We start from the raw sequence: 135,578 nt of genomic DNA, 5'->3' as shown, positions 1-135,578 counted from the left end.
GATGATTAAGAAATCCCCTACTTTTTCTTGAATGTTACAAGGTTTTGAATATATTCTGGTGAGATACCATACATACATTTGTAAGTTTCAATAGCAATGTATCTTACCATACCCTGCTCTAATGTAATTGAACTATATGGAGAATATTTTCGTAAGTTGAGGTGTAACCACATAACAATTTTTAAAGCTCTGTATTGAATCTTTTCCGATTTTTCTGTGTTGGTCTTGCTACAAAAATGGCAAACGACAGGACAGTAGTTGAAATTGGATCTGATAAAAGATTTAAAGATAATAAGCTAAGTTTTGGTTGTCTATTCTTTGCTTAGTCTTTGAAGAATATTCAATTGCTTAGCTGCTTTTTTTGCACATTTTAGAAATCTGGGCATCAAAATTTAATACACTTTCTACCTCAACACCTAAAAGTTTCACTTCATCTTCACAAACAATGGTGGTATTAAGTATGTTAAATTGTTTTATTTCTTTAACAGACCTTGAGCCAACTGAAATTTTTCAGGGTTAGCCTGCATTTGATTGGAAATAAACCACTTTCAAAATGTTACTTTCCTCTTCAAGAGTGGCATTATTGATAAAGTAGAAGATATCGTCTAGGAAGATGTTGAAAACTAAAGGCCCTTACATTGATCCTTCTGGTACGCCTTTCAGGGTGGAGTCCCACTCATTGGTAATTTGACTAAATTTGACACGTTGCTTTCTGTTTTAAGGTACAATATAGCTCTGCATAAGTTTACATGCTGGATGAGATGAGATCATGGGGCAGGCAGTCGAATGCTTTTGAGAGGTCCATTAGAACTGCGCCTACATATTTGTTCTCATCAAGAGCTTTTTCCAGTCTTTGACCAGCCTTAACAGGGTAGTTTGACACCCAAATGTTGTTCTGAATGCCACCATGAAAGGATGAAAAATGTTATCAAAATGTTATCAAAATGACTAATCAGTTGCTCACAGCTAAAAATAGATGTGTAATCAATTGTTGATATGTATTCTTATGCAAATTTAGACCAGAATAGCGTACTTGATATTATGAATAACAAAATTAACGATGTCATCCCAGTAACTGTTCTAGGCAAACGTTCCGAAGTATTCGTAATAATCAAAATATCTACAAATTGTTGATGGCTAACAAAAAGTAACTTCTTTCTTTGCTTTTCCGTTTTTGTACAACCAACAATTGATTTTATTATCTATTATCGAAAATCCCAAAGCCGCCACAATTCACCATCGCACGACACTTACCTTCTGATATAGTTCACCTATAACGCCTGGGCGATTTAACTTTCGTGCCAAAATACAATGTGACAACATGACAGAGCTATTGAGTCAAATAAGTGCGAACACCAAATCATTTCGAAGCTTTAATTTCTTCCTATTCTAATGGAATTCGGTCAGAATATTTTCCTAAATGAAAACATTGTTTAAGTGAAGTGAGTAAAATGTCTTTGTCTTGCACTCACTATTTCAAGTATCTACTAGCAATTCGTTGTGTTATACCTCCAGTTCTTGGAAAATAATTCACCTTTAAGTCAAATACAACTCAGCAATTCGTTAACACATAACATCTTAACCTAAGATAGATGAAAGGTAATTTTTGATGTTATATATCGTGTCTGTTTACAAAGTATTTCCACTCCTTTAATTGTAGTGACAGTTCTCAGATTTTTGACTTATTTGGGCGGATTATCAGCTACTGATAGTGCAAGGAAACAATGTAGTAAATCAAGTTGGGTGAACAGAGGATAGTATTTGATAGTATACGGGTGCATATAAATCTCATTCATTTTGCTTTCACCGGATACTTAAAATTTAGTTAATTATATATATAGAAAGTAACAGTGACGCATTTATTAATGGATCAAATCGAATGAAGGTTGACATGGATGCTGTTTGATACAGTTTCTTTTTCTTGTCAGCGTTAGGAAACAAAGTGCTTTAAAATACTTTTTGAATAACCTCTGGGGTGTTGTAAAAATATTTTAGATTTGTTTGTAAAGTTCATAGTCAGTGCATCGATCAGTTTTAAGGAAATTGGATTTAAAAAATAAATAAAGGACAGACATGGTTTAAAGTAGTAAAGCATATGCCTTTAAGGCCTAGTTTAAGCCTTCTATAGGTGACCCCCCCCCCCCCCACCCCAATCGGTGTATAGTACACAACCTCTGTGTATTGATCTTAATCTAATTGCCTGGTGCCTTCTTATCAGATCTCCAATCTGAGACTCATGCTATGCAGTTAAGGAGGTTTCATTTAAATATTGGACCCTAAATGGCCCTTAGCCAATAAACCAATATGTAGGAAATTGGCTCCTACTGTGACACCAGTGCAATTAGCAGAAGATGCATGACAGGGGATTGTCATGCCAAACATTCCTTAATCTAGGCATTTAAAAGAAATACTAATTTATGTTAAGATCAAGCCCGATTCCAAAGGCTGACGCATTTCGTCACGCTTCATTCATGAACGCCTAGAGACGGATTGCATCAGCTGTGGGTTGGGTAATATTGCTTATACTATACTCCTATGTTCCCTGTACATAACATTATTTCATGCTCATGAGTTTGCATATTAAAATATCAACGACGTCCGTCCGTTCGTCCGTCCTTCATTTCCTTGCGTGTAATTCCGGTCTTCGGGCTGTCACTTTGTATGGTGCAAAGTGCGATTTTGAAACAACCATCCACATAAATTATGTATACCTATAAGGGCGACGTGTCGTGTGCAAGACCCACGTCCCCCAATCGAAATTCAAGGTCACACTTGGAGGTTAATCATTATTATTGATTTTTGCATATATGCACATATAGAATAAGTTGCCGTGTTCGGTCTGTTACTTTGAAGGTGTGATTGCTTATCTATGCACATACATTATAGGTTGTTGTGTATGGGTTGTAACTTTATCGTATTCTAGAGTGATTTTGAAAGAACATTGCACAAGTGTTTGCTTCAAAAAGGCTACGTGATGTTAACAATTAACAATTTAAGGTACATGTACCTACCTCGATGATCAAGATCAAGGTCACACTAAGATATGAATAGTTATAGAATGCTGGATATATGCACATGAGTATAGGTGGCCGTGTCTGTTCTGTAACCTTGGCACGCTTTGTTAAATTTCAAAATAACCTGACACATGTGGTCGACACAAGGTAACATGTCGCATGCAAGACAACCGTCCCTACCTCGAAGATAGATGGCCTTGTCCGAGTCGTAACGTTGTAGTGTTCGGCAAATACAGGTGACGCGTCGAGCGCAGGGCCCTTGTCCCTACCTCGGAGAGAAATGTCTCATACACATGTATATAGGTCTATCTGCACATATAGTATAAGTGCATTGCAGTGACCAGGATATAACTTTGTTATACACAGGGGCAAATAACATTCACCACGTGTTCACGGTGCAGGTTACCTGTGATATAAAAAAAGTCAATAGCAAAGAGGTTGCCCGTGCCGCTGTGAAACCGAAAATAGGGTGTTTTATTGAATTTTACATATATTTTTAACAAATTATTGCAATTTGTATGAATATGATATATAAATGAATACATGTAATGTGTATGGTGTGTACATAAACAAACCAGTGGTTCATTTAAGCTCGCAGAAGATGCAGAGGCGGTGGGCGAGGCAAGACATCGATATTGTGTAGCTTATTTTGGAGTTGCAGTAATTGGAAAGTGGGCACATTACAAAAAAGACATATCCATAACATTCTAGTGTTCCGTGGTATACTTCTTTTGCACATGACATACCTCCTTTCATCAGTAGAATGAACATTAACTGGATTGTTGTCCATCGCCGTTTTGTTTTCAGCAGAGAATGACCGGTGCATGTGCAAAAAGGGTACCGTTTCAGTAGATTTCGCAAAGAGGGTACCGATATGGATATGCACCGTGGTGTTGGGCACACAAAGTAAATGTGTCGCGCAGAAGATCCAACTCCCTACCTTGAATGCCAATGTCATGTTTAAAATATACTCATGATGGAAATCTGCGTATATGCACACGGGTAAAACACAATAAAGGGAACAGTAGTGTTGCACTTGGGGCTGAAAAATGAAGGTGCCTTATTTGACAAAAAAAGTATTTTTTTTCATTTTGTACTATGTTTAAAGTTTAAGAAACTAAATTATCAAGTAGATTGCTATGCGGGAAATGATGTTTTGCCTATGTTTTACAAATTGCTCTTCAAGAGCTGGTTACGGACTCTACACAGGGATATAACATCAACTAAAGTACTTTAAACTATGCTATTGTTTATCATTTTTACATTTAAGTTAATATATTTTTATATTTGAACTGATATAAAACAAAAACGACGAACAACAATTATTATTTACTTCTCTTTATCGTTACAATATTGTTCTTGCAAAAATATTGACAAAAATACCATTATTCAACTCTTCTCAAGATTTCAATTATTACCTTTAGACACTATAATTTATCAAAACATATAATTAAATAAAAAAATGTTTCATCAGACTCAGTACTGAGTATGTTAATTTAAATTTTGAAAATGAAAATGCAGCAAATTCGGTTACGGATACTACATTAAAAAGCCACTAAGGGAAACATGAATATTATTCGTTAATATGCACTGAACTGTACTTATTTTAGCAGTACATTATGAAATTTTTATGTAAGAAGATCAAATTTCGGTTTATCTGTAGTTTTGCATAAGCAAATTTAAAATATGCAGATAAAAGTAAGAAAATTATAATATAATTTGTTTTGATATGAGTCATACATTCATAAATATACACCTATTTCTATAGGAGCAAACATGCAAACTATAAGTAAATGTTCTTTTTTTGAACACAGAAAAGCATTAACATAGATATAAATCAGTTCATGTTCTGGTTACGGACATTACACTTTTTCCAATAGCAGAAATAAACATATTTATAGTCTTTCAACAACTTTTGTGAAATGTCCTCTAGTTCCTCAGGATTGAAAGCAAAGTGTGTCCGGTTGTCTCTAATTGATGGCTCGGATATCGAAGCAATCATCTTATCATCATCTTCCCAAGATGTGTCTTGTTTGTCTGGCCAAATGAGTGTATTTCCACTTTTGTTCATGTAATTAACAATCCTTGTTCAACATACCTATTTTTCATATACTATATATGTGATGCACTTTGCTTTTTGTGGAGTTTTGTGCTGTTTTCCATGTTTCTTGTTTGTGATTTTTTGTGTTTTTTTTTGTTCAGTAAATCTATGTCTTTGGCGTTTACCCTTTGCCATTAAACAGGGTTTATGTTCAAACGTTTGGCTACTGGGCTTGTTTCTGTAGTTTTTCACATAAGTATTGCTTTTTCTGCTTCCTGTCGTAGCTTATCCCTAGTTGTTTTCTTTCTTTCTCTATCTTTTTTCTTTATTTCTTCATCTTTTTCTGTATCAAGCTTTTGCTTTTCTCTGCACCTTTTAACCTTTTCAGCATTCTTTTCCCTTTTAAGTTCAGTGTCTACTTTAGTTTTGCTTGTTGGAGTAGATATCAAATCCATTTGTAAAAGGTATGATTATCTATATCATCAATGTAACATAATTGCTAAAGCAATCTTGAGTCATTGTACACACATAGAAAGTGTTAACGAACAGCAAATAGACAGAGTGATTATTTAATAGAACATTGGTAGGTGCCTAATTCATGTTAGTGTATTCAAAAATATTCGTAAGGCTTTTTTGCTTAAAGTAAGTTTCTAATGTTTGGCTTTTTCTAATGTTTGGCTTTTAAGTGTTTTCAAAGACAATAACAAATGATATGTTAATTCTTTTTTTTCATTAATAACTTGATGTGATTTTTTTATATATCTGTGTATGTGTAGTGTCATGTAGTGTCCGTAACCTTCACTTCATTCTTTAGAATCAACTATGTATTTGAAAATATTCTGAGACCATATTTGGAATGGGTATACTGTTTGATTATTTGACTAAAGCTGATGACATATATCTGCAATAAGTGGCTGATTCTTATAAAATACTGTAATATGTATCAATGAAACACATATTTAAGAAACAAAACTACCATTTTGACAAAATACCACTTTAGAACTATGTGTCAATGTTGTTCTTAGAATTTGTTACTTTACATGGAAGATGTAACAGAACGTTATATTTTGCCTATTCTACAGCAGAAATATAAATTTAGTTTTATACTAATTTGCTTACGGACTCTACTTCAATGTTCATGATGAAAGAAGGAAAATAAACTTACCTTTATTTACTGACAAACTGGAAAACTTTGGTGTGTTTTTATTCAGGAAACATATTCAGGTGCTAAATGAACAAATTTATAACGTATCACTTCATTAGATCATCTTTGACTATGCTATTCACAATGATGCTACAGAGGAGAAGAAATGGTGTTTATAGATATGATGCAGTCAGGGAATTTCATTGATTGCATCATCAAAGCATATGTTTAAAACAAACATCTGATGTTATATTTAATGAAAATAATACTTTAAAACATGATGATTGATTTTAAGTGGAGCAAAAAAATAAAATTAAAACTTGTGTTTTTTAAGGTTACGGACACTACATGTTTTTTGTATATTCAACAATGTTTACAGTGCACACTCTAGTTCATGTAGACGCTTTATGAAAAATATTATTAAAACATCATTACCGAAACGTTCATTACCACAACGTATAAAACGTTGCGGTAATGACAAGGGCGTTTCGGAAATGACAATTAAGTGTTTAACAACTTCTTTAAATATAAGATTATTAACTTTATTTATATATTAGACAAATAAATCAATTGAAATCATAAAACTTAACTTTTAAACTTTAAGGTTTTCATAACGTGATTTTGAACATTGCGGAAACTGAACTCCCATTAGTTTAACTTTCTTTGCAAAAAATACTACAACTTTGATAAGTTTGTAAACATTCTTAATAAATATGGTCTTAAAAATATAATGCATTGAATATGAGGTGTCAATGCATTTAAACATTATTACACAAAGCAATTAAATACTTACCATTTGTTAAATTGGTGCAATGTACACATACTAACAAAGAATTAAAACATGTTTGTAACGTTTCGGTAATGACGAAAATTAGAAGTATTGCGCTTTGTTCTTCCAGAAACACAGGAACGTATTGACAGTGTAAGAAATTTAATCACCAGTCTAGATAATCAAATCGCCCGCACCGAAAGGCTCATTAACCAAGTGCAAATAAGTGACTCGGTCACCGTAAGAGAGGAACTTGAATCCTTAAAAAGTACGGTCAAAGCAAAGAAAGAGCAACGTGATTTGTTTATGCGACAGATTGAATGGCTCTTACTTCTGGAGAACGATCAGCGCTGTGGCGTAAGAGGCAAAGGGAAAACGAGACCAAACACGAGGAGTACAAAAGGAAAGAAAGGGAAAGATACAAAAAAAAAAGCGCTCGGGCAACTAAAACCAATTAAAGATCTAACAGAAAGAGAAAAACGTCAAAAGCGTCGGAATTGGAAAACACACGCCAAGAACAAAAGAGATAAAGAAAACAGTATTAAAACTGCCTAAGCATCTATCTGCACGCCACCAAACTCACCCGAAGGGTTGCAACCAATTCCACAACAACAACAACAGCAACAATGTAATAAAGTTAGGGGGCGACGAAAGAAGAATTTGAATCGATCTAGAGCGTATAGAGCACAGTTCAGGTTGAAAGTAGAACTAAACAAAGAGCGACGCTTGAAAAATAAGTTTAAAACTAGATACTATAGGCTGATTAGGTCCCAGAAAGAGGATGACGTAGAAGAAACTGTTAAAAATATCATGTCATCTCAGAAAACAATGAAATCAACATTGACACTTTACTGTCTCCTTGTCAATAACTTGCGAACAAAATATGCTTCATCCAACCGCAAAACAAAACAAATAATGAAAAGTCTTGTATTTAGAGAGTCTATGCTGAGGAAATATAAAGTGAAAAGTTGTACGGGCAAAGCAACAGGGATTTCTATGAGAGAAATAAGAACAAGAGAGAGCAATTTCAGACTCAAGCAAATAGCTATAAGGAGAACTATTAAAAGTTTCTTTACAAGAGATGACAACTCCAGATTTAAGGCAGGTAAAAAGTCCACTAGAACAAAAAGAAAGAGAAAAATGCAAGTAAGATTACTCAATGACACTATTGCCAACCTTCACCAAAAATACCTTTTTGAAAATAAATCAAAAATTAGTTACAGCCTATTTGCACGCTTGAAACCGTTTTGGGTTATTCAAGCAAGCGAAAATGATCGACAAACGTATCTTTGTAAAGTCCATGAAAACCCTTTAATGAAATTAAACAAGCTCAACTTTGAAAAAGCTATTGAACACAGGGATCTGAGAAAACTTATAAAGGACATAACTCGTAATGATCGGCAAAAATCATGTATGTACCGAACCTGCGATAGATGCAAAGACAACAAAATCAAGACATGCACTGACAACGCCAACATTAACTCTGGAAAAAATAGTCATTTGGAAGGTCTGGAAGTCAAGACGAATCGAGAGAAAGGGTCCAAAAAATGATACAGGAATCTCAAAGACGAACATTACAGTTAGAGAACCAGAAACTGGAACGATTTCAACATTGGTTGACGAATTGCAAACAGACATTGAACGTTTAGCAAGGCATGAATTTAATATTGCACACCAGTATATCACACTAAAGAAATTGAAAGAAACATGCAAAGATGACGAGTTAATAATGCACGTAGATTTCTCAGAAAACTATCAATCAAAATTAACAGAAGAAATCCAAAGCATGCATTTTGGCGGGTCAAAACGGCAAATTTCTATACACACAGGAGTTGCATATGTCCACAACAAAACTATTTCGTTTGCCACGATTTCAGACACACTTAGTCATGCCCCTCCCGCAATATGGGCCCACCTTCAACCAATCATTTTGAATTTGAAAGACACATATCCAAGGCTTAAGAAATAACACATGATTTCGGACGGACCAACCACTCAGTATCGCTGTAAAACAAATTTTTATCTGTTTGCAACAAAACTCATTGACCTTGACTTCTCGGAAGGTGGTTCCTGGAATTTCATGGAGGCGGGGTACGGTAAAGGGGCCCCGGATGGTGTGGGGGCTCCACTGAAAAGAAACGCGGACGCGCTTGTCAACACACATGACCGTGACGTCATCTGCGCAGCTGACCTCGTCGATGGTAAACTGCAATACTTATAATAAATAAACGAACGACCTGCACTGTCATTAAGACGTCCATTAAGTTCTTTAATTTAAATGTTCACTTTTAATGACAATTTATTCTAATTCACATATAATTATATATCCATACCAATACAATTACTATTGTAGTAAACATTAACTAAAACGAATATTAAATATTATGAACAAAATGAATTGAAAAATAACTATGATTTAAAAACCTTATTGTTAATGGGTAAGAATTATTTAATGTATTACTTTAAATCTTCTTTTCAATTACTTGACGTTTCAGTTAAATATTGTGCTAAGATGAATAATAATCATATTATTCTTAAGTCTTAAGATATATGCATTGTATGCACAGTTGTTGCGTTTACTACAATGTATTTGTCTGTATTATAGGATTACAGCTGCAAAAAAGTACCATTCTTGCAGTCGAAGTGAAAGAAAACGATGTAATATTACAAGAGCAAACCATTCCGTTAGCTGTCAGCCCAGTTCCACAAACTATGAAGCTACACCACGTATTAAAACTATGATTTAATATTTGATGTTTTAAGTACTTAACGTACATTCATGCATATACACTTTTATGTATTTCTAGGTCTTTATAATATATTTGTAAAATATAAATGATAAAATATAACACAATCATATTATGATTTTATCGCATGTTAAAATTTGCCTACAAGTTAGTTTAAAATAACATATTATTATAAAAACACGAGCATGCATGTTTACAGATTACTTGCAAAGAGAAAGGAGTTGTATCATCCAGGGTCCTGAGCTGTTTCTGTTCAGAGAATTGTTCCTGTTACGATCCTGTCACTACAAGATTTGATGTCAATGTAATCACAAAAATATCTTTGTTAACTTTATACAGCGACTACTTATTTAAAAAACATGTATTGTTTAAAGATGCAAATGTTGGTCTGTCATGAAATTGTGCTAATAATACCTTGTTAGTAAAATTATCAAGCTAAATGTATATGGTACAGTTACTACCTTGCAGATGCATGAAAGTTCAATGACAGAGGGTACAACAGTGTCCATGCTTCCGGAGTCAGTGTCGAATAAGGTACCTTATCAATATGAAGTTCACCTACATATATTCTCGCGAGTCCGGTACTTAAAATAGCATACCCAGTACACTACATGTTTAATAAAAATTCAATATAATTTTTATTGAAAACCTATCACCACCAATTAATGCGCATTTGATAATGGCATACATTAAGGGTGTAGATATAAGATTTATATTATTTTCATTGAATAACTTAAATTTTCAATCATTTATAAACAGGATAGTGTGCTGGTCGTTCCTGTGTCTTTGGACGAATCTCTCATCGACCGTTTTTGTGTTGTGGATTATGACGGCCGTCCATATCCAGGGAAAATCGTCGATGTCGATGACAACAATATTGAAGTTTCCGCCATGCATTGTATTGGTGACAACATATTTTTTTGGCCTCTTACCCCAGATGTTATTTGGTATGAGGGAGTTAAAGTGGTCACCTTGCTCAATAATGAACCAAGCCTTGTAACCACAAGGCACCGTGCTATTGACAAGACTGTTTGGGAAGCAATAGTGAAAAGATGGAACTTTAATACATGTATATATATGTTAAATACGTACAATGTAGTTTTGAATACGAGTTTCCCGCTCACATAGAAGCGGTTATTTTTGGTTTTAAACAGTTCATGGCATTTAATCGTTTGTGTTCAGAGTTAATGTGTTTAAATCGTCAATGTCACAGACTTACATTAATGCCAAGAGAATGCTGCGTCTACCTACATTGATAAATCCAATTATATTAAGACATGAGTTTAATTGTATATACATATGTTGTGTGAAATCGTTATTGAAATGGGAAGTTGAGCATTGTTTATTGTTATTTTTTTGTTCTTTAATGTTCAAATTTTATGCAAAATAAAAACGTGAACACAAGTTTAAATCTTCCCATAATCTCATGTTTATTGCCACAAAGATTTCTAATTAAAAATTATGCCACTTACCTGTCATTACCGAAACAGTATGTCATTACCACAACGATGCTGTTTTTTGATAATTATATTGCAAACAATTCGATCGCTCACGTTACAATTAAGTATTCTTGTTAAACAAGGAAAATGACATTAGTAATGATAAACCTAATAGCACTAGCATAGATGATAGTTTAAAAAAACAAACAATTTGTTAACAATCTTGTTGCGGTAATGACTTCCGTAAAATAAGCATTGTCTGTTTATTAAATATAACGAACTATAAAATAAAACAAATGAATCTGGTCTAATTCATAGGCATAAAGACCATTTGTAAAGCCTGATTTGTATTAGATAAGTGTACATTTTAAAGATATTATCTTTGATTATATTGGCGTTGCGGTAATGACTTCAATCTTTGGGTCATATTGTTTCAAACACACTATGATGTAAATATGGCAGATTTATGCGCGGACATGTTAATAATCTGACAGTAGAATGTCCGTAGAGTGCACATAGAAGTTAAAAGAAGCTGGCCTAAACGCAAGATGAACTGTGTTAAGCTAGCCTGTACATGTAGATTGGCGAATTTTATAGAATTACCCATCCCTTGTTACAAAGCTATGCTACTCATATGGTTGGATATGGGACCTTGGTTATCTTGAATATGATCAAATGTAGGTGAGCTAAACGCAGGTGGGTTTTTCCATGATTACGTCAGCAATTATGAAACTTGATAATGCATACTGTACAGTATGTAGTTATCGTGGGGGTACGCCTGGGGGAAACTTATCGACACAAATCAACCTTATACATCCTTTTACCTCAAGTATTCGCAGAGTATTGTATATAATGTACTGTATGTTTATTATGTACAGAATGCAACATATTCTTATATATTTTTTTTATTTCAAATGTATTGATGTATTGGCCCGGAGTCAGACAGCTTTTAAACCCTTTGGAACCTTATGCTTTCTTAAAGCGGTCGACGACATATTTTTTGTTATTCGGACCTAGCCTTGTGGAGAGAGACCGGGACTCCGTTCATCAGTTCTTAAAGCAGTAAGAGTTATATTTTTATATTAATATATTTAATGGGATTAATTGTTTGTTTGATATTTTGATTGATTGATAAAATAATAATCTGTTAGTGTTAAAGATATTTATCGATGTCGCATACTGAACTTGAACTTTCGATTTCATTTTTCAAGTCGTACTTCGAAATATTAAAATCATTGCATGCTACAGTACAGGGGTCATCCGGCCCGTCCACAGTAAAATTGTCCAAGTCCACTTAATATGTCATATATCAGAGAAAACTAATAGAATATCAAAAGCACCATTTCGGACAAGAATTGTTAGAATTCCCCCCCCCCCCCACCCCATTCATTCTAAAATGTCGTCCAGGCTTTTTTTTAAATGATGGTTATCCTGGACTAACCATCTTAAAAAAAGGCCTGGACAGCATTTAAGAATGACTACCCCCCCCCCCCCAGTCATTCTAAAATGCCGTCCAGGCTTCTTTTTTTTAAATGATCCCCCCCCCGGCAACAATTTCAACTATTTGAACTTCGGTTCTAAAAGGAACGCATGTCTAAAGTTTTGCCCCTAAGTAACGAGGTGTTCCAATTGGTCTTCACATCATACAAATACATCAAGTTATTCAATGCTAACTTAAGTTATTGAGTGGAAACCACCTTATAACCAGGATTAATTTTTCAAAAAATCTGGCTTATGAAGGCATTGTGCTCACTGTCTCTAAACTTGTTTTAATTTTAATTTCGTGAATGAATGGCATATGTTTAACAATTTGTAATATTTTGAACATGACAATTAGCTTAAACATATATATAAAGACGAGCTAGCATTTTTATTGTTATTGTTAACATAAATTATATATAACTTTGTATTATAGTCAGTTACCGGCCTAGTGCGATTCAGCGAATTGAGACAGGGGTATTCCTCCCATTCCTCCAACCATACTGCCTTTATTTCAATTAAACTTTATGGGAAGGTTTACTTACAATATACCGAAGTTTTGCACTTGGGCGTATTATCAGCCCTTTTCAGTTAAATTATATTTCACAGAGCTATGACCCCTTGAATTTGTTATACTTATTGTTTTTGTCTGAAGCATACCAATAAGAGTCTTTGAGGATTTTACCTCAAACTTCATATTTCAATATATCTTTGTGAGGAGAAGTGTAGTATAATCAAACCATAGCTTTGTCTTTGGTATTTTATTGCATGTTGTATATATATGTTTGTAATTAATATGGGCATAACTCAAAAAGGCTTTAAGGTATTGACTTCAGACTTCAAACACATGTTGATCTTATTGAGGAACAGTGCAGTGCACAGGAATACTAACTCGGTATTTTGGTTACATTAATTGATTGCCCTTTGTTAAATGCTATACTTTTTCCGAATCATAAACAGGTACTTAGGAATTTTTCAGCTTTAATAGCTAACACTTAAAATGCTTCTGTACTTATTTCGGTGTGGGGTATGACAGTCTGTGCCTGCTATTTGTACATTTGCACTTTCTTTCCAAAACAATGCGTGTGATTTCAAAATCACAAATCCTCTCAACATTGAACAGAAGTCTTGATGCTTCTGTCCACCATCTATACTCAATTGCCTTATAAATGAATAACTGTTAGCTTTAAAAACAAAAACATACAAAAAAGTTGAAAATTATTTTTTCTAATTTGTGATTTTATTCTAGATAACAACTCTGTTCTGGCTCCAGATCAACCCAGAAAAAGAGTATAAACATGCTTAGTCTGGTAAACAGGCGGTCATTTTTATTCCCGACAAAATAAAAGCATTCGATAATACTGGTTTTATCTTAAATGTAAGCTTCTTGAGTGAAAGTCAGCTGTAAATTGGTGAAAATGTTCTACTTTCGTTTGTAAACATGCATGTGTTTGATGGGAGAATCGGTTTAATAACCCCATAAACAAAATGTTTACCAAATAACCGATATGTGTGAAGATTAAACATATTTATATGGCACTGCATTCCCCGATTTCTCAAAAAAGCCCTCATAATTGTGATATTAGATAAAATAACGAGTCAAACTTATGTTTTATGATGATGTCAGTTCTTTTGCTCTAGCTCAGAAGTGTCATTGGCTCCTTTTTATATACAGCTCCTAAAAGAGCTGGAGCCACTGTTTCCCACTCATGCTTTTAATCAAACTGAATCTGTTTTAAAGGAAATAAAGTACTGGTCTACAACGGTTAGAAGAATGGGTGTAGACCTTCAAACATACCGTGGGAGGATTGGCTCCTTCAATTCTGCTGGAATACATAATGCTAGTGTCAAAGGAAGCAGTGTTCTGGGTGACATTTTCCTGATGTCACTGATGACGGGCTCATTATCGTTCATAGGACTGCTTCTTTTCATGGCAGGAATAGAAATAAACCCAGGGCCTCTGACAGGTAACGGTTTCCTATCGTTTTATCATTATTTGTAAACAAATTACTTTCTAAATAGAACAGCATTATGTTGCATAAAAAACGCAAAATATAATAATCATGAAGCTGTTACTAAGCAGCCTCCAAAAGAGTGGGGGAGCAAGTTTTACACAGTTTAGTTTGCTCCCAAAACACATTTATTTTATTAATTAAAGTCTCATATGCGTGGGTCACTCAGTATGTAATGCATCTGAAAGGATATTTTAGTTGTAACGTTTTTGAAAAGTTGTTGTATTTTAATTTAAAAGCCACACTTCACTTGTATTATCAATTGAATAGATTTAATAAGACAATAATACCTAATAAACACATATATACACCCCATAGGTAAGAACGCTCGCAAGAGTCCTTTATCTTTATTTTATAAACACATATGATAACAAACTGAATTTATATTTATTGTTTACAAAACATAGGTTTAGCAAAGCTATACTCTAATATTTACATTTCGATGGTAATCACTACATTCTACACCCAAGTGTCCACTGTTTAATAACAACGCCTAATAACGCTTATTTTGGGCGCATTTTAAATCCTCTCAAACTCGTTTTCTGCCCTACGTTTGATCCGTCTCACCAGGCCATCCGGGTTGTTCTGTTTTACTTCCCCTCTGGGTCCTCCTTGTTGTATGGATGATAATAGAGCGGTATGTTTGTCAAACAAGTACTTTCTCTTCTCAGTCGAGTATTTCCATCGATGCCTCTTCACTGTTGTAGTCTTCGAGCAAATGCAGTTGATCAGATGTTGTTTTCTTATTTGACTAAATATAGTTGACAAGCATATTTATCATTGGGAGTCCAAACTATTGCACAACACTTTGAAATTATCACACTCAAATGGTTTATAAAATTCATTCATTTCAAGGCGGCAGATTATAGAAGGGGTCAACCGAGTCCGTTGCAATCTTTTCTTCTACAGATAAGAAACCTGGACCTGTATTTTCATAAAATAAATTATATTATAACAAATCTATTTTTAGCTCGACTATTCGAAGAGAAAGGAGGCTATACTACTCGCCCCAGTGTCGGCGTCTGGTTAAAGTTTTAGGGCAAGTGTAATACTTCACACAGCGGCGTCTGGTCAAAGTTTTAGGGCAAGTGTAATACTTCACACAGGTGGTCGGTAGACCAAAGCTTGTCCAAGTGATAACTCAACAATTCCTGGACGTATGGTCATCAAACTTCACATGAAGGTTGGGCCTGACCAGTAGATGACCCCTATTGATTTTGAGTGTCAACGGGTCAAAGGTCAAGGTCACAGTGACCTTTAATGGTAAAATAATTTTAAAGCTTGTCCGTGTGATAACTCAACAATGCCTGCACCAATGGCCCTCAAACTCGACATGGAGATTGGGCCTGACCAGTAGATGACCCCTATTGTTTTGGGGGGTCGTCAGACCAAAGGTCAAGGTCACAGTGACCTTGAATGGTAAAAGGTTGTCCGAGTGATAACTTGACAATGCCTGCACCCATGGCCCTCAAACTTGACTTGGAGGTTGGGTCTGACCAGTAGCTGACCCCTATTGTTTTTGGGGCTCATCAGGTCAAAGGTCAAGTTCACAGTGACCTTGAATGGTAAAAGGTTGACCTAGTGATAACTCAACAATGCCGGCACCCATGGCCCTCATAATTGAATTGGAGGTTGGGCCTGACCAGTAGATGACCCCTATTGATTTAAGGGGTCAAAGGTCAAGGTCACAGTGACCTTGAAAGCAAACTCGACAATTCCTGGACCTATGGTCATCAAACTTGACATGAAGGTTGGGCCTGCCCAGTAGATGACCCCTATCAACTTTGGGGGTCATCAGGCCAAGGTCAATGTCACAGTAACCTTTAACGCAAAAAAGTTAACAAATCTTCTCCCACTGATATCTCAACAATGCCTGAACCTATGATCATTAAACTTGACATGGATGTTAAGCCTGACCAGTAGATCACCCTTATTGATTTTAGGATTCATAGAGCCAAAGGTCAAGGTCACAGTGATCTTGAATGGTAAAAGGTTGTCCGAGTGATAACTCAACAATGCTAGAACCCATGGCCTTCAAACTTGACTTGGAGTTGCATCTGACTTGTAGATGACCCCTTATGATTTAAGGGGTCATTGGATCAAAGGTCAAGGTCACAGTGACCTTGAACAAAAAAAAACTTGTCTGTGTGTTAACTTGACAATGCCTGCACCCATGGCCCTCGAACTTGACATTTAGGTTTCTGTTGACCAGCTGATGACTCTGGGTTTTGAGTTCATAGAGTCAAAGGTCATGGTCATAACACACTCTATCCTCACACTTTAATGGTCATAATCTTAAAACTGCCTTAACGGCAACAAATCAGCTGTCATTTCGGTCCATGCATATTTCATTCAATTGTCCATATAATCCTGACAACATGGCGCTCAGGGGATTCAGGACCATCACACAATGAGGTTTCATAACTCCTTATTATCCTTAACACAAGTTATGGCCCTGATTGACTTAGGAACTTAGGTTAAACTTCTAGGGCAAGTTGGGATTTTCTCTTATAAGTCCAATACCCTTCATTCAATTGACTTAATACTTCACACAGTTGTTCAGGGTCATCACATAATGAGGTAAGTTAACTCCATATTATCCTTTATACAAATTATGGCCCCTTATTGACTTTGGAACTTAGGTTACAGTTTTAGGGCGTATTTAAACCCTAAATACCAATTATGGCCCTTGATTGACTTTTTAATTTTCTTTTGATTTCTTTTGACAAGCACATTTTTATATTCTTAACCAGATTTTCACAAAGGGAAAACAAGTTTTAAGAATGACTTGTGTCATTGTTTGGGCAGGCTGGTGGGAGGGCTGAGCGTCAATGCTACCTTATGAATATGTATCGAATATTTTTAGCTAGGTTTGACATCTAGTGACTGAACTTGGTACATTGTATATAGGAAGAGAAAATGGAGAGCTTTCATGGGATTGCGTTTTGTTTTTGTGGCCCAAAGGATCAAGGTCAAGGTCAAGGCTTCTAGTCACAGAAAAATGCTTGGTATTGAATAACTTATGTAAGGGTCGACATATTGCGAGCAAACTTGGTATATATAAAGAGTTTATAAAGACCTTTCATGAGATTGTGTTTTGGGCCCCCGAGAATAATGGTCACTGTTTACTTTTTAATTTGATTTTTATTGCTTTTGACAGGCACATACATCATTATTGTATTCACTTCTAAGTCAAAGCGGCTTAGTTGAGCGCGCTGTTATACGACAGCTCTTGTTTGTTGTTTACTATGATGCCCTTTTGCGGCCCTTTACATGGACTATTTTGGCAGGAAGCATAACATTCGAAATTGTGGATATTATTTCAATGTCAAAATAGATACAATAATGGCTGGTCCACATTTTGAATAATACGATGTTTACATCAGGGACAAGCCCTGTAGCCAATATTTACAGAACACAGTGCTGATACCCAACAGATACTTTACGAGACACACACAATATACATAACAACACTGACAGACCAAGCATGCATAAACAACCCGGATTCAATGTACTGTAAGATGTTCTTAAGATAATGTTTATATAACTGAATGTAATGAACTCACAGCTTTTGAAATTTGAAAACCTGTGCTTGATCGTTTTTGAGGTCTTCATTGAAACATATTTTACTTCTGAAGGTCACTGTGACATTGCTCATTTACCCTTTAACAAAATATAAAGATGTTGAGGTACTTGACTTGAACATTCTTCTTCTTATAATTGGAGACCCTTGACTTCGTCATTCTTTATTAACTATCGGAAAACCATTATATATCTTAAGATAACTGCATCCTATTTATTTACCTTCGACCTTTAATCTCGAAATCAATTCGTGTTGTTTACTATTATGAACAAAATCCTAGTGAAATTTTAGGATCTTGTCAATCAGTTTGAGGAATTTATCGGAAGCTAAATAAACAGACGGACGGACGGACATCGGAACCATACCGTACCATGTAATACGTTACTCAGGTATAACAGAATGACCCTGCACTAAGAAAGTGACCCTTACACAAATGTGTATATGTTTTGTCTATATGGGAGTTATTGAAGCGAACTATTGTAAGTTGGATTATTCTCACATTTTTTTACATTATGAACATGGAGTGTATAGTCTGGGGGAATTATGTTTCACTTCAACATTGACATATTTTAGCTTAAAAGCAATAATAATACTTTACTTAAAGAAGGTCATTGAACACAATAAGACAATACTATCATGTCAAATTCAAATATAACACAAGTTTTATGTCCTATAATGAGGGCTTCTGAAATTGGCATTTATATAACATACAAGGCAACACAAAAACATAAATAAGAATGTTCAAATAACTTCCGGTTGAAATCCATATCAGTTGACACCCATTATTCTAGTAAAGTCAAACAGAAAGACTAAAGAAACAAGCTCAGTAGCCAAAAGTTTAAACATAAACATAAACATAATGATATTATTACTCGATCAATCATTTTGTTAATAATAAGTAGTAATTAGCACTATGATAGCTCTAGCTCACACTAATACACTAACAACCTTTAACCTTTGAGTGGTCTACATACTATTGTGTAAACTACCCACTCAGTGAGCCAGGCATTATTTATATCTACTTGTACCTTATTCAGATCAATAACGACTGACTTCTAATTAACTGAAATAAATGTATTGGCAAATTTGAAGTAAAGTGTCTTCTCACTGGACAAAAAATATGTTGATTGCTTAAAAATATTATTGTTTTATATGACGACTCCATGACAGAACCTTTATACATGTCTTATTTTATTTCATTAGGAAAGTGGCCAGACAGTATTATCAGTCAGCGGGACATTGTTGCCATCGCTGCCTGTATAGGAGAAGGTCTTCTTACACTTGGGTTGGCTCTTGGATTTTCTAAAGCACAAATTGAACAAATTAAGATGGATAATAGAACGTCTATAGAACAAGTTGCATCTCTTCTTTACAAATGGCGTGAGAAGGAGAGAAATAAAGCATCATTCGAAAAGCTGTTTACTCTCCTTCAAGATGTTCCGGGGTTAACTGTCAACTGGGAAAAACTCGAGGAAACCTATTCATTAGTTGGTAAGTTATTCGAAATTATTCCTACATTTGCTACAAACGAATACTTTTCCTTAATTATGTCTATAGTTTTAAACAAAGTGCACTTGATTGATCCTTGGGTGATGCTCTTTAAAAGCCTTAAGGCATTATAATTTCCGGTTGCCGTGACAACCGAAACAAAACCGATGGAATGATGTTCAACTTATTGAACAGAATCGTTCCAAAGGTGACTCTATACAAATGCTGTTAATGAGTGAAATGAGTGGACTGATTTTTAGCTCTACTGGCCAAAGACCAGAACAGCTTATGTGATGGTAATGTGTACGTAGTATGTGCCTCCGTTCGTCTGTAAACAATCGCTTGTGAACATTATACAGTGTTCAGTTTTGATTGTATCTCGATGAAACTTGTACACTGTAGTATTTAGATATGCATTAGAGCTTGGTTTCATTCGAAAACCAGTCAGATCCACCCATGCATGCCTAGATTATGGGCCTTGAAAGTATGAAAAAGTATGTGAGTCTGTAAACGATTGCTTGTGAACATGATACAGTCTTCACTTTGATTGTATTTCGATGAAACTTCTACAATATTTAGATATCCATTAAAGCTCGGTTCCTTTTGAAAACCAGCCAGATCCGCCAATGGGTGCCTAGATTATGGGTCTTGAAAGTATAAAAAAATGCTATGTTTAGCTAAGTCTATTTTTAGCCAAGTCTACATGAGCGAAGTCTATTTTTAGCCAAGTTTACATGTAAAGTCACAATTGCTTATAAATGTTTGTTCAAATATACCCCTGGGGTCATAGGTTTGGTATACTTAAATTGGGAAATCTTAAAAACCTTGGCCACACCATATTAATAACTTGTTCATCAGATTTCCCCCACCTATTTCTTCAGAAAAGCAAAAAACTTTTTTTATTTTTTATCACTAGTTTTTTTTTTTTTTACGAGCGCTAATTTGTTTAGTAGAATGTAGCCCTTTCCCTTATAACCGTGTTTTTCGATCGTAACAATTATCAAAGCACTGGCTAGTCTCAATCATGCAGCCGCTCTAATTAGAGTCAATGAATGATATAGGCCCTGATACAAACGTCTAGATGATCGAGACTAAATTGGCAACATGAAAACATTTATTTCACTTTCTGATTCTTGAAAATTACGTGAACAATGACAATTCTACCACCATTTAAAGTTTGATTAAATTTTGGACAAATGTGTTTGTTTTAATTTGGCTTCTGCTTAAAGTAAACGTAAATATACTTGACAAGAAGTGCTGAATTTCACTGTGAATGACAGTGATTATCCAAAGTTTGAATTTGGTTAGGACATGTTTGACGGAAATTCGGATGATCGTTACCTTGAAAAGACAGTTTCCACTGTCATCTATACCTACTACACCTGTCCAGGTAAAAACTTCTTTGTTGTTAGCAAATATGATGTATTTTTTGTATTATTTGTTGCTTTCAAAAATATACATTTAATGATTTATGCATGTCTGTTGTTTTGCTACAGAATAGAGTATAGTGTTCATGTAATTCATATGCAATGCATGTACAGTAATAGAAAAATAAAGTTTGGCCAAGAAACGAGCACCACTTTTCTTGTGTTATCATCAAACTGTTTCAGTAATGCATACTACATTATACTACAATGAACATTTATGTATAATATTGCTTATTAAAATTTCAGATTCCTCCGATGCAGCAGATCATGAAATTCCCCATGAGGCAACGAGGGCGTGCTCGTGGTGGAAGCCTTGGTCGCCGATGAGTCAATGTTTGTGGACAGTAGAACGACACTAAAAATTAACCTGACTGACATTCCTATGTGCTTCATGCAATCCCTTGAGTTTTTCCATTCACAAAAAAACATCAAACAAGCCGGATTGTGTATATTTTGTAAATATTAGTCAAAAATAAAATAAAAAAAATGGTGTCAGACTGTGTGATTGGAAATAGGTATTAATCACACTTTGTTCGGAATAAATGTTTGTAGATTTTTTAGATGTTCATGTGTATATGTAAGCTATATGTGGAAATCATTCAAGTGTTAAATATTTATGCTGATTGGTTTTTGTCTCTGAAAAAATATTGCATATTCTTGTATTTTCTTGAAATATTTTTTTGCTATATAAGAAATTGACACAATCAGTATTTACAGTACAAAAGAAGTAAAAGTGTCTTTTGTATTTCTATTACGTGTCTAAATTTGAACAAGATATCTAAAAAAATTAAGAAAAATCTGCAAGTTTAAAAAAGATAGGCGTTTAATTCTGAGAAAGCCTAAAATCAATCTGGCGCTGGCTGGAATTTTCTGTGACATATTTGGTGCTGAAATGGTTTACAATACGGTGTAGGATTTTTGTAAATTCTCTTCCAGAACTAAGATGGCTACAAAGGCCAATCGTGAAGTCATTGCAAGAGCGATAGCTGTAGTTTATATTTGATTGCAAATGCCTATATTTATTTTGTGAGTTATTTTTCAAGTCACCTTGTCTAGTCATTTCCATGGCATGAGATATGACAATGTATTTTAATAGAAAATTATTTTTAACCAAGTTTTCCTAAGGAAAAGTGGAAAACCTAGTTAATAGATTTTGATATGCCATTGGGCAGACACAGGTGGCTGTGACCATTGGCACTTGTGTCCAGGCTTTAACTTAGCCATGCATAGGGTATTTTGAAAAAATAAATTCAAAAAGGTTTAAAAAACTGGAAAACTGGTTTTGAGTTCTCTCATTTATTAAATATTTTAAAGGAATACATTTGCTTGATCTCAAATAGCATTTGTTTGATCTCAAAACTAATATTTGTAAAGAATTATCTTTGAGTGTTATCATTCTTTCACTGGATGTTATCCTTGTACTGTTTACAATATCATTGTTAAGTTAATAAGTGAATAAAATGTGAGCAAAAGCGAGTTAAATGACTAAATATATTTGTTCCCTCTTCGCTCGCTCCTTTTTTTTGCTAAATGCAAAACAAATATTTTTATTATTATTGCGCTCGCTCGCCCCATTATTTTTTTACCTCCGACAAACGAAGTTTGAAGTGTGTATATTGGAGTCACTCTGAGGTTGGTCGGTCGGTCCGTCGGTTTGTCGGTCGGTCCGTTGCAATTTACCTTGTCCGGAGCATAACTTTAAAACTACTGGATGGAATTGGATTAAACTTCATACAATGATAGAGTATAATGAGAGGAAGTGCAGTGTACAATAACCATAACTCTATTCTTGCTTATTACTGAGTTATTGCCCTTTGTTACTTTTTTGTCCGGAGTATAGCTTGAAAAGTACTGGATGAATTCATTGGAACTTCATACAATGGTAAAGCACAATGGGAGGAAGTGCAGTGTTCAAGAACCACAACTCTACCTTGGCTAATTACTGAGTTATTGACCTTTATTTTATTTTTTTGCTGTCAATATTTTTCCAGACATTAACTTGCAAACTACTTGATGGAATTTATTAAAACTTAATACAATGGTATTAAGCACAATGAGAGGAAGTGCAGTGCACAAGAACCATAACTCTATTTCAGCTAATTACAGAGTAACTGCCCTTTGTTACTTTTTTCTTGTCCGAGGCATATCTTGAAAACTATTGGATGGAATTGAATAAAACTTCATACAGTGATCTAGGTTGGCGCCAGGAAAAAAAAGCAGTAGCCAAATTGAATAGTCAGAAGTCATTAATGGTGTGGGTGCGGGAGGGTGGCCCCTCCCGTTGAAGAAAAAATCAGTATATGTTGTGTTAATAGTGCAATTTCCTGTATTTTCAGCAATTTTAAGCACGGATTTCAAATAGAAAATTCTTTGTTTTAAGAAATAAAACGGCAAAAAAACAACAGAAAATAATATAAATTTATTTTGCAAAGACAATAAATCAGCATGAATCAAAAACAAGTACATAAATATCATAATTCATATATACTAGAACACTATCACTATCACGATCAACACATCAGTTTTATTATTGACATTTTTACTTAAAGAATGTGTTGATCTTCCTCTGGTGGATGCCCATAAGTCGAAGGCCTTGCAGAAGTTGAAGTCCTTCATGTGGTCAAGATCTGGTGTGTCAACTGTTATCAGTGTGTGTATACCACGTGATAAATTGCGTCATAAATGCTACGTCGGAATGCAATATTTTGCTTCGATTGAAGACTTAACACAATGATAACTTTTCATTTTCATTTTAAATGAAACATAGCGCAGTCTATGCAGCTTACGGAGCTCCGCCTTCGGTCTTTTACCAAATTTTGATTGAGAGTTTAGTTTCTTATAACACTTTTACAAGTCTTTATTTTAAGCAAAATATTGCCTTCCGACGTAGCATATATGACGTAATATATCACGTGGTATACACACACTGGTTATTGTCATTAGAGTATTTACACTGTCTGGGTTGAGTCTATTTCGGGGTTTGGTTTTAATTAAGTTATACTTGCTGAAACCTTTTTCACAGTCAGCAGTGGAGAGTGGCAGAGTGATGGCAATCTTCATGATCTTGCAGAGGTTAGGGTAAGATGCCACCAGTGTTTTGCTTGTGAGCAGTCTCTGCCATGTTGGAGAATGTCATAGTCCGGTGGTTCTTGTCCATGTGGTGTTTGAATAAGGACCACTCACACTTGAGGTGTTTCTCACTCACTGTCATTGGCGATTGTTGATTGGTATTGCTGGGGCCATAATGCTTTCCCAGCTGATGGATCTGTTGGTCTCCATAGGTGGCTAAGTCTGTGGAATTTTGTGGCAGATTCTCTGGGTTCAACACTGCAAAGTTTTAAATTATGCCATTGTCGGTGAACCTGGCCTTTAGATTTTCGGTGACGTGATTGATATACATGCTGCGGATGTTTTCACTGGCATCTATTTCCTTATTTGAACATTTGATGAAGTTCTTGTGGCCATCATCTCCAAAGTCAAACCCATTCTGGTACCCGTCAGGTAGGGGCCAGGGGTTGTTGTCATCTCCTGAAGGGACCGCAGAGTGGCTTCCAGAGTGAAGGTCTGCTGGGTCAGGTTGACACATGTCATCTGGAAGACCAAACTCAATGTACATAACTTTGACAGCACATCTCGAAGCATGTACAACATTGCCAAGAACTTGTAGTTGCTGATAAAATTCAGCAAGCCAACAGCCACTGGGTCACTGTCCTCAGCTACCTCCATCTCAAGGCACATAAGGAGAGCGTCATAGTTGATGATGACAGCATCAACAGCTCCTTCAAATGAGAGCCAGTGTGTATGAAATGTCTGCTTAAATTTTCTTTCGGCCATGTCATACACATCCTGAATTTTTATCCCCCGCCTATGAAATAGGGAGGGGGATATTGAAATGGCGTCCGTCCGTCCGTCCATCCGTCCGTCCTTCCTTCTTTCCGTCCGTCCTTCCTTCCATCCGTCACCTGCGTTTTCTCAGTAACTAGCTGGTATAATTTCATGAAACTTAAAATAAATATGAACCACTATACTGGAATGATGCCCGTCCAAAAAAAAATTTGATTGGTCAATTGTCCTTGGAGTTATTGCCCTTGATTTTTTGAAAAATGCACATTCACAGCCATTTCTCAGTCACTAGCTGGCAGAATTTCATGAAACTTAAACTAAATATGAATTACTATACTGAGATGATGCCTATTCATATTTTTTTTTGGATTGGTCAATTGTACTTGGAGTTATTGCCCTTGATTTTTTGAAAAACTCTCATTTACAGCCATTTCTCAGTAACTAGTTGGTAGAATTTCATGACACTTGGAATAAATAAGAACCAACATACTGTGATGATGCCTGTCTATTTTTCTTTTGGATTGGTCAATTTTCCTTAGAGTTATTGCCCTTGATTTATTAAAAAATCATTGTTTGCGATATTTTATAATTTGGCTAAAAAAAATCTCAGAAAGAATAAGATAAGCACATTGGTTTATCATAAACCAATGTGCTTATCTTATTCTTTCTGAGATTTTTTTTAACCTTCAAGCACAAACAAGCCATCAAGCACAAACGTTGGCGGGGATATCTTTTCACTGAAAATGCTTGTTCTTAGCCTAGACTGATGTTTTGGTGAATATTTGTAATATTTAAAGATGGTATTAATCACTGTCCGCTAGTCAGGGCCAGTCTATGTGCTATGCAATGGATGCTCAGAAGATTGGGATTTCTTATTTCAGGAGTGTTGTTAAGCCTCCACATACACCTGTCAGCACGCTCGCACTGTCAGTAGTGATGCAGCACATGTTTTCAAGGTTTACACCCCTTGACTCTAAAACACTGCTTAACGTCTCACATAGTCCGGCAGCATTACATTCATCCCCATTTATTTCCGATACTTCAAAGAATTTTGTTTCAGCCCTGCCACGTTTTGCATAACGCACATATACAACAAGAGTCTTTTCATTAGACACATCCGTAGACTCATCGCACATCATGGCGTACATGCCGCTGTCTCTTATGTCGTCGATCAGCTGTTGTCGTACTACGTCCCTCATGGCTTCCTGCATCTCCTTCACGCTCTCGTGGTGCTCATATGGTAGGGTGTTGTCAGATTTCACCGCTGGCTGGAATTTGGAGACGTTGTGGTGGATGATTAACTTATTTAAATCGCTGATAGCGCTCGATGCGTCGTTCCATTTAGCCAGGTAGTAGAGATTCTGCATTATTCCCTCCACAAGATCATGCTCCGTCTCGGCGGTTCGAACTGCAGCAACATCCATGCTTCCACTGGTTTCCTGCGCGGCAAGGGCAAACTTGTGGTCTGAAGTCAAGGCATGTTAACGAATGGCGTCGGCTTTCATCTTGTCGCATCCTGTGGTCATACGTTCGCCCAACCGGCTCTTTCGCATGCTATGCAGAACAGTAGTTGTAATGTTGAATCAAACTGGACAAACGGATATGTCTGCAACCAAGTTGACTTGAAGTTTCTGGCGTTGCAGTTTCGTGATGCAGTTAGTTTGTTGGGCGCTGCCAGTGATGATGAGCTTTGCTTTGTTGGTAGAGGCATAGTGGTGCTGATACCACGGAGTCATCAACGGCAGAAGGGGTGCATAGTGTGGCGTCCTGAAAATACATGTACATCATTTTGAATACGTATTTATTTGAAGAAACTTGACCCACATTACTATTGCCGAACGACAACACAGCTTATTCTAAACAAATTTACTTTATAAAAACGCTAAATTGTAAAATGCGTCATACAATGAGTATTATTAGTGTACAAATTAAAGATGCACTCTTACTCCCAAACTTAAGATTTCCCACAATTAATAATAATGTGTAAATATTCCAAAGAATAAATGTCGAAAACAATGGTTCTTATAAAGGGTACCGAGTTTAATTTATGAATGAAATGAGCATAAAACACGGTATTTCTACCTGATGAGACTATAGTAGACAACAGTAAATCTTTTAGCATTCACCAAGCATGCATTTAGTATTTTTGCGCTTTCTGTTATTAAAAAAACTGTTACAAACGTGTTGTCAGTAATCAATATACATGCGTATGTATTGCCTTTGAATAAGAGTGTCACTTTAATTAATCGTCGAACGAAAAAAACAGGTACCTTTTGCGCATCAGCTTCCTTCTGTTTCTTTAGAGGAGTACAGAATGCAAAAGTGTTTGTTGGCGACCAGAATCGCATTCTGCTTTTCTTTTCTTAAGATTTTTGTACATGTTGATCTCGTATTTTATCTTTGAAAGTCAAAGAAGTATTTTTCATAACTATATACTGCGCACAGTATTGTCTTAATTGGCACTTTAATACCTGTGAAAAAAAGCTATGATAACTCACTTAATTAGATACATACTATATCAAAGCACTGAAAGTGCTGATGGACGGTGACATTGTTCGGTCTGCAGAACTAAGTCCTTCCTCTTATAAACACAGAAAATCATCGGAACCTAATCTTGAATAAAGAAGCATAATTTGAACACTTTTAAGTGAGGACAATTAGACAATGCTTCAAACCAAATATCTGAGCTTGATATTTATTTTCCAAACATAATTATTCATCTTAATGCTGTAGCTTTGAAAAGTTGATGAAAATGTCACCTGGCAATATCATCGTTAATGTTTGTTTGCAGAACTACTTCATAGTCAATCTTTCATTCCAGTTGCATAACAAATACGCCAAAAGGACACAATCAAGATAACTGAAGCATAACATTAACAGATGTTTTTTAAAACAGTATACATGGTCCAAAGTTCAATGTTGTACTCAAAATTAAAAATGTAGGCCTTAGCTGAAGCAACTGTGCACAAGATGATCAATTTGCAAGAAAAACAATTGTCGAAAACTGACATAAACTTGGTATTAATGTGTAGAATGCATTGAATCCTACTAACTGAAGTACCACATAGTTTACAATTTATTTTAGCTAAGCAGTGATTTTGTATTTTTCCATTAAAAATATTACTGAGTATGTCTACGAAGGTATATAGCTTAAATATACCACCGGTTTGGAGTAAGCCTTTGTAACACAGTGGATACAACACTGGACTGCTACCAAAAATGAAAAACAACACCAACGCATATATAATTACACTTTATTGATGACATTATATCAAAGACAACCCGCATATTTATTGAAAGTCGCGAAATTCCCATCAGAACAGGTTGATGAAAGTTGTTATGTGCCGACGTCAGTCTGTCGCACGTGGATTATTTTTACACCCAGGATATTCGTACAGCGATTGGCGATTGCATTCAAAGGACAGTGAAAGCTCCTCCTGCCTACTATTTTTAGCAAGGGAATGCTCGCCACGTGATTTCAGTGGCGCGTGTTATTATTCTTTTCTGCAATTCACATGATGACCATGTGTTTATCGGATTAATAAATGGAAAGCGTGCTGCAGTCATTGCACGCATGGCTAATTATGGCCTCGGGTAAGATAATTATCAACAGAGGCCTGCTGATTTACGTTGACACCTGTGACATTTGTGACGTAATACCGTAATACGATAATCAAAGTTATATTTAAGATATAATTAAGATTTAATTAAATGTATATGTGTCTACATACTGTATGTTTAGTAATGTAGGGCATATTTGATTGCCATTTGAATATGGAGGTGGTTGACAGCCTACCTGGTACAAATGTACAAAATGGTCATGTTAATTACAAAAACGTGTATTCCTTGGGTTGTAAAGCTGTCATATTTATATAACAAAGTAGTATAAGAGAGATGATTTTGGATGTAAAAACAGAGGGGTTAGGCAAGGCAAGGAAAGCGGCCTTGGGTCCTTAATGGACGGCAGTTAGGATGCGGGATTACCTTAAATGTCATGCTGTATTTAGAACTTGTTATTATACTAAGAAAGAACATGGAACAATAAAGAACTGACATTCGAACGGTTGTTGTTTAATAACTTAAAGACTTCCAACAAGTTAAGTGAACAGTATCATTACGTGACACATTGGGTCATAAAAGTGATGGAAATCATGAAAAGCACGGTTTTGAACTAGATTTTAAGGCAAAACTTGCAAAAAATTGATTTTAGTCGCCCTCTCGAATATTTAATCGCCAATTGCGATTTTGGCGATCAATAACGCTATAACATAGGGTGATAGATCATAATGAGAGGGAATGCAGTGTACAGTAACCCAATTCTATTTCAGCTAATTACAGAGTTACTGCCCTTTGTTACTTTTTTTGTCCGGAGCATAACTTGAAAACTATATATTGGATGGAATTTAATAAAACTTCATACAGTGATAGCTCATAATAAGAGGGAGTGCAGTGTACAGGAACCGCAATTCTATTTCAGCTAATTACAGAGTTACTGCCCTTTGTTACTTTTTCTTTTCCGGAGCATATCTTGAAAACTATTGGATGGAATTTAATAAAACTCCATACAGTGATAGATCATAATGAGAGGAAGTGTAGTGTACAGGAACTGCAATTCTATTTCAGCCAATTACAGAGTTATTGCCGTTTGTTACTTTTTTTTGTCCAGAACATAACTTGAAAAATACCGGATGGAATGTAATAACACTTTATACAATGGTACAGCACAATGAGAAGGAGTTCAGTGTACATGAATCACTACACTATTTTAGCAAATTACAGAGTTATTGCCTTTTCTGTGTTTTTTTGTCAAACTTTTGTCTGGACAGTTACTTGAAAACTACTAGATGGAATAGCATAAAACTTCATACAATGATAAATCATAATGAGAGGCGGCGTTCTGGGGTATTAATCACCTTCAGTGATAGCTCTAGTTTGGAAAAAATCTGATGAACAAGTTATCAATTTGGTGTGGCCTAATGCTTGAAACAGCTTTATTAAGTGGTCCACTTCCATGGTTGTTCAAATTATGCCCCTTGGGTCAAAACTGGCAGTGCCCCCGGGTCACAAGTTTCCTAGAGACTCATTTAAGAAATATTTTCAAAATCTTCTTGTTTCAAACCACAATGCCCATACCTTTGTTGTGGAGCATCATATGATGACCGTCTAGCAAAACATTTGAAATTATGCCACTTGGGCAAAAGCTTGTCCCCGACCTTCTTGACTTACTTTTTAATTGTTAAAGCTACAGCAATGAAATTTTGACCATGAGTACAGTTTTGAAAGCAAATATTATTTACCCTTAGATTACCTTTACTTGGCACATATTAAAATAGTTCCTGCAACTTTTAAATCTGCTTACAACACTTTCTGTCCTCATATGTTGAACATGCAGCATTTTTTAGCTAACCCAAACACAAAAAGTGAACTATATATTTGTTGCCTATTACTCATACATACATGCTCTGGATTGAAAATGACCACAAGAGCCATGCCAGTAGAGCATAGGCCCTCTTGGGCCTCTTGTTTATATATAGTTTGCATGCACTGTGCTGTTTGTGGAGTTTTGTGCTGTTCTTCTATGTTTCTTGTTTGTGATTTTATGTTCTATGTCTTTGGCGTTTACCCTGTGCCATTAAACCGGGTTTATGTTTAAACTTTTTGCTACTGAGCTTGTTTCTGCAGCTTTTTGCATAAATATTACAAAATAAATCATGTAAGAATATGTAATATTTTGCACATATCAGTAAAACACATGTATAAAACACGGATGACAGGGAAAACTCTTATGTATTTGAAAACTCCTTTAAGTTTCTTGTCCTCATTGGAGCGATCTTGCATAATAATTATATTAATCAGATATGACAGGTCGGGAATTCAAATATACAATACATAATTAATGCAGTACGGCCTGCACTGTTAGCTAAATAAGCTATTATGGACGAACTATACCCAGTACCATTGTATGTAAGATGGAAGGACATATGTGCTATCATTATCCGTTAATATATACCTCAGATTTTGCAAAAGTATATTAGCATTCATACTTCCTGGTACGCTGAGTCATTTTTAGCTTGACTATTCGAAGATTAAGGAGAGCTATCCCAGTCACCCCAGTGTTGGCGTCGGTGAAACCACTTATGTTAACGTTAGCGTACCACCTCAAATATTTTCAAAGTCCATTTACATCTGGCTTTGAAACTTTGCACACTTGTTCACCATCATGCCCCACACCTGTACACAGGAGGAGGTAACTCTATCAAGCATTTGGACAAAACTATGCCCCTTTTTATGCCCCCGAAGGTGGGCATATTAAAATCGCACCGTCCGTCCGTCCGTCCGGCTCTGTAACTTTCCCTTGTATGGACAGATTTTAAAATAACTTGCCACATGTGTTCCACATACCAAGACGACGTGTCGCGTGCAAGACTCGTGTCCCTACCTCAAAGGTTAAGGTCACACTTAGTGTTTATTCACAATGGAGTGCTGCATATAAGGACATAGAGTATAGGTTGTTGTGTCCGGGCTGTAACTTCCTCTTGTATGGACAGATTTTAAAATAACTTGCCACATGTGTACCACTTACCAAGATGACGTGTCGCGTGCAAGACCCGTGTCCCTACCTCAAAGGTCAAGGTCACACTTAGTGTTTATTTGCAATGGAGTGCTGCATATAAGGACATAGAGTATAGGTTGTCTTGTCCGGGCTGTAACTTTCTCTTGTATGGACAGATTTTAAAATAACTTGCCACATGTGTTCCACATACCAAGACGACGTGTCGCGTGCAAGACCCGTGTCCCTACCTCAAAGGTCAAGGTCACACTTAGTGTTTATTCACAATAGATTGCTGCATATAAGGACATAGAGTATAGGTTGCCGTGTCCGGGCTGTAACTTTCCCTTGTATGGACAGATTTTATAATAACTTGCCAAATGTGTTCCACATACCAAGAGGACGTGTCGCGTGCAAAACCCGTGTCCCTACCTCAGAGGTCAAGGTCACACTTAGTGTTTATTCACAATGGAGTGCTGCATATAAGGACATAGAGTATAGGTTGTCGTGTCCGGGCTGTAACTTTCTCTTGTATGGACAGATTTTAAAATAACTTGCCACATGTGTTCCACATACCAAGACGACGTGTCGCGTGCAAGACCCGTGTCCCTACCTCAAAGGTCAAGGTCACACTTAGTGTTTATTTACAATGGAGTGCTGCATATAAGGACATAGAGTATAGGTTGTCGTGTCCGGGCTGTAACTTTCCCTTGTATGGACAGATTTTAAAATAACTTGCCACATGTGTTCCACATACCAAGACGACGTGTCGCGTGCAAGACCCGTGTCCCTGCCTCAAAGGTCAAGGTCACACTAAGTGTTTATTCACAATGGATTGCTGCATATAAGGACATAGAGTATAGGTTGTCTTGTCTGGGCTGTAACTTTCTCTTGTATGGACAGATTTTAAAATAACTTGCCACATGTGTTCCACATACGAAGACGACGTGTCGCGCACAAGACCCATGTCCCTGCCTCAAAGGTCAAGGTCACACACTATATAGTGTTTATTCACAATGGAATGCTGCATATAAGGACATAGAGTATAGGTTGCCGTGTCCGAGCTGTAACTTTCCCTTGTATGGACAGATTTTAAAATAACTTGCCACATGTGTTCCACATACCAAGACGACGTGTCGCGTGCAAGACCCGTGTCCCTACCTCAAAGGTCAAGGTCACACTTAGTGGTTATACACAATGGAGTGTTGCATATAAGGACATAGAGTATAGGTTGTCGTGTCCGGGCTGTAACTTTCTCTTGTATGGACAGATTTTAAAATAACTTGCCACGTGTGTTCCACATACCAAGACGACGTGTCGCGTGCAAGACCCGTGTCCCTGCCTCAAAGGTCAAGGTCACACATAGTGTTTATTCACAATGGAATGCTGCATATAAGGACATAGAGTATAGGTTGTCGTGTCCGGGCTGTAACTTTCCCTTGTATGGACAGATTTTAAAATAACTTGCCACATGTGTTCCACATACCAAGACGACGTGTCGCGTGCAAGACCCGTGTCCCTGCCTCAAAGGTCAAGGTCACACTTAGTGTTTATTCACAATGGAGTGCTGCATATAAGGACATAGAGTATAGGTTGTCGTGTCAGGGCTGTTACTTTCCCTTGTATGGACAGATTTTAAAATCACTTGCTACATGTGTTCCACATACGAAGACGACGTGTCGTGTGCAAGACCCATGTCCCTACCTCTAAGGTGAAAGATACACTAATTGTTTATTCACAAGGGAATTTTGAATATAAGGACATAACAGTGTAGGTTGTCAAGTATGGGTGGTATTTTTTATGTTCAGAGGCAATTTAAAATAACTTGCCATATGTATTTGACATGTAAAGGCAAGATCAACTTTTCATGTACTGACCTTGTTCGTAGGTCAATGTCACATTCGGGGGCATTCGTCACATACTGTGACAGCTCTTGTTCTACTTAGAATTTACATTAAAGTTTGCGTACCACCACAATTATTCTCAAAGTCCGTTTACATCTGGTTTTGAAACTTTGCACGCTTGTTCACCATCATGCCCCACACCTGTACACAGGAGGAGGTAACTCTATCAAGCATTTGGACAAAATTATGCCCCTTTTTCGACTTAAAATTTACGTTAAAGTTTGCCTACCACCTCAAATATTTTCCAATTCAATTTATGTAAATATCTCAGCACATCATGTATTGAATTAAAATCTAACCTAACAGTGATCCATGCATGTTTCGCCAAAAATTTTCAATCCATACACTGAAAAGCGGCGGAATAGTCGAGCGCGCTGTCTCTGTGAAAGCTCTTGTTCTCTGCATTGCTATGTATTTGTAAGTTAAAAAAAATATCCACCCTTGCATATGTAAATCATATGATTATGAACATTCTAATGATTCTTATTTCCATATAGTGCTGTTGCGGCTTATTGGATTAAATATATACATTGTCAATATTTTGTTACACTCTCTTTGTTTAGGCTAAACTGATCTGAATTGAAACAGTATTTTCTATACTACAATTGTGCTCACATTATCTTAAAATTGGAATTCGGATTAATGGTACTGGGGGTTTAAACTTATTAAGTGTGCACACACCTCACACTTATCCCAAAGATTCAGAAGTAGAAACATAAAAGGTAAATCTTATCCAAGTATGCATTACATTGAGGAATCTTAAATACAAACCAATCATAAAAAATAATAAAGGGTAACCCCAAGTTATTTTATGATAAGGGATCCCAACTCTATATGCAGAAGAAAGGAATACAATTCAAAGTAACTTATAGCAAAGGTTTTTATATAAGATATCTGCTGAATGCTGTCAGAAGATTAACCCGGTCCGTATTAAAAATGGTGTCTGCTGGGAATCCAATAACATACCGCCCGACTGATATTGACCGATATTGACTTGGTTGTTATTACTTGTTAATTTTGGTTTAATTACTCGTCTGGCAAGACTGGTTTTCGGACACTTTAAAAACAAGATATTTCTTTGCCCGGTTAAGCAATAAAAGCGTTACTTTATACAATACTTAATGTGAAAAACTAAGAAACAAGCTCAGAAGCCAAACGTTTATACATAAACCCTGTTTAGTGGCACAGGGTAAACGTAAAGTGCTTTCGCATCGGAATGTTATGATTAAGAGGCGTTTTTTACTCTCCATGTATACTCATACAAGTTGTTATTTATTTTTAGCTCACCTGAGCACAAAGTGCTCAAGGTGAGCTATTGTGATCAGTCTATGTCCGGCATCTGTCGTCCGTCTTCCGGCATCTGTTGTCCGTCGTCCGTCGTCAACAATTGGTTATAATCATCCTCTTCTAAACCGCTTGGACAATTTTGATGAAACTTCATATGAATGATCCTTGGTTGGTGCTTTTTCAAAATTGTTCAAAGAGATAAATTCCAGGCAGAACTCTGGTTGCCATGGAAACCTAAAGAAAAAGCGTCCACAATTGGTTATAATCATCATCTTCTCCTAAACCTCTTGGACAATTTTAATGAGACTTCATAGAAATGATCCTTTGTTGGTGCTTTTTCAAAATTGTTCAAAGAAATTAATTTCATGCAGAACTCTGGTTGCCATTGCAACCTAAAGGAAAATGTCAACAGTTGGTTATAATCATCATCATCTCCTCCTAAACCCCTTGGACAATTTTAATAAAACTTCATAGGAATGATTCTTGGTTGGTGCTTTTTCAAAATTGTTCAAAAAGATGAATTTCATGCAGAACTCTGGTTGCCATTGCAACCTAAAGGATAACGTTAACAATTGGTTATAATTACATCTACTCCTAAACACCTTGGACAATTTTAATAAAACTTCATAGGAATGATTCTTGATTGATGCTTTTTCAAAATTGTTCAAAGAAATTAATTCCATGCGGAACTCTGGTTGCCATGGCAACCTAAAGGAAAAGCGTCCACAATTGGTTAAAATCATCATCTTCTCCTAAACCTCTTGGACAATTTTAATGAAACTTCAAAGGAATGATCCTTGGTTGGTGCTTTTTTTTAAATTGTTCAAAGAAATGAATTCCATGCAGAACTCTGGTCACCATGGCAACCTAAAGGATAATGTCAACAATTGGTTATAATTACATCTTCTCTTAAACCCCTTGGACAATTTTAATAAAACTTTATAGGAATGATTCTTGGTTGGTTTTAAAATTGTTCAAAGAAATGAATTCCATGCGGAACGCTGGTTGCCATGGCAACCTAAAGGAAAAGCGTCCACAATTGGTTATAATCATCATCTTCTCCTAAACCCCTTGGAAAATTTTAATAAAACTTCATAGGAATAATCCTTGGTTGGTGCTTTTTCAAAATTGTTCAAAGATAATGGTTGCCATTGCAACCTAAGGAAAAATTACAAAAAGTTTTTGCCAAATACTATGAAGCCTCCCAGCAAACAATTGACGTTGGAAAGACGTTGTAACAACGTCAGAAACTGACGTTGGATAAACGTTGTATATTGGTTGAAAATGTAAGTTTTTTAGACGTCGAAATCACGACGTTGAAACAACGTCGGAGTTATGACGTTGAAACAACGTGGTGATAATGACCAAAATCCATAGTATAAACATGTATACCACACAGGTAACAGGTAATAAGGAATAACTGTAGCATACACCTACATTCATTAACAAACAACTCCGACAATGTACAAGTTTTATTTTCACAACCAATCTGTACAGACACTTAAAGTATTAAATGATAAAGGCACATTCAATTAAAGTTTAGAGATGTATGTTAATTAACTTGTGTAAACAGTTAGTCGTCCTCCACCTCCTTGTCTGTCTGGAGCGTACTTCAGACAGGATCCAATTGCCCCATCAACCTTATGTTCAGTAGCAGTAAATACAGTGACATTTGCTGAAATACATAAAAATCTTGTCAAATTAAATTATATTGACTTGAAACAGCTGAAAATAAAGTTTTGATATCAAATTCCACACAACAGTATTTATTTATTTATTTGCTGTATTTTTTCATTATCTTTAATTGTTATACTTATTTCAGTTACTAGAATCTGTGATCAAAGCTATCGAGTATAAAATCATTTCCAGTGAATAATTGCTTTGTTTTCCTTGAGCGGGCTTTAGTGCTATTTTTATAAGAGGTGAATGCACAAGACTATACCTGGTACTCACTTTAATAATAAAATTAAATGATTACTGTCAATAAGCAGATTTGACTTGGCAAGTATTACCTTGAAAAACTGCTTTTGGAAAGTCATTTTCTCCTTTTCCCCTTCACGGTAAAGCTAGGCATAACATCATCCATCATAAACCTGTCAAAAAGGGGTACATAATAATATGAATTTGATAACAATATATTAATTTTGCTGGATGGCATTGTGTTTAACAAAAACAAGGGTAAATAACATGGGCCTTTCGGATCATGATCAAAGTTACACAGAAAATACTAGTACATGTATTTACAGATATTATTTAAGAGAACAAATAACATTGTTTTCTCATACAAAAAAGTACAAATCGGCGCGATGTCGATTGAGGGCGAATCGGGTTGAATTACATGTATGCTAAAATTTCATTGAAGCAACCTTGTAATTTACACAGAAAATTATTGCTTTAAACCGTTAAACATGCATTGTATGAACTTACCTTGTTGTATTATTTAAAATATGAACCGTCGTGTCTCTAGAGGAGTAATTAACTCTTTCTCTCTGGTCAATATTCATACACCTCATGAGCAATATGGCGATTGAAATGGGTTCAAAATTGCGCACGTCTAATTTAAGATAAGGAATTAAACATGCATTTTTGGGGAATTATCTAAATGACATGATAAGAAGCTATCGATATAATTATTTCTGCTAATTTTAATTAATCATTATAAATACATTTTTTTTAAATCTGAAAGTTATGTAAAGTTTACTCATGAAGCAAGGGCAGCAAGTCTTGCTATATGGTCTCCCTTTTTGTTGGGGATTCCACTACTTTCTATACTTAGTAACAAGGGAAAAGATTTTAAATTTTATGAAGTCTTCAACATAGTCACTTCTGAGGTAAGTATTGTTCTTTTTTAAAGGTTCATAGATTCAAATAATTATTTTACACTTTAGAAATTTCATTTTTAATAAATAATAAATTAAATAATCAGACTTTTCCATTAAACTTCATGTCGATTATTGTTCATGCAGATGCTACAATCTTATCTTCTGTGTGGATAGTGTTATTCACTAATAACTATTATTAATATTAGAAGGAATCTGATGTTGTCCTAGATGGGCAATAGTGATAATATTAGTTGAAGGTATTGAATGTGATCTGATATTTGATTTTTAGAGCTTAAGGCAGTTTATTGATTTTATTGGATGGTGCACTGTTTGTTGTTTGTGTACATATATACTAAAAGTTCTTTCAGTGTGCAAGCAATTTAACATAGTTTTGTCAGTGTGCAGGCAATTGAACAAAGTCCTGTCAGTGTGCAAGGCAACTGAAAAAAGTCCTGTCAGTGTGCAGGTATCTGTACCAAGTGCTGTCAGTGTGCAGTCAATTATCAAGTCCTGTCAGTGTGCTGCGCATGCAACTGAACAAAGTCATGTCAGTGTGCAGGTGAGAATAAAATTCTGTCAGTGTGCAGTTAATCATCAAGTCCTGTCAGTGTGCAGGTAACTGAATAAAATCCTGTCAGTGTGCAGTCAATCACCAAGTCCTGTCAGTGTGCAGGAAACTGTGACAAGTCCTGTGAGTGTGCAGGCAACTGTGACAAGTCCTGTCAGTGATTATCCAAGGCAACATGTTTGACCAGTATGTTTTTTATGCGCCCGAAGGTGGGCATATTAAAATCTCACCGTCTGTCCGTGTGTCTGGTTCAATAACTCGTGTCCGTCCTGTAACTTTCTCTTGTATGGACAGATATTATTATAACTTGCCAGATGTGTTCGACATACCAAAACGACGTGTCATGTGCAAGACCCGTGTCCTTACCTCTAAGGTCAAGGTCACTCTTAGTGTTTATTCACAATGGAATGCTGCATATAAGGACATAGAGTATAAGTTGTCATGTCCCGGCTGTAACTTTCTCTTATATGGACATATTTTAAAATAACTTGCCACGTGTGTTTGACATACTAAGACAACATGTCGCAACCAAGACCTGTGTCCCTCCCTCTAAGGTCAAGGTCACACTTGTTTATTCACAATGGAACGCTGCATATAAGGACATAGAGTATAGGTTGTCGTGTCCGGGCTGTAACTTTCTTTTGTATGACAGTAATTTAAAATGACTTGCCACATGTGTTTGACATATCAAGACGACGTGTCGCGTGCAAGACCCGTGTCCCTACCTCTAAGGTCAAGGTCACACTAAGTGTTATTCACAATGAAATACTGCATATATAAGGACATAGAGTATAGGGTGTACAGATTTTAAAATGACTTGCCACATGTGTTCAACATACCAAGACCACATGTCATGTGCAAGACCTGTGTCCTTACCTCTAAGTTGAAGGTCACACTTGTTTATTCACAATGGAATGCTGCATATAAGTACATGGAGTATAGGATGTCGTGTTCGGGCTGTAACTTTCTCTTGTACGGACAGATTTCAAAATGACTTGCCACATGTATTCGACATACCAAGACGACGTGTCGAGTGCAAGACGCATGCCCCTACCTCTAAGATGAAAGATACACTAAGCGTTTATTCACAATGGAGTGCTGAATATGAGTGAAGGCTGTCAAGTAGTATTGTGGTGTTTTTTATGTTCAGAGGCAATTTAAAATAACTTGCCATATGTAAGGCAAGATCAACATTTTATGTACTTGTTCATAGGTCAATGTCACATTTGGGGGCATTTGTCACATACTGTGACAGCTCTTGTTAAATATTCTTTGAGAAACAAGCTATATTGATAACAAAGGTTAAATTCTTTGACTCAGGTGAGCGATTTAGGGCCATCATGGCCCTCTTGTTCTTGTTTTATTATCACCTTTAGAAAGCTATACAGAGGATAATTGTTTGTTTCTGTGCAAAATCGCAATATTTGTCACCGAGTAAGCACCAAAAGCTTATTTCACGAATGGGGTAGCCATGAGTGAACAATATACTTTTGGTGTTCAAGAGTTCAAATAGTTTGCGATACTACATTGAAAAAAACATTCTTTTAAGTATATTCCTGAAAAACGACAACATTTAATTGTAATTTTTCAGAAAAGCGCGCCAAATTATATGCGAACGTAAAGTTATTTCTGAAATGGCATCATCGGAATTGTGTCCCAGCCCTCGGCATGATGTAGTTTGATTTGGACGTAAAAATTGCTAAAATTTGAAGAGTGAAAAATATCAAATTCATATTTTCACTGTTTGAAACAGTAAATTTCAATTTATTTCACTGACAAATCTCTATAAATCAGAGCATAAAAAATGACTTTAAATGTACCGAGCATATTTGACCGAAATAAAGTTTTGTTGTTGAGCATTGACAGGTGTTCACCAGGGTTTTGTTAGCTATTTGGTGATCTGGGTCAAGAGTTTAATAGCTCTTTGTTTCTGATATACAATATCTTCAAATATATATTCAAGACAGAAGACATGTATAAATATTGTTGTTATTAATAGGCTTGACAAAAAATTTGAATTCCAGTGTTTTTTCAATATGTTGCATATCAGTAATAGTCCGAGACAAAATCTACCTACTCTGTGTTTGCTAGAATGTTAAGTTATGTATGCTTTGTTCTTTTGAGTTAACTGTCTAAGCGATATACATGAGTGAATAATGTCAGTGTTTCTATTTTCAGGACATCACCCTTTTTTCAACGAGGAACTGAAAAAACTTCTTTTGCAACTTGATTTGACAAACAAATTTCCCGAAAAGATATCTGTGGTAGAAGCTCTTGCAGTAGACATACATAATAAACAGGAATCAAGCAACGAGGAAAATCTTAAAAAGGCGCCTTGGATTTTGTTAAAAAGTCTGTTATCAGCTGTTTATTACGCAAGGGATACTGTGCCAAACCAACTTACAAAATTGGAAGACACGGGAACACTAGTTGTAGATTTGGAAACACTTTTATGATGCTGCACCACAAACAACAGAGGAAGGAGGATCGATAAGCAGGCTTGACATTTTTTGGACGTTATTTCATTGCTGTGACCCTTTCTTAAAACAAATTATTGTTAGAAAACTATATATTTGCAACTTGGCTGTGCCCTTTCTATCCAAAGATTACAGATCAAATTTAGTTAAGGCCTTCATCTGGCCTCTGCGTCATTTAAGTTTGTCTTTTGATGAATCATCAACGTTTAGTGAGCATGCTTTTGACATTTCAACTCATGTGGTCGCGTTTGGACGTCTTGGTAGACCCACGTTGTCCAAATCATGTATATTAAATGAAATTCTCTCCGACGAAAAAACAAAAACAAAATTTCCTGTATTCTATGATACTCATGCGAGTCACAACATGAAACGAGGTCTGTGAGTAAAGGAACTGTTGATTTATTTTGGTTGCACCCACGTCCAGAAAACTATATGGAGATCATGACAACTCTTTTTAACATGAGAGGTAATTTAGCAGAAGATTTTAATGCATCTTTTTTAAATCTTACTAAGAACTTAGCTGATATATTAGTTGTATTTACTGACATTGATGACCTTAAAAGAAGCATTAAGTCTTATGAACATATTCTAAAACGATTTCAATTTGTGGTCGTGGTAATGTCAGGGCTAGTTTTCAGAGACCGAGATACTTTACAGGTGTTAAAATACATAAATGAAATTTCAAAAGAATCAAGCTCTGATATTAAATTTATTCAGACTAATAAAGGTCATGATGTAAGTAAAACTGGGGAAATTGTAGAAAATATATTAATGGTACTAAAAGAGCACTTGAGAGGAAAAAAAGGCGACTCTTTACACGAACGATTTGATAGAAAGACAAGCCAAGATCTTTTAGTTGAAACAATTTTCCAAGCAGAATCTAACAATGCCGAACGGGCTGCAGATAATGTACTTCAAGAAATCATTCAGGAAACAACGGCGTGGAAGTATGACAAAAACATTTCAATAAAAGATGACCTTGACCACTGCAGACATTCAATAACGCCCTGCTCATCCATTTACTCTAGTGAACTAAGTAAGTTAATTAGAGCGCTTGAGGTATCACAATCATCAGATGAGTCGGAAAAAATTCAAGATCAAATATTGGGTGTCCGCATAAAGCAAACACAAAATATAACAGAGAGTGTTGCTTCTTTTGTACAAAATCTGTGTGAGTGCAAAACAAATGTTGAAAGACATTTTTATATCAACTGGTTAAAACATGGAATGGAAAAAAAAATGAGAAAACGTATGCCCCATTTACAATTGATGAAGGAAAACGAAGAGAAAGTCTTAAAACAGCTGCGCTTAAACAATGCAACAGAACACGAAATAAAACAACAAGAACTGACTATAACTGACATTGAAAACAAATTGAAAATCTTACTTTTGGTGTAGAATTTCTTTTCAGAGAAACGGCCCACATATGCGATTCATTTATATATTTAACGGAAGATACAGAACAGATAAACCTACCTTCACTGGAAAAAATAACGAACCCATACGCTGATTTGGTCATTCAGGGACAAGTTCATCTAGAGCTAATTGACAGCGATAAATTTTATATGCCAACCCTTTGGATTAGAAATGTTCTTGCTTCGATCAATGCTAAACTAATCAATTCGAAGCTGATTACAGTGTCTGTTTTGGGATTACAAAGCTCGGGCAAATCAACTTTGTTGAATACCATGTTTGGTGTACATTTTTCCGTCAGTTCAGGTCGATGTACAAGAGGAATTTATGCACAGTTGTTGCCAGTGAGGTGTAAGTTTACAGGAATCTCTCCCTTTAATTATTTAATGGTTGTTGATTCGGAAGGTCTAAGGTCATCAGACCTTTTAACTGTATTATACAGTTACAACCGTGATAACGAAATGGCTACTTTTGTTACTGGATTAGGAAATATTTCAATCATGAATATCATGGGAGAGCATATTTCCGATCTGAAAGACATTTTACAGATAGTTATTAATGCTCTGCTACGCCTGTATGAAGCAAATAATGCTCTTCCAAAAGATCAAAGATGCTTTCTTGTGCACCACAATGTGTCAGAACACGCAGCTAAGAAAAAAAATGTCAGCAGGGATTAAAAGGTTCGTGGAATGTTTAGACGTTGTAACTGAAGAGGCTGCAATCCAAGAAGGTTCTTTATCAAAACGTTTCACTGATGTCATTCAATTTGATCACGATTCAAGCGTACAATATATACCCTGCCTTTGGCAAGGGGTTTATCACTTAAAGCATGTTAACACTGAGTATAGCTCCGCTATTATCAAGTTAAAACATTGTCTTATGAACTCGGCAATGAATATTGACTCAGGCAAATCATTTACTGATTTTGGAATACAAGCAGTTGATTTATGGAAAGGAGTTATTTCAGAAAATTTTGTGTTTTCCTTCCGGAACAGGTTGGAAATTAAAGCATACTGCACGATATTTGAACAAATAAACAGAGCGCTGTGGCGTGAGGAGATGTCTGTTAGAAAAAAAGTACTGACTTGTTCTCAAGGCAGCCTTTCACAATGTAAATTAGAAACAAATGTAGAAGACGAAAGGAATAAACTGAGATATGAAACTTCCAATGCGATTGAACAATTTACAGAGTCAGCATTAACCATGTGCGAAAAATTTTTGGTGAGAGTGAATATAAAGATATAGCATTTAAATGGAAATGCGACATTCATTTGTATATTAAAAAGAGATCTGATGAAATACATAGTAGTTTAGTTAAAGAACTTAACAACAGTTGTGAAATCAAAAAATTTGAACTTTCCACTTTAAAGCTAATGAAGGACAAACGAACCTTGCTGAAACAGAGGCCACTAAGCTTGCAAAAACATTACGCAAAAAGGGGAATGGAATTGATCGAAAAACCATTGATAGTTCATTTAATAAGATATGGAAAAGGTATAAAAATGAAAATGTTTGCGACAAAATTGACTTTCACGAATTAACAAAGCTACATGTGCTTGAAAAATTCAAAAATGATATTAAAATTCTCCAGAAAGTGATCAAGCATACAACAGAACCAACTACATTAAGAAATAGTTTTGCCTCAAGTCCTTTTTGTCGCACCGATATAAACACTGACGAACCAAATGAAGCTAAACAGATAATACTTTTTCAAGAATTAGAAGTAAATGTTAACTGTTTTTTACAGAAAGTGGAAGAAATGATCCAAGACATTTGTACTGAAACAAAAGAACTACTCACAGTAGACTTTATGTCGTTTTTGCAAAATGTATGTGATTTGTTTCAAGAATTGACCTCAAAAGTTCGAAATATAACTTTGAAAAAAATATTTCACATTAAATTGGACGTGCATATTTTAAACTTTGCTTCTTGTGCGTTTAAAAACCACAATGAATTTTATGATAACCAATTCGGTATGACTGCACATATGAACCGGTATAAAAGCGAGTTGTATATTCTTTTTCAAGAAGATGTAGTTAACCGGACAGCAGAACATAGGGCAGCCGAATTGTTCTGTTTGGGAGTTTGTAACTCATTTAAAAAAAATGTATCCGGTCATCTCCGTTTGAAAACTGAAGAACATCTGAAAGGCAGTCTACCGTTTACAAAGCATAATCTAATAAAAGCCATATGCACAACTTTGGCAAACAATAACAAACTCGACCAATTCGTCGAATATTTAAGAAATCCAAAACTGTTTGCGAAAGGTTGGATGAAGCATCAATGTGAGGACAACCTAAACATATCAAAACTTGCCATAGAACAAGCTCGACATGAAGTGCTGCACATGACTTCAGCGGTTGAAAATGGTGTAAAGCTATGCTGCGCAAAATTTAAAGAAATGCAGTCGGTAAATATGTCAGAATGGTCCTCAATGATAATGACTTATCTGCAACATTCCGGTACAAGTCTTGATCATGTTGACTTTCAAACCTTTTGTAATCTTCGATATATTCAAGACATCGAATTCTTTACTAATATTGTGTTGGGACAAAACGACGAGGAAGGCCTATTGAAACATAAGACATCATTAGTCTTGATTGAAATCGAAGAAATGTTCTCAAAAGTGAACATTTCATATTCAAAAATATTGAATGAAATGTGGGGTTGTAACGAGCAATGTCCATTTTGTCTGGAACCATGTGCAAAATCAGAAGAACACGGCAGTTCCCCTCATTATTGCATTCAACATCGACCAAATGGCTGTGTAGGCTTAAGATTCGTGTCCGATGAAAAAATATCCAAAGAGACATGCAATGCATCTATTGCACTTAATTTTCAATACATGTGTTCAGTTATCAAAAATGCATGTGGCTGCAAGAAACAAGTTGGTCATCCTTATAGAGAATATAAGCAGCATTTTCCGAAGTGGGAAATAAGTCCATCTTCAAACAGTTTAGAATGTGCCAAATTTTGGCTTTGGTTTGTCGGAAGTCATAAGGACGAATTGGCAAAGTATTATGGTTATGATGTATCTGAAGTACCTACCTCGTGGGGAACAATTAAAAAGTCTGCAGCAATCCGAAGTTTATCAGATATATATTGAAGGAACAATGAGTATTGCATAAATTATGTAATACAACTTGGGGGTCAAATGCAAGTACCAATAAAGGTTATTACTAATATATTCTGAATACACTGTAACACAACAAAATGATACTGCAACACTCTTTGAATGGGAAAGAAATCGTTTTAATTATTTAATTGCTGAAAACACCTGTAAATAATCATAGAAAGGTTTTTAGACCTAATTACTTTTGTCTATATAAAAATAATAACTCTATCACACAAACGCGTTCATTTTTAACCATTTTTACGTAATTATTTATTTTTATTTTTATAAAAATAAAAATTTGGCATGTCACGTCTTCCAGAATTAATAAAGGTACACTTTTTGAAGTACACGCTTTTATATAAGTATTTTGTAGATCATGACAAGCATTTCTGTATGTATTATCCAAGGTCAAGGTTGTAATGTCCATAAAATGATGTAAAAATATAACTGAATCAAACGTATTCTGAGATAATCATTGAAAAATGTGTACTTTTTAACTTACATATGTCGACATAATGAAATGTTCTTCAACAGATGTTTTTTTCTTCTTCACTATTATAAAATTATGTGAGAATAAGTTTCAAAGAACACACACAAAAAGTGTATTTACATTAGCTGCCGTTTTCATTTACAATTAAGAGTAGTTCTTACAAAATTTACTAAGCTAAATTGAGTGTAAAAAAATGGTCGACGTAACAACAATTGGAATGCCAAAAACACTGGGTAAAACTATATCAAAATATGTATTTATATAAAACTGTATTGATTCTGATGAATAATGCACCAGATAAAGGTGAACTGAGAAGTTATTCTTTTACATTTGAAATAAGCAGTTTTAAATTGATATTTAATTGGCACATGAATTCAAAGTAATCTTCTTTCTCGATAACATGTTATTTGCTTTGTTGTTTTATCTGCTTTGTTGTTTTATCTGCTTCTTTCATTTCTCTATCGCCGTTTTCCATTGCAACATTTTATTTGTATATTTGTCTGCGTTTTTTCCCGTATTAGGCGGGGCTTAAAAGTCAATACTCATTTGTGTACAAAGCTTATTATAATATTTTACAGTCATTTATCAAATTATTGCAACAAAAGGTTTGAGTTTGTGTGTTTTTGTGGACGTTAAAAACATATTTTGAAATATAGAATTGTTTACATTTACCATTTTCAATGTTCGTCGTTATGACTAAGAAATCATTTTTAAAGGTTTATTTTGCATTTAGATTGTGAAATGTGTATTGAATACCTTTTGCATCTACATTATCTGTCAGTGTATAAACAAACAGTATTTTTCAATTGTTTTGTTATGATGTTTGAAAGATATTTGTATATTTCATGTTATCAATATTTTTTTCTATTGTAATAAGACTGATCTCTTATATAGTTTAGCATTGTGTTTTTAAATATGTGCTAAATTGTTTAAACACATGAATGTTAACGCATTTATTTCAACCATCATCACCAGGCTAGGAAAGTTCGAGTACTAACAGATCTGAACTTAACAGTCATCAAATATATCATAGATTATATGTTAAATGCGTCATTTTAAAACATTTCATTTAAGAAGAATTTTGTTCCCGTAAGTGTCCATTGTACTTGACAACACTAAAATGAATTACAAACCAGACTTTGTTTTGATGAGGTCTTAGTAGAACCTAAAAAATATCTACTTAAATAATTTACGGTTTACATTTTTGAAGGAGCTATTTTTGTTAATTTCATCAGAAAAAAAATCTTGAGTTCTAACAATTAAATCGATAGAAATAGCACATCGTTTTATTCAATGCAAAATCGTTTGCATTTAAGTACGCAGTAATGTAGACTGTCATGTCGAAATTTAATCAAATTGGTCTGAAACCAGTGCATTTTATTGAGAAGGCCATTATTTCAAAAGTTTCCCCGCCAAACCGAACACCCCATTCAGCAAGTAACTACCGTAAACATAAAATCAATTTATCTTGTCTGTTTTTTGAGGAAAAATGTCAGGGTACTGCCATAGCCTTAGTGTCGTTACAAAAATGTCCAAGATATTTTCATTAGATTTAACAATCATGTTACCAGCAACAATACGCAAATGTGTTTGAAGACCCATAACTCTGGCTTTAATGATAGTCGAGTAAAGTCCTTGATTGACAGAGAAAAAGCAGACTTGCGTTGGTATCCGTTTGAAGTGCTCTTGTTCCAAACTAATATAAGAAAATGCATCGAAAGATGAGTTTTCTAACATGTAATTACTCCTCGCAAATTAATAGGCATTATTTAACAAATGCGTGGTGTTATTAAATTGGTAGAAAATGTGTATCAGTGTTTAAAGCGAACACCCAGTTTTCACAGGCCCGATCAAACCTACCAAACGGTTAATCTTTAGTGGATTGAACACATTGCCTCATTGTAGTTTATATAGTTTACTTTTATACGTTTACAATACGATTTCAAATGAAATGTTTGAATGATTAACATATTTGTGTTTCTGTATGTGCTATGTTAAGTGTGAATGAGAGAAATTGTTCCAAAAAAAGTGTTTAATCTATACATAGAGTTACTTGAAGTGATACGTTTATAAAATGAAAACTAATTTTTTCTTTGTTGTGTAAATGTAACGCAATTTAACAACTGTTTTACTGGTTTAGATGTTGTCAAAGATTGGCAGATTAAATGGAAAATTAAATTGAAACTTCCACCTTTGACTTGTCAGTCTACACAAAATAAACACCTCTTTTAATTGGAAATCTAGCCATTGGTTTGGGCAATACTATCAAGCAATATCTAAACGTAATTGTAATGACGTCGAAAATGAGATTCATTTTATTGTAGATGTGGTGGTTCAGTGTAATTGAATAAATGTGTTTTGGTTCATTGAGCTTGAATACATAATTCGTATATTTATACATATGTATGTGTATACATATGTACATTGTATAGATCTTGAACATGATCCATGAAACATTAACACTTAATGCGTGATTATACTGGAAGAGATATTTCGTTTATACAAAATATACGACCTGCAGAAGAAAGTTAAAGTTACAACTATGCGGTTGTCATATTTACCTTACAATAAAAGGAGTCCTAAAAATAGTTTCTCTGAAGAATTGTTCCCGGATATAATAAAGGAAGCATTTATTTTACCGTCTATAGAAACTCATACAGATAACAGCTGTATTCACCCATTTCTTTCTCCAAAATATATAGTTTCTTAACCATTACACGCACAAATATATTTGCATAAATTGCAACTGTGGGTCCCGGAAAACTCACTAGACTAACTGTTAATTGGCATTTTATAGTGGAAAAGCAGTTGTAGCCTTATTTAAACCACTCAAATAGATAAGACATAACAATACATAAAGAAGGAAATTTACAATATTTTACTATAAAATTTGGATTACTCTAGCATTCCGTTCATAACCCAAAGGTTTTTTTAGCTCACCTGAGCACGATGTGCTCAAGGTGAGCTATTGTGATCACCCTGTGTCCGTCGTCGTCTGTTGACTGGTAACACTCTAGAGGTCACAATTTGGGCACAATCTTAATGAAACATGGTCAGAATGTTACCCTCAATAAAATCTTGGACTATTTCGATATTGGGTCATCTGGGGTTAAAAACTAGGTCACCATGCAGGTCAAATTAAAGGAAATGCTTGTTAACACTATAGTGTTCACATCTATGACTGTATCTTCAGGAAACTTGGTCAGAATGTTAAAATTAATAATCTCTAGGTCAAGTTCGAATCTGGGTCATGTGTGGTCAAAAACAAGGTCACCAGGTCAAATTGAAGGAAAAACTTGTTAACACTCTAGAGGTCACATTTATGACTGTATCTTCATGAAAGTTGGTCAGAATGTTTAATTAGTGTATATTTATTATCTTTAAGTTTATATAAACAATCTCTAAGTCAAGTTTAAATCTGGGTCATGTGCGGTCAAAATCTAGCTCTTTATATATCTAGATGTTTTCATAAAGATGAAGATTTTTATTTTTCCGAGAACGACACCAGAAAAGTATGGCATCTTTCATTATGTACTTTTTGGCGTTTCGTTACCTTTTTTAGGCCACAACAAATTGATCATTTGTTCTACGGATTTTGCCCAAAAAAAAGTAGGAGCGAGCGAGCGAGCGAAAAAAAAACAAAAAAACTTTTTTTTTAAATTTAAGGCAATTCAGAGGCGAGCGCAAGGCGAAAAATAAAATAAAAATTAAAAAGTTTATTTCTTACTAAATTATCATGCAATATCAAGAAATGCTTTTTAATTGCAAACATAGGTTCTTAGTTTAAATATAAATGAAAAGGTTTTGATTGTATCACATAAAAATCTGTCTCAATATATAACAAATGGCAATAAGATCCAGTGCTTTACTATTACTTAAGACACTGCCGATTAAATTGCGGGACAACACAATTGAAGCAGTATTAAACAAATCTGCAAATGGGGCACCGGTCATTATATCAGAGCAGGTGGTGGAATAAAGATGTTTCCCTTCCAAGACCTCGCCTTTACCACGAACCAATGGTTTATAGGTCCGTGAAAAAAAAATCATGACACCCTCCATAGCTTCAATGCCCGTAAGAAACAGGCCACTTTAATAACAGGCCACTTTAATAACAGGCCACTTTACTACAAATCGATCAAAGAAAACAAGTGGATAAGAACAAAGAATTGACAAAATTAAAACAGTCATTTTACTTATAAAAGGTTTTATTTTCTGATTTTACTGATGTTATTTTTATACTGTACATGTATGTGTAATGCACTAGTCAATTGTAACCACGACCCCCAAGGTCCGGGGAATAGCGGGGACTTTGACTTTCGGTCCAGCCAACCCCGGATAAAACCAACGGTACTGCGGGGCCACCTGGAAGGTCAAAACACGGCCCATTTCACCGGCTATCTCCGGTATACCCCCGGTCCTGGGTGGGGGGCATGGTTACAATTGAATGGTGCATAACCGATAAATACAGACTGTTTCTCAAACATTTACAAGTCCTTCTATTTTTATCAATTACGAGTATAAAACTGAGAAATGCATTTTAGAATTTAAAAAATAACTCACGAAAGCATGTTCATTTGTTGTAAGTCGAGTGTCCGTGTATTTTAATATAAGTTTTGCACTCAAAATCTGATTTAGTTATTATTTAACACTAAATTTTGAGTACAAAACAATGAATTACTTAAAACACACATAAATAATTATTGCCTTCGACGCTGTGAAACTGTTGTTGTTTACTGAAGACTATAATCCATTGACTATGACACTGATTTTCAATTAAAAATGTGTATTTTACATTAACGAAAACTGAAAGTACCCTGCAAATTAATACCGGAAATAGATAACAACGGTGCGTCCTGCAAAATATTCCCGACAAAAAAGACTGTCAACAAATATCGGCTGTTTTGCGGTTACCCGGACCTGATTTTGTCCTGATACAAGGAAAGTTTGCTCGCGGAGAATGTAAAGCATGGAAATACCTTCAAAAAAAGGCGAAGTCGACGTTGCAGGTTCAAATTTTAAGTAAAAAAACTTCAGAAAATAGAGGAAATTCAGAAGTAAAAAAATAAATAATATGCGCGGCCAAATAGTAAGTGCGGGCGCAAAAAAAAAGTTTTTTTTTTTTTTTCGTTTTTCGAATTTTAGGTGCGGCAAATCCGACGAACAAATGATCAATTTGTTGTGGCCTTAGGGGTGAAAACATCTCTGTATTGAAAATAAATCGTGTTAGTCAAACAGTGCAAATCTATTTAAAACTGTGCATGGTTCTGATACTCCTACCAAAAAGCTGCACTGACTCAGGGATTACCCAACAACAATAAAACCAAAAACAACCTCTATTTAATGTCGAACAACCTCAAGCCATTCGGACACGTGTCATGGTGGCATTCCTCTGGTTTACCACGGCCGAGTATCTTTTTTAAAGATACTTCTTGTATAAATTGAGGAGGGGATGGGGTGTTATTCCTCGGTTTACCACGGCCGAGTATCTTTTTTAAAGATACTTATTGAATAAATTGAGGAGGGGGTAGGGTGTATAATAAATTAATAATATTAATAATTGTTAACGACGGGCTGTCAAACTGATGGTCATATATTGCAAAAATGAAAATCTTGCGGCAGACAACATTTATTTTCGTTTTGGTCAAAGCCAGTCGAAAGACCTCGGCCATTATCCAACAGAATTTCAAGAGTCTATCTCGAAGCTTGCCGGAGATGGCCGAGTTGTAACGATGTTCAAAGGCGGCGCGTGAGAAACGCCAATTGGAGCACATGCAGTGGCTTGATGGCAAGAGCTCATAAAAAGTCATAATAAATCAGTTCAACTAGCCAAAGTATATTTTACATACATGAGCGTGCTGTTGCCAGATGGGTCACGCGCAACAAGGCACAATTTCTTATTTCTTTACTGTATTTTACATGAAAATGGCATAAAGAGCAATGGAATATATGATTGTATACGCCCTTTATTCAAAAATGAAAACGCATATTCATTAAAACGCGATTTTTTAGAGGATCTACATTGTATTGGCGTTAACATTGATTTGAAGTTGATACGCGTCTTGACGTCATTATACAATGTCGCACGACATGTACGTTGGTGAAATGTACAAAGAAAGTCACAAATGGATTCTTTTAGGTGTGCGAAAATAAACAATTGTATGGTTCTTGTCCGGATTGAAAAACCTGATCCTCGGGCACGCTGCGTTTTCGATAACTCGACAAACTTCGATACCGGCTTACCTGTGTCGATTTTTCTATCCGGACCCGAAACACATGATAGATATACGTTAATATGATAATTATAAATATTGTCTGTGTCATAACATGGTTTCGCATAACGGTCGGAGAAGTAATCCTTGTCCAAAATTACAGCGTTACATCGTTCTACAACAGTCCGTCGAAGTTGAAATTGTGGCAAAGGATTGCATCATCAAAATACATGCAAATCTAAAATATTTCACACCTGTAGAAGTAAAAATTAGCAGTCTTTTATAGGCTTAGAAATATATTCATATCTTTTCTGTTATTTTTTTTATAGAAATTAGTGTCAAATACTTGTTTTTTAACAGCGGTTGTGACCCGTGGTGACCCATGGGAGAATTCCTATGAAGTCACGTGATTCATCACCCTGTATTTGTCATATTTATAAGTGAGTATAGTACAGTTCTTCTTTATTATAGCGTCGTCCCTCTCATAGAAGTGTCAGTCCGCTGAACGTATGAGACACCTTGAACAATGAACATATTTACATCCGATTCATTTATGCCGAGCGCCTGGCAGGAAAGCCATTTGTTCCCATTATTCAACTAGCTGCGAGTACATCAGAACAAGTCCGCAGCAGGGCTTGGACGTTCATTCAATTGGTAGACTATTTCACTGTGATTTACTATAACAGAGAAATCCCGACATAAAAACATATTGGAAATAATTCCAATGGAGCTGATTTCTTAAACAATTTTAAACCCAAAGAAACAGTTTATCTTATTAAAAAACGAATAATTAAAAATAGAGTACGTACAAAATGTAATATGAACTCTGATAACAGTGAATATAATTTCCTACTTGTGTGTCCATTCTTATTGTGAACCTTGAATAACGCATCTGCCTTACTTTCAATCACGTTGGACTGTTTGTACGTTATTGCCAAAAACTTATCTAAATTTATCATTAACATGATTGCAATTTACTTACCGTAAGTTAAGACGAGGATGTTCTATCAGAATATATATTGATAATCAGATGTTTTGCAGTAATGATAAAGTAATACACCTGATCAACTATAACCATTTTATTTGCATACTTTTATCCTTTAAACAATGCTTAATTTTGAACTATTGTAAATATACAATCATTATTTAGCGTGTTTGTTTGTATAATGTTGATGGCAATGTTCTTGATGCATTTCCCTCACACGTATCGATTTTGTTTAATCATATTTTATTGCTCTTTTGTAAAGAATTATTTTGCATACAATTTACATGTACATTTACAATCAAATAAAACAAAAAGAACAAATGGGTTGGGCTACAAGTCATTACAACATTAGTTTCAGCCCTTCCCAGGCGTCAATATAGCGTCAATGTCGTTTAAATCTATAATTAAACGTAACTAGAAAAAAGAGATAACGTTAATTACTTTAGAAAAAAGAAGAAAAGAATTGGTTGCTACCAAAAGAAAATAGAATGTAATAACATACCAGACCGTTTATATCGTGATTGAGGGTGATATCAAAAGAAACGTTTCGTTAATTTTATGTACTTTAGAACTTCAATAAAAAACACACTATTTTCATCGACTGTGTTATCTTCTATCCCAAATAATAATTTAGATGTACTTAAAGAGTGAAATATTATAGTATTTCGAAAAAATAACACGCGTTCTTCGCCGTATCTACTACATTTAAAGAAATAATGTTCTGCATCTTCTGTGCCTTGTCCACAGTCACAAATAGGAGTATCACGAAGAAAGTTTATGTGGAGATGTGCATTAAGGTTGCTACAAGCATTTAGGATTCTGTATGGTGTATATTTGAAATTCTGTCCCCGATCGATTTGACGATATATAACGAAATTTAGCTAATCTCGCTATTTCAATCCTTGTCGCCCCAGCGTATTCTTATATGTTATGAATACGGTGGGGTGCTGAGGATTGCTATGTTATGTTGAAATTTATATAAAGTTCTCCCTATTAAGTGTTCTTTAAAACCTTTCTGCGGAATAACCAAAACGATATAAGTGTAGCCATATATAGGATCGTGTTACCTTATATAGTAGCATTTATATTAAAACATAAAAATAACATACTCATGTTCGAACATGTAAAACACATTGAAAGTCACAATTCAGGGGCAGGCCACTACGTTACCTTGTAGAGAAGAAAGCGTAGACTAGAATGTTAGTTGTTTATAGCCTTATGAACACTTCTCGTGATTTATCATTTTACAGCGCACCGGCTAAAACTGCGCCAAATGTCAATTCGACCATGACAGCTGTCAAAGGATCAAAGCAAGCCAGGTAAAGTAGAAGTAATTACTGGCGATTCGGTTCACTGCAAGTCAAGTCTTGCGATGTAGGCTTATAATTTAGAAAGCTGGTGTTTGTGTGTGTCAGTGTTTATATAACACGCAATCCGTCAACATGGGACGCGCGTGCAGAAAATTAAATGTTATCTGGTGTTCTGGATTGTTGTTCTTGGTTTTGATAGTCGCTAAGATAAAATGCCATCCTCAATGTTTGGATTCTAGACCACCTTTTAAAGGGACAGGTTTAACATTTTGCTCGCAGTATCAGGACTATGGATGCTGTACTAGTCAAGACGATGTGCAACTGAAAGAAAGATATGATAGAATACAACAACTTATTCCTCCGGAAAACCAGCAGATTTGGACTGATTGCTCAGAGTATGCCAAAACTTTCGTCTGTCAAGAATGCTCTCCTTATGCTGCTCATATTTTTGATGCCGAACAAACCACCAAAGATATTGTCGTTAAACCGAGAGCCTTTCCTGGTCTATGTAAAAACTACTGCAGCACTTTCTATCAAAAATGCAAAGATTTTGTGAAATATTACATGGATGAGGCTGGTAGCGGCTATATGGAAGAAGCTTTGAGATTAACCGAAGCTTTATCAAGTCAGATGGAATTTTGTACAAATGGCACCAAGTTGATCGATAATGACTATTGCTTTCCGGAGCTACTAACAAACCCAATACTTAATGGGAACATTACGATTGAAAAAGTAACACAAGAAGGTTGTTTATGTTTAGAGCCTATGAGTACAGTTTTTTATAGAAATCCTATTTTTCTGAAGCATGCAAATGACAGTTCTAAAAGAATGTTTGTTGGGAACAGATAGGGCTGGTGCATATAATGTACCCAGATGGTCGTGTATTGGAGGAACCATTCTTAGATTTAACATACGATATCAAAACAACAAGCTCTAAGGGCGATGAAAGAGGAATGCTTGGAATGGCATTTCATCCAAACTATATCAATAATGGGTTATTTTACATTTATTATTCAACTCACATAAGTGATTATGAACAGATTCAGAGCGGAGCAGACCATAAAATAAGGATTGAAGAATTTAAGGTTCGGGATGACAATCCTAACAGTGTTAACACCAGTTACAGCAGAGTCATCTTGGAGGTCTATGAACCATATTGGAACCATAACGGGGGAGAGGTAATCAGACATTTTTTTTAATGTTATTAAGCTTTATTGCAAAAACACCTCTATGCTTTGTTTATCAATTTAAGGCATTTTCACCTGAACAAACTATGGCCCGGTTTTGCAGACACCTGGCCCCTATATCACAAAAGTTATTGAGTCATTTCTCAATCTCAACTCATTTAACCACATAGCCGCATAGCATGATTCAAAAGTTTATATGATTTCGTTTACTCATTCTTAAAGCTCATTATCTTATAGATTATGTTGAAAACAATATTTGGTCAAATTGTGCTTTAGAAATAACAGTAATATTCTTACGAATATTGAGCAATGATGTTACTGAAAAAGAAAAACATGAATCCACAAGAGATTGTGTTTTTAAAATGAGTAAAACAGTAGCAAATTTATACTGTATATAAATGTGGAAAAATGAGTTTAGCTTGAATTTGAGATATGACAAGAATTTTTGTGATATTGGTGCGTCAACTATGCTGTACAGTGTATGTCTCCCTTCTATAAATACAAATCTCAAAAAAAAAATCATGCACCTATCTTTATGGTTTGCCTTACCTAGTGATAATGTGCATACATTTCTGGTGATTTTTTTTTTATCTGGCATAAAAAAGGTCGACATCAGGAAACTGACTGTCCCTTCCATAATGAAGCCCTGTGCTAGCATTACTAGAGGATACTGTGGTGTTTTCAACTGAATAATGGGTTGAAATTCGCAATTCCTAAAAGTTCATGTTTTTCCCCAAAATTCAACTCAAATGTCACAATTCCCCAAAAATTAAATCAGATGAGGCTTTGCTTTTTTGTTTGAAATAAACTCAGTACTGCATTGTATGGTTAATTCACTATATTAGGCATTTTATCTCTATTTTTACAAGTCTAAAGGCCCCATTCACAAAAAATGGAAATAACCCACTGCATTTACAGTTTATACTACTTGTAAGGCCTAAAAAAATACATTCGGTTCGGGTTACCCGACCCTACCTACGGAATAGGCGCCGACCCTACCGTTTTTATAGTCCGTTTGAAAAAAAAAAGAAAAACTAAAAAAAAAATTAGTTGCTTTTCAATATGCAGTTTAAACCTTAAATGCTTATACAGAAGATAAGTTTATAACTTTAACACCAATCCAATGATGAAAATGATATTCTTATATAAAGCCTAATAAAAAAAAATAAAAAAAGCCTACCTACCCTACCTATTTTTGAAAAGGATGTAACCCTAACCAATAATTTTTTTTTTAGGCCTAAGTACCCATTCTCAAAACTAATATATTATTTTTATCATGCTACTGTCCACACTCTTAAAAAAATAATGCAGTGTTGTTGTTTTGTCCTGAAAATTTCAACCCCATCTCAAATGCTAAAAACACTTTTTCTTAAATGTTATAATCAAATTACCAATTTTGAATGTCTTTGTCAATTAAAAAGGGACCAAATGGACTGAAATTGGTTATGTATAATGGAGGTGATTTTGCATTCTTAAACCATTATCACATTTTTTCAGTTTTCCTGTTTTATAATTTTTTAAATCTGCCACTCTCATGAAATTGAATGTTTCGACAACTTTTGTTGTTGTCTTGGAACGAGCCATTTTTTTAAAAATTGCATGGAAACCAGTTAAATAAGACTGCTGACTAAAAAATCAGATCGCAGGTTTTCATGTTTATGTTTAAAATTGATGGTTTATCATTTTTCTTAAAGTATTAGTAACCCTTTCAGCCATTAATTTAACGATTGGTGACAACAACCCGAGATGGTAAAGAAAGTGTCTGAAGTGAAAATGAACACGAAAGAAGAATTCTGTAGAGATATTAAGTACTGCAATGTGTGCATGAGCATGCATGTACTTTGATAAGGTACATGGTTGTTTTACAACAATACAAAGCTAATATTGTGCGCACTGTTTTCCCATTTAAGAAAGCACCATGCCCCTATTTTGGACCACCCTGCCCTTTTTTTGGCCCACCCTGCCCTTTTTAATTCCTGGCTAAAACACTATCATTAAACATTAATTATAGAAAGGTAATATAAAAGTCTGGAATCTGATCTTTTGCCAGCAGCATCACATGATAATAGATATTTACGCAAACAATTGGCTCATTCCAAGACAAAAAATAAAAAAAAGTTGTAAAACTCTGTAGGAGTGCAGTTTTAAATCATTCTTGTTAATTGCCATGCAAGTCAAAATGAGGCATCGATCCCAATCAGAATTGCCCTGGCCCCATTCCCAAAATTCTAAAAAAAGCACACACACTGATCTGTTAACAATGATTCAAATATAAATGTGGCCAGTTAACACTATGTTAAAATCATTGGCAGTTAAAGTTTCATGAGGATCTTTATAGTTATGCCGTAGGAAAAGAAGCTGATGTTAGTATTGACATTAATTGATTTACACTTGAGATTTATTAAGTGAAATGATTCGATACATGTAGGTTATTGTTCATGTATTATAAATTAAACTAAATTATTCCTATAGAGCAACAGTGACCATATGAATAAGTTTGATTAATTTGTTATACATGAATTTGAACCTAGCAATGTTATGACTTACAAGTATCCTTAAAGATCACTTAGCCTATTAAATTATTTGATACAATCATGTGTCAGTAGCAAATAACCAGAATGGAGTGCATGATTGGCTCTGATTGGCTTGTTTTTAAACGATTAAATATAAATAATTATATGCACATGATGTCAGTATAATATTCAATTGTGATTTAATTAAAGTTAATTAAACTGAGGTCCACCAATTGTTTTACAAATCTAGTCTTATGTTATAATTATATGACAAGAAATACCCATGGGGGCAAATTTTCCCCACCCCCAGACTTTTGGCTTATTTCTCCCGAAGGGTATAATTTACCAAAGCATGTATTTCTTGTCATATAATTGCAACATAGGAAAGGCTTGATATAGCGTTTATATGTACATATTATATGCTTCTGAAGTAAATTTGCCAACGGGGGGGGGGGGGGGGGGGGAATTTGCCCTCAAGAGTAAATCTTGTCATGTAAGTACAAAAATAAACATATTCCATGACATCAAATTCAGTCCCAATTTGTTAAACATTTATTAGTCATCAAAGCTAAAAACAATCATAATAACTGGATAGAACTAGCAGGATCCTGAACAAAGCGTAAATTCAGGTTCACTTTAAAGGGACTTGCTCGCTTATATGTTGGCAACATTTTTTTCACCTTTCTCGAAATTGAGTTATATTGCGTACATTTTTTTAGCAAACACCTGAGAGATACTGATTTAAAACTATAATTATGAAGATTAACCCTTAACAAAATTAATTTAAACAAAGAATTTCTGTCACAGTTTAAATAATTATTAACAATACTGTGCACTGACTGTGAAGCTGTAATTTAAACTTTTGATAATGTTTTATCGTTTTTTAATGTTTTAAAAAATCATTGTTTTCCATTTTTACTCATAATATAAAAAATGATATCTGACTATATAAAACATGAACGAGTCCCTTTAACTGTTAGACTCATGATGTGCGTTGTAATGATTTTGCAAAATCAAATGTCCTATGTCAGCTAACCATGTCAAGCAAAAAACAATTTGTCGTTTATCAATTTACTAATTATAGCATTGACGTGGATAATTACTTACGACGTAACATGGTTGCACTCATTCATTAACTTTGGCAGACGTGATCCAAGTCAGCTTTGTAATTATTGGTTTACGAACTTGTACATTCATTTGTCAATACGTGTCTACGCTTAGAACAGTTACATGTATAATTAATGATGTATATTCTGAGCCTTTGAGAAATAAAAATCAACCATTGCTCATTGACAATAGTTGATATATATATATTGCAAACAAGACTGTGAAAAACGCTGCAAAAAAATCAATATTTGGTTTTAGAAACTGCAAATAAACATAAACACTTAGAAAGCTCCACATGCATAATTTATTATTATAACTTCTTTAGTAAGAGTGGAATTGTTAAAGAAATGGATACTGGTAATTAATGCAAATATTCAACTGTTTGTAGTAGACATTTATATAGATTATAATTGTTATAGTTATGGTACCCGCTACACCTGAGTTATATTTAGATTATACATGAGCCCTTTAGCGAAAAAGTATAATATGAATTATTGAATCAGAAGTATTGGTTGGGGTGATCATGCAATTTTGTACCACGTTGTCAACGACTCTGTTCAATAACAGCACCCAGTATAAGGGGAAAGCTTTCTTAATTATCAGCACAGTAGTTATATAATGGTTAATTAATCACTGCCATTCTATTTGTAAATGTTTCATTATGGGAGTTTATTTGTAGACAAAAAAGAAAACAACACTTTCAATGCGCAGACTACTTTTAAGGAGTAAGACCCACTTTCCCTTCGTGGATATAGACATTTATATAGATTGTGTATTATAATGGTTTATTACCGCCATTCTATTAGTTATAACGTTTCATTATCGGAGTTTGTTTGTAGACTAAAAACAACAACAACACCTTCAAACGTACAGAACACTCAACGAGTAAGACCAACTTTCCATTTCCCTTCGTGGATTTTCTCTATCGCGGGCAACACAATGAATTTATCGACTGTCCGCGTTCCTCGGGGTTCGAATTTAAGGCCCTCAGAGGGTGATCAGTCGACAAAGTTCAAATATGCTATTAAAACTTATTGGCATGCTAGAATATTTATAGAAAAAAGTTTCATCATTCTATTATTTTCTAAACTGTCACATTTCAAATTTACATTTGTATCTGTACATTGTTTACTTCAATACAGAAATCCTCTCATGGAACAGAAATTATCACAGATTTATTTTGAAGTTATCAAGATTACTGGGTTACAAAAAGCCTTAAAATATATGATTTAAAGCAAAGCCTCATGCATTGACTGAATACAAAACAATGGCTTTTTTACAAGCTTGGGCTATATTCAGGCTTGTAATAATTTGACGATGGATTTGTTTATTATAATTTTGTGGCCTCACAGGGTTTTCAAAAAGTTGCTGAATTTGTATCAGTAGGCCGAAACCATTAAGTACAAAAAACTTAACCAGCTATTCTCAGTTCAAAGTACAAAGTCAAGTGTCTCAAGTGTGTAATACTTTATTTTGATGATGTTCTGAAGATTTACAGTAAGCTTGGGATGCTTAAGAAAATTCAATGTATACCTCTACAGGTCTTTATTCAAGGTTTGTTATAGGGCCCAATAAATTGGTTTGGCTAGGGCAGGCCTTTTTTGCCCATATCTGGGAAAAAGACCTTAGAAATATTAGGAAAATTTGCGTCGCGAAATATACCATTTTGAGAAAAATAACACCTTTACATAATACATTGGGATATTTTACAGTTAGGCCAGAGTTTTTTTATCTTTAGATTTACGGGAGATTTTTCAAAAAGTTGGGTAAGGAGGAGGAAATAAAAATAAAAATAAAATGCATAAAATGTCCCAAAGGAGAAATAAATAAAAATAAAACGAATTTTTCTCCGATTTTTTTTATTTTTTAAATATTCTTATATCAAGAAGACAAAACACACCTTACTTGTGTCAGTTATTTCATAGGCTGAAAAAAGGGTGATAGATCACCATAAAGTTTCAAAAGCATAATTAAAAGATCCTTTTAATGACTGAAAATATTGACCTCAACACTGCGAGTTCAAGCGCTCATTGAAATTAATTGTATATATTTGTTCGAATGCATCTATTCATATGAGGTGCATATATTATCAACCCATGGATTTTATGAAACATGTCAGTGTAATAAAGAAGTTTAAATGGCCAATTCTAACCTTTTGCCCACAATATAAGCATATCCTTTCCATTGTGAAGTAATCAAACATTGAACACAGTTTCAGACACGGTATAATAAGGAGGTCCAATGTGTTTTTCTGTCTTTAACGAAATAGCACTGTGACAATTTACCGTGATGTGGTTTTTATATAGAAAATATAACCAAAAAAAGTAGAAGCCCTGATGGAAATTCCTCTTCACTTCAAAGTTTGACAGGGCTTACGGATACACAGACAGTCAAAATCTACATTTATGTACTTCACCAGAGAAAATTCGGGAGCATTAAGATAAATTTTACAATTGTTATATGTTTCAAAAAACCAGGTCTAAGAACTGATTTTAGAATCAGTCCTGAAAAATATCCTTCTAATTCCAGCTATGCCCGTTGGCAATAAGCAACGGATAAGTTTGACTTCTTGCACTGACTGCCAGATATCTTATGTTCAGATTTTTTCTGTTTTATCGGAAACACACACTATGTTATTATTACATCATTTTCAGTATTCTATAACGATTTAAATTCTAAATCATTATTAAACTAATTAACAACTACGAATATCACGATACCTTGTGTTTTTCTCTTCAAAAATGTGATCGTGAAGCAGTGTGTTCAATGCTCCCCAGAGTCAAATTCAGACAAAAATATCCATTTTGACTATGATGAACACGATATCATTTTGCAGTTTGTGTTTGTCAGAAGCTATACATTTTTGCGCTGTAATCCAATTCATCCTTGTTAATATACGACGTGCGCCAACGACTTTTAATAGATAATACAACCCACGAATTTCTGTCTCCATATTTTGACCGGAAGTTTCGCAATCATTCCACGAAACGCGAACAACATACTGAATCTACAAAAAAATCACAATAAACACGCTTTAAGTTCACCACGGTTTGATTTAAATAATGAAACATAAACATCGGAATGTTTTTGTAGTAAAATATTTCTATATAGCTGCAGAAATTGTGAGAAATAAGGGGTATGACAAAAAGTACTTTCACTTTTGACAGGACGTTGTTATGGTAACGGGTACCTGTTCTGTTTCCCGCGTATTTCTGACTGGTTTACGTGGTTTGTGCAGTAAAAAGACCGATAATGAATGACAGTTGGTACACCAGTTGGTTCTGAGATATGGGTTATAGAACACTAATTTTATTTTTTTCTTAACCTTGGAGCAACGTTCGTCGGAAAAAATAAAAATAAAACTACGAAAATGAATTTTATTTTTATTTGGGTTTTGCAATATTTAGGTACGGCGCTCCCGTAAATCTAAAGATATAAAAACTCTGGCCTTATAGATCATGTTTTCCTGTCTCAAGCAAATGAGGAAATTATTAAATATAAATTTCTTTTCCCTTTCAAAGGATCTTAAATAGCTGAAAATATCATTCTGTGTAAGTTTGGATATCAATTGCAATAAATCATGACAGTTAATTATCTGAATGTGATGAAAAATGATTTCCAAATTCAATAATCCCCAAATCTTTACATCACACAATTCATTAGAATGTTGAATAATTACAGATAAAGGCTTTCATTTTATTATCATATTGTACATATTTTATTGCTTTTCAATATGTAGTTTAAACCTTAAATGCTTATACAGAAGATAACTTTTACACCATTATCCAATGATGAAAATGACATTCTTATATAAATCCTAATAAAAAAAATAAAATAAAATAAAAAGCCTACCTACCATACCTATTTTTGAAAAGGATGTAACCCTAACCAAACATTTTTTTTTTAGGCCTAGGCAATAAGCCTATATTTCCAATAATAAAACTTAGGATAAGAACGATCTTGAGTACCGTAAATAGCTTTCCTTTTATAAATAATGTAAATTCAAGCCAACTCTACACTTTTGTGCTTCATATTTTCAAATAAACTATTTTCATATATACAGAGTACCCTTTTTGTTAAAGATATTTATGTTATTTATAGCAGTTAAGACCACTAACCGTGAACAATAAATTAAGATTTTGCACCTGACTAAAAATGTGTATTTCAAAATTGTGCCATTGTGATTATGATTTCATTATTAAGTCATGCGTTCATTTCATGCTTAATGCTTGAATTGTGATTGCTCTCGTACCCTATTTCTGCCCAGCCCCTCAAAACTTTCATTAAATTGGCACTGAGATGAGGCCCGTCATGTGTGGGGGGTGCTGGTCGGCTTCTGTTCCTGCCCTGGGGGGAGGGGCAGTGAACCCTGTTTTGCTCCATACTATATGAATCCTGCATGCATACCTGATAGGTTGAACATCTGAGGGCCAGTATTCAATATTGATCTTACCCTTTTCCTTGCCTCAAGGGTTCCTTTCACAGGATTGGTCAGCTAAATATACAGGCCAATCAAAACACTTAGTTTCTTATCTTAAATTAAAGTTCAATCTAGTAAGTTGCATATATGGAATACCAGATCGTTAAGTTTATGTTCTAATTTTTTACCGTATCTATTTTTCTTATCTATTATGCAAAACCACCCTCTTACATTATGAAACTCAAACTATTTAAAGCTTTTAATATCATGATGTGGCAATAATAATGTTCTAGTCACGTACTTGTCCATATTAAAAGCAGTTTAATACATGTTTATAATAATATCAAAACCATATTAGATTACGTCTGTGATCTTCTTTAAAATTATTGGAGGTTATCCATGCAATACAATGTCATATTTATACTAACAATTGCTACTTTGAAGTATGTATTTTTTTGTTTCAAATACTTGTAATGTTTTCACCCAGAGCTTCGTATCATATAGGCATTATGTTATTTTAAAGAAACAAATAGAATTGCTACGTAATCATTGCACAATTTTTATTTATTACCTTCCTTAGATATATCATATCATAGTGCACCAGTCAATTTAAACCAAGGCCCCCCCCCCCCCCCCCGGCCCAAGGTCTAGGGGTATACCAGGGAAAGCAGTGGTTTTGTTTTCGCACTGAAAATAGCTGGAAATGGGCCTTACCTAGGATGTCCCCGGCGTGCGGAGGTATTTGGTGTGGATTTTACTAGCAGTTTGTCCCTGCAGGGTGGGTTTTTTATCTGGGATTGGCTGGACTGAAAGTAAAAGTCCCCCCCTATTGGTGAAAATTGACTGGTGCAATTAATAGCACCATCATTATTGAAATGATGTTATACAAAAATCTATGCAAAAAAATATATTATATTAAATCAATGTAAATTTAACATATAAATAATCTAAATGTCAATATATTGTATCTAAATGCGCTAACTCATCTTTGCATCCTAATGATGGATGGTTTACCTTAAAAAAAAAACACACATGGGGGAAATTCAATCCAATAATCATGAAGGTAAAGGGTAGGTATAGGTTAATGTTCAAAAATGCACGTTTTAGGTTTTGTTTATATTTTGTTAATTAAGTTATGTCACGTTTACAAAATATTTGTCAATATGTTTGTGTTTATTTATCATTAATTATAACATAATATTTATCATGAATGATTGATTAATGTTTCAATTTACATAGAAAAACCTCATGCCTTTTTATGAAAGGAAAATAATCTTCATTAGGTGTTAAATACAGGATCTTAAATGTCAGGGGCATAGCTAGCCCTCTATTTATGTGGATTCATAAATGTGTCAGGGATGTCCGGAAGCACGCCTCCTCAGAAAATTTTGTAAACCATGGTGCATTCTGAGGTGCTTTTTTAGTATTGGAAAATGGAAGGTTTTAGGTTACTTGCGTATAAGCAGCTACGCGCCTGAATGTCATTTGCGATTTAATTCAAAACTTTATGAATCAGTTAAAAATAAGTTAAGGATAGATTATAAAATGCTGTCCTCTGGAGATGGTTCCATCATGGGTTAATGTACTATAACATTTGGTATTTTATGGCAATGAAAGTAAGATTATTTAATGACATGGCAGACACATTTTATGCCAAAAATGAATATTTTATTCATTTATCAGGATGTTATGTTGGACTCGAAATTAGTAGGGCAAAATTTAATTAATCAATGTCAAGTTGATTATAATAATAAGTATTGTAACATTATACTGCTCTAAGTTATATATTACTTAGGAAATACACATTTGTTTTACTACTTATGAGACAATGAATGTCTTGTGATTTTTCTAAATAATAATGTGGAAAATATTTATAAAAAATGATTTTTTGTTATTTAGGAAAGAAGTGTTATTTTAATATGCAAAAAGCTTTAGGCAAAATTACTCTAATTTACTCAGCAGAGAAAGAGATACTCCTTTTTCATTTTCATCCTTTAAGATTTTGGGTCCATTCAGCATAAATGCTTCAGAAACCTTGTAAATTATCATATTTATATATGTAGCATAATGTTATAAAAAGGCTTTTTAGCAATTAACCACTTGTTTTTTTTATACCTCTTGGTGCATTTTATACTGCACAGTTTTGCACAGATAGTTCAGCTCTTTATCTATATAATTTAAACAATGAAAATCGAAATTCAAACTATGTAGAAATTGATACCGGGTAATCCTTGTAGCAATTTATGATCAGTGCAAAATCTGGCTAAAATCTTTCCTGTGCAAATGGCCTATTTTGGATGTCATATGTGTGTCCAACAGTATCATTAAATTTCCTCCAGGACTGAGGAGTATGATCTTTTATGTTTTTAATTATAAAATTGTAATGAACTATTTCAGATTTTGTTTGGAGACGATGGGTACCTGTATTTGTTTATCGGGGACGGAGGGATGGCTGGAGATCCGCTCAACTCCGGCCAAGACTTGTATGTATCTATAAAAAATCCATCAGTCTTATTAGTAGTCAAAATTAGCGTAATGCCTGCACTGGTAAAATGCTTTCCGCTCTTGCTCAAGTTCTGGCTTTTGTGCATCAGGGCTTGTTCAAAAATGTTATGCCAAGCAGTAATATATGAATTTGTGCTTAACATCCATAATAGTACTAATTTCGATGACTTTATGACGATAAAAAGCATACGTTTTAGTAAATGAAATTATAGAAAGGCAATCATTAAATTATTAAGTACCAAGGCTTAATCATTAAGAATTTTGCAGGGTTTTAAATGTTGCCTAGCTATACTGCCAGTCATTCGATACACAATTCCTGCATCAGGATTTGCGATGACAATGTATCAGACAATGATGCTTCATTCTAAGACATTTGAATAACCTGAAGTTTCTATGGTGAAACAGTACTGCTTAGTCTCACCAAACATTTATTGTAGAGATAAGAAATACCAGGGACACCCAGGAACCAAGAAATAATCAATACGGGACACTCAAACGAAGAAATAAGTAATACGGGACACTCGAACCAAGAAATAAGTAATACGGGACACTCGAACCAAGAAATATGTAATACGGGACACTCGAACGAAGAAATAAGTAATACGGGACACTCGAACCAAGAAATAAGTAATACGGGACACTCGAACGAAGAAATAAGTAATACGGGACACTCGAACCAAGAAATAAGTAATACGGGACACTCGAACCAAGAAATAAGTAATACGGGACACTCGAACCAAGAAATATGTAATACGGGACACTCGAACGAAGAAATAAGTAATACGGGACACTCGAACGAAGAAATATGTAATACGGGACACTCAAACCAAGAAATAAGTAATACGGGACACTCAAACCTCAAGAAATAAGTAATACGGGACACTCGATCGAAGAAATAAGTTATACGGGACACTCAAACCAAGAAATAAGTAATACGGGACACTTGAACGAAGAAATAAGTAATACAGGACACTCAAGAACCAAGAAATAAGAAATACGGGACACTCAAACCAAGAAATAAGTAATACGGGACACTCAAGAAATAATAAATATGGGACACTCGAACCGAGAAATAAGAAATACAGGACACTCGCACCAAGAAATAAGTAATACGGGACACTCGAACCGAAAAAAAAAACAGAAATAAGAAATACGGGACACTCGAACCGAGAAATAAGTAATACTGGACACTCGAACCAAGAAATAAGTAATACGGTACACTCGAACCAAGAAATAAGTAATATGGGATACTCGAACCAAGAAATAAGTAATACGGGACACTTGAACCAAGAAATAAGTAATACGGGACACTCGAACCAAGAAATAAGTAATACGGGACACTCGAACCAAGTTATGGAAATTGTACAATGATTGCTTCAGCACATTTGAATAATTTCAATCATGAAGGTTAAGTGAATGACATTACTGATTTGTACCTCGTTGTCAAGGACAACGCTGAATAACTGGCATTTGGTATAAATGAAAAGCCTGCAATTTATGGGTACATGCATGCAAGTAACTGGACCGTTAAGTGCCACCCCTTTGTTACAATTCCAATAAAGGAGAAAACAAAAGAAACACTCTCTAATTTGGTAGATTTAGACATTATACACAGCAAATTGCTTTCATAACTTTTCAGGAATTCTCTGCTCGGGAAAGTACTGCGTATAGATGTGGACAATGTAGACTATGTTAGACGTACAGAGTACAGCATTCCACCAGACAATCCGTTCGTCAACGACATAAGGGCTTTGCCTGAAGTTTATGCATACGGTGTCCGAAACATTTGGAGGTGTGGAAAAGACCGAGGGGACCCTATCACTAGTAAGTTTTTTTTTTATTATTAGAATTCAAGATTTTGTACTTGTATATTCAAAGTCCGCTGGCTCGATATTCGAGGCTTACAGGCCAAAATACTTTCAGCCACACAATTACTGAACCAAATGGGAATTCTTACATATAGTATAAAGAGTTTAAAAAAATCAGTACTTTTCATCAAGTTTCGAGCCAATGAAGAAATCAAGCTAAGAGATATAGAGCCAACAGGTTTTAACTAACAAGAAATAAAACAAAAAACTTCTTGTTTGAGTTACCCACCCCTACCTTATAAAAAGGTGTCTACGTGACTGTTTTTGTACTCAATTGGTTAAAAAGATCAGTTTTTTTGTGCATGTGTTTTACTATGAAGTTTAAGAAGCTTAACCTGAAAATTACTTTTGCACCAATTCCCAATTATGACAATAAAATTCTAACAAAGCCTTATAAGAAATCCACCTACCTACCCTACCTTTTTTTGGACAAGATGTAACCTTGAACCACAAAATAAATTTTCTTTGGCCTTTTTATAGTTCATTTTTTGTCTGTCCGACCTGTGTCCATCCATCCTACCCTTGTCTAGAGAAACACTTCAAAACTACTGATGAGTTTTAATAAAACTTCAAACATAGACAGAGGGCAATATGGACAAGTGCAGTGGCCAAGAACCATAATCCTAGCTTCAGTCATTGAATTGTCTCCCCCTTTCACTTAACAGTATGCATTTAAAGCTGGATTCTCACAGATTTACAATTTTGACAACTTTATTTTTATCTTTTGTCTTTAAATGAGATATTAAGAATGCACAGCTAATTAAATTCTCACTTTTTTTATCATATTGCAGCCATTTTAACAAAGACGCTATAACTAAGTATTTTAATATCAACTTGTGTTAAACATTGTGTTATGGGGCCAATTGTATTAAACTGGATCAATTATCCGCAGGTTATCTTTTTATTAGTTTGAATATGCAAGCATTTTAATTGGTCAACGGATTATTGGATAAATAATGACCAATCATTGAACATTTTGACTACTTTTTACCAAACCTAAAAATAGCTGTTTTTTATAGAATTGGCTGTGAGTCACTAACTATATTGAAAGTGTTATTTAAAATTTTAAACTGTCTGTGTTGAACATTCCCAATAAAACAGTTTGCTTTAAGATTGATAATATTGTTACTAATGGATTTACCAATCATCAATTTGATCACTGATAAGATGTTCCTTCATACAATTGAATCTAGAGTAGAATACCCATCATCAAAGTAGTGCTTAATGAATCAAAATATTTATTAGCATATAATCCACAATGTCACTTTATTTTATAAGGTTAAGTCATTTTGAAGGACCCAAGGCTCACTGTTTTGAATAAAGATAAACATTTAATGCATTCTAAGTGTTATCAAATATTTCATTTAAGATAGATAATTCTTTTTCGATTCTCTTGTTTTTACTTAAAAGTTAACTACCTGACAGAATAAAACTTTGCATCTTGTTTAAGAAATTATTTCACATGCTTTTCGATGAAATATCATGTTATTTTCACTTACGTTATTTTTTCTGGCAGGGAGAGGTATGAATTCTAAGTGTTTTTGAGCATTCACGTATAATGCTGTGTTGAATCTTTTAAATGACATCATGACTTTAAATGCTTCCCTGACATGTGATTTTCCAAATAACAATAATTTTGTCATTAAGAAAGACAAAGAAAATTTGTTGAGTTTTGATGTAAGATCAAAATAAATTCCACTTGCTGATCACAGGAAGCAATACTTTCATAATATTTGATGGCGCAGCAAATATTCTCTAAACAATCATCATCATTCATTACAACACCCCTGGTTTTCCCTTTATGAACTTGATTTTATAACCTAATTGACTTGGATAATTAACCTGTTTCTAAAGATAAAATGGCAAAAAACATGTGGAATATCAATTTGATCTTTGTTCTATTTTCTTATCATTAACACCTGGTAAATATAATCTCTAATCAAAGATTAGTGAATGAGTCTGATGCACTTAAAGTGACCTTATTACACTTGGATTGGTTCCAAAAAAGAGGATACTATATCACAATTAGCTATGTTTGTTGATTAGCATTTGTTAATATGATAAACATGTAAATACCTGCTCTATTTGTGTAAATGATATTTTATTTATATATTTCATGCTATGCAACTAGATCGAATTATTATGATTTATGAAGTTATGTGTATTTTGAGCTGGTGACCTAAAATAAGGGGTTTGAATACTTAAAAAAAGGTGTGTTTACTTAAGTAGAGCTGTACAAAGTTATCTGGAGTAAATCTTATTTCAAACAGAAGAGTTCATCAAAGCCTAGCATGCATGATCTTACAATCAATTTAGATGTCAATAGAATCTAAGAAGTATATAGTTCTACCCTTGTTCCAGAAATTAATCAGATATTTCACAGCTTCAAGCACCTCTGTTGTGATGAAATGGTGATAAAACATGATGAGGCACTAATTTCTAGAGATATGAAACCGTAATTGATGAACTTTTTATTCATGTTTTTCTTTGATAAGGTCAAAACGGGTATTTAGCATTTGACCTATATAATTTACTGAGGGCCTTTTTATCAAGATTACAAGGGGTGATTTTGTTCCCTATCGATATGGTAGATGCGGAACCGGTATTGAAGAAGATTGGCAATATCAGTACAGCTTCAGTATACATGTAGATGGTGTCTCTTAGGTACAAAATTTCTCCAAGGATTATTGATAAAACAGCCTCCCCCCTTCTCCCCCACCCCCAACCACACATGAATCTTGAGATCTAAAGAATTGTGTAAGCTCTTTTAAGTATATTTACTATAATGACTCTATTTTAATTAACAAGCAAATACAACATGGGTTATTATTTTTTTACCAAAAACTGTCTAGGTTAATCATAAAATATTTGTCATGGCATGTGGGCCTTTTTATACCCCCACAAACAAACTTTGAGGGGGTATATAGGAGTGAGCTTGTCGGTCGGTCTGTCGGTCGGTCTGTTGGTTTTCATAGTTTCCGGATGATAACTCATGAAAGGCTAGACAGATTTGAAAAAAATTTGGTACAGAGGTGTAACATCAGAAGATACAGGTCAAGTTCTATATTGGGGCTGGTGGGGCCAAGGTCAAGGTCACTGTTACTAAAATAGAAAAACGGTTTCTGGACGATAACTCATGAAAGGCTAGTTTTTCTTGTCAGTAGTGTAACTTCTAAATTACTCAACAGATTTAAACAAAACAATACATGCATGATAAAAGAAGATGCAGTGTGCAGTAACCTTGGAATTATTGTCTCTTTTCAAAGGAATGGTTTGCCTTTCCTGTGTCCAGGCGGCATTTGGGGGTATTCGTCACTCCTGTGACAGCTCTAGTTATTGTTGTAATTGTTGTAGTTAGTTTCATCTTGATATATTTTACAAGTATAGTGAAGAAAGTATATCAACTTATGCTCTTAGTAACTCTTGTCGGTATGATGTTGCGCAAGAGTGTGGTCTTGTGATATTGTGAAAATCAGAGAACCAGGAGAAAACCCATTTGTCAGGCTTGGTGACCACCAAGCAAACTTACTTGCGCCCAGGCCAGAAATGAAATTCAGGTTGCTTTTGTGAAAAGCGAGTGCGCCAACCACAGGCTAACCAGACCTTGTTGTAATATTGTTGAGTTATTTCCCTTGGCAACAGGACAGAAATAAGTCACTGTGCTTATATTTATTATGCCAGTTATATGGGAATAAAAGAAACTATTTTTTGCAGAATTTGGAAAAGGTCGCATTGTTTGCGGAGATGTTGGGCAGAGTGCCAGAGAAGAAATTGATTTGATAGAGAAGGGAGCTAACTATGGGTGGAAGAAAATGGAGGGTACAGCCCCTTACTGCTCTGCATGTAAATATGGTAGGTAGTGCTTGTTACATTATTCTAAACCTAAATAAGTTAATATTTCTGAAATTTTTGCAGTTATTGGAGAGCTTATTTAAGATTGAATAAGAGATAAGATGTGTACTGGAAATTAATATTTGAAACAATATATATTGAAACAAGAACATGGTGTTAAATTATACATGTGTTTTATTAATATCAGTTATTCCTTTTGCTACATTTCAGCATCAGGAGGAAATGTGACAGCCCCCATCTGGGATTATCCACATTCCTTTGGAAAGTCTGTGACCGGGGGCCATTTTTATCGCGGTTGCCAAAGCCCAAATCTCCAGGGCTACTACATATATGGGGATTTTATGAGTGGGTATGTGGTTTTAAGTGTTTTTAGTTGATTGAATCTAGATTGAAAATTTAATGTATAATGCGAAAAGAAACGTTTGATGTTGGTTTAAAAAAATGACTTTATTGATGTTTAGACCAAAAGGTCTTTTTCAAATTCTTTTTCAAGAAATTATTGAAAATTACTTTTTGGCCGAACTAAAGGGTTTGTACAGATTTATTTGATGAGTAAGGAATAACAGTGATAAAATAGGAGAAAATATAAATATTTCCAAAATTTCTGTTTTGTACGAAAGTGATTGCATAGTCTGTTATTTTCATTACAAACAGGCAGTCAGTGCGTTTGATACTGGTTAATGTTTTTAACAGATACAGACTGGTTTTTCAATCATCAATTTCTTTGACACTAATTAATTCATTAAACCTCTTCTGCCTTTTCAATCATCTGTTGTTTTTACGGACAGGAAACCTACAGAGAATTACTTAATTATATGCCTGCATAATCGTGCAGAAATTGTCTGTGTCATAGGTGTGGCACATTTGTATAAAAAACACAGCATTAATGGACTCATTCATGTTTGTTATAGTCAGACAGCTTAAAAAATTAAAAACTCATTTATTTATTAGCTATCCTGGCCCACTTTTGACCATGAGTACAATTTTGCAAACACATTAATGTTGTGCTTAGATGACCTTGACTGTGACCTTTTGACCTACTTTCTTATTTTTGAAGCTACAGCAATGGAATTTGGACCTTGTCTACAGTTTTGATAATAAATATCAATGTTGTCCTCTGATGACCTTCACTGTGACCTTTTTACCTGCTTTCTTATTTTTGAAGCTGTAGCAATGAAATTTACACCTTCTCTACAGATTTGATAGTAAATATCAATGTTGTCCCCTGATGACCTAAACTGTGTCCTGTTGACCTACTTTCTTTCGTTTTAAGCTACAGCACTGAAATTTGGACCATGTGTACAATTTTGAAAACAAATATCAATGTTGTCCTCAGGTGACCTTTACTGTGACCATTTGACCTACTGCAAGAAAATATGGGATACAAATGTATGGAAATTAAGAAGAAAAAAGTCCAAATAATAAATGCTTATGAATGAATTTGATGTAAAATATCAAGCACAAGAAGTGCTCAACAACTTCTTTTATATTAATAAGTTGACACTGAGACCATGAATTTTTCAGGCGTCTTTTCCGTCTTCTCCACCATGCCAACAATGACACGTGGACAAACAAGGAACTGAAGATGTGTGCTTCGAATGTCTGTGTACCCCCTCTCGTCAACGACTACGCCACCAGCATCATATCATTTGGCGAGGATGAGGAGGGTGGGTATAAAATGTTATTTGGATCCTAAAGAACTTAAATTGGGTGTTTCTGATATCTGTAACCACTGCTAATGACGAACTTTTATACCAGCATCATATCAGCAAGGATGAGGATGGTAGGTCTATAAAATTAGTATATAAGGATTATATGTATACTTTGTTTGGAAGTTTGGAAGATAGGCATAATTATATAAATCTGACCAAAGGGCACGAGTGGGGGAACCAGAAACAAGCCTGAAAGGAAACTGGGAAAGATGTTTTGAAGGGAGAGAATCAGAAAAATGGCTACTCTTTCAGTGTGCTTTAAACTTGAATTGTCAGAGGTGTAACACAATTTACAATAGAATTACGGAACAGATTTATCTAAATTTTGTCATAAATGATCTTTAGTATATAAGTCTTCATTTCTTAATATATTAACTTCCATTTTAGTCTTGAAATGTGCATGTCCAAAAAAATGTTTTTGCCATCTGCTACAAAATTTGAAGTTGCTTCATGGTGAATGGCAGGCACTTAATTGGCTGAGAGCTATTTACAGGGTTGTTGTTGTATAAATTGTAATAACAACACCTGTGATAACATAGTTTTACATACTATCTAAGTGTTTTTACATCAAATGTTTAAACGCCTCCCTCTATTTAAGATATGGCCTTAAAAACACTTTTAGTTTGGGTTGCCTGACCTGAGGCTGCCTACGAAATAAAGACCCACCCTGCGGTTTTAAAGTCTGTCAGTTTTTTTGTCTTTTTTTTGTGTATTTTAATATCTACAGGTAGTTTAAAAAGCTTGATACTGCATACTTCATTTACGCCCTTCCCCAATGATGACAATAAAGTTCTAGCATAAAGCCTAACAAAAAAAAACAAAAATGAAAAAAATATTCTTCCTACCAAACCTGTTTTTGGACAAGATGTAACCTTAACCAAACATATTATTTTTGCTTAGGCTTAAATGCTTTCCACCTAGTATTTCACTGAAACAATCTCAATCTTAATCTAAAAGTTTTTAATTCAGTGGAAGTACATGTGTATATGCTACCATATCTGCAGTTTTCTGCATTTTGACTTAGATGTTGTACTACGTTCTGTAGGTACTTATATTTTTGATGATTTAGGCTCCTTTGATTGTATTCATCAAATTTGCATTGTGGTAAAGTTCATGTTGTATTAAACCTATCAAAAAAAAGTTGTTTAAAGTGACACTCATATTCAAAATCAATAAATACACGTGTATAACAGACATTAATTTTGAGTGATAAGGCTTTTTTAACTACTTACTAAATAATGCATTTATGGAAAATATTAATTACTGATAACAAGATTGTAACAGTGTATTTAATAGCTGTAAATGCACACTCAGGTATTAAATGACTGGTGGGTCCTAAATGATTTACAGTGATCATCTATCATCGCATAAGGTAGAAATACTGTGTTTTCTGCACCTTCAATTCAAATTAGACAAAGTATCCTTCATAAGAATCATTGTTTTCGATATTTATTCATCCTTTTCGGTAAATTAAAACAACTGTATTAATTGTGGTACATGTACATCTTATTTGGGAGTATGAGTGCATCTTTAATATAAATATTTTTTACCATTTCAGGGGAGGTGTACATGCTGTCAACTGACTATGCCTCCACAACTGTTCGTGCTGGAACTGTTTACAAGATTGTCGACCCCATCAGGTAAGCTTATTGCAGTTGTAAAGTTGTTTTTCGTGTCCTCATTGTTGATAGAATGCTGTACTTCTTATCTTTTATTAACCAGGTTTTCACATAGTGAAGCCTGATTATTAGAATGATGAACGTCGTTGAACGGCCGGGCGGGCGGCGTCAAACTCACCTATGAAACTGAATAACTTTAGTAAGGGTTGACATATCTTGACCAAACTTGGTCTATAGAAAGAGTTTTGGGGTACCTTTCATGGGATTGTGTTTGGGGTCCCTAGGGTCAAGGTCAAGGTCACTGTAACTAAACAATAGAAAAACGGTTGAAACTGAATAACTTTAGTTAGGGATGACATATATTGACTAAACTTGGTCTATAGGAAGAGTTTATAATGACCTTTCATGGGATTGCGTTTGGGGTCCCTAGGGTCAAGGTCAAGGTCACTGTTACTAAAAATTGAAAAACGGTTGAAACTGAATAACGTTAGTTAGGGATGACATTTCTTGACTAAACTTGGTCTATAGGAAGAGTTTATGGAGACCTTTCATGGGATTGTGTTTGGGGTCCCTAGGTTCAAGGTCAAGGTCACTGTTACTAAAAATAGAAAAACGTTTGAAATTGAATTACTTTAGTTAGGGTTGACATATCTTGACTAAACTTGGTCTATAGGAAGAGTTTATGGATACCTTTCATGGGATTGCATTAAGGGTCCCTAGGGTCAAGGTCAAGGTCACTGTTACTAAAAATAGAAAAACGTTTGAAATTGAATTACTTTTGTTAGGGTTGACATATCTTGACTAAACTTGGTCTATAGGAAGAGTTTATGGATACCTTTCATGGGATTGCGTTTGGGGTCCCTAGGGTCAAGGTCACTGTAACTAAAATTAGGAAAACAGTTGAATCTGAATATCTTTAGTCAGGGTCCACATATTTTGACCAAACCAGGTATAAAGGAAGAGTTTATGGATACCTTTAATGGGATTGCGTTTGGTGTCCCTAGATTCAAGGTCAAGGTCACTGTTACTAAAAATAGAATAATGGTTGAAACTGAATAACTTTGGTATAAAGGAAGAGTTTATGGAGACCTTTCAATGGATTACATTTGGGGTCCCAAAGGTCAAGGTCACTGTTACTAAAAATAGAAAAACAGACACAGGCTGAAGTTCTTCTGTTAATCATTAAAAACCTGGTTTCGTCGCATTGCGGCGTTTCTTGTTTTTGTAAATTTCTAAAGGCATTTTGGATTGTAGTACTCATGCACATGAAATATTTCACTATTCATTTGCATGTAGTCATCAGAAACCTGATTTTTAGCTCGACTTTTCGAAGAATATGGAGAGCTATACTACTCACCCTGGCGTCGGCATTGGTGTCACATCTTGGTTAAGGTTTTGCATGTAAGTCATTATCTCATTAAATACATCATTTATTGCATTGAAACTTTGGATATGTATTCCCAACTATCTAACCTACTAAATTAATGAAGATAACAATTATTTGAATATAATGCAAAAAATGGGCCTTTATTATTTGACTTAGAAATTCTGGTTAAGGTTTTGCATGTAAGCACACATAGGTTAATATCTCAGCAACCACTTGATGTATTGCATTGAGACTTAATACAATGGTACTCAACCATCTAATCTACTTATATAACCAAGTTAGAAAACTCTAGTCTGCATTAAATTCAAATAATGGTCCTTTTTTATTCGACAAAGAAATTCTGGTTAAGGTTTTTCATGTAACCACTTTTAAGTCAATACCTCAGCGAATACATCATGTATTACATTGAAACTTTGTACACAGTCTCCCAACCATTCAACCTTCTTAAATAATCAAGTAAGCTAACTCTATCTTCTATATTTTATAATTTTTGCCCCTTTATTATGCGAATTATAAATTCTGGTTAAGGTTTTGCATGTTAGCAAACATAGGTTAATATATCAGCAACCACTTGATGTATTGCATTGAGACTTTATACAATGGTACTCAACCACCCAACCTACTTGAACAACTAAGTTAGATAACTGTATTTTGCAAATAATGGCCTTTTATTATTGGACTTAGAATATTATTGTATACAACCTATAATCCTTAAATGTATTGCATGCTTCTTCAATCAAGTCTGTATTTCATTAAAGGCTGAATGTTTTTGAAATTTACACAAATCTTTGCAGGCATCATTCTAATCTGATTTTACAATGATCCATGCATGTTTTCGCCAAAACTTTTCGATCCTTACACTGAAAAGCTGCGGAATAGTCGAGCACGCTGTCTCTATGACAGCTCTTGTTTCAGTTCTCAGTTATCACAATTAGAATATTGGATGAACAAGTCTGATTCCTTATACTTTTGCTTGCCATCAACAAATGTAAATAATCTTCTACATAAAATTAATTATCTGAGCATGTCGTTAAAGCAGTTCACCAGGCTTGTGCTTATTTTGGCCACTGTGTCCAGTATTTGCAGATGTAAGTGTTTTTATCGTATCTTATTTTTCAAACTGTTTGACTCTCTATTTTTCAACCACATAAGACGTGGAAATCCACAGGACTGCAAAGGATATGATGTCCAGACTCCACCAACAATAACTACGCCTCAAGAAAACACGCCTCAAAAAACCACAGCCACGGTCAGCCATGCTCCACCCACTATCCCCCCTGTGGCTGGTATGTTGTCTTCATGCCTGTTTGCATGGGTACTGGCTTGTACAGTAGGGCACTGGCTTTGACAGGAAGTTGCTCTGGTGCATCATGGGATATGAGCTAAAAAGGTTATTGTCAACTATGTTTTTGTTTTAAAGTAAGGAAGGTACTGTGAATGAATTAAACTGCTTAAAAGAATTAATATGATATCTGTTCAATAAAAGAACCTGAGTCCTCTATTTTTGAACTACTGCTATTATTTTTTCTAAGGTGCAATTTATTTACAATATGTGATACACTTTTATGTCAATTTTTTTCAAAACATGGAAGTACAATTCCTAAAGGAATGGATTTTTACAGACATTGCTCAGATTTGGCAGAGTTTTACATGTGGCAAAGCCCTTAACCTGTCTTGCCTAGGGACTTTCACAAGAATACAATGAAAAATACATGGACAAGCCCAGTAGTGGAACATTGAAAGATAAATCCTGTTTTGGGACACAAGGCAAGGGCCCAAATGACAATGAACTATAGACACATACAAATTAACATCACATACACAAAAACAAACACCAAAAACAAACTTTCACCACACACACACATACAAATATCACAAAAAAACATACCCTCATCAAAATTGCACGAGCCTTACTTTTATTGATAGAATTTAGGCAAAAACATTTTTCAATTTGTATGAATTATTCCTTAGGGCTTGCCTGCTGATGTATATGTGTGTATATCTGAAAAATAAATGCAATAAAAGATTAAGACTAACAAACTAGCACATGTATGCTGTTGTTATGCACTTTATATAATACACTAACTAAATATATTACTTGGATTTTAATGATGTAGCTAGGCAAGAGAAACAAATAATTGTGGATTCTCATCCAAAAAATATGTCAAAAACCCCCGGCTTTAATTATTTTTAAGGATAAAAGATTTTACCTTTGTTGATTAGTCGAGGTCAAAATATAAACTTTTGTGGTGAAAAAGTAAAGTAAAATCCACCCATCTCCCAATTTTTGGCTGGTCTGTTTTTTTCAAATTAGTAAAGTTGCTTTTACGTCAGAGTTCACTATTTTTAACCCTGGCCATACCTTCAAAATCACTTAAGATGTACATATGAAACTTAATACACATGTTACCTGTCAGTGACAATAGGAACATGTTTATCAAGGTCCATAACTATGGGTTAAATAAAAAAAAGAGTTATGCCTTTTTATCAGCTGAAATTAACAAACAACAAATGAGCTTTGAAATCCCTTTTGTCGATTGCTGTATGTTTTTCCATTTAAGTCCAGATGAGATTCTAAAAATTATTTTGTTCAGGCTAAAATATGTTCTGAAATTGAGGCATCCAGTTTTCAATAAAATGTGAATTGTTGAGGCCTAGTGACCCCAAAATATGATGTTGGTACATTTGATAGGATTTTTATTAGAAACATGCTTTTTTAGCCTTGAAAGATTGCAAAGTTGCTGATTTTTGTTGAAATATAGAACAGAATTACAATTATTTTTTTTGTCATTTATTTTTGTTCAAAAGTTATCAGCAAGAAATGCTTTTTCAAATTATTCCAACTATCATAGGTTCACCTGGTATCATTCAAAATTTATAATTATTGCCTATTGATTGGTGAAATGAAAAACTAATTATTTGAACATTGTAACCTTATTAATGCATTTTCGTTAGCATGCATGATAAATTATGGTTTGGCATATATATTTTAGTTGCTATAATTAACAAAAATAAACATTTTAACAGGTGATAACTCTACAACAGAAGACCATCAGATATCCACCAACAGTGCTGATCTTACAAGTATTACAACAAATTTGGTGTCAACTACTACAATTTCGAGTATCATTTCGAAGTCAACTTCCACAATTCAGAGTATTAGTTCAACTGCTGCTATTCAAATTAATAACACAAGTCCAGCTTTCTCAAGCAGCGAGAGTTTACCAAATACACATACAACAGAACATGATCTAGTTAAAAATACTGCACAAGAATCAGGTACTACTGTAAGAACAAGAACAACAGTATATTCTCCAGTGAGTTCAGCCAGTTTGATGAAATTTACCCTGAACTCAAGTGGACCAATGTTAATGATACATGTATTTTATTTGTTTCTATATTTACAATGATGGTCACGTTGATGGAAGATTGAAAATTGACTAGCATACTTAATGAAAAAAACACCCTTTAGAATCTCGTATTTTAAATGGAACTCTTTCAATTTCATTCGTAAAGCACTTTTATGTTGGCCATAAACAATATTTTGAAGTATATTCCGCCGAAACATTGTTCACATATAACCAGTCATAATTTGAACATTGTTGGACTTATTTAAAATTAAAATTAAAAACATTTTGATGATATTCTTTTGAATCATTGATCACATAATACAATGTGCTCATTTATAGCAAGACCCTTGACTATGGATTAAATTATTGTCAACTCCCTTATTATTCCCCTTGTTGGACTAAGGAAAACAACAATCAAGTACATGTGTACTGCCTCAAAGCAAGCATGTTACAATCATTTATAAACCATCAGTGGCCTTAACTGATCAACAAAGTTAAGAATCGAATTTCTATATATGTGCAATTTTTGTCAATTTATTTTACCCCATATTTTTTGGAGTATTTTTTATAAATTGGAGAAATTGACTTTCAAATAGTCATGCATCAAGGTGGCATTATCAGCAGCTTGACTTGCTTGGTTATGTATGTATTAGGACTAAGTTTATGGTTGCAGTTGGTGCAGGATTGTTTGTTATTGTTTTTGTGTTTTTACTGCTTTCAAAGGCCAAACAAAAATAAAGTTGTGGTTCCTGTTACATGGTAAGAAATAATCAGGCTAGGTTGGTAGGGAAACCATTTTATTTAGAAAGTTATTTTATTATGAACAAACATGTATGTATACCATTTTATTGTTAACATTAATATAATATTCCCTAGAATCTTACATCATACAAATAAACTTTATATCTATATATGTGTACATATTTTTACTCTTACCAAAAACAGAATAAGGGTTGGGACTAAAAAAAGGTATATCAGGGAAATGGGTCCACAAAGTTATTGGTGTTTGGCCTTATGAATAAGCAATAACAGCTGGTGTTGTTTTGAAAAAAGTTTTACAAATATTAAAATGTCTTGTATGTCTTTTACATTCATGTTTGTAGCTGTGTTTTTATGACAAATATATGTTCTAATTTATATTAAGACTGGCATGTTTATTTTGCTTCTTTGTATATTTTGCATTATATGTGGTACCAGATTATGGTTCACAAAAATACTATGTCTTTCAAATGGTTACTAGGTTTTCTTATCAGGAATATTAATCTCTATTTTTTTAGTATCTAATATTTACACATTATTATAGGTACATGTAGATTTGTAACAGGTTCATATTAAATGATGGAGACATCAGGGCAAGCTCATTTGAGCGACATTCTAAAATATTCACAAATGGCAACATTTTGTCGACTGCTGATGCAAGTATTGTAAGATTTTAATAGAAATGAAAAAGGGATTCTCTCAAAGTTTGGAAAGTAGCAACAATTGGTAGGCTGAAATGCAAGTAATGGCAGTTGTAAATAGAAGTCAAAGTTAACTTACTGAAGGCATGCACCATTAAGAAAAAAATTGCTATATGTTTTCAAAAATAATGTCTTTGAAGTCATATACTTATGAACTGTGTTAGACACACAATTTGGCAAAGGTCATAGAGGGACACAAGTGCATAGCTGTTAAAATTTCAACACTTTCAATGCCAGTACATGACACATTTTTAAACTGCAGGACTGGTGCTTTTGCAAAATCTGATATTTGTTTCCCATTCAATATTGATCATGTTGTCTGGAATATCAAGAAATACTATATATTGGCCTTGCAAGATCAACTTCAATGTGAAAGATCAATATGTATTGTGTTTTAATTGTTATTACTTGCTAAAGCAACTATGACAGAGTCCCTTTAAGTCAAATATATGTTAACTGCCGTCAATGCTCTTTTTTACCATACATCATAATTATGTATTAGATTTGTTATTCAATTTTTACAGTTGCATCCATGTCTGATTAATTCCAATATCCCACAACTGTCTCCCTTTTGTATATTTCTCTTTCATGTATATTTTTTAATACTTAATGCTGAAACTTATTTACTATCTTTGCTATGTTAGTAAGTTTAGTTCAGATTCAATGCATTTTTTATACAATTTTATATAGAATGATTTATTTTGGTAAATATATTAGTAAGGATATGTTACTTCATTTATCTCAAAAACACCAACATAACTTTATCTGTTTATAAATGAATACATTTGTTATATTGGGTTTCTATCACTGACAATTGTCAATCTCAAACAATAACAGGCAATCTGTTTGGGTATGAGTGGTTGATCCCCAAATTATGATAAAGGGGCTTAGACCCCTTATGGAATTATTTCAAAAGTCATAAACTTTTTTTCCACCTCAGTTAAGTAGATCCAGATAATTGATTATAAGGTCATACTGGAAATCCTTATCTTGCCCATGGGCAAAGATACATAAGTACCCGTATGGAACTACTTTTTTATTGTCATCACGCGATTAACTCCCTTGTTGACGACCGCGGACTGTAGCGCCATGAAACTTTTTTTGGCAATATTTAAAACCAAATAAATCATTTCTTGTTTAAAATGGCACTCAAAAATGTTTTCATGCTGCATTCAAGAAATATTCAGAATTTAAAGAGTGCTTTATCTATTGACATATTTTAAATCATTGCTCGCATATCTATTTGGACAACCACAAATTATTACATATCTTAAAACAAATTATTTTCACTACGCACAAAAGAGTTCCAGAAAAATAACACATTTTTAAAACTTCCTTTTAACTGAGGAGGGAAAAAAGCAGCTACAATGTCCGCTGGTTTATCCCTGCCCCATTCGGAGCTCCTCGGCCATTTTTTCAAAAACAACCTCGGATGTATATGGACGGTTTACATACTTAAAAAGTGGTACGTTTAAGTCCGCTGCAAATAGATCGCGTAGTAATCTTATTTAGTAGTTAAAATTTATGACTTAACTCTTGGGAATCGTAATTATGTTTGCAATAATACACTTCACTGGCAATCAATTTAAACTGAGAGCAATGAATACAACTCTTAAACACTACATTTAATTAATGCTTTTATTAAAAAAATACGGACTACTTCAACAGATGTACCGGCATACATCCGAGGTTGTTTTTGAAAAAATGGCCGAGGAGTTCCGAATGATCCCTGCCCCCACGAAAGTTGTTCTGCGGAAACTTGGTAAGCCTCGTTTCTGCAAAACACCCAACGCTCCGGTTGCGATGAGCCTATCTTACACAAGCAGCCATGAAAGATAATTAAGTTGACTTATAGGCCGATGGGCGGGGTGTAATTGTTTAAATGATTTATATTTGTATTGATTTGTAATGATGTATATATACACATGTCACTATAATAAAATAATTACTTACTTACTTATAATCTCAACATACTTCCTACTGTGTTTGATACAAATTTCTAAGCAAAAATCAGTACTTACAACTGGACAATAGCCTGACGTTATACAAGCTTACATTCATTCTTTGACTTTAGAACCCTTTTTATTAAATATTAATTATATACTTTAATATACACTTGGGTAACTTTTTTCCATCTTCACTGTTACTCACTTTCACAATAACAAGCTTGTCTGTTTTTTCTTAAGAATATAATTTAGGTATTGGCCCACAATTTATAATTTGTTTGGTGTTTCACTTCTGACTCACAAAAATTCTTGCCGCCCCGATTTAGCATTATTTTGGCTTGTGTGGTCATTGTTTTACATTTGCTTTGTACATATAAGGAGGCAAGGAAGTAAAATTAATAAGAAAAAAAACGTCTCTACATACCCACAACTTAAAATGTAGGTAAGGAAAATGCCAAACAATGAAACTGTGGCGTTGTCATTGTGGTGCATCAACGGTAATATATATTTGGCAAACACTTTAACAGCGTTCAAGATATATAACTTATGTTAACATTGTTCAAATGACATTAGGTACATTTTGACCTTTTTGTATGAAATCCCATTACTCTTAAATGCTGTTAGAGCCATTCCTGTTGCCAAACTAAAATCAGTTGAACAGACAAGCGTTGACAACCACTTGTGCAAATTCCATGCAGCAGTTACTTCCCTTTGCGGTACAGTAAATCTCTGCTGTAACGCAAATCATGCGACAATGATAAAAATAACATGATTTCATTCAAAATTAAATTTTTCTTTATTTTGATTTTTGGGGATTTTTTTATCTTGAAGCCTTAGGTGATAAAACTTGAATTAAATATTTGATAGAATTGAATGTGAGAAAAATAAAAAAATAAATATCTGCTCGCCAATGGAGACCACTGTAAAGGAGATTACAATTTGTGGTTCTCCTGTTTACTCTTCTAACTTTCTTTCTCACGTTTTGCTTAGCCTCCACTGCTCCTCCACTTTTACCTACTCCAGTCATGACGACGCCACCGCCTGTATCCACGACAACGCAGCTTCAGGTGTCCGTGTCATATGAGACTATTTTGAAAATGATTCGCCAATGGATGGCTAGGAGTCCAAATTTCGGGACTGGAAGGACTGTTTTCAGAATCGCTAATGTAAAACCATGAGTTTTGGCTTTATTCAAAATGCCGAGCATAGCATTCGTTTAAAAATTCAAAATGAAATCGGATTTTTCTTTTAATATTAAATTGTGTTAATTCCTATTTTGTTTAAAATAAACAAATGTTTATAACATGTTACTGTATTTTTTTATATTTTTCTTTCTAAAGGTACTATTTCAGAAATGATTTGTCTTGGTCACATAAATCAAAGGTTTCAGATTTGTTAGACTTTTACTTAATCTTCATTAGTGACTTTATGTTTTTGAAAGGTATTAAGTTTGCAACCAAGGGTGGAATTCGATATTGGTCATATTTGGATCGAAGGACAATGTAGCCAATCAGATAGCGTGGTATCAATGAACCGACCAATCCAATGAATGAAGACAAAGCTGTTTAATGGATTGACCTAAGTTGCATATTGAATGCCACCTCTGAATTTGATTTGCTAAATAAACAATCCGGCAAATAAATAAACCATTCAACTGTAAGGTATAGCATACATTTTTGTAATAATTCCTTTTGAAATGTTGGTTATATTTTTCAAATGTAAAATACCAAAGTGCCTGTGATTGATTTAATTTCTCTTTATCATAAATGTCAAAGTGTATTATCAAAGGTTAAAATGATTACACAAATGTAGATTGTTTGTCAAACATTAAATAAAAAATTATAGAAAATGTTTAAATGATAACCTTAATAATTTTGGTAATTTAATTGAGGTGAATATTAAATTAACATGTTGACAGACTTTTTGTACTTATAATTTTGAACAGCCGTGAATCAGCTGGGAGTTCAAAACACAATACATTGTTTAACATGAATCAGAAAATTTAAAACACAATAAATTGTTTGACATGAATCAGAAAATTTAAAACACAATAAATTGTTTAAGATGAATCAGAAAATTTAAAACACAATAAATTGTTTGACATGAATCAGAAAATTTAAAACACAATAAATTGTTTAACATGAATCAGAAAATTTAAAACACAATGAATTGTTTAACATGAATCAGAAAATTTAAAACACAATACATTTTTCAACATGAATAAGAAAGTGATGGTTGGACACAATAAAGACTGTTACTGTGTTTCAGGACTGTTAATTAATCATACAGGTAGTTTGTCAAACAACACATTCTACATTGTAACTATAAAATGACAAACAACGCTGTATAACAGTAATGTTCCACAAACTATTTCATTTTTGTTTGTTTGTTTATTTAATTATTTCTAACGTTAAGTGCTTTATTATTTATTACGAGGTAAAAGGTTTATCCCTCAAATTTTATGTTTGTGATTCATTTTTATGCATTGATTTTAAATATTAGAATCATTTTATATGATTGTGTAAACAAGTTCAACAAATTTCTACGCAATAATATTTGATGTCTGACTACAAATACATATCATTTTACGCATGTTCAAAACTGTTTTTATGTCTTGAGTTTGTTGAATCAGTCCGTCTTCTTGAGTATTGTAGATATTCGATCTTTGTATAACACGGCATGAGCATTTGTTACAGATTTGATTGAAAATGGGTTATGTTTTAGATTAGAATTGGCATGTTTAGCATGGTTTGTTAAGATCCGATAATAAATATAATCATACCGAGTGTTCTGTTTTGGTTGGTTTGCTTTGTGATGATGAATGGCTTATGTACACTAATACGAGTATAATATGCATTATGTCTGATCTTAGGCATCCAATCTTGTAAGCTAAGGTCTGTGAAGATCGACAAAAAGAATCTACATAAAATTGACTCACTCTAAAAATTGATGGTTATGGATGAAATTATGAGATTGATTTAGTTAGCTTTTATGATGGACAAGGGGAGAAGGAAACAATGAAAATACAATGAAACAAGCACAGCAGTCCAACAATCCAAATTAACCCTGTTTCGAGGCACAAGGTAAGGCCAAACGACACTAGATGAGAGACCAGTCATTTAAACTGAAAATATCTTGTTAGCGAATTGGTAAGCGCTTTCGCTTCATACCAAAAACATTGAAAAATAATGGATGTTTATGTAATGACCTTTATTCGTGTCTGACCTTGACATTTGACCTACGGACATGACAATCGTTTTTGTTAAGTTTTTTTATAATCAGTCAATGCCTTGCCTGGTTACAACTCAGGCACGCCAACATCCAATTAATTTGATCAGTAATGCTTAAATCCGACCTTCACCTTTGACCTACAAATAATGACTTACAAGCAACACATTGTTAAGTCATGCTGGAAATCTTATTTCAAAGTTATTTACTTCTTAAGTAAGGAAAAGTTACAGCACACACGGACCAAAATACAATGAATTTTGACAAATAACCGGCAATCTTAACCGTTGACATACATACATAACTCTTTCACGGAAACATTTTCTTACCATCTAGTGATCATTTGTGCCAAGTTAATTTTTAACCCCCCCCCCCTCCTATGCAACATGGACAAGCAAAATATAAGGCATTTTGAACATTGATCATTATGGAGGTTATTTCTGATATGCTTTTAAAAATATCTCGAATAAAAATGGTTGACGCTGCTCGCCCGGCCACATAGATATTCTTACCTTCATGTTTTGATATAAATGCTACAAACTATGTAAACATATGAAGACATATCAAGAAAACTTTAAAAAATATCCCGAAATCAATGCATGTGTATGTAATGTAGTTTGTATCTAAGGGTATTTCTAAAGGCATTTGGAAAATAAGGAGTCTTTACTACTCCCCCACCGTCGGCGTCTGGTTCGAATTTTAGGGCAAGTTGGCATTTTCACTTAAAACTCAAATACCCTTCATTCAAATCACTAAATACTTCACAGTAATTCAGGACCATCACACAATGAGGTAACATTTTCAAAATATCTTTAATGCAAATGATGGCCACTAGTTGACTTAGGAACTTCGCTTAAAGTTCTAGGACACATTGCGTCGGGTTAAAGTTGTCGGGTAGGTTGGGATTTCCTCTTATTACTTTATATACCCTTCATTCAATAAACTACATATATCACTCAGTTGTTTTTGGTCATCACTCAATTTTGAAGATCCGTTAAAACCATGTTATTAGAATAACGTACATCGTGTTTCGGTCGGTCCGGCGGTAGGGCAGCGTCAAACTCGACAATAGTGTTGAATAGTAAGTTTTTTCATAAAGTGATAAAACTGCGTTTTGGGCCAGTAGGGTCAAGGTCACTGTTACTTAAAAAAAAGGGTGACATATTGGGACCAAACTTGGTATAAAGGGAGAGTTTATGGAGATATTTCATTGGATTGCGTTTGGGGCCCCTGGGGTCAAGGTCACTGCTATTTTAAATATATTACCGTTTATTACTGATTAACCTATGTTAGGGTTGACCTATTGTAACCAAACTTGGTATTTAGGACTTCCATATGACCATAATGGCCAAGGACAAGGTAACTGTTACTAAAATTAGAAAAAGAACAGACGAAAATGAATCTCACAAAAAAGCTTTAAGGCTGATGAAATTCTGTTTACCATTGAAAACTTGGTTTCGTCACATTGCGAGGTTTCTTGTTTACTTTTTAATTTCACCTTTTTAATTGCGTGTGCAGTGTGTGTATACCCCGGCATTTATTGCGTCAAATATGCTTCGTCAGAGGCAATATTTTGCTTCGAATGATGCCTTATAACATTCGAAGCAAAATACTGCATTCCGACGAAGCATTTTTGATGTGATTTATCACGTGGTATACACACACTGTTCTGACAGTCACAAATATAACAACAATTTATTTTCATTTCTAAGACAAAGAGACGTCAAGTCGAGCGCACTATATAACGACAGCTCTTTTTGAAGTCCTACTTACAAATTTTTACAATATTGAAAAACTACTTGAAAAAATACCCACTAAGAGCTTGGTTCTCAATACCGTAGTGATGATTATACATGACCATTGTGAAGCTTTCTTGAGTAAAATTATCACTGCAGTACCATAGTAGCGATATTGACAATAACTAGTCTATTTAGGTACCGATAGTAACGATATTGACAATAACTAGTCTAGTTAGGTACTGATAGTAACGATATTGACAATAACTAGTCTAGTTAGGTACTGATAGTAACGATATTGACAATAACTAGTCTAGTCAGCTACTGATAGTAACGATATTGACAATAACGAGTCTAGTTAGGTACTGATAGTAACGATATTGACAATAACTAGTCTAGTCAGCTACTGACAGTAACGATATTGACAATAACTAGTCTAGTCAGCTACTGATAGTAACGATATTGACAATAACCAGTCTAGTCAGCTACTGATAGTAACGAAACTGACAATAACGAGTCTAATCAGCTACTGATAGTAACGATATTGACAATAACGAGTCTAGTTAGGTACTGAGAGAAACGATATTGACAATAACCAGTCTAGTCAGCTACTGATAGCAACGAAATTGACAATAACTAGTCGAGTCAGCTACTGACAGTAACGATATTGACAATAACTAGTCTAGTTAGGTACTGATAGTAACGATATTGACAATGCTAGTATAGTAGGGTACCGACAGTTATATTATTTACAATAACTAGTCTAATAAGGTTCTGATAGTAACGATTTTGAAAAATAAACATTTTAGTTATATTATGTTTGTCACGATATTGACAAGTTATGTACTGATTGTAGCGATTACAACAATGTCTAGTCTAGTTAGGTAATGCTAATAAAAATAGTGATGAAAGTAACTGCAGTCAGAGAAATACGTTCAACATTTGCATTACAGTACCTGCACCAAGAATATCCAACTACCTCGATTATTATCGACAGAAGGCGAAACATGACCTTCGTAATAAACGCAGAAAAATCCAACAAGAGTTTGAAGAGGAAAGATCTTGGAGAAGAACGAATTTGGTAACATTTAGGGAAAATCCGCCCCTTCGCGACACAGAAACACAAGGTCAGGCAGGATTGGTTCTTCACGGTGTAAATGTTCACAGATGTACCAGTCGACCAAGTGTTTGGTGCTCTCTTAACAGGCTTGTGCCTCGAACTCCATAGAATACATACGTAAAACAATTCAGGGGTTGTACTTGTACAATTTCACTGGTGTTTGTTAGCTTGTAAATAATAGACGAAAGAAAACAAAACAATATGGTTAATGTGTTTGTTGTTGTTTATTTAGTCTGATATTGACCACATTCCATTTTATCAAAGGAAAACAACTCGCAGTTTTGTGATCTCCTATAGAACCTGAATGTTTTGCCTTTTCTTTAAAAACACATTAACTTAATGTCATATCATGTGGATGTATGTGTTTCAAGGTATCATGCTATAATTTCAACAACACCATATAAGTGTTAATAGCGAAAAAGTAAACAATAATACTTATATGGATTTATTGTACTCGTAACGTGTGACAAAAATTTAAACTGATTTTCGCTCATCACTGAACGTTTAAAGGGACTAGACACTTGCATGAAAAGATAAAATTGTCGAAAAGTGACATAAAACTGACATTGTTAAGTACAACGCATTGAATTTTATTACTGATGTATCACATCGCTTACGACGCAGTTTTTGCGCATTTTCCAATTCGAAATTTACTGGGGATGTCTAAGAAGTAAATCCCAGTAAGTTTAAATACCACCGGTATATATAAACTGTACTCATAAACGGGGAAACAAAGATAATACAGCTACACGATTGTTGCGTTTATTATTTCAATAACAAATAATGTATTATCGGCTTCATACTAGCTAGCATTTAAAACCCTATGCCTGTTTTGGGGAAATACTATATTTGCCGTTTTTTGGACCGTCTGGTATCTAGTACCTTTGAATGGTCAGTAATTACATGGCTTTACTCCTGACCCAAGTGGACCCCAACCCACCATGGTATCACTGTTGCATAATATTTAGCTTATCGGTAGGTCAACAGCCATGTCCAGTGTGCCCCTTTTGCCCAGCGAGGTGGCGCTCAAATGCTCTCTGAACAATAAATACTGTTTCAATGACTGCTTCTCCCAGTACACAAGTACTGAGATGACTGACTACCCTGATGATGGACATGATGGTTCTAGACAACCAAGTTGCAATCATGAATATTACACATTTCTAGATAATATACTCGCGCATAAACCAAAGTCGATGTATATTTTCAAACTTATTCAAATGCGCAACGGAAATGAGGATGACTCTTCTACCGTAGCATACTGCATAAAAGAGCCCGATAAATACCAAATTGCCCAAAAGGTACGCCAATGAGTCCAAAGTAAGGTAAGTAACCAAGTTGAATAGTAATCTTGCATGTAATACAAGTGATGTCCCTTTATTATATTGTGTTATGTTTGAGTGGGGAAATGAATAAGGAAACTGTCTCTGTGTTAATTATTAATATTATGAATCCATTTGTTGTATATTTCATAGATCTATAAGGAGTATGGATGATCAAAATATGTTTTATATGTACTTTTTATAAATGTACAAAGGTTACAAATTAATTTAAAAACACAAATATCTACACCAATTAAACTAGTTAAGTAATTAAATCACCCAAAATGTAGTCTATATTATAACTAAAACTCTCCATTTGTATGTTTTTTAATACATTGTACATGTGTTTTAATGGGTAAATCATTTTGGATATATATAAAATCTTCAATACTGAAAACAACTGTCTCAATAAGATTAAATTACTAACTTATTCATTTTAGAACCAGTGTACCAATATCTGACTACAATTATATATAGGGTACTTACATGTCAGGAAAATATAGTTTGTGCATTAAAAAAGTGAAGTATGAAATACTTCTTCCATTTAAAGGATACAGACTATTGTAAGGATATAAACTAGCCCAACGTATGGCTTCTTATGAAAAGTTTATTACTTCGATGATCGCTTATTTAACTTTAGTATGCATCAATTCTGGTATATTTTCAAAAAGGTTTCATTACCAGATGTTATTTAAACAACCTTTTGTTTATAGATGAACTTAATGTTAAACTATTCATAATATTTTGGGCTGATATTTTGTGAAGTATAATTTGTTCGTGTCTGAAATTGAGCTGTTGGACGTTTCGCATGTTGCTGACGTCACTCCCACGCTATTACATGCAATCAAAAGTACACAACCCGATGAAATTATATTAAATTTAAATAAACAAATATATAAGTTTCAGATAAATAAAATACGAGATGCTTTATTTTCAGTTTAATTTTTACAAGTTCATCAATATAAATTTGTTCTGAATATACCTTTATTGAGACCACTTTTCTAAGAACAACTTGATATGACAACTTATCATCGAAGATTCTCATGGGCAGTTTTTCTATAAATATGAACATACATGGAACAACTTGAGAATAAACTTCCTTTCTGAATTTCAAGTATTGTCATATACATTTATTTCCTTACATTGTTATATTCCATAGTGCTTTTAAAGTACCTCTTAGCAGTTCCTAGTAGCTCTTAGTAGTTTCTAGTACCTCTTAGTAGTTCCTAATAGCTCTTTGTAGTTCCTAGTAGCTCTAAGTAGTTCCTAGTAGCTCTTTGTAGTTCCTAGTAAATCTAAGTAGTTCTTGGTAGCTCTAAGTAGTTCCTAGTAGCTACTAAATCAGTATTAGTGAGTTTTTCTGAACAGGACTGTCCCACTGCAAAATATTTTGTATAATGATTATCTATCAAAATACTATATAAATCCAATTCCAATAACAATATTCTTCCTAAGTTTTGACTTTTGTATTTTGACTGTGTTGATTTTTCTGCAAAAAAGGTTTCAAAAACATTAAGTCAATATTTGGAAACGCTTTACCATTAAAATAGTTCCATACATTTAAAAATATATGAAACTTAATCGCTCTACCATTAAAATAGTTCCATGCATTTGAAAATATATGAAACTTAATCGTTCTACCATTAAAATAGTTCCATACATTTGAAAATATATGAAACTTAATCGCTCTACCATTAAAATAGTTCCATACATTTGAAAATATATGAAACTTAATCGCTCTACCATTAAAATAGTTCCATACATTTGAAAATATATGAAACTTAATTGCTCTACCATTAAAATAGTTGGAAACTTAATCGCTCTACAATTAAAATAGTTCCATACATTTGAAAATATATGGAAATTAAACGATTTACTATTATGAATAGTGACAGACATTTGCAAAATCGTAGCAATCATATTGAAATGAATCGCTTAACCATTAAAACTAGTTCCAGACATTTAAAAAAATAAATGGAAATGAAACGCGTTAAGATTAGAAATATATTTTCCAAATTAAGTTATAGGTTCGTTTTCTTTGACTGTCAGGTAAGCTTTGGTCTCATCCGACCCACGTTGGCGTAGCGCACACGTGTGTAAATTGTACCTGCGAGCAGTCACATCACCTGCGTACGGTCTACGAAGAAAATGCATTTTTTTTAGTTTACTTGAGTAGTACCTGGCGCGCAGGTGCTACGTAGGCAAGACAAAGGGGGCAGTGGTGATCAAGTGGTCAGTGCGTTGGAGGTACGTGGTTGCTACGTGGGTTGCACTCGGTTCTATTCTCCAGCTTATACCCAGCAAATAACGGAAAAAACTACGTACCCCACGTACCACTCACACACCAGCCACGCGATAGTCCTGACAAAACATCGCTGACCAAGACTTAACATTGCATGTCCATTTTTTTCTAAATGTCAGAAAATTAATGCTAATAAAAAGAGGGGGGTCAGGTAGCTAAAAATCACTAGCGTAGTGCGCGCGGCCAACCTGCGGATGGCCATGTTCAACCCCTATATCTGCATGGACCCATCGCTGCGCCTACGCGGGTCGGATGAGACCACGGCCTTAAGCGCCAACCTTGGCCTAGCTAGAAACCAGGAAAATAATAGATCATGTTTCAAATGTTAATTGAAAAAAGCCCTCTTAGTACAAATTTTCGTAAATATTATGTGCCGTCCCAGGCCAACAGTGCATAATATGTGTACCTCAGTGCATGTATATAATGTTTCACAAGAATGTGCAGTATCATTCAGCTAACGTTCTACCCCTCTAAAATGGCTCAAGTTTACATTTTGGTATTTAAAGTTTAACAAGGTGTTGATTTTAAATTCAAATAGTAAGCGCACGTGTTAAAAACGCTTGGAAAAACATGTCAGAAATCCCGTAGCGTTACGCCCAAGAGGTTTCGAAAACTCTGTCATTTTGAAGATATTTGATCACATTTCCGTTTTAAAGCTTTCGTCTCCCATGCAACGAGTAGAATGTATAACTTCATGCAACAATGTTTGGGTAAGCAGTATGACAATGTAATATTAAAGGGTATAGACCAGAGTATTGCAAGCAGTTGCCGATGTTTTTCTGTTCGTTAAGTTGATCAGGGAAAACAACTTAACATGTTTTCCAGTCAGAGTTAGGTGTCTTGTAAGTTTCTTCATGGTCTTCCTTGCGTGATTGGTGAACAGGAATAATGTATGATAAAGACATAGCAATGTAGTAATGTATTTACTACAAACAAAACACGCCAAGCGGGTGCAAAACCATTTTTCTATTTAACAGCTGATCAAGGGTCATAACTAAACATTGTATTTCAGTCAGAGTTGTGTGTTTTGTGAGTGGCTGGTAGGGTTAATCAAGGGAAATAACTGGACTTCTATTTCAGTCAGAGTAAGATGTCATGTAAGTTGCCTCACGATTATCATTGCATGATTTGCGAGCAAGAATAATCTATATTAAAGCAATCGCAATGTAGTTATTAATATATGATAAACAAGTGCAGTTCAAGTGGGTGCAAAACGCTTTATCCCGTTTAACACAGATCAAGGGAATAACTCAACATGTTTTTCAGTCAGAGTTTTGTGTCTTGTAATTTGCTACATGATCTTCATTGCATGATTTTTGAGCAGCTAGAATAATGTATGATAAATAATAGCAATGTAGTAATTTATATACTATTGACAAGTGCACTCCAAGCGGGTGCAAAACCATTCTTCTATTTAACAGCAGATCAAGGGTCATAACTCAACATTGTATTTCAGTCAAAGTATTATGCCATGTGAGTTGCTACAAGATCTTCATGGCATGATTCGCGAGCGTAAATAATGTATTATAAAGCCATAATAATGTAGTAGTTTATATAGTAGAAACAAGTGCATTTCTCTATTTAACAGCTGATCAAGGGTCATATCTCAATATGTATTTCGGTAAGAGTTATTTTTTTTGTGAGTGGCTGGTAGGGTTTATACGTTGAAAGCATTTGTTTGACTTCAAAGCCAGTATAATCGAATATGTTGTATCTGGCGAGTGTGTGCATATTGCCAATTTCATGTGCGATATAAGTTAAATGTTAATACCTTCAAAATGATCAACTAGCTAAAACATGTTTTCAAGTCATGGTCAACTCTGATTCCAACCCATGCTATTAAATTACATTTGTTCATAAACTGAAACAATAAGAACTGTTTTCTTTTATATTCTTTGTAGCGATACATCAACAGTTGCAAGTCACAAATAAGCTAATAAATGTAAAAGTAAGAACAATCGTTATTTAGAAAGTCATATACAGTAATAAACAAACGAATACATGTACAAATAAGGAAGCAATGTTCAATGCAAAGAATTACAACAATAATGTTCCTACCTTATACAAAGAAAACAATGTAAAATTTGACACTATGCATTTTTGTGTATATATCGAAGTTATACTACCGAAAAATAATTCTTATAAGCCAAATGGTTGATATCAATCAGGTCTTCTGCTATTCTGAATTGCTATTTTCAGGGTTTGGGCATGTTATTTAATATGTTTCAGTTATTCACAATAACAAACGAATAATATTAACATGTTTATACACAAGTGTGCATCCAATCTTCAATTAAACTAATAAGATACACATTATTGAAACACTTACTTAAATGTACATTTATATTAAATTAAATACTTGTCACACATGGGTGCCTCCATTCTATTTTTAGCCACAGAAAACTGGGACTCGGTGTTTTCCACTTACATCATAATTATCATGTGACTTATTACATGTATATACTAGCAATTATCTTTGGCTTTATCAAAAATATACATGTAGTAAATAGTGTTACTTAAACAATGTAGATTAAGAAAACTTTTGAATAACGACTTTTGATTGCCCATATTATTTGAATGTACAGGTAGCTTATATCATAACTCAAGGTAAATAATCAGAAAGCTTTTGAATTACGGTGTGACTTTTGATTGCAAAAATTTATAGAATATACAGATAGTTAATATCACATATATTAGTATAATTATATATAGTATATACATATAATAGTATACAGGTACCTTATAGTGTACCTCAAAGTACAGGTTGAGAAAGCTTTACAAATTATGACTTATCAATCCAAAGAGGCTCAGTTATTTTACTTAAGTATTATATACATACTCTTCATTGTTTTTTACACAAAGGCATGTCATAGCTTGTATAAAAAGAAGTTTACATACAAAATTCTCACTTATGTCATGGCGAATGACATTAGATGGGAAAGATAAAACTAGTGTTGATATTGAGGTCCCAGCTATTGTTCACAGAGGGACCAGAATTTGGGCCCAGCTATTGTTCACAGAGGGACGATAATTTTGGCCCAGTTATTGTTCACAAAGGGACAATAATTTGGGCCCATCTATTGTTCACAGTGAGAATTGTTCCTTCACAACTTCAAACTTGATGTTGTTTTTGATGAGTCGTTCAATCAGACTTGTTTCTCGGAAAAGCATGGCTGTTGTGTACACACCACCCCTGAAAGATATTTAAAATACATAACAAACTAATCTCTTGTAAGGTCTTAATGGCATCTATTAGCCTGTATATAAAAATAGTATGTATAGAAATTACAGGATTTTATTACTTTTTACTTTTTGCTTTGTCTTAGAAAATAAAATATTAAAAAATACAACAATATTTGGACTTCCCCCTTAATTGAAAACAAGATTGTAACGGTGTATTTAATAGCTAAAATGCACAAATGTTAAGTGACTGGTGGGTCCTAAAATATTTACAGCGATCAACGATAGTCTCATAAGGTAGACAAATCGTGTCATATGCACCTTTCTTTCAAATGAATCTCTGTATCCTTTATAAGAACCATTGATTTCGATACTTTTTATCATTTCTAATATATTTAAACAGTTGCATAAATTGTGGTACTGCTCATTTGGTAGTTAGAACACAGTTTTAATCATACCTAAATTTGTCTTGGGAGATTTCCTTCAGCAGAGTACAGGCACACTGAACCATTACAATGGGCGTGGCAACATATCCCGCTTCCGGGCCCGACACCCGCACAATCATCTGGGTGTCAGGGGCTGTGTCATGCTCTGTGTCGGCATCAGGAAGCTTTTCCTTCCAACCCTTGCCGACCACTGTGATGCTAAATGTTCCTGTCTCCATCTGTTGGGGAATCACCAATCAGTTTTTTATTACAAGAGAACACCAGAGAGATAACAACTCTTGTCCAACAATCTTATTTTAATAGTAAAAAAAAATGTTATAAATTTCGACAACCAGATCAGCCAATATAAGGGACATTGCTGCACATTCTAATGAAGTTACAGCCGTGGTCCTTCTGATATAAGGCAAACTCTATGAGCATTATATATTGATAAGCATGACAGACCAGAAAGCTACGATTAATGTGAGGTCATGTTCTACATTCAAAATTGACCCTCACAACAATACAACATTAATCAATCTTTGGAAACTGTTCAAGGATCGGTGTTAAATGTTGATAAATCATGGTGTAATATTTTTTTCACCAAATAAAATTGAAGATAAATGCCACAGACAGACTGTCCAAAGAAGGGAAACATCTCTGGTTACCCATGCTAACTAACTTACCTGATAGATTTACTACATGTACATTTCTCACCAACAGACATGAAACAGATTATCATCATCATCATCATCATCATCATCATCATCATCATCATCATTATCATAATCATCAATGAATAATGTCCTGTTATCCGACCAACATGAAAAATGTAAAAAATATGACCACAGGAGAAGCTTAAAAACAGGTTCATGTCGCCATTTTTATAAGATAGTTCATTTGAACTCTTTATTAATTGTGGCATAATAAACGTTATAGTTAGGCAGGCTCTGATTTCATTAGACGGAATCTAGGCCCAAACCTTCACTCTATAACTTGCATATTATACACGTGAGGCCTTGTAAATGGATGTATTTTATAATGAATTTGAACTCAACTATTAATTTTCTACCTTCGTAATGCACAAGATAAGGAAACATTTAATTTATTGGATATATAGTCATATTCACTATGACCCTTTGTTTCTATAACTATATCACTGAAATGATCTTATCCCTCATTGGCTACCAATATCACATCTTACCTGTTTCTTTGAAGGTCCTCCTTGTTTGAACACACCAAAGGTAAATATGTGTGGATACTGTGGAAAGAAAATGAATTAATTAATGACCAGCCTTAATCATAACATATTTTTACATGAGTACTATCTATACATACATAGGATAGGATATAAATACAGCTGACTAACCAAGTATTTTTCTTTCAGTAAAAACAGGGATCTGACTCAATAGTTATAAAAGCTGGAGATCATTATGGGCTTTGCTATACAAGTGCATATGTCTCTGGCAACATGGGTATACAAATTTTAAAAACTAATTTAAGATCTTCGACAACAATTCCAACGATGATAAAACCAATATTACATAATAGTTTGATGACATGCATATAAATCTTAATGAAAAAATTGGTCAGAGTGAACGTTGCAAATTCAGGTCATCTAAAGAACTTAGAATACAACCTCATTTGCCGACACATTGTCCACACAAAATCGGATTTTAAACACCTGTGATAGTTAAAGGTTGAGCCTGAAACTTAATGATTGCCTATCTGCAATTTCATTCGCTGTAAATTTAGGTTGTATTCTAAGACAACATCTTAACCCTTTCCTTTAAAACACACACAAGGTAAGAAATGAATTGCTTAATATCTACCTTAGACAGGGAATGTTGACAGTGCTGTATTTCAAAAAATGTGTCAAATAGAACTCCTCTAATCGTTCATGATTAATTTGAGCTAATCCAACACAAAGTTGCAGCTTTACGCCATGCTGCACAGTGTACTTACAGCTTAAGACTACTTACTTTCAGAATGAGAGCTCGTCCAAAGCTGAACTTTGCCAAGATGCCAACGATGAGTCCAAACAGCAGGGTGACCGCCAGATAGAAGAAATTCGGAACACAGGCATAAGCTGCCACTTCAAACTGGAAAAAAAACCGAACAGTAACGAACAGTATACCTTAATGTATATATATAATCTGTTTTAAGTTGTCATAAAATACACATATTTATGTAACAAGTTCAAGAAATATTTATTAAGTGAGCCTTTAGCATGAAAACTAACAAAGGGCAATAACTCTAAAACTAAGAAAGCAAGAGTTACTGTTAATATGCACTGCACTTGCACTCCATGAAATCTATCTACATATCGCGGGCTTAGCGCAAAACGGTTGTAACTGACATTTTTAAAATTGTTCAGGAGAGCATAAAAACTGATTTATTTTCCTAGTTCCTATCATTTTCACTTTGTTTTTTTTATTAAAGCTTTATATTTGTGTACTTTTCATGAATAAATCACAATAACATTTTGCATTCAATTTCTAAAAGAGATATTTGTAAAACAGTCAGTTACAACCATTTTGCACAAAAAAATGAGGAATTTTCTAAATTTATTTTTGCGCAAAAGGGTTGTAACAGTCAGTTACAACTGTTTTGCCTGAAAAATTGAAGATATTTCTAAATACATTTTGCGCAAAAGGGTTGTAACTGAATCTTTTTTATTAAAATTTCTTTGACAGCTTTAAGATATTTGACTTTAAAGCACCATTACTTGCAATGTAAATTATACTTAAATACATCAACTGAGGATAATAGCTATGATATTTTCCACTTTTTTTTGAAAATTTAGTTGTGTATAGAACATCTTATATTCTATGAATATTTTTGTTAATATACTAAGCACAAACAGGGGTTTGGGTAAAATTTTAGTTTAATATCACATTTATAATACATAAAAAACAATTAAATTATTATATATATGAAAGACAATTAAATAATAAATTTATTTAAACAACAACAATATATACTGCAGTTATCTTCAACATCATATTTTAAGTTAATAATCAGCTTAATTCAAACTGTTAATGATGAATATCAGCATTTTGTAAGTACAATTGTGAAGAAAATAGCAATTTCATTCACTAATTAAGATATATATGCATGTATATTTCTTATTTCTAGTTTTTAAGTTAAAATGATATCCAGAAACATTTTTATAAGTCATCATAGCATACTCATGACATATCAGCTCTTATAATGACCATCAATGTGTATAAAATATACAAGAACTTGAAATTTAAAATAATCATTTAGTAAAATCATAGGTAATAAATGAAAGCTATTTTAAAATTGACAATGACCAAATCCGGTACCAAAACATCATATCCCGATGAAATCATTTAAGGGCTAAGGTATTTCCAAAGCTCATAAATATCAGACTTCCATCTTCCAGTACTGCTTTACTCAGCACAAATTCCATCTACTTCCCCCATGAATATCAGAACTTTCCATCAACTCTTAACAAATCCTTAACCCTAGCATGATTTCCATCTTCTTGGCTCATGAATATCAGAATACTTTCCATCTACACTAAACATCACTAACACCAGCATGATTTCCATCTTCTTGACTCATGAATATCAGAACTTTCCATCTACTCTTAACAAATCCTTAACCCTAGCATGATTTCCATCTTCTTGGCTCATGAATATCAGAATACTTTCCATCTACACTAAACATCATTAACACCAGCATGATTTCCATCTTCTTGGCTCATGAATATCAGAATACTTTCCATCTACACTAAACATCACTAACACCAGCATGATTTCCATCTTCTTGGCTCATGAATATCAGAACTTTCCATCTACTCTTAACAAATCCTTAACCCTAGCATGATTTCCATCTTCTTGGCTCATGAATATCAGAATACTTTCCATCTACACTAAACATCATTAACACCAGCATGATTTCTATCTATTTGGCTCATGATAATCAGAATGACTTCAATCTACTTTCAACAAATCTATTAACCCCAGCATGATTTCCATCTAAATGGCTAATGAATATCAGAATTACTTCCATCTACTCGAAAGAAATTATTAACCCCAGCATGATTTCCATCTACTTGGCTTATGAATATCAGAATACTTGTCATCTACTCTTAAACCAATCATCAACCCCAGCACAATTTCTATGTTAGCTCATGAATATCAGAATTACTTCTATCTACTCGAAAGAAATTATTAACCCCAGTTTGATTTCCATCTATTTGGCTGATGATAATCAGAATGACTTCAATCTACATTAAACAAACCATTAACACCAGCATGATTTCCATCGACATAGCTCATGGATATCAGAACAACTACCATCAACTCTAAACAATTATTTTAACCCCGGCATGATTTCCATCTAAATGGCTCATGAATATCAGAATTACTTCCATCTACTCGAAAGAAATTATTAACCCCAGGATGATATCCATCTGCTTGACTTATGAATATCATAATACTTTCCATTTACTTTTATACCAATCATCAACCCCAGCACAATTTCCATGTTAGCTCATGAATATCATAATTACTTCCATCTGGTACTCTAAACAAATCATTAACCCCAGCACAATTTCATTCTACCTGGCTCATGAATATCAACATGTCTTCTATCTTCTCGAAACAAATCTTTAACCCCAGCATAATTTCCATCTACTTGGCTCATGAATATCAGAATGTCTTCAATCTTCTCAAATAATTAACCCCAGCATGATTTCCATCTACTTGGCTTATGAATATCAGAATACTTTCCATCTACTCTTAAACAAATCATTAACCCCAGCCTGTTTTCCATCTAATTGGCTCATGAATTTCAGAATAACTTCCATCCATTCGAAAAAAATTATTAACCCCAGCATGATTTCCATTAACTTAGTTTATGAATATTAGAATGATTTCCATCTTATCTGATTTCTATCTATTTTTTATCCAGTAGTTACTTGTAGTAGTGACCAGTAGTAACCAGCATGACTACCATGACACTGATGACACCATCTACCTACTATTTTACAACTATTCATACTGCCTACCCAGTCAGTTAGAAACACCAGCATGGCTTAACTGACATAGCTTATGAATACCAAAATGACTTAAATTGAGTTACTTCTTCGCCAGTCATAAACACACCAGCATGACTTCAAACTGTTTAGCTCATGAATATCAGAATTACTTTACATACTATTAGGTACTTCTCGAAATTTATAAACACCGGCATGAACTTGACTACAGAGTTCATGAATATTCAAATGATGAATAGATCTACTTCTTCCTAGTCAAAATCATCAGCATGACTTGAAACACCAGAGTTCTTGAATATCAAAATGACTTCACTAGATCTTCGCTAGTCATAAACACCACAATGGCTTGAAACTATATAGCTCATGGACATCAGAATGGCTTGAAACTATATAGCTCATGAACATCAGAATGGCTTGAAACTATATAGCTCATGAACATCAGAATGGCATGAAACTATATAGCTAATGAACATCAGAATTTCATCCATAAGATTTGATTCAATCTTCAGAACTCACGAATGTCGAAATGACTTCAATAATCTACTTTTTTGCTATTGAAGATCATTCAATCAAGCGAGAGCTCATGAATATCACATGAACAAAAAGAAAGAAGGAATTTACTTTTGACTCGGAGAGTGTCAAGAAATGCAAAAAATCGGTTGCAAAATAGCTTCCATTGGATAAAGTTTTCCGCTGGAAATAAGCGTGTTATAGGATACGAAATATTCAGTTAAAGTATATAACATTCTTCTAGAATTGGTAGGGGAATTAATTTATGTTTTCACCAATTATGATGTACCTTAATAATTAGATCAATTGCCTTTGGTTTTCATTAGTTTATAAAAGTTATGATTCTGTTTACAAAACATGTCAATATTGCCAAAATATAAATTTTTAACATGCAAACTTATTTCACCATAAAAAGCCCACGAAATATAAATAAATAATTAATATTTACAAATAAAAACTACTAAGAGAAACAATATTCTTGTAAAACACACACATTCTTTTCCTGTTTTAAAATCATGTCCGAACTTTACACAGAAAACTAAATAAAATTCTAAAAAGTGATATTTAATTTTAAACTTAAATTTACTTTCCTAATCATATTTTTTTCTTAAGCAAGAGCCTAAAGATACTATCAAATTCTTCAATTCTTTTTCCTAAATATATGACTTTTTAATCTTATCGGACAATATATCATACACATTATTAATATAAATGAATAAATAGGACTAAAGGAATAAAACGTGAGATATTGTTCGTAATTGTGATGTTTAAACATGCATTTTTTTCATTTTATTGGGAGTTTATTTTAAAAACAAATCATTTTTCATCAATATGACTGTCTCTCCTCAAAAACAATGTTAAATAATCATGATGTAATCAATGATGTCATCATGATATTGGAGTTACATCCCATCCCAATGGTTTATTAATTCAAAGTTTTCTGTGCAAAACAGTTGTAAGTGCAGTTACAACCGTTTTGCGCTAAAATAAATTGCCATTTTCAGATACAAACTTTTGACAAATATGGCTTTATATACATTTATCCTTATTACAGAGCTATTTTTTTGGGATATTATGGAGGCTTGTAAAAAAGGTTAAAAAATATGAAAATATCACCTTTGGAAAAAAAGTCAGTTACAACCGTTTTGCGCTAAGCCCGCGATATGAAGTTTCAAGTTGATAACTCTTATATTCTACAAGATATGGCCTGGACAAAACTTAAAACATGAAAATTAACCAAGGGCAATAACTCTGAAAATATGAAAGCAAGAGTAACAGTTCTTAAGCAATGCACTTGCCCTCTATGAGATCTATCTACATATGTAATTTGAAGATGATACCACTCATAGTTTACGAGATATGCCCCGGACGAGTGAAAACGGGACTCGACCACCACTGCCGCGGACAAAAGTAACCCCTTAACCCCTATATGTCGCCTAGTCAGGCGACTAAAAAATTAATGTACTTGATCATTGCTTCACTTAGTATGCTGCAATTACTAACATGGACCATGTGCAACTAACATTGAAAACTATATATATATGTTTGCAGTACATTTCATCGGGTGACTTAGCGTCATTCCAATTATCATAAGTCAACCTGTTTTAAGTAAGAATATGTAAGAATTACCTTTTCGTTGTACATTTAAACGCTTTATACAAGGTGGAGTATGACCAGTTTTAGCAAACAATGCAAATTATCAATCATGAACTCTTTAATGTGATTTAGAACAAATGAATGCATTAGTATTAGAATGTAGTATATCGCCGTGTGAATCAAATATTATGTTTAAATGTATGGCAGTCATTTTTGAAAACAGCAACACCCTTTGTTTGAAAGCAATGTGATACAATGTAGATCTATGGAAAATCAAGCATAATCTTACACCAAGATTAAGACAAATACAGGCTAGATTACATTAAGCAGGAAAATTATGTCACTTTACGGCTCAGTTGGCTATTATACAAGTAGCTATCTAAACTTGGGGTTATATACTGAGTGCTTTAAAATTGGTTATCAGATAGCTTTTAATGCTTATTATGAATTAGTTGTAAATTAGTCATCATTGCTGTGTCATTAACTTATGAAAAGTTTTGTCTTTTTAATGTTTTACTAATATTACTACAGGATTGATCATGAGTTCAGATACTTCACAAAAATTCTATTCAAGAGACATTTTGTACTTATTGACAAATCATACAGTATCAAAAGAAATCAATGTACATGTGGAATTTCATTTTCAAATCAAACCTGTGATAACATTTGGCCATTGACATTTTAAAACATCTAGACAAAACAATTGCATTATAAGTGCCTCATATGTGAAGGTCAGTGAAAGGCAAAAGTGTGTGTATGTGTGTGTGCGTGTGTGCGTGTCTGTGTGTGTTTGGGGGGGGGGGGGGGCGTTCGCACGTGTGGGTGCGCATTACCGCACGTGTGGGTGGGCGTGTTTATCTGTTTGGCAGTTAGCATTTCAGTTTGTCGGCCTTACGTTTGTTGCAAACATTTGTTGAGCAAACTACTTCTGCGAACAGATTAAATGGATTGTTTTGAAACTTGTTGCAACAAATTACAAAGAAACAAGTGCCTTGAACATTTGTGTTAGTGACATGACCAATTCGTTTTAGAGGCATGGCCCTATAACTGAGTCACTTTAATACAATATAGGTTTTTTAGGTTTAATTCCACAGATTATAAGAGATGGTCTGAAACTTAGTACACAGGCTCACCAGGAAGTATATTAGTATCTGACATTGGTCTCATAAATTGCGGCAATGTGGTTTAAATAAACTTGCCCTTGTACTTGATCTACACATTTACGGCTATAATATGAGTGGCGCAAACTACTTCCACAGTTTAGGAGAGTTTTTTCTATGCTTTGTACACTTGCTCACCTTGGGTTCGAGTGCTCAATAAATGTTCAATCAGTTTCAGCAAAGTCATGTAAGAGAAATGTGCCCCTTAACCTAGATTTATTCACAGATTATTATTGAAGTTTCTGGAGCAAGCGACTTCTACAATTTAAGAGAGATTGCTCTAAAACTTGATACATCTTGTCACATGACAGAGTGTACTAGTACACTCTACTACCGCTTGGTGTATTTTCAATGAGATCTTGTACTGTCTTATAATTTTTGATTATCAATATTTAGTCTATGCACAAGAGAGTGTTCACCACTTTAGAATATTAACGCCATCTACCCACAAGATTATATTGTCTGTTTAAAGACTTCTTTTTGTGGCAACAATTTTTTCTTAGAAATAAGCGAACAATATGCAATTGTTGTTTTTCATCTTTCACCATTTAATCTGGTTTCTGATAATTAGAACACACAAACAAAATAAAGTTTTACATCTGTAAACATGTATTACCGGTAAGTGATGAAATAGAACATTAAGGCAATGCAATAACACGTTTAAAAGTAGCAGTTATGTTTGAATGTAAAAACTTTTTGAGTGTTCTGGCAACACGTCAAATTGAGACATTGTCTCCGTTATGTATCTTCAATGATCTGTTGTAGCACATCCAAGCATTGCATGTTATGAAACTCATGACTAAGAATGGTTAAGGCTGTGTCAATGTGGATATCAGCTTTGTAAAAACTGATGTAGGATCCTGGCTGCATGCCAGATGGAGACATTGTCTCTGTCATAGATTTCCATTGATTTGTTGTAGCACATCCAAGCCAGGTCCAGCCTGTTCTGAAGTTCATAGCAGTGGCCCAGCATGTTGTGGGCTGTGTCAATGTGACCATGTCGTGTCCCCACTGTGTACTCATATAGGTTATGTAACGCTGTTTGCGCTCTCTGGGGTTGGTGTAGCTCCCAGTAGGTGAGATGCTGTAAGTAATAAAGGAATGGGACACAGTCAGTGACTGCATTGTTCTTCCACTCTTCATAATCTAGTCTGTCTTCACCTTCTATATTTCTCAGCATTTCAAATGCAAGATGTTCTGGAATACAGTTTATTTCTTTTTTGTGAAGGTTATACACATCATTGTGTATTTCTTCAGCATCTCTGTGTTTGAGTTGAATATCAACTTGTTTCCAAACTCAGTGCTTGATTTCAGGCATTTCCTCCTATAATGTTTACAGCACTGCCACACTTCTGGTCCCAGCAGTCCTTCACAGTAAGTCAGTACTTCTGCAGCTTCCTCATACTGCCCTCTGCAGTATAACATGGAGGCAAATTTCAACCTACTGGACATAAGGTCTAAGTCAAGAGACCGCTGGTACCAGTTGAAGATATCCTGTGTGATTGGTTGTCCCAGATAGATGCACCTTGAAGTCAGCATGGAAGCAAGGGTGCTACATAGGAATGGGGTCAGCATAGAAACTACTTCCTGTTCAAGGTCACTTGATGAATCAGACATACTCTGTAGAATGAAATAGTGCCTTTCAATGTCATCAGCTGAACAATCAGTTATCAATTCATTTAAAACAAGAGTCAAATAAGCTAATTCATGAAACAGTATTTTCTGTAGAACATCACTACAGTTTTGAGTTATTGTGCCCACATGCTCATATGATACATTTTCAAGATTTGACCATTGAAGCAATCTCACATCAATATTGTCCATATGAATGCGAAACAAACACTGCAGTTTTGTGTTGATGAGATGTGAAATAATGCTGCATATGTTTGGAAGTTCCCAATTATGCAACTTTCCAACAAACAGATTAACTCCAGATATTGTGAAATGGGGACAGTATTTTTGTTTAAACCATCTGTTCAGTGTTGTCAGAAGTAGACACACACATTTCACAATCTTGTTTTCCCTCCATATTTCTGTAGGATAGTTTTCTATTGTAAATAGCATTGCTGTTTTAATATGAAATGTGCTGAATCTGTCACCAAACACAGGTTTGAAACACGTTTTTCTCAATATTTTTGTCAGTGTATATACCTTCACTTGAACAGTGTTAAAATCAAACATTAATAACCGTTCCATTAATGAAGTTGAAAACCTCCACTGCCATCTTGAATAAGGGTAACTTGTTAACTTTGAAGGTATCATTAATGCTTTAGATCTACACAATGATTGTTTAGGTGGGCTCTCTGTGTAGCCCTGTGGCACTAGGAATACTCCAGTCTCCCTGGCACTGGCCAATGTTTCAGGTCTTGGCCAGTGTCCAGGGCGTGTTCTGTGGAACATGAACTTGCATTCTTCTGGCAGTTTGCTACAATGGTATCCATCGACTATGTCAACCCTTTCATCATGTGACATTGATGGGCCATGTCTTATTATTTCACCAGATTCACTTCGTTGCTGTGCAATGTCCTGGTATTTGACTCTTGTATTAGTCAATATTATTCTCCCTTCCCCATCTAGAACATCATCAGGACCTACTGCTTGTACTTCTGGCAGTGGACAGTCACTTCTCAGTCTCTGCAAGTAGCAGTGTTGAGGAGGAGTGAACTCATTCTTTAACACCAGCAGATTTGGCTTTCCATTCTGCCAGGCTCCCCAGTTAAGAGCCACATGTGCACTGTTATCACAATCCAAGAAGTCAGTGTCAGATTCCATCCCAGGTGTTGTGGTGCCTTCACTCTGACTGCCAAATACGTATGAAGTTCTATTTATATCACTTAACAAGCGACCAACATTGTCCATAGTCTCAATCCTCAAATGTGTTCTCCTCCTCCTTCTTATCATCCATCTGTTGACCCCTATATCCCCCATCACCCGGGACAGCCGCAGTGAAAACAGTCTCTCACTCTCCCTATCACTATCCATAGCTTGATGTTTTAAACTTAGTTTATAAGAGTCCAGCAGCAAGGCACATAAAATCAAAAATTTTATTTCATGTTCATCATGTTGCTGACAAAATGTAAACTATTAATTCAGAAAGGTCTACTTTCTTTTTTAAACACAATATTTAACCCATCCCACTTCATTGGCTGTTAACCATATACTGGAGAGGATCAATTATTTACATTGAAATCATAGTTTCTTATTTGCCATTGAAATTTACTTTACGGTTCAGAATTTAAACAATCTTGTACATGTCTATATATACATCTGTCAAAAAGGAAGCATTTAAGCATAGTAACTGTTATGTATGTTATCATTTAAAGTGCATGTGTATAGGTCTTTCTTTACATACAAATCATATTTCTTATTTGCCATTCAAATTTATTAGACCTGGTACCATATATTTTCAATATATTGTAAAATAATTACTTATTGGTCATCTTTATCTCAATTTCAGCTTTTCTTCTTTAAAGTATATGACCTACAATTACTTATATGACACCCCATATTATTTTTAAACACATATGTCATTTCATGTCCAATTTTAGTTGAAATCATTGGCAAAAATACCAATTACAACATGTAAAAATTAATTATATTAAAATAATTTTTAGTCATGTATCTAATATAAAATACACCAGCAAGCAATAATAGCTTTTTAATTAATTAAAAATTAAAATGGCAAAATAAATTAACATTGTTAATAAAAAAACTAGCTTATATGTTGGTCAGATTATTAAGAACATAATTTTATTGCAAGTATTAAATGTAAAATTAAAAATTTACTAAATTTAAAGAAACATGTACATTTATCAACTTCCCATTTAAAATTCGAAAAAAAAAAACTAATTTGTATTGGTGTTTACCCATATACTTCCATCAAACTGGGCAGCGACAGCGAAAACAGTCATCCCTACCCAATACCACGATTATAACAGGCAGCGATAGTGAAAACAGTCATCCCTACACCAATACCCCCGTCATACCAGGTAGAAACAGCGAAAACAGTCATCCTTACTCCCCTACCCCTATCATACCAGGCAGTGACAGTGAAAACAGTCATCCCTACACCAATACCCCCATCATACCAGGCAGCAACAGTGAAAACAGTCACCCATACCCCAATACCCCATCATACCAGGCAGCAACAGTGAAAACTGTCATCCCTACCGCAATACCCCCATCATACCGGGCAGCAACAGTGAAAACAGTCATCCCTACACCAATACCCCCGTCATACCAGGTAGAAACAGCAAAAACAGTCATCCTTACCCCCCTACCCCTATCATACCAGGCAGCAACAGTGAAAACAGTCACCCATACCCAAATACCCCCATCATACCAGGCAGAAACAGGGAAAAAAGTCACACCTCCCCCAATAGCCCCATCATACCAGGCAGCAACAGTGAAAACAGTCACCTATACTCCAATACCCCCATCATACCAGGCAGCAACAGTGAAAACAGTCACCTATACTCCAATACCCCTATCATACCAGGCAGCAACAGCGAAAACAGTCACCCATACCCCAATAGCCCAATCATACCAGGTAGCAAGAGTGAAAACTGTCATCCCTACCCCAATACTCCCATCATACCAGGCAGCAACAGTGAAAACAGTCACCCATACCCCAATACCCCCATCATACCAGGCAGAAACAGGGAAAAAAGTCACACCTCCCCCAATAGCCCCATCATACCAGGCAGCAACAGGGAAAAAAGTCACACCTCCCCCAATAGCCCCATCATACCAGGCAGCAACAGGGAAAAAAGTCACACCTCCCCCAATAGCCCCATCATACCAGGCAGCAACAGGGAAAAAAGTCACACCTCCCCCAATAGCCCCATCATACCAGGCAGCAACAGGGAAAAAAGTCACACCTCCCCCAATACCCCCATCATACAAGGCAGAAACAGGGAAAAAAGTCACACCTCCCCCAATACCCCCATCATACCAGGCAGCAACAGGGAAAAAAGTCACACCTCCCCCAATACCCCCATCATACCAGGCAGAAACAGGGAAAAAAATCACACCTCCCCCAATAGCCCCCTCATACCAGGCAGAAACAGGGAAAACAGTCACCCATACCCCAATACCCCCATCATACCAGGCAGCAACAGGGAAAAAAGTCACACCTCACCCAATAGCCCGATCATACCAGGCAGTGACAGTGAAAACAGTCAACCATACCCAATACCACCATTATAACAGGCAGAAACAGGGAAAACAGTCATCCCTACCCCAATACCCCAGTCATACTGGGCAGCAAAAGTACAAACAGTCACCCCTATTCATGATTTATTTTAAAATGGGTTAAATTTATGGAATTAATAGTTCCTTTAAGATGTATATTGCATTTATATATCATGTAGTGGATTATTGTTTACTTTTTTATTCAAAATATACACATGTTTAAATCAAGCATTTATTTGACTTCATTTCTGATACATAAACTACTTGTGTGTAAGATCATGAGTTTCAAAAGGTAATTGTTAAATGAGATCATATTTCAAATCTTGTATTCAAATTATTTTAAGTATAATAGGCATGCCCGTAATGTATATAATGATCTGGTTTCAAAGGGAATTCCCCATACTTGTTGCCTATTAATAAGTTGAAATAAATGCAAGATTTTAGAATGCTGGCTTATTTCTGAACTTTGTACATACAAAATTGCTTTTGGTTTGTGCTCTTTCAATCTTTGGAAAAACAAAGATTCCAGCCTTAACGATTCACCGAGTGGTTTTCAACATTTTTAAACGTGACTGGGATCAGATAGAAATTAAGACCTCTTGCAAATAATACAATGATGATTTTTTTAAATACATTTTCCCAATTAAAGGGTTATAATTATGCAGTGCCAAAGAGGAAGTTTATCATACTTACGGATATTATGCCTTTTTAGAGAGTTTCTATAGTCAAAGGGTGATAACTCTCGAGTAACTTGAGCAATATGGCTGTGTGCCAAATTTTCCAAGTTATGATGTCCATACACATTCTGATCAAATTTGGTGATGATTTAACAAAGACTTCTAAAGTTATTGATCGTACAAGACTGAAATTAGGTTATTTCTATAATCAAATGGCCATCATCTTCAATTGCAGACATGTGAACTCTACCGGCAGTATGTAAAATCAACAGTATGTGAAACCCCCTATCGCTCTACTGCTCATCCGATGCAAACTACCGCTCTTGACAAAAATCTGATCAATTTTTGGCCTTAAAATTTCATTTGAAAACCCTCAATATATATCAACCATGCCTAAATACCGCATAATCTGTCATTTTAAGAAAATGGTGCAATAAACAACCTGTCAAATAACTTGACACCTAGGCCGAGATCGTTGCTGAGTTACGGCACTCAGAACCACCGGCATCCTACTATTCAGCATTCTTTGTTAATTGGCATCCTATTAATAGAACATTAACATACACAATTTTGCAATAATATCCTGTTCTATGAATGCAGGTGAATCTATATGTCCCATTCTATGAAAGCAGGTGAAACTATATGTCCCGTTTTATGAATACAGGTGAAACAATATGTCCCATTATATGAATGCAGGCGAAATTAAATGTCCTGTTCTATGAATGCAGTTGAAACTATATGTCCCATTCTATGAATGCAGATAAAACTATATGTCCTGTTTTATGAATGCAGGTGAAACTATATGTCATTTTCTATGAATGCAGGTAAAACTATATGTCCTGTTCTATGAATGCAGGTGAAACTTTATGATTGTCCTGTTCTATAAATGCAGGTGAAACTATATGTCCCATTCTATGAATGCAGATGAAACTATATGTCCCAAGCTATGAATGCAGGTAAAACTATATGTCCCATTATATAAATGCAGGTGAAACTATAATATGTCCCATTCTTTGAATGCAGGTGAAACTATAATATGTCCCGTTCTTTGAATGCAGGTGAAACTATAATATGTCCCATTCTTTGAATGCAGGTGAAACTATATGTCCCATTCCATTCTTTGAATGCAGGTGAAACTATAATATGTCCCGTTCTTTGAATGCAGGTGAAACTATATGTCCCATTCTTTGAATGCAGGTGAAACTATAATATGTTCCGTTCTTTGAATGCAGGTGAAACTATAATATGTCCCGTTCTTTGAATGCAGGTGAAACTATAATATGTCCCATTCTTTGAATGCAGGTGAAACTATATGTCCCATTCTTTGAATGCAGGTGAAACTATAATATGTCCCGTTCTTTGAATGCAGGTGAAACTATAATATGTCCCATTCTTTGAATGCAGGTGAAACTATAATATGTCCCATTCTTTGAATGCAGGTGAAACTATAATATGTCCCATTCTATGAATGCAGGTGAAACTATAATATGTCCCATTCTTTGAATGCAGGTGAAACTATAATATGTCCCGTTCTTTGAATGCAGGTGAAACTATAATATGTCCCATTCTAAGAACAGGCATAGAAAAGTTCCATGAACAGACATATAAAAATGCTAAAATATATTATACATATTCAAAGAGAACAAAATGTTGTTGTACGTTTTGTTATAATTATATTCCAGAATTTTATATTGCTCTTTTCATATACAAAATAAAGTTCAAAAGCACTTAATTATTTATGAATCTCATGTTAAAACAAGCCTCTCATTTTATCAGTTATCCCATACCATTTTTTTAAAATTTGAATGAATATAGCTTGATGTCACCGCATCGAACCATAAAGCGTTTCTTTTTTCCCTCATCAAGGGGGCAATATTTGACACGTACAGAAGCAAGAATTGTGGGCCTGCTACGCACGTGCAGATTCTCACTGGTAAATGTATACAAAGTCCCATGTGAATATCTTGAATGGTCATCAACTTACAGCCAAGTTTTTGCAATGCTTGTTCAGCTTTTATGGGACAGTTATTAAAAATTGTGCCTTTATGTTCATAAAGAGTTATGTAACCTAATTGTGTGAAAGCCTTGAACAACTGTGTTTAGTATGAAGTCCATGGAGTGAATAATTTTTGACATCCGAGTTAAAACCCAAAAATATTGTAAAACCAAATCAAATGCCAAAATTTACGATAATATGGAGTCATGTAACCTAATTGAGTTATAGTCTTGAACAACTGTGTAAAAAGGATGATATGGAGTTATGTTACCTAGTTGTGTAATGGTTGTGAATAACTGTGTGAAGCATGAAGTTCATTGAATTAACTGTATTTGAGATCTCAGTAAAAATCCCTACTTGTCCTTAAACTTTAACCAAACATTCTTAGTCCATCAAGGGAAATATTTTTTATTTAGGTTTACATGGAGTAATGTCACCTAATTCTTTGATGGCAGTCAACAATTGTGTAAAGTATAAAGTCAATTGAATAAGGGTATATAAGTTATAAGTAAAAAACAATTACCATAAAATTTAACCAGACTGGATGTTCCCTAAAACCTTAACCAAAGTTCTTAAGTCAATCAGGGACCATAATTTGTTTGTAGGAGGATATGGAGTTATGTAACCTTATTGTTTAATGGTCCTGAACAACTGTGTGAAGTATGAAGTACAAAGTAACCTAGATTACATCTTGAACAGTAAAACATAAACATACCGGTCTTTGCAGATTAACTTCATAGTTGTATCTGACGCTTCTGTTCACGATTGCTCGATCACTGCCTTGGAATATCAGACACCATTTCTGAACATCTGGCATGAAACCAGCCATCCTGTTAATAAATGCACATGTATTTTTACTGCATATATCATTAAATTTATAAAGCTGTGTCCAATGTTAACCTCATTATGTAGACTAGGGCTGGATTTAAGAGTAAGTTTCGTATGGGTCCATATTAACATATGGAATGACAATTAAACGAACATTTATTGGGATGTACAGTTTTTCAGTTTGACACAATCATTCAATAATGGTCATCTTTCTTTGAGTTGACAAAATTTGCAAAAGCCTGAAAGTCTGCAACATTTTAAGTGAGGATTTTGTGTCTGAGTTGCATAATTGGTGCTAAATGTTGGGGAAAAAAGAAATTTTGGAATCTATTTTCACCTGGTAGGTAGTAAATAATATATAATATGTTCACCTCCCGGAGTGTAAAGCTTGCAAGCTATAAACTGTGATAATGGTCAATTAAGCCTTAAACTCGCCTATGCCAAAATGGAGATTTAACCTATCTTTAAGCAGGAACTTGCTTCGTATTTTAATTCTCAGATGCTTTCTTAGCTGTAACTTTTTGCGGCTATCTTGCAGCTTAGACAAAAAACTAAACTAAACCGACGCAGGTCATAATATGTTTACCCCATTGACACTGGTAAATTGCTTTTGCAGACAAATTCTGTATTTTATAAAGTAGAGCTAGTTGACAAAAATGCGAAGCTCTAGTTTAAATTAAATCCAATGACAGTCACCATAAGTTGACGAAATAGAGTTTTACTTACATTTACATTCACCTTGGCTTACAAATGAATGTCAAAATGAAAATGGTGATAATTTTCAATGAAGTCTGAAGCACTCCTGTGCCAACATGCACTATTATTAGTTGATATCTCACCTAGTTTTTAGCGGGTATTTGCTCCTTGGCAGACGGTTTGGGTAGAGAGATTTGCGCAGTGGTTTCAGCTCGGCCGCGTGGGCAAAACCATGCAGGGCACTTTCCAGGGTTGTCACATTGCCGGCCAGACCCTGAATGGATGATATACTTGTATAGTGAGTATGAATCTCTTAACAAGTTTTAAGGTGGAAACAAGAGCTATGACGAAAAAAAACCTGACTGGGGCTAGTCTGTCTTGATGTAGAACAAATATTATAAATTACGGGGTTAGTAGGTGACCCGATATGGGATAATCGGGGCAAAGGAACCCATATCGGGTGGTAGTGAAGCTTGAACACAAATATGGTTTTCTGTGCCCCGTATATCCCCTATAACATATATATCACGTTGACAACCTGTTTACATGTTTAAATGTTTCATATATTCATCGGAATCAGAAAATAGACGCCATTTTGGTTCCATATAATTTTGGTGAGCCAATATGGAAAAATATGGGTTCGCTGTGTGACCAGTCCTGGACCAATGGCATTGCGTCATTTATGTTGGAAACATGATACATATATATGTATAGAGAGATATAAAATCATATTCTTCTTTTACTATTTGTTTAAGCAATATTATATCTTAATTCTTTACCATACATTATTATTGGAGACATTATGCATGCAACCTTTTGATTTTTAAGCAAATTATCAGCAATCTTTATTCAAACCAAAATTCAAAATGCCTTAAGCCTTACATCTGGCCCAGCTTCCAAAGAAATGAACAGTTCAACAGAATTCAGATCTCCTGCAAAAAAAGCATGCAAAAATGTACATAATGCAATATAAAGCAAAATTTATATTTTTAAAATTGCTGGCAGAGCAAAATCGAAGGTTTCAGGTTCCGTGGTAATTGTCAAACTGATTGGAAAACCCATAATATAGAAAACAAGCAGAACCAAACAACACAATTGTAATCAGAGTGATCACTTACTAAATTTTAGCAACTATTACCTTTAAACTGTTCAGTTGCAAAGGCTACACCCATATCTGCGGGCACGCTGTCAAACCCACATGCCCCTATGATGTAAACACCTGCCTCCCGGGCTTTTCCACTGTACAGTAGCTGCATCTTCTCAAGGTACTGAAGCATTATTCCATTATTTCACATCTATGAAACAGTTGCTTTTAAAAGGACTCCCTCATTGAGTTTAGGTTAACAGTTTGTGCAGAAATAAAGCATTTCCATCATATTTTCAAAATTAATAAAAGAAGGTCTGATATGAACTTTTGATGGTGTTTTATCATTGAAACATATGTTTTCTTCAAAATTCACGCATTATTTTTTCCAATGTCTGACACTAAAATTACTGAACAAGTCCCTTTAAATAGGCAAAAAAATCAGATACATTTCAATTTTCACATTCATCTAGTCCTTTGTGTAGACAAAAGTTTACATTCATATTGTATAACAGTAAAGGAGTTATGACGTCTTTTTTATTTCAATTTTGTGTTCTGATTGGATAAGCACGACATCATTAAACCCCTAAAATATGTCATGACTAATATCAGCTACTCAAGAAAAAATGTGATACATCCTTTATTGACAACAATCATACGAATTATCAAGCCCCAGGGTAATTTTTGTACATGTACCTTGCAATAAACAATGGACTTCAGCTGCAGTTGAGAAAGTTGTAAATAAAACACATTTGAAAAAGAGCGCTAGAGCAGTTTACCTGAGGCTCCCCACTGATATCAACATGATGGGCACCATTTTCTATGCAGGCTTTAACTACGTCTTCACCATAGAAACGATACTGAAAGAATTATTATAAATAAACATACATGTACTGCTACCAGTTCATGTGGTTAAAAGACCAATAAAATATTTGATCATTTGAGTTCCAAATAAATCAATGATAGCTTCTTGTAGGTAGCATAATGTGTCTAAATCATGCAATCTCACTTGATTCCTGTTTCATGAAATAACAACTTAACACTAGTCAAACATTAGACATACAAAAGCATTATTGGGTTGAATAAACTTTGAATCAGTTGATTCAAACTACATGCTAATCAATGGAAAGCAAGTGCCATATTATAATAATGCACCAGTCAATTGTAACCACTGCCCCCCTAGGTCTGGGGAATACCAGGAACTTTGACTTTCAGTCCACCTTCTCCCTGGTAAAATCACCGCGCTGCGGGAAAAAACTGCTGGTAAAAATCCCCGTCAAATGCCCCTGCACCCCGGACACATCCTAGATAAGGCCCATTCCATGCTATTTTCACCGGGAAAAACAAAACCACCGCATTCACTAGGCATTGCAGGGTCATCTGAAGGTAAACGCACGGCCCATTTCCCCCCAATATAACCCCTGACCATACATGCCATATTTCTGAGAGGCTTCCCAGGGGATTTTGGTCTGAATTCCAGGGGATTTTGATATTACACCAGGGGATTTTTACGCGACGAAATTTGCTCTATATCTGCATTTATGCTATAAGAATAAATACAAAAATACACTCAAATTACAATAATTTTTGGACCTGGTCATCATGGTCCTTCATGGAATTTCACACTCATAATATTATTGATGCTTTCCATTGTCAACCTTAAGCAAGTTTTTTTTTTTTTTTAATTCCAAGGGACATAAATCCCCCGGCGGGGGACCAGGGGATGGGTCGAAATTCCGGGGGATTTTTCCCCCCGCCGGGGGATATGGCATGTATGCCCCTGACCTTGGGGGGCCACGGTTACAATTGACTAGTGCATACATGTAATACAGAGACTTACAGGGCCTACACAGTTGAGAACCACTTTTGCTTTTTTGCACATTTCTTCCAAGGAAGAAACATTCTTCACATCAGCAATAATGATGGGGGTTTCCTCTAATTCTTTGCCTAAAACATAAAGAATAAGGAAAATAACAAATGGTTAATAAAGGTATGCCAATATGCCATTGTAACATACATGTAACCATGTCAGTTTTGCGCAAAATTCTACAGAAAAGTTTGACAATTAAGACTGATCTTAAAATTAAAAGAATTGCAAATTGGATTAAAATATTTAAAAATAATTAGAGTAGTAGTTTATGGTTGCCCAATGATGTGACATGTCTTTACTCTTAGCATGTAACATTTAATGACTGATCTGTTCTCTCTTATTCTTTTAAGGATATTTATTTAGAAACATGCATAATTCATGCAGTTTAACAGGGACACTAGACAAAACACTTGTGATCTGCTTTACCTGTCCTTTGTGACGATTCCGTCAAGACCTTCTGCAGTTTTTCCATGGACCTCCCTGCAACTGCAAACTTGAGTTTTTCTTGGTCTGCAACTCTTGCTACTTCGTCGACAACAAACTGCCCCGTAAACCCGGTGGCACCCAAAACCACAAAGTCATATCTCTCGTCAGACATGTTTTTCGTTTATCCGCTACCTGGTCAAGGCTACACAATTGCGCGTTTAAATGTTTGCTTGCTATTTTATTGAATGACTCACGTAAACGGCCCACGGATACAGACGTGTAGCTTGCCGGCTGGAACCTGGAGAGATCGCTTACGTTCACAAGTTGACGTAAAAAAGATGTCCAGATAAATCGGTAAACCACAACAAAACACAAATTCTGCTGATGATCAATGAAATAATAATTATATATCGTGATACTTTCTTCATCTGTGGGTGCCTGTTCCACAAAGTTGAATTATTAATTAACGTTTTTATCGTAAGCGACAGTATTTACCCGGAAGTGGACATTTCTGTTTTGTTTTGGAGAAAGAAGAACACCTAATTGTAGTTAAAAATGGATCTATATGATCAACACGATGATGGTCCTGGATTCGTTGGAATCAAGTTTTGTAAAGAATGGTATTCATTTAGTTTCTGTCACATATTTGTGAAGATTATTAGCCACCGATTGCCATGTCACACAATTTCGCGATACGTCATATCCAATGGGTTAACTTGTCTATTAATCAATTGTAAAGTAATATTTATGGGTAGAATAGTAATTTTTGCATATAAAATATATAAATGTGTTTTTGATTGACATATAGTTTTGACTTCTGCTTTGGTTGTTTTATGTGAACATTTATATACTAAATGAAAATGTATTGTTCTTAATAAAGTATTGCACAACACTCTCATTTAGTGAAATTAGTCATTGTATTTTAATCTATAAATATTTAGGTTTGTACATTTTATTTTAGCAATAACATGCTGTATCCAAAGGAAGATAAAGAGAGCCGAAATCTTCTGTATGCTGTAAGTATTTTAATTAAGAATTATCAAGTTATCCCCTGACCCCAGATACATGTATGTACATATATGTATAACCTAAAAATCTCTTGGCAGGATACACAAGAGAAATACAGTCTAACATTCAATCACGTTTTATTTGGTAATCCCCTAACAGAGTGTCATGATGTATATTTACTCAATCCAAAAACTATTCTACTCTCAAAACATAGTCCTCTCCTTTTATATATATCGTAACATCCAATAAGTCCATAATAATCCAACAATCCCTTAGTTCCACCTAATCCAATATATCCGAAACATCCATTTCCGTTAAATATATATAAATATAAAAAAACACAATAAGTTGTAAACAGGTTAACTTTTGGTATGTTAACAGATCTATTTAAATGTTTGGATTGGTTCATTTTAGGTTATTTGACGATACATATTGACCATTAAAGGTTCAATCAATAAACATTTTGGCTAACTTGCACTGATCCATATAACTAACCAGTTTTATGCAATTCATTGCCAATGTACAATTAAGCTTTTTCATTTTATTTAGCCATTGTAAATAACATTGAATTTTACATAAACATTGCTGATTTACAATATGCAAGCGTGTACCTGCCTATACGCGAGTACGCAGCTGAATCCATATGATTCAGACAAAAAAATCAGCCAAAGTTGCAGTATGCATACTATTATTAAATTTAATAAATAGATTAATTCATATTTTAGTTATTTATATCTTTCTGAAAAAAGGTTTAGAAGTTATCTATTTTGCAAAGTTTAAAGACCGTAAATGGTTTAAGTTTATTTAAGTTTTACATATTTTCTCTTGACTCTTTAAATATTTTCTCTTGTCTCTTAAAACATATCAATAATATTTATTGTGTTGTAACAAGAACAAAAAAAGGGGGTTTTGCTTCTAGACAAGTTTATTTACAGTTGTTATAGCAGGTATTTAGGCTTTTAAAAGATTGATCGTTGCTTAATTTTTGAAAAGTATCAACAATAATATGAGCCCCAAATTGAATTAATGGTACATCAAAAAACCCTAACTAGGTTAAAGGTTAAAAATTAAGACCAAAGAAATATTTAATTAAAGAGTAAGACCATTTGAAAATGTTAAGCATATATATTTGAAATACATTTTCTTTTTCAGTGCAGAAACTGTGACTACCAACAAATTGCAGAAAACCCTTGCATATATGTGAACAAAATCACTCATGAAGTGGAGTAAGTATTGTTAAACTGTCACATATTTTGCCTATTAACCAAGGGCTTCCACTTAGAATTTGAGAATGGAATTTTGAACTTTATTGCCATGAATTTTAGATTTTTTTTTTGAAATGTGGTTTAAATCTCATAAACACTAAGAACATTTCCGTTTATTATGATAAGAATTCAAATAATGTGCAACCAAAATTTATTTCAAACAATTCTTTTTAATACAAGCCTTATTGCAAAATAATGCAATAAAGTAGCATTGGGGCTACTAAGGGGTTGATATATCTTCACATTTTGAAGTTTTACCCAAAATAATGGAAGTTTTTATACTTCCAAGGACTCAATTTTGGAACTTTAAGTCCATTTTAGGGAGTTATATACTTATAAACTTTTCTTAATGACTTCCTTAAGGCCTGCTTAAATAGACTCTGTTACAAATCTAGGGGTGTTGGCAGTAATGTTTTAACTAAAGGAAATTAAAGAATGACTCACATTTTCTAAGGTCTTGCTGGCCGTTCATCTCTTGGGAAAAATGTAACAACATATTGGTTGTTAATATTTAAAATTTTAATCAATGAATTTAATGGTTTTTTTGTCTAATACAAATCATATTTTGTTTTTGGATAAACTGAAGGCATCATTTTTATAATCGAGATATTTTGAAAGCATATAGGCATTGATATTTTATAAACTGTGACAGGTTAGTTGTAAATGTAAAACTATGTTTTATAGTGAGCTGACCCAGATTATCGGTGATGTTATCGCTGACCCTACACTGCCTCGGACAGATGACCATCCATGTCCAAGATGCGGTCACAAGGAATCCGTCTTCTTCCAGTCTCACAGTACCCGTGCTGAGGTTTGTTTGTTAATCCAATCTTAATATGGTATGGATTACATTCATGGATTATGAAACAAGTTAAACAAAATTGTGCCTTAGTGTTTTACAAGGCATTTTAAATTACCCTGAGCTGCCATATATATGGCTCCACAATTGGAATTTAAAAAAAAAATGTTTTTAAGACTGTAGTTTAATGTTGATGAAAATATAAGGGTATAAGTCATTTTTCCAAAAAAAATGGGAAAAACAGCCTTAATAAAGGACTCGTTTTAAACCAATGTTTATATGAGAATATAAGAGGTGTGTGGGTGGGAGTGTGTGTGGGGGGGGGGGGAGGGGGGTGCACCCCAAATTTCCTATGCGCTATTAACTCATGACAAAGATGATATGTCAGATATATATGACTAAGGTGCCCTTTGATGAAAGTGTAGACAGTGACACACTTCAGTTGTGCCCTTTTTCGAAAACAAACTAATGACTTTGTTATTCTTGTTAGTCATTCTAAAATGCTGTCCAGGCTTTTTTTTAGCTCACCTGTCACTTTGTGACAAGGTGAGCTTTTGTGATCGCCTTTTGTCCGTCGTGCGTCGTCCGTCAACAATTTACTTAAAAGACATCTCCTCCTTAACCGCTGGGCCAATATTAATAAAACTTCATAGGGATGTTCCTTGGGTGGTCTTCTATCAAAGTTGTTCAAAGAATTAAATTCCATGCAGAACTCTGGTTGCCATGGCAACCAAAAGGAAAAACTTTAAAAATCTTCTTCTCCCAAACCACAAGGCTTAGGCCGTTGATATATGGTAGGTAGGATCACCAAATGGTCCTCTACCAAGATTGTTCAAATTATGGCCCTGGGGTGAAAATTGGCCCCGCCCCGGGGGGTCATGGGTTTTCTCTATATGTTTATAGTGAAAACTTAAAAAATCTTCTCCTCTGAACTTACTTGGCCTAGAGCTTAGATATTTGGCATGATTCATCGTCTAGTGGACCTCTACAAAGTTTGTTCAATTTATGGCCCTGGGGTCAAAATTGCCCCCCCCCCCCCCCGGGGGATCATGGGTTTTCTCTATATGTTTATAGTGAAAACTTCAAAACTCTTCTCCTCTGAACTTGCTTGGCCTAGAGCTTTGATATTTGGCATGATTCATCGTCTAGTGGACCTCTACAAAGTTTGTTCAAATGATGGCCCTGGGGTCAAAATTGGCCCCGCCCCGGGGGGTCATGGGTTTTCTTTTTATGTTTATAGTGAAAACCTTAAAAAATCTTCTCCTCTGAACTTACTTGGCCTAGAGCTTAGATATTTGGCATGATTTATTGTCTAGTGGACCTCTACAAAGTTTGTTCAAATTATGGCCCTTGGGTCAAAATTGGCCCCGCCCCGGGGGGTCATGGGTTTTCTCTATATGTTTATAGTGAAAACTTAAAAAATCTTCTCCTCTGAACTTACTTGGCCTAGAGCTTAGATATTTGGCATGATTCATCGTCTAGTGGACCTCTACAAAGTTTGTTCAAATTATGGCCCTGGGGTCAAAATTGGCCCCGCCCCAGGGGGGTCATGGGTATTCTCTATATGTTTATAGTTAAAACTTCAAAAATCTTCTCCTCTGAACTTACTTGGACTAGAGCTTATATATTTGGCATGATTCATCGTCTAGTGGACCTTTACAAAGATTGTTCAAATTATGGCCTTGGGGTCAAAATTGGCCCGGCCCGGGGGGTCATGGGTTTTCTCTATATGTTTATAGTTAAAACTTCAAAAATCTTCTCCTTTGAACTTACTTGGACTAGAGCTAAGATATTTGGCATGATTCATCGTCTAGTGGACCTCTACAAAGATTTTTCAAATTATGGCCTTGGGGTCTAAATTGGCCCGCCCCGGGGGGTCATAGGTATACTTGATATGTTTATAGTTAAAACTTCAAAAATCTTCTCCTCTTAACTTACTTGGACTAGAGCTTAGATATTTGGCATGATTCATCGTCTAGTGGACCTTTACAAAGATTGTTCAATTTATGGCCTTGGGGTCAAAATTGGCCCCGCCCCGGGGGGTCATGGGTTTTCTCTATATGTTTATAGTGAAAACTTAAAAAATCTTCTCCTCTGAACTTACTTGGCCTAGAGCTTAGATATTTGGCATGATTCATCGTCTAGTGGACCTCTACAAAGTTTGTTCAAATTATGGCCCTGGGGTCAAAATTGCCCCCCCCCAGGGGGGTCATGGGTTTTCTCTATATGTTTATAGTTAAAACTTCAAAAATCTTCTCCTTTGAACTTACTTGGACTAGAGCTTAGATATTTGGCATGATTCATCGTCTAGTGGACTTCTACAAAGATTGTTCAAATTATGGCCTTGGGGTCAAAATTGGCCCCGCCCCGGGAGGTCATGGGTATACTTGATATGTTTATAGTTAAAACTTCAAAAATCTTCTCCTCTGAACTTACTTGGACTAGAGCTTAGATATTTGGCATGATTCATGGTCTAGTGGACCTTTACAAAGATTGTTCAAATTATGGCCTTGGAGTCAAAATTTGCCCCGCCCCGGGGGGGGGGGTGTCATGGGCATTCTCTATATGTTTATAGTTAAAACTTCAAAAATCTTCTCCTCTGAACTTACTTGGACTAGAGCTTAGATATTTGGCATGATTCATGGTCTAGTGGACCTTTACAAAGATTGTTCAAATTATGGCCTTGGGGTCTAAATTGGCCCCGCCCCGGGGGGTTAGGGTATTCTCTATATGTTTATAGTTAAAACTTCAAAAATCTTCTCCTTTGAACTTACTTGGACTAGAGCTTAGATATTTGGCATGATTCATCGTCTAGTGGACCTCTACAAAGATTGTTCAAATTATGGCCTTGGGGTCAAAATTGGTCCCGCCCCCTTGGCGGGTCATGGGTTTTCTCTATATGTTTATAGTGAAAACTTCAAAAATCATCTCCTCTGAACTTACGTGGCTTAGAGCTTAGATATTTGGCATGATTCATCGTCTAGTGGACCTCTACAAAATTTGTTCAAATTATGGCCCTGGGGTCAAAATTGGCCACACCCCAAGGCTGATGGGTTTCCTTATATATGTGTTATAGTGAAAACTTAAAAAATCTTCTCCGAACTCACAAAGACAAATAACGTCTTAATTTAAACTGGATAACATATTTAGTACACATACCAATTTTCAATATGGGCCACATACAACAATTAATAACAAATATACATATATAGATACACACGTAAAATCAAGTAGTGACAAGAGCTTAGATATTTGGCATGATATATCATCTAGTTGACTTGTACCAATATTGTTCAATCTTTGGCCCTGGGGTCAAAAAATGGCCCCACCCGGGCGGTCATGGGTTTCCTTATATATGTATATGATGAAAACTTAAAAAATCTTTTTCTCCGAAACCAAAAGGCGAAGGCCTTAGATATTTGGTATGAAGCATCGTTTATTGGACCACTATTAAGATTGTTCAAACTTTAACCCTGGGGTCAAAATTGGCCACGCCCCGTGTTCATAGGCTTAGGTTTTCAATATTTGTATATAATAGAAGCATAAAAATTTTTTATCTCCGAATTCAAAAGGACTAGAGCTATTTGGCATAATACATCATTAAGTGGACCTCTACCTTTATTGTCCAAACTTTGGCATTGTGGTAAAAAATGACCCAGACTTCTAAAAAACCTTAACTACTTTGAACCATCCAGATTTCTTATCAAACCAATGTGCAATATATGACAGGTGAGCGATTCAGGGCCATTTGGCCCTCTTGTTTAATGATGCATGTCCAGGCAACCATCATTAAAAAAAAGCCTGGACGGCATTTTAGAATGACTATTCTTCATGTTAGAAACAATAAATTGCTATGGTAAATCATGTTATTCTAGCTTCAAAAACTGTCTTAAAGAATGCCTCAGTGACAACCTGCAAAACCCACCAGTTACCATTCCAGAAGTTAAATGAATGTGCTGGTCTGGTTTGCAGATTGTTGATTTTAGTCTGGAACTTTCTTTAATTTTTTTTTAAGAAAATCGTCTTTGACTTTGCAGGATGATTTAAAAGTTTGATTATTTAGCTTTTGAGCTTAAGGCATGTATTTGGCTTTTAAATTTATGATAATAGTCTATTATGAATTAAGGCTTAAATTGAAGGTTCAAATGAGCTTTGTGTTTTTTTACAGGAGGGGATGCGGCTCTACTATGTGTGTACTAACAGCCAATGTATTCATCGCTGGACCGAATGATCGCTTTGTGGATATTTGTATTGTTCATTATTCCTCACAGACAGTTTCATTTTAGCATTTGTCATGTTGTTTTCTAATCTTTAATGATAATAATTACATAAGTTGTGATTTTTGGTATTGAAAATGAGGACTGTCATTTAATTGTAAAATGTGTCATATTTTTTACTATTTTGTTTCATTGTTTTCATCACCGATAGTAGTAAAATTGAAATGAAACAATTTTTGGAATGGAAAGAAACAAAACAAATTCCATTTTCATTGAGCCAATTAAAAAAAAATTACATGTAAAATGTGTTGTAGTCCTGTTTTGTTGGTGTATTAAAATAAAAATGAAAGGTTTTGGTTCCAGAATGGTATTCTTGTAATGAATTGTTTTTTTTGTGACGATATGATCTGGGCAGTGAAGGAGAGTACATGTAATATCACAAAAGATCATAATGCATGAAAGGTAGACCAGAGGCTTTAGGGGTCAACTTTTCATTAGAAGTTCATTTTTAAAACTGTGAGTGCAATTTCATGTAAATAAACATATTCTGATGTAGAATAATGAAACTGAATTATATTGTTTGTATTTATTACTCCTTGTGATCAACAGATCCCCCATTTTATCAGTAGATCCAAGGTCAAGGACACAGTCAAATTGAGAGAAAATGGACTCATGATTTTATATATCATGCTTGTCTTGGTACACAGTAGTCAAATTTAGCACAAGCCTGCAAGCCCTGCACTTGTACAATGGTTTTGGGCTTTAAAAAAATCTGGAATTTATGAAGCAGGGCCTGTATTTTTAGCTCACCTGTCACGTAGTGACAAGGTGAGCTTTTGTGATCACTCTTCGTCCGTCCGTCCGTCCGTCCGTCCGTTCACAATTGCTTGTGAACACAATAGAGGTCACAATTTTGACCTAATCTTTATGAAACTTGGTCAGACTGATCATCTCTATAAAATCTAGGTCAAGTTCGATATTGGGTCATCTGGGGTCAAAAACTAGGTCACTAGGTCAATTAGTAGAAAAACCTTGTGAACACAATAGAGGTCACAATTTTAGCCTAATCTCAATGCAACTTGGTCAGAATGGTCATCTCTATAAAATCTAGGTCAAGTTCGATATTGGGTCATCCGCGGTCAATAATTAGGTCACTAGGTCAATTAGTAGAAAAACCTTGTGAACACAATAGAGGTCACAATTTTAGCCTAATCTCAATGCAACTTGGTCAGAATGATCATCTCTATAAAATGTAGGTCAAGTTCGATATTGGGTCATCCGCGGTCAACAACTAGGTCACTAGGTCAATTAGTACAAAAACCTTGTGAACACAATAGAGGTCACAATTTTAGCCTAATCTCAATGCAACTTGGTCAGAATAATTATCTCTATAAAATCTAGGTCAAGTTCGATATTGGGTCATCCGCAGTCAATAACTAGGTCACTAGGTCAATTATTAGAAAAACCTTGTGAACACAACAGAGGTCACAATTTTGACCTAATCTTTATGAAACTTGGTCAGACTGATCATCTCTATGAAATCTAGGTCAAGTTCGATATTGGGTCATCTGGGGTCAAAAACTAGGTCAGTAGGTCAATTAGTAGAAATACCTTGTGAACACATTAGAGGTCACAATTTTAGCCTAATCTCAATGCAACTTGGTCAGAATGATCATCTCTATAAAATCTAGGTCAAGTTTGATATTGGGTCATCCGCGGTCAATAACTAGGTCACTAGGTCAATTAGTAGAAAAACCTTGTGAACACAATAGAGGTCACAATTTTAGCCTAATCTCAATGCAAATTGGTCAGAATGATCATCGCTGTAAAATGTAGGTCAAGTCTGATATTGGGTCATTCACGGTCAATAACTAGGTCACTAGGTCAATTAGTACAAAAACCTTGTGAACACAATAGAGGTCACAATTTTAGCCTAATCTCAATGCAACTTGGTCAGAATGATCATATCTATAAAATCTAGGTCAAGTTCGATATTGGGTCATCCGCGGTCAATAACTAGGTCACTAGGTCAATTAGTACAAAAACCTTGTGAACACAATAGAGGTCACAATTTTAGGATAATCTTAATGCAACTTGGTCAGAATGATCATCTCTATAAAATCTGGGTCAAGTTCGATATTGGGTCATACGCAGTCAATAACTAGGTCACTAGGTCAATTATTAGAAAAACCTTGTGAACAAAATAGAGGTCACAATTTTAGCCTTATCTTAATGAAACTTGGTCAGAATGATCATCTTAACATAAGCTAGGTCAAGTTCCATATTGGGTCAACCCAGGTCAAAAACTAGGTCACTAGGTCAATTAGTAGAAAAACCTTGTGAACACAATAGAGGTCACAATTTTAGCCTAATCTCAATGCAACTTGGTCAGAATGATCATCTCTATAAAATGTAGGTCAAGTTCGATATTGGGTCATCCGCGGTCAACAACTAGGTCACTAGGTCAATTAGTACAAAAACCTTGTGAACACAATAGAGGTCACAATTTTAGCCTAATCTCAATGCAAGTTGGTCAGAATAATCATCTCTATAAAATCTAGGTCAAGTTCGATATTGGGTCATCCGCAGTCAATAACTAGGTCACTAGGTCAATTATTAGAAAAACCTTGTGAACACAACAGAGGTCACAATTTTGACCTAATCTTTATGAAACTTGGTCAGACTGATCATCTCTATGAAATCTAGGTCAAGTTCGATATTGGGTCATCTGGGGTCAAAAACTAGGTCAGTAGGTCAATTAGTAGAAATACCTTGTGAACACATTAGAGGTCACAATTTTAGCCTAATCTCAATGCAACTTGGTCAGAATGATCATCTCTATAAAATCTAGGTCAAGTTCGATATTGGGTCATCCGCGGTCAATAACTAGGTCACTAGGTCAATTAGTAGAAAAACCTTGTGAACACAATAGAGGTCACAATTTTAGCCTAATCTCAATGCAAATTGGTCAGAATGATCATCGCTGTAAAATGTAGGTCAAGTTTGATATTGGGTCATTCACGGTCAATAACTAGGTCTCTAGGTCAATTATTAGAAAAACCTTGTGAACAAAATAGAGGTCACAATTTTAGCCTTATCTTAAAGAAACTTGGTCAGAATGATCATCTTAACATAAGCTAGGTCAAGTTCCATATTGGGTCAACCCAGGTCAAAAACTAGGTCACTAGGTCAATTAGTAGAAAAACCTTGTGAACACAATATAGGTCACAATTTTAGCCTAATCTCAATGCAACTTGGTCAGAATGATCATCTCTATAAAATGTAGGTCAAGTTCGATATTGGGTCATCCGCGGTCAACAACTAGGTCACTAGGTCAATTAGTACAAAAACCTTGTGAACACAATAGAGGTCACAATTTTAGCCTAATCTCAATGCAACTTGGTCAGAATAATCATCTCTATAAAATCTAGGTCAAGTTCGATATTGGGTCATCTGCAGTCAATAACTAGGTCACTAGGTCAATTATTAGAAAAACCTTGTGAACACAACAGAGGTCACAATTTTGACCTAATCTTTATGAAACTTGGTCAGACTGATCATCTCTATGAAATCTAGGTCAAGTTCGATATTGGGTCATCTGGGGTCAAAAACTAGGTCACTAGGTCAATTAGTAGAAAAACCTTGTGAACACAATAGAGGTCACAATTTTAGCCTAATCTCAATGCAACTTGGTCAGAATGGTCATCTCTATAAAATCTAGGTCAAGTTCGATATTGGGTCATCCGCGGTCAATAATTAGGTCACTAGGTCAATTAGTAGAAAAACCTTGTGAACACAATAGAGGTCACAATTTTAGCCTAATCTCAATGCAACTTGGTCAGAATGATCATCTCTATAAAATGTAGGTCAAGTTCGATATTGGGTCATCCGCGGTCAACAACTAGGTCACTAGGTCAATTAGTACAAAAACCTTGTGAACACAATAGAGGTCACAATTTTAGCCTAATCTCAATGCAACTTGGTCAGAATAATCATCTCTATAAAATCTAGGTCAAGTTCGATATTGGGTCATCCGCAGTCAATAACTAGGTCACTAGGTCAATTATTAGAAAAACCTTGTGAACACAACAGAGGTCACAATTTTGACCTAATCTTTATGAAACTTGGTCAGACTGATCATCTCTATGAAATCTAGGTCAAGTTCGATATTGGGTCATCTGGGGTCAAAAACTAGGTCAGTAGGTCAATTAGTAGAAATACCTTGTGAACACATTAGAGGTCACAATTTTAGCCTAATCTCAATGCAACTTGGTCAGAATGATCATCTCTATAAAATCTAGGTCAAGTTCGATATTGGGTCATCCGCGGTCAATAACTAGGTCACTAGGTCAATTAGTAGAAAAACCTTGTGAACACAATAGAGGTCACAATTTTAGCCTAATCTCAATGCAAATTGGTCAGAATGATCATCGCTGTAAAATGTAGGTCAAGTTTGATATTGGGTCATTCACGGTCAATAACTAGGTCTCTAGGTCAATTATTAGAAAAACCTTGTGAACAAAATAGAGGTCACAATTTTAGCCTTATCTTAAAGAAACTTGGTCAGAATGATCATCTTAACATAAGCTAGGTCAAGTTCCATATTGGGTCAACCCAGGTCAAAAACTAGGTCACTAGGTCAATTAGTAGAAAAACCTTGTGAACACAATATAGGTCACAATTTTAGCCTAATCTCAATGCAACTTGGTCAGAATGATCATCTCTATAAAATGTAGGTCAAGTTCGATATTGGGTCATCCGCGGTCAACAACTAGGTCACTAGGTCAATTAGTACAAAAACCTTGTGAACACAATAGAGGTCACAATTTTAGCCTAATCTCAATGCAACTTGGTCAGAATAATCATCTCTATAAAATCTAGGTCAAGTTCGATATTGGGTCATCTGCAGTCAATAACTAGGTCACTAGGTCAATTATTAGAAAAACCTTGTGAACACAACAGAGGTCACAATTTTGACCTAATCTTTATGAAACTTGGTCAGACTGATCATCTCTATGAAATCTAGGTCAAGTTCGATATTGGGTCATCTGGGGTCAAAAACTAGGTCACTAGGTCAATTAGTAGAAAAACCTTGTGAACACAATAGAGGTCACAATTTTAGCCTAATCTCAATGCAACTTGGTCAGAATGGTCATCTCTATAAAATCTAGGTCAACTTCGATATTGGGTCATCCGCGGTCAATAATTAGGTCACTAGGTCAATTAGTAGAAAAACCTTGTGAACACAATAGAGGTCACAATTTTAGCCTAATCTCAATGCAACTTGGTCAGAATGATCATCTCTATAAAATGTAGGTCAAGTTCGATATTGGGTCATCCGCGGTCAACAACTAGGTCACTAGGTCAATTAGTACAAAAACCTTGTGAACACAATAGAGGTCACAATTTTAGCCTAATCTCAATGCAACTTGGTCAGAATAATCATCTCTATAAAATCTAGGTCAAGTTCGATATTGGGTCATCCGCAGTCAATAACTAGGTCACTAGGTCAATTATTAGAAAAACCTTGTGAACACAACAGAGGTCACAATTTTGACCTAATCTTTATGAAACTTGGTCAGACTGATCATCTCTATGAAATCTAGGTCAAGTTCGATATTGGGTCATCTGGGGTCAAAAACTAGGTCAGTAGGTCAATTAGTAGAAATACCTTGTGAACACATTAGAGGTCACAATTTTAGCCTAATCTCAATGCAACTTGGTCAGAATGATCATCTCTATAAAATTTAGGTCAAGTTCGATATTGGGTCATCCGCGGTCAATAACTAGGTCACTAGGTCAATTAGTAGAAAAACCTTGTGAACACAATAGAGGTCACAATTTTAGCCTAATCTCAATGCAACTTGGTCAGAATGATCATCGCTATAAAATGTAGGTCAAGTTTGATATTGGGTCATTCACGGTCAATAACTAGGTCACTAGGTCAATTAGTACAAAAACTTTGTGAACACAATAGAGGTCACAATTTTAGGCTAATCTTAATGCAACATGGTCAGAATGATCATCTCTATAAAATCTGGGTCAAGTTCGATATTGGGTCATACGCAGTCAATAACTAGGTCGCTAGGTCAATTATTAGAAAAACCTTGTGAACAAAATAGAGGTCACAATTTTAGCCTTATCTTAATGAAACTTGGTCAGAATGATCATCTTAACATAAGCTAGGTCAAGTTCCATATTGGGTCAACCCAGGTCAAAAACTAGGTCACTAGGTCAATTAGTAGAAAAACCTTGTGAACACAATATAGGTCACAATTTTAGCCTAATCTCAATGCAACTTGGTCAGAATGATCATCTCTATAAAATGTAGGTCAAGTTCGATATTGGGTCATCCGCGGTCAACAACTAGGTCACTAGGTCAATTAGTACAAAAACCTTGTGAACACAATAGAGGTCACAATTTTAGCCTAATCTCAATGCAACTTGGTCAGAATAATCATCTCTATAAAATCTAGGTCAAGTTCGATATTGGGTCATCTGCAGTCAATAACTAGGTCACTAGGTCAATTATTAGAAAAACCTTGTGAACACAACAGAGGTCACAATTTTGACCTAATCTTTATGAAACTTGGTCAGACTGATCATCTCTATGAAATCTAGGTCAAGTTCGATATTGGGTCATCTGGGGTCAAAAACTAGGTCACTAGGTCAATTAGTAGAAAAACCTTGTGAACACAATAGAGGTCACAATTTTAGCCTAATCTCAATGCAACTTGGTCAGAATGGTCATCTCTATAAAATCTAGGTCAAGTTCGATATTGGGTCATCCGCGGTCAATAATTAGGTCACTAGGTCAATTAGTAGAAAAACCTTGTGAACACAATAGAGGTCACAATTTTAGCCTAATCTCAATGCAACTTGGTCAGAATGATCATCTCTATAAAATGTAGGTCATGTTCGATATTGGGTCATCCGCGGTCAACAACTAGGTCACTAGGTCAATTAGTACAAAAACCTTGTGAACACAATAGAGGTCACAATTTTAGCCTAATCTCAATGCAACTTGGTCAGAATAATCATCTCTATAAAATCTAGGTCAAGTTCGATATTGGGTCATCCGCAGTCAATAACTAGGTCACTAGGTCAATTATTAGAAAAACCTTGTGAACACAACAGAGGTCACAATTTTGACCTAATCTTTATGAAACTTGGTCAGACTGATCATCTCTATGAAATCTAGGTCAAGTTCGATATTGGGTCATCTGGGGTCAAAAACTAGGTCAGTAGGTCAATTAGTAGAAATACCTTGTGAACACATTAGAGGTCACAATTTTAGCCTAATCTCAATGCAACTTGGTCAGAATGATCATCTCTATAAAATTTAGGTCAAGTTCGATATTGGGTCATCCGCGGTCAATAACTAGGTCACTAGGTCAATTAGTAGAAAAACCTTGTGAACACAATAGAGGTCACAATTTTAGCCTAATCTCAATGCAACTTGGTCAGAATGATCATCTCTATAAAATGTAGGTCAAGTTCGATATTGGGTCATCCGCGGTCAACAACTAGGTCACTAGGTCAATTAGTACAAAAACCTTGTGAACACAATAGAGGTCACAATTTTAGCCTAATCTCAATGCAACTTGGTCAGAATAATCATCTCTATAAAATCTAGGTCAAGTTCGATATTGGGTCATCTGCAGTCAATAACTAGGTCACTAGGTCAATTATTAGAAAAACCTTGTGAACACAACAGAGGTCACAATTTTGACCTAATCTTTATGAAACTTGGTCAGACTGATCATCTCTATGAAATCTAGGTCAAGTTCGATATTGGGTCATCTGGGGTCAAAAACTAGGTCACTAGGTCAATTAGTAGAAAAACCTTGTGAACACAATAGAGGTCACAATTTTAGCCTAATCTCAATGCAACTTGGTCAGAATGGTCATCTCTATAAAATCTAGGTCAAGTTCGATATTGGGTCATCCGCGGTCAATAATTAGGTCACTAGGTCAATTAGTAGAAAAACCTTGTGAACACAATAGAGGTCACAATTTTAGCCTAATCTCAATGCAACTTGGTCAGAATGATCATCTCTATAAAATGTAGGTCATGTTCGATATTGGGTCATCCGCGGTCAACAACTAGGTCACTAGGTCAATTAGTACAAAAACCTTGTGAACACAATAGAGGTCACAATTTTAGCCTAATCTCAATGCAACTTGGTCAGAATAATCATCTCTATAAAATCTAGGTCAAGTTCGATATTGGGTCATCCGCAGTCAATAACTAGGTCACTAGGTCAATTATTAGAAAAACCTTGTGAACACAACAGAGGTCACAATTTTGACCTAATCTTTATGAAACTTGGTCAGACTGATCATCTCTATGAAATCTAGGTCAAGTTCGATATTGGGTCATCTGGGGTCAAAAACTAGGTCAGTAGGTCAATTAGTAGAAATACCTTGTGAACACATTAGAGGTCACAATTTTAGCCTAATCTCAATGCAACTTGGTCAGAATGATCATCTCTATAAAATTTAGGTCAAGTTCGATATTGGGTCATCCGCGGTCAATAACTAGGTCACTAGGTCAATTAGTAGAAAAACCTTGTGAACACAATAGAGGTCACAATTTTAGCCTAATCTCAATGCAACTTGGTCAGAATGATCATCGCTATAAAATGTAGGTCAAGTTTGATATTGGGTCATTCACGGTCAATAACTAGGTCACTAGGTCAATTAGTACAAAAACTTTGTGAACACAATAGAGGTCACAATTTTAGGCTAATCTTAATGCAACATGGTCAGAATGATCATCTCTATAAAATCTGGGTCAAGTTCGATATTGGGTCATACGCAGTCAATAACTAGGTCACTAGGTCAATTATTAGAAAAACCTTGTGAACAAAATAGAGGTCACAATTTTAGCCTTATCTTAATGAAACTTGGTCAGAATGATCATCTTAACATTAGCTAGGTCAAGTTCCATATTGGGTCAACCCAGGTCAAAAACTAGGTCACTAGGTCAATTAGTAGAAAAACCTTGTGAACACAATATAGGTCACAATTTTAGCCTAATCTCAATGCAACTTGGTCAGAATGATCATCTCTATAAAATGTAGGTCAAGTTCGATATTGGGTCATCCGCGGTCAACAACTAGGTCACTAGGTCAAATAGTACAAAAACCTTGTGAACACAATAGAGGTCACAATTTTAGCCTAATCTCAATGCAACTTGGTCAGAATAATCATCTCTATAAAATCTAGGTCAAGTTCGATATTGGGTCATCTGCAGTCAATAACTAGGTCACTAGGTCAATTATTAGAAAAACCTTGTGAACACAACAGAGGTCACAATTTTGACCTAATCTTTATGAAACTTGGTCAGACTGATCATCTCTATGAAATCTAGGTCAAGTTCGATATTGGGTCATCTGGGGTCAAAAACTAGGTCACTAGGTCAATTAGTAGAAAAACCTTGTGAACACAATAGAGGTCACAATTTTAGCCTAATCTCAATGCAACTTGGTCAGAATGGTCATCTCTATAAAATCTAGGTCAAGTTCGATATTGGGTCATCCGCGGTCAATAATTAGGTCACTAGGTCAATTAGTAGAAAAACCTTGTGAACACAATAGAGGTCACAATTTTAGCCTAATCTCAATGCAACTTGGTCAGAATGATCATCTCTATAAAATGTAGGTCAAGTTCGATATTGGGTCATCCGCGGTCAACAACTAGGTCACTAGGTCAATTAGTACAAAAACCTTGTGAACACAATAGAGGTCACAATTTTAGCCTAATCTCAATGCAACTTGGTCAGAATAATCATCTCTATAAAATCTAGGTCAAGTTCGATATTGGGTCATCCGCAGTCAATAACTAGGTCACTAGGTCAATTATTAGAAAAACCTTGTGAACACAACAGAGGTCACAATTTTGACCTAATCTTTATGAAACTTGGTCAGACTGATCATCTCTATGAAATCTAGGTCAAGTTCGATATTGGGTCATCTGGGGTCAAAAACTAGGTCAGTAGGTCAATTAGTAGAAATACCTTGTGAACACATTAGAGGTCACAATTTTAGCCTAATCTCAATGCAACTTGGTCAGAATGATCATCTCTATAAAATCTAGGTCAAGTTCGATATTGGGTCATCCGCGGTCAATAACTAGGTCACTAGGTCAATTAGTAGAAAAACCTTGTGAACACAATAGAGGTCACAATTTTAGCCTAATCTCAATGCAACTTGGTCAGAATGATCATCGCTATAAAATGTAGGTCAAGTTTGATATTGGGTCATTCACGGTCAATAACTAGGTCACTAGGTCAATTAGTACAAAAACCTTGTGAACACAATAGAGGTCACAATTTTAGCCTATTCTCAATGCAACTTGGTCAGAATGATCATCTCTATAAAATCTAGGTCAAGTTCGATATTGGGTCATCTGCGGTCAATAACTAGGTCACTAGGTCAATTAGTACAAAAACCTTGTGAACACAATAGAGGTTACAATTTTAGGCTAATCTTAATGCAACTTGGTCAGAATGATCATCTCTATAAAATCTGGGTCAAGTTCGATATTGGGTCATACGCAGTCAATAACTAGGTCGCTAGGTCAATTATTAGAAAAACCTTGTGAACAAAATAGAGGTCACAATTTTAGCCTTATCTTAATGAAACTTGGTCAGAATGATCATCTTAACATAAGCTAGGTCAAGTTCCATATTGGGTCAACCCAGATCAAAAACTAGGTCACTAGGTCAATTAGTAGAAAAACCTTGTGAACACAATAGAGGTCACAATTTTAGGCTTAACTCAATTCAACTTGGTCAGAATGATCATCTCTAGAAAAATATAGGTCAAGTTCGATATTGGGTCATTCGCGGTCAATAACTAG

The 135,578-nt window shown here is 34.8% G+C and overlaps 3 protein-coding genes and 2 pseudogenes across 3 annotated transcripts; 4 read left to right on the top strand and 1 right to left on the bottom strand.

Moving 5' to 3' along the window:
- The first annotated feature begins 7,288 nt into the window (after positions 1 to 7,288).
- On the top strand, positions 7,289 to 13,939 carry LOC128208702 (uncharacterized; annotated as a pseudogene).
- Positions 13,940 to 39,751: 25,812 nt separating this feature from the next.
- LOC128208701 (interferon-induced very large GTPase 1-like) lies at positions 39,752 to 47,915 on the top strand. The gene is made up of 5 exons (XM_052912249.1): positions 39,752 to 39,790; positions 40,554 to 40,972; positions 42,006 to 42,654; positions 42,686 to 43,228; positions 43,413 to 47,915. The coding sequence occupies exons 1-5, from the start codon at positions 39,752 to 39,754 to the stop codon at positions 45,111 to 45,113; spliced, it is 3,351 nt and encodes a 1,116-aa protein (XP_052768209.1). The 3' UTR covers positions 45,114 to 47,915.
- A 6,175-nt stretch (positions 47,916 to 54,090) lies between these two features.
- LOC128209369 (HHIP-like protein 2) lies at positions 54,091 to 89,311 on the top strand (annotated as a pseudogene).
- A 5,316-nt stretch (positions 89,312 to 94,627) lies between these two features.
- On the bottom strand, positions 94,628 to 117,743 carry LOC128208868 (saccharopine dehydrogenase-like oxidoreductase). The gene is made up of 11 exons (XM_052912537.1): positions 117,424 to 117,743; positions 116,968 to 117,074; positions 115,907 to 115,987; positions 115,182 to 115,311; positions 114,926 to 114,975; positions 114,187 to 114,317; positions 113,235 to 113,349; positions 98,341 to 98,460; positions 97,563 to 97,619; positions 96,392 to 96,597; positions 94,628 to 95,946 (listed from the first exon to the last, which is right to left on the bottom strand). Exons 1-11 carry the CDS (start codon positions 117,593 to 117,595, stop codon positions 95,838 to 95,840), a joined length of 1,278 nt encoding a protein of 425 aa, XP_052768497.1. The 5' UTR covers positions 117,596 to 117,743; the 3' UTR covers positions 94,628 to 95,837.
- Positions 117,744 to 117,898: 155 nt separating this feature from the next.
- Positions 117,899 to 125,283, top strand: LOC128208869 (DNA-directed RNA polymerase II subunit RPB9-like). Its single transcript, XM_052912538.1, has 5 exons — positions 117,899 to 118,043; positions 118,385 to 118,439; positions 119,584 to 119,657; positions 120,381 to 120,507; positions 124,664 to 125,283. Exons 1-5 carry the CDS (start codon positions 117,979 to 117,981, stop codon positions 124,724 to 124,726), a joined length of 384 nt encoding a protein of 127 aa, XP_052768498.1. The 5' UTR covers positions 117,899 to 117,978; the 3' UTR covers positions 124,727 to 125,283.
- The last annotated feature ends 10,295 nt before the right edge of the window (positions 125,284 to 135,578 follow it).

The sequence above is a fragment of the Mya arenaria genome, chromosome 11 (genome assembly GCF_026914265.1).
Source record: "Mya arenaria isolate MELC-2E11 chromosome 11, ASM2691426v1".
NCBI lineage: Eukaryota > Metazoa > Mollusca > Bivalvia > Myida > Myidae > Mya > Mya arenaria.
The sequence above is the reverse complement of the archived record's forward strand: the minus strand, read 5'-3'. Positions and strand labels throughout refer to the sequence as shown.

Excerpts from the sequence above, each read along its gene's own strand:
- LOC128208868 (XM_052912537.1), bottom strand. The coding sequence starts at position 117,595 with ATGTCTGACGAGAGATATGACTTTGTGGTTTTGGGTGCCACCGGGTTT. Across the intron at positions 114,318-114,925 it reads CTTTGGAAGCTGGGCCAGAT|GGTCTGGCCGGCAATGTGAC; the intron begins GTAAGGCTTAAG and ends TCATCCATTCAG. Across the intron at positions 96,598-97,562 it reads GAGGACCTTCAAAGAAACAG|ATGGAGACAGGAACATTTAG; the intron begins GTAAGATGTGAT and ends ATTCCCCAACAG.
- LOC128208701 (XM_052912249.1), top strand. The coding sequence starts at position 39,752 with ATGGCATCATCGGAATTGTGTCCCAGCCCTCGGCATGAT. Across the intron at positions 40,973-42,005 it reads CACAACATGAAACGAGGTCT|AGAAACGGCCCACATATGCG; the intron begins GTGAGTAAAGGA and ends ATTTCTTTTCAG. Across the intron at positions 43,229-43,412 it reads CCATGTGCGAAAAATTTTTG|GCCACTAAGCTTGCAAAAAC; the intron begins GTGAGAGTGAAT and ends GCTGAAACAGAG.
- LOC128208869 (XM_052912538.1), top strand. The coding sequence starts at position 117,979 with ATGGATCTATATGATCAACACGATGATGGTCCTGGATTCGTTGGAATC. Across the intron at positions 118,044-118,384 it reads ATCAAGTTTTGTAAAGAATG|CAATAACATGCTGTATCCAA; the intron begins GTATTCATTTAG and ends ATTTTATTTTAG. Across the intron at positions 120,508-124,663 it reads CTCACAGTACCCGTGCTGAG|GAGGGGATGCGGCTCTACTA; the intron begins GTTTGTTTGTTA and ends GTTTTTTTACAG.